The 130,273-nt window shown below is 44.9% G+C and overlaps 3 protein-coding genes across 6 annotated transcripts; all 3 read right to left on the minus strand.

Annotated features, from left to right (window-relative positions):
• Positions 1-26,043: 26,043 nt before the first annotated feature.
• Positions 26,044-40,644, minus strand: LOC126525639 (plancitoxin-1-like). The gene is made up of 7 exons (XM_050173566.3): positions 40,335-40,644; positions 38,558-38,756; positions 38,083-38,161; positions 32,218-32,382; positions 29,446-29,643; positions 27,987-28,234; positions 26,044-26,264 (listed from the first exon to the last, which is right to left on the minus strand). The coding sequence occupies exons 1-7, from the start codon at positions 40,439-40,441 to the stop codon at positions 26,154-26,156; spliced, it is 1,107 nt and encodes a 368-aa protein (XP_050029523.1). The 5' UTR covers positions 40,442-40,644; the 3' UTR covers positions 26,044-26,153.
• Positions 40,645-46,106: 5,462 nt separating this feature from the next.
• On the minus strand, positions 46,107-73,867 carry LOC129383335 (cytochrome P450 3A4-like). Its single transcript, XM_055067774.1, has 14 exons — positions 73,554-73,867; positions 73,006-73,102; positions 71,121-71,173; positions 68,953-69,049; positions 61,125-61,250; positions 60,098-60,350; positions 56,352-56,482; positions 55,249-55,360; positions 55,047-55,143; positions 52,958-53,066; positions 52,779-52,867; positions 48,289-48,429; positions 46,814-46,979; positions 46,107-46,307 (listed from the first exon to the last, which is right to left on the minus strand). The coding sequence occupies exons 1-14, from the start codon at positions 73,607-73,609 to the stop codon at positions 46,221-46,223; spliced, it is 1,614 nt and encodes a 537-aa protein (XP_054923749.1). The 5' UTR covers positions 73,610-73,867; the 3' UTR covers positions 46,107-46,220.
• Positions 73,868-83,731: 9,864 nt separating this feature from the next.
• LOC140219872 (cytochrome P450 3A8-like) lies at positions 83,732-120,176 on the minus strand. 4 transcript variants are annotated; one of them, XM_072289911.1, is made up of 14 exons: positions 119,678-120,176; positions 114,398-114,494; positions 109,783-109,835; positions 109,163-109,259; positions 108,103-108,228; positions 106,928-107,180; positions 98,225-98,355; positions 97,521-97,632; positions 97,338-97,431; positions 96,455-96,563; positions 96,287-96,375; positions 93,660-93,851; positions 85,464-85,629; positions 83,732-83,940 (listed from the first exon to the last, which is right to left on the minus strand). In XM_072289911.1, exons 1-14 carry the CDS (start codon positions 119,731-119,733, stop codon positions 83,860-83,862), a joined length of 1,656 nt encoding a protein of 551 aa, XP_072146012.1. In that variant the 5' UTR covers positions 119,734-120,176; the 3' UTR covers positions 83,732-83,859. The 4 variants fall into 4 exon arrangements, with proteins under 4 accessions (XP_072146012.1, XP_072146014.1, XP_072146011.1 ...); XM_072289913.1 differs by having other exon boundaries at positions 93,660-93,800; positions 119,678-120,174; XM_072289910.1 differs by lacking the exon at positions 119,678-120,176 and having other exon boundaries at positions 114,398-114,658.
• Positions 120,177-130,273: the final 10,097 nt, after the last annotated feature.

The raw sequence follows: 130,273 nt of genomic DNA on the forward strand, positions 1-130,273 counted from the left end.
ATTTAGAGCTTTTCTTCCACGCCAGCAGGAGCCACCTTGTTTTCGTTTCCCCTGAGGATGCCAAGATCTGCTGCCGAAGACTGCAGGATGAAGCTCATATTGATAAAATTAATTGGAAGCATTAACAACACAACGAGGAAAGGATAGCCACCCAAATAAGTAAATACCCAATAGTCGTCGGACTCTCGCACTACAGGTGTGTGGGAAGTTAGAGCATTCGCGCAAAAAACACATGCAAGGTATGAGGTTATGATAGCTTAAAGAAACCCCTCTACAACATATGTTGCAGAGTTAAATCGATAGATTGTTTGTCTGGAAATCTAACACTATTTTCTCTATTTATCACTTTCCTGCGCAAGCAATTCCCACAGAATATCCCGGTGCTCCTCCTCGGTTTGAATTGCGCGCACCGAAACGGACGAGTCGACGTAACCCTTACATAACTACACACTTTGCAGCTTTCAGTAAATAAACCAGTCCTGACACCTCAGGAGAGATGCCATAGTACAAAATAGATGGCGCCACGTCAATTTTACACTTTCAACACTTTCTATCTTACAAACACGGTTCCACTTACGAATGAAATATTATTGCGATAGCAAATATATGGACACACGAAGCGCATTTCTGCTGTCACTGTTAGGTTCCGTATCCACTCCAAGGGCGATAACATCGTCGCAGCGAGTTGTATGCTCTATGTGCGAGTGAAAGTGTGCGATGGTGAGCCGCCAATCGTGGCTCAATCTCGCGCACGCAAAGGGGGGGAAGGAGGGAGGCTCGCCCGCAAGGCTCCGGGGTTCATGTTGGCTTGTGTTTGTGTTTCCCTGTGCGCGTGTGACAACATGCTTCCTAATTTAGTTCATATGCTTATGTTTCCAAGTTTACATGGCCGATAAAACTACTGTCCTTACTTCGTGTTGCTGTTCACTAATTTACTATCGCCATCGATGCTTCGCTTTTCGGATCAAACTGACTTTTTTATCACAGAAGTTTTAACCTTGCAATCTAAGTTGACGTTATATGTTACACTTTTACCTCTTTGTGCCGTGAAAGTATTTGCGTAATCTAACTCAAAACAAAGAAGTTGCTAATGGCACCCGTAAGAGCCATATAACAAACTTAAGAATTCTAAGGCTACTGCCCACGATGTCTAAGGAAACAATATCCGCCACGGCGTCCGCATTTCGATGGAGTCGAAAGGCAAGGACACCCGTGTCCCTTGCATGGGGGGCACGATAAATATCTACTGGTGGTCAAAATTAATCCGGAATCTGTCACTATGGCGTGCCTCATAATCAAAGCGTGCTTTTGGCACGTGAAACTGCAGCATTCGTCTCACTGCTGAATGGCATTTCAAAAGTCTATGATAAATTTTTGTTAATTTTATTTTTGTTTATAGGCAATCATGTTCACTTGCTTCCTACTGTATTAAAAGAGCAGGTACTTCGAGCGCCTACATTATACAAAAGACAAATTGTGTTACATTGTCACCACTGACCTTGACTTCCTCACTTGGGCAGCACGTCCGCTATCTTCAGGAATCTTCGAATGTGGAGCCAGCACTCGTGGTTAATGTCGGCAAGCTGGCGCCCGACAACATTATCCCTATGGCACTCAACCGCATACTTGACAACGCCAACCATTGTCATGAAGTCGTCAAGGCTGCGGCTCTGGGCGCGAAGCAGGGCGCTGCTGATCATCGTCTTTGCTTCGGGCTTTGTGACGTCAGCCTCTTCCCTCACCATCTCGAAGACACGTGGGTGGTCATGCATCAGCTCGATGGCCCGTATGCCTTCAACGCCATCTTGTGTGCCTAGGACGAACTGCGCAGCGTCCAAGACGGCGGATGCATTCCTTCTGGTCGCTTCCTACAAGTAGAGAGATTAGCCATGGTTGGTAAAGTAAAAAAAAAAACAATGTATAATGTAAAATGTATAAGTAAAACGTTCCAAGTATTTTACAGCGTACGCGAAAACGGAAGTGAAGTGCATATACAAATTGATAAAGAAATTGAAGGTGGCCGTGCGTATCGTGGCAGACATAATATCATAGATTGCCGATATGAAGTCTACACAACGGGATATTAGCATTTTAACGAAAAGCGCCATCCAGTGAAGTCGCGAGATTTCACATAGAGCAATGAAACATGACAGGCTAACACCATTGTAGGTGCAGAAAGGTAATCGAGATCAACATCATCATAAGCCCCTTTTATGCCCACTGCAGGATGAATGCCTCTCCCAGCGATCTCCAAATACCGCTGTATTAAGCGAGCTGATTCCAACTTGCGCCTGCAAATTACCTACTTTATTCAGCCCTGAAAGATAATATTTTCGAAAATTGCAGTTAGGGAGCGCAATATAGAAAGTTGTTTGCTGGTTCTTTCTTTGCCATGTGCGCGGTTGGCGCCCTTTCCGACATGATTCGCGTTGCTCGCTTTCACATGGTGAGGGCCGTAGTGAGCAACATACACCTCGTTGCAAATGCAATGGGCAACGATGCTCAGTGGCTGCCGACACGACAGTTTGATCGCGTAATAAAACATTAAGCAGACTCAACCTCAGTTGACTTCTACGCAAGTTGAGGCCTTAGCGAATTTGCAGAAAATGCTTTCATGCACCATGTGTCTGCAAGGAAAGGTACTTCTCAGTCCATCTGTTTGTATTTTCCCGCTCTCTCTCTTCATATATATATATATATATATATATATATATATATATATATATATATATATATATAGGGGAAATTGTGCTTAATAAATGAAATACAGAAACGATAAATTACTGGAACTGAACCCACAACCTTTTTTTCACTGCTCTCAGAGTCAGTGTGGAGCGTAAAGCATTGCTCTTATTACGCGCATTGATGCTGCTATATTGCTCAGTATTTAGCGCGTTCGACTCAGAAATGCACAATGCTTCAGTGGCACTGGTCCAAATTCCAGCATATATGTGGCTGCGTAGATGCGTTAATATTCTTCGCGCTCAGGCAGTGGGGAAATTGGTCATTACGGGGTGGCCTAACGGCAAAAGAAAATCATCGTTGTGCCAAACTCAGTTTCGAGCAGTAATGTTCCCTCTACTTTGGTCGTGCTGGACACACACACCTCGAAAAACGTCTTAGCGTGAACATAAGGGCACAAGCACATTGAATTGATGAAATCCCTGAAAGAAGAGCTTAATATATGAGGGATATATTACATGAGGGAAACAATAGATTTTATTGTGCAGGACAGAAAACGTGGAGGTACAACAATCGATGTGTTCGCGACCAAGCGGAGTTTACTATCCGATCAATCGGTGCTAAAATAAACTCTGTAAGTCCAACACAGTATCCTACAGTAAACTCTGGCAATTTTTTTTCATTCAGCGAAGACTTTGATGATGTTTAACATGTCTGCATGTGTACTTTTTCCTACAAGCGTTTTTTTAACGCCCTTTATGACATTATTTAGTGTTCTAAATTTCAAAGCACTCCGAGATTTCTTAACAAAACAGTAGAGTTAGTTTCTGCGCATATGTGTAATCATGCAGAACGGTGGCGTTTATGACGCAGCATGTTGATGGAAATCCGAGTACCGCCTTGTGACACTCCTAAACATTCAATTTGTAAAGTCCTATGCGCGCGCTGTCTTTAGTAGGTCACCGCTTTCCTTCTAATAGCCCCAAACAAAGAGCAGTTTAGAACAGAGCCATACCTGAATGTCCAGCAGCGCGCTGTCCTTGCGGTTGGAAGCTTCCGTGAACGCTTCGGCCTTCTGCACCGAACAGCTGCGCACCTCTCCACGGGCTTCATGATGCATCGGGTTGGAGATGCTCGCAGGAATCCAGGTGAACTTGATGAGGCTGAGACTCTTGCTAGCGCCATGGGCGAGCATGTTCAAGTCGTCGTAGGAAAGCACCAGACCTTCGACGTTGACTCTGACTAGCTTGAGGTTAGAGGCAAGGGCTGACACCAGTTCTCGCTCCACATCCCGAATTTCCTGGTTTGTTCGACGGTCCCAAGCGTGATTAAGGTTTATGTCTACCTCATTAAGCGCGGAGGAGCCCCTTATGTATGCTGCCAGGGCGGAAAATTCATGGCGTTTGAAGCGATAGCAATGAACCCACAGTGAAGTTACGTGCTCGCAACCGCTGACAACATGTAAAGCTCTGATAACCGAGGACGGGGCGTTGGGCACTGTGCTGCTCACTCTGATAGTTGCATTGTAGATTTGCGGACATTGCTGCAGCTGCCTGGTGTTGTGGCGGCTGCAAAGGCTTTCGACGACAACACGATCAGCAAGTCCCCGCTCCCGAATAGTTGTGGAGACTCGGTCCAGACCGTCTATGCAGGGCAAGGAGTTGACGACCACGGACTTGATTGCGTCGTTGTCCGCGACTGCGTCGAAGAAGGCGTGGCACTCTGCTTCTTCAAAGGGCCGCAAATCGATGGAGAGCTGGCTGAGCGACGAGTTCGATTCTTGCAGGGCTCCGCACAAAGACTTCATGCACGTCGCGGCTTGAGGATCCGGAAACTGCATATCTGGATCCCAGGATGAAGCAACGCACGCGTACATCGACGAAGGTAACCTCAGGTGGCGTAGTGTGGCATTCCGTTTGATCACTTCGGCGAAGAGAGTGACCGTACTGATGCTGGAAAAACATGTACAAAAAAGTATTTGTTAGAATACTATAGCTCAAGTAAAAACGCGACAAGAACAATATTTAGAGCTTTAATATATGCTTATGTTCGAAACAGAAATCGACGTTTCTTAATGAGTAGAAGAGAATTTATGTGTCCAGAAATAAAGACCACATTCTATGTCGTAAAATCCACAAGTTATCGACAACCATCCCGTCAACGAGACGGCGTAAATGAAAATTAATCAACATATTGATAACCATGGCATGACATTGAAATGAGGGGCTGAGTTTCCGGGGCAAAAATTCAACCAGAACAAAGTTTGTTTGTCCTTTCTTTCGTTAGGGCTCGTCATCTTCGAAATTATTAGCAATCATTTAAAAACGACAGGCAATCTTAAACAGTCACTTCAATAGCGCTTTTTTGTCCTTTATGAGCAAGTCAAGCTTTAACTAATCAACATGCACTGCTCACGTCTCGAGTTACAAATAAAACAAGAGGTTGAATAGACGACACTAATAGTAAAGTTACCAATTGCCACTACAAGTTTCAAGAGAGGAACTTAACTCACCGTTACATATAACTCGTTCATAAACATGTAATTCCCAACCATAGTTTGAAATCAAGGAAAAACATAAGAACGAGTACAATATTATTTCACGCCGTGAAGAGCGATTTCTTTCAGGAAAATATTTGTTATTTTAAATAAATAATATTTATGTGGTAATAATAATTTGTTTCCGGAACTCTTCAGAATTCAAAAGCTCGCTCCAGCGCATGAAATACAGCGCTATATGTTTTGTGTTAAGTGGCATCCCCTAAATCAAGTTTGATGTATCATACTTAGTGCCAAATATGCCTATATGACATGCTCGGCATTGCAGATTAAAACAGCTTACGTCCCCTAATAAGTGCTGCGAGATGCCCTATTGGTTGCGCCGGCTAGTAATACAGTTTAAGCTACACTTACAATAATGCGTCGTCCACGACGATGTCTGCATTCATTTCTTCCAAAGTATTCATCTCGCAAATGGCATCGATGATTTCCGCCAGCAGTGTTTTCATCAGAGGTGAATCGCTGTCGGAAACGTGTGGTGATTTGAGAGTCAATTTGCGGAGCGTGGAGTCTTCTTTGGCGAGGTATCTGGCGAAGACTGCGTTGGAGGCTTCATCGCGGCAGCCGAAGACGCTTTCTCCAACGGCGAGTTCAGTGATGCTCTTGTTTTCAATGAGCTCTCGGATGAACCAACGCGCATGAATTTTGGCCATTCGAAGGCCTGCGATGTCGAGTGCTGTCATATTACCCATGCCTGAGAAAAGTGACCTTCCAGGCAGAGGCATCCCAACTCCGCTTTCCTTCTTGAACTCGTGCACTTGTAAGGCGATATTTTCAAGCAGCGGGACAGGATCGAGCACATCGAACAAGAAAGTGTCGTCCCAAGTTGATAGTATTGATCCGCAGATAGCAATGCTTTTCAAAGAGCGATTGAGCATTATTGCTGAGAGCATCGAACGACGAACCGTCGATATGAACATGAGTTCTATCGCTGTGATGCAGTGGTGCTCAGCTAGCAGATGTTCAACAAGATCCAGTGCCTCCGCTTTGCGTGAGGCTTGTTCAGAGCCAAGTACAACATACCAGCGAGCGTTTTCCTGGACACAAGCTATTAGGACATCACCGCTGCTCTTTCCTCGCCGATCTTCCCGAAGCTCAAGGTCAGCACTTACAAGGACCTTGTTCAAATCACGACGGTGCTTCATTAAGCTGCAACTCGCCCCATCCTTCTTAGTGCATAGGATGTTCAGCGCATTTCTATCGGTGCTGATCATGTTGGGTGCAGGTTTGGTAACGGCAGCTTGCGAGAATTTAGACATGGTTCACCAGGCCCTTGTTCTGCAAAACGCTTTGCTACCCGGGTATGCAGTCCTTTGGTCGTTTCCCGTGAAACCTGCGTGCAGAATGAAAAAAAAAAGTTGCACAAGAGTTTTGGCAAGTAAACAGTTCCTTCCGGATTAAAGATGACCAGCGATCAACTGTGTACTTCTGAAAGTTCTAGTCACAAATGTGACCTTATTGCAATATTATCCTCTAGTTCTAAGCTGCGGTTTAGGAGCTATGAAACATACGCGACGATCGTAGCAGCGTGGGTACCGTTCTGCTATTGAGCTCTGCTGTGATACATTGGGAAGCGTTCAAACTGTTCGCTGCAGATTACATTGCGCGACTACTTGGTTCGCTGGACGAGGTTTCCACCCATGAATAGTTTTGGTTAGTAATAACAGCATGCCTTACAGTGTGAACTATACTTGTCCAGCAAAGCGACCGTTTACGAACTGCGCGAGCATCCTAAGCAGTGGTAAGTGCTGGATTATAGATATCTTTGTTCTATATAGCGCATGGTCGGAGCATGCGGCATCAACGTTTATAGATCTATAAACGTTGTGCGGCGTGACTATGCGAGGTTGTACTGCGGCGTTAGTCCGTTCTCTTTCTTTTCCGAGAAAGGGTATGATAACCAATTTTTTTTTTCGGTTCTGTTCGTTCCGTTCTCGACGACGCACTCACACGTATTACGGAAATTTTGTCCTCAAAATAGCCATCGCATTCTTTTTATGCGATCCATCTCGGATATTATGGCTTTACAGGGCAAAAAGGCAGTGCTAAAGCACGTAGCTTATTCATATGTATCATGCTGGTCCACTAACCACAGTGATCGCTTTGTCAATTGGGCAGCGCCATCGACCTCATGCAGGAGGCTAGCGTAGACGTATAGTGATTTCAAGCCTACTAGACGTGATATGTGTGAGAACGATGCCGGTGTATCACAAATATTTGATAGCGCCTGCCGCTTAGATGTTTCGTGCTTGCCTTATAGGTTGGCCGTACACAAGCATGGTCTATTGTTCTGGTCCCTACGCCAAGTGATCATATAGTGAGCAGATTTACCATGTCATGCTGGTAAGACAGAGACGCCGGTGCTCTTCGTTGAATTAAAACCGATATACTCAAAACAGTTCACAACACATACACACAGCGCGGCTGATAATGCACATCGCATGTTTGCTCGCCTAAGAGATATTTCTGCGTACTGTAGTTACCGATGCACCGAAACGCTTCCCTGACGACCTTATATGAACGCACATTGCATAAATTGCACAAAGTACGATCTAAAACATCCCGAAATCGTTCGGCAGCACGCGACAGCAATACTTGCAAGCAGCTCCGCGCCGGATCGCACAAGCCAGAAAGGAGGAAAGGTTCTCCGCCAACGCCCTCTCGCCACGCGTCCTCTCCTCCTCGCCCGCTGAAGAGGTCTGTACGACTTTAAAACCCCTTAAACATTCTAAAGTAGTGCCACGCTTTGAAGAATGCCTCCTCCTCCTCGCGCGCCCTGGCCGAGGCCGACGCCGCGTCGCTATTGGCCTAATAGCATCCCGTGGGCCCTCGCGCCGTGCATCAGCGCCATTTTTGCTCGAGAAGCGTCTACAGAGTGGCGAGGAGCACATGTTGGCGCCATTGCTACGCTGGAGTAGTGTAGGCTATTACTTCAAACAGTTGCCTTTGCTTCAAGTTGTTGACAAATTCGACTTCGCCCTGCCATCTGCAAGCCGCCTGGTTAGCTCAGATGGTAGAGCGGCTGCCCCGGAAAGGCGGTGGTCCTGCGTTCGAGTCCCGGACCAAGGCGAATTTTTCTTCGACTGCGAGGCTTTTCTTTCGAGGAATCCGTGTGGGTTTCCTTTGTAGCATTTGCTACGAACGGGTGGATGTCTGATTTTCCTTTTATTAACTAATGTTAACTAGCCGATTGTTTGTTTTGTTCAATACTGCGATGTCTCGCTCACTTTTTTTATTTCTACTCTTGTCGTAATGCTGCTTCTGTACTTCAATAATAAGCAGCCGTTGGTAGTGCAGACTTACATCAAACAAATCCGCACGGTGCGATGTCTACATATGCCGTTGTGATTTTTCTGCCGACGAATACATGTGACATCGCCGAATAACTGCAGTCAAAGTAGCCTCAAGAAGAGTAATAATAACAGCGCGTGTTAGTGCTGTACCGCCGATCCAATGCTGCTGCATACGCCGATGAACTGCCGTTTTCGCTGCAGTTTTTGCAATTTTAAATTCCGCTAGGGAGCTGCTTGGAAACGTACAAAGCTAAAGTCTGACCAACATTTCAGTACCTTTTTTTTTTTAAATTTACTCGAGAGAGGTGCCGCATGATATATATGAAGGCAGAGCAGCGCCACTCGAAGTCGATGAGCGCTAGCGGCAAGGCCGGGTTTACTCCTCTGCGGCGTAAGCAGAAGAAATAATTCAATTGAGTAGAAAATTCACATGCAAGAAGCGAATACGTTGCACTCATGCAGTCGTGCTGCCTAGTTAGCGCAACGTGGTAAAGAAGCGGAAAACAATATAAGCGACAAATGGCATTCCGAACTTTAGCGAAATGCCTTTAAACCGCTTGCTGCACTGCAGACGAACTTCGTCGATTACGCGTCTAGCTATGATCGAGTGGAAGAAAACACCGACGCGACAAAGAAAATGATGAGAACAAGAAATTTCCCTCCGAAGCGAGGATCCCTTCTTGCTACCGTTACTTCCGCAGATGAGGCTTTGCGGGGAATGATTAGAACCGTACCGCGGGCATGTTTTCGCCGGTATTTGAACCCCCCATCCTGCAACAATTCTTCTTCGACATTCCTTGAAGCTTTGGCCACCCCAAATATGCGAAGGGTGTTGCCTATTTTGCCCCGAAAACGTGAATAAGACAGAGAATCACTATCAACGACACAACAAACTACGGCGCGCGGTTGGCTCCTCTCCCGTGTGTTCTGCGCAAGGCCTCCACCAGTGGCGCGTCCATCGATGCGCACTAGATCGCATAGTCGCATCGGGAAAGCGGAGTTAGCGTTTGTGTGCGCATTCTCGCCTCCTTCCCCATGGCGCGCTCGACGCCCTGATGCCTACGTGGGCTGTCCAGTGACGCGCCCTTTCAGCGAGCGAGACGGTCCTCACCAGGTCTGGCCATCTGGAGCTGACACGCACAGTGCATACAATGCGCGCTCACGAACACGTCTGCTAAGGATTACATCGCTACGCGGCGCGGAAGGAGCTGGAATTTCAAACTAAACGCTGTGTGCCCTTCTCCTCACGGGCGCCACGGTTCAAGAGGGGGAAGGGAGGGTTGACGTGTATCAGCAAGTGCGCCTCCGTACATATCTATGCTGTGACATCGCTCAAAGTGACGCTTCGAGAAATATTTAAGGCAACGTCTGTTATTTGTGTAATCTGTTGCTTCAACACACGAATTAAAATTTAAGGAAGTAATAAGACACAGAAACCGAATGCCTTCGTGTCGTTGTCTTACTTCGCACCGGAACAAGAGAGATGTGGTTACGTTTCGTCTGCTCGTTCTCTCGTCGTGCAGTTGCGCGTGCTGTGGGCGAAACTATGTCAATTTCTACCGTGTTCCAGCGCACGAGCATGCTTTGTGATGCGCTTGCGTCTGCCCCAGTGTTCATGTAGTACTGACTTGTATCGCTAGTCTGGCGTTCTCGTGCACAGCGCACAAAATCGTGTGATGCGCGACACGAGACAAACGCAACAGCTCCAACGCGTGAAAGTCAGGGGAAGTCCACTGCTCAGCAAGAAAGCAAGGAAAAAAAAATAAAGAAGGCGAGGCCCATGATGGATGTGCCACGCGACACTCTAGGTCCGTTATGGGAGAACGCAGGTAAGGAATTTCGTCGTGAAAGCTTGGTGAGAGTGTCTTTGTCGGCGGTGACGCTCGCCTCCTGAAATTATGGGTTCGCGGCAGTGAAATATTTCTGCCTCCGCTATTAATTAACCAATTTGAAAAATTATTGCGGTAGAACGCTCCCAAGAGGGCACGCAACAACATCCCGTGTACTTCTCATGGGTGGCAGTAATGGAAAAGAATCCTGCCATGAGTAACTACATCAGAGGAGAAAACGAAATCAGGAAAGAAGTAATTTATGATAACTCAAAGGGAAGCTCATTACTTTTTTGAAGTCAGATCGGGATGCCTTAGAACACATGCCTATAAGCGAGATATATTAAGGAAGAAGAAGCATGGGCTTGCTGCGGTAGAGTTGGGAAACTATAGAGCCTGTTTTATTAGAATGTGAAGAGGTCTGCCCAGTGGTCGATTTGGCACCACAGGCCTCCTTGAAGCCTTTCGGTTCAGCGAGAGCAGTGGAAAAGTAAGCATGTCCGCAATAGGGATTAGTAAGGCGACTGGAGGACTAGTTGAAGAAAAGTAGGGAAACGACAAAAAACTTAGACGTACAGAAGCAAAGTTCGCAATTGCGGATCAGAAAATTTGGTAGTGGGTGTTCATAGTGTCCTTTTTTCTTCTTTCACGTAGGTAGGACATTAGATATTATAACAGCAAGAGCTTGGTGGCGATCCCCACCGCCCCGTTCCAAAGAGGACGCTCGTAACACCCATCCATCCATTCATCGATTCATGTATTAGCCCCGATAACGAACAACAGGGGCGCTGCTAGCGTCGCTCGCGTGACTGTCAGGGCACGGACTCGTCTCTGTCGTCTGCTGCAGTTCGGGCGGTGACCTGGCGCCTTCAGCAGTGTTTCCTCGTTCCCTATGCCTGTATACGGGCCTCTCAAATATATATTTTACGACGTCTTCATTCGCGAAAATGTAATCAAGGAGCTTATTTCCTAGACGACAATATATTTCTCAAAGGCAACGCTATACTGCCACCCGAGGGAGCTCGATCAGACCAGCGCATTACGGGTTTTTCATGCGCGGATCTACGCGTTGCAGCGGTAGCTTAGGTTAATAATGAAACCATAGACGCATAATCACAGCACATATGAATCCAGTTAGTATTTCATACCAACCATGGTGCAACATCTGTGCCACATTAAACTCTGCCTCTTATGAAGTTTCACAATAAGACATGCCACCCTCTCGTTAATGCTATAGAATTCCTGTATGTTACCAGCTATGTTCTTATTAATCAGGAATCCGACTCCTAGTTCTCGTCTCTCTGCTAAGCCCCGGTAGCACAGGACGTGCCCGCTTTTTAGCACTGTATATGCTTCTTTTGGCCTCCTAACTTCACTGAGCCCTATTATATCCCATTTACTGCCCTCTAATTCCTCCAATAGCACTGCTAGACTCGCCTCACTAGATAACGTTCTAGCGTTATATATAGGTTATTCTTATTTCGCACACTCCTACTAGAATTTAATTTCCTGAAAACTTATCTCCACAGTACGCCTGCAACCTTCAAATTTATAGCTGCTGTCTCTCGATATGGTTCCACAACTGCAGCATATGTTGGTGAAGAACCAAATAAGCAGACATCAGTAATTGACAGATGACATGCGTTGAAACAAACCCGTATAATAAACATTTTTTTATGTACACACATACGCATTTTCAACGTGCCACCGAGTGACATTTATGAGTTCGCTCATAATGCCTTCCTTTACTCCTGTTTTTATCTGTTGAGAATACAGTGACATGGAAGCAGCATTATTCTTTGGGTTGCATTCCATCCTACACGTACTCGCTGCTCCATTTCTTTATGAATCTGGCAAGTAATTTGTTTAGGCAATGGGTGCACATGAAAGGATGATTATTGACGTGTAATTTCGTAATTGCTGGGGCGCATATGCGTGCTAAGTGTTACACAAGCAGGTGCATCATATGGGCGTCGATATGAAGACTCGCCTGAAAGAACCCAACGCCAAGTTGTGTCGTATACTGTATCTGTATACTAGATGATGCGAATAGTGTCCTTTGGAAGTTTCTCTCGCAGCTCATCCAACCCCAGTAGTGAGTTAAAAGCATAAGCGCACTTGGACAAAGGAATCGGGAATAATTCCGCACCAATGCTGCACGAGGTAATCTGGCATTAGGCAATTTCGGTTTTATCACGTGACTTCATGTGCAGGTGTGATACTAGCTGCGCTTCGTTCGTGTGTCCTACGGATGTACATACACTGCAAATATTGATGACAAGCATTGCAAAGGCTATGTCCGCATGCTTAGACACGGCGACGAGTGCCAAAAATCATTCGGCCGGCTCGTTGGACGGTCGGAGACACGACATTGTTCTAAAATGTGTTCGGTATTATGCGAGACTGTTCAAGATTATGTACAGGAAAACTATTGACTCACACTGAAGGAAAAAGAACCAGGCAGATTACCAGCAAACATCTAAGGGGTAGAGCACGCAACATGGCAACTAAGATTGTCTGGGGCAATGAAAAAGAAACCACCGGCGAATAACTACCTAAAAGGTAAAAAAAAAAGAAGTTAGGAAAGAAATATTTCATGAAAACTCAAAGGGAAGCTCTTTACTTATCGAAGGAAGATCGTGCTGCCTTAGAACACGTAATGATAAAGCGAGGTACACCAAGGCAGAAGAAGCATGTTCTTGCTGCGCTTGAAGGGAAACGGCGGAACATGCTTTACTAGAACGTGAATACATCTATCCAGCTGTCGGTTTAGGCTCCGCTGGCCTCCATGGAGTCTTTGGATTCAAGGATAGAAGGGAAAGAAAATGTGCTCAGTAGAGAGGAGTAAAAGAGGATTGAAGTTTTTGTGGCACAAAAGCAGCGGAACTGCAAACGATGCAAGCGCACGAAATCAAAGTTCGGAATAATGGTTTCGAACGCTTGATGCTTGGAATTTTCGTCTCATAAAAACAACAAAGACAGGCAATGCATTTGGCTGAATAAAAAAAAAAGCAGCTCGGTGGCGCCACCCACCACCCCGCTGCAATGGTGAAGCTCATAGCATCCGTCCAGCCACCGGGAATGCAAAGAAGCTCGCGTACCGTGCTTTGGGTTCGCACTTAACAGCTCCAGGTAGTCAAAATAATCAGCTGACCTCCACTAATGCGTTCGTCATAGTCTGCCGCTGAAATGCCGCAATTTATAATAACCGAAAACTTTTCACACTATTGCGGAATGGAAACACAGCACAGCTTAATAATGGACATTTGTCGCATGCACAAACAGGAAAATACAAAAATAGTGTGAATGAGCTGTTCATTTCGTATGGAGGGGCCATATGGCAAAAACAAACGCGATATACCGAGCGATGCAGTGCAATGAGCTTATAACGATACCGCATATAAAGATACATCGGTTGCAACGATGAGTCGACTTCAGAGTATTAACTTATTCATTAGGGCTACGAGAAAAAAAAAAGAACATATAAGACTATATGTTATTCACCGCATATCGGATATAACGATCGAAATTCTGCCTTTCCGGCGATATTTTTCATGCAGAATAATCGTGAAATTGGCGTTGCTAAGTTCATCTCAACCTGAGCGTGGGCTGGCAGCCTCGCAGGTGCGTTTCCCAATAAAGTTTTTCCGTCCGTCCGAGGCGAAAAGAATATGTACTGGTATCTGCCGCCATTACCGTGCACCGACGGAGAGCATCGCAAGTTGGCGCAGCGTGCCACAACATGACGCCAGCTGCTGCGCGTCCGTGTCGCCGGCCGACATCCAGACAAAAAAACCAACGTACACACCCACCAACATACAAATGAAAGATAGATAGAACCGCGCTTCCAACCCCCTTTCTACAATCTTTCTCTTCCGCAGCGAGCGCGTAAATCCGCCGCGGAAGCAGCGGTAGGTGCGCTTATCCTGGAGTGCAGTCCAGTATATTCTATGGGTGTGTTTATGCTGCGCCGGAAAAGCGAAGCTGTGGCGCTTGCAACGAAGCTGCAGATTTTGCGGACAACATTGTGTGGCCATGAAACGAAAGCCACGGAGGCAATGAACGCAGAAGTGAACTGAGGTGAAACAGCGCGAAAAAGACGAGGACACAAGGAAACAAATACCACAGACAAGCGCTGACTGCCAACCGGAAGTTTATTTGAAATTCACTGGACATTTATACCTTTTTCAGCATAGGTATGCGCACATCAGTGCACAGCACTCAGTGCGCACATCACTGTTTCGAGGCGTCTAAGTTGTACAGTGAAAATCCATGCACAAAGGCGGCAATGCCACCGCTGTTGCAATGTCACGAACAAATTGGTTCCGCCATCGCCTTAGCTGCGCGCAAGAAGCAGCTCGTAAATGCGCTATTTAGCAGATTCGCAATTTATCAGGAATCACAAGGGCGCAACCAAGTTGATAGAAAAACCACAAAGCGGTAGTTTTCGGAGACTCCTGCGCTGGAATGCAGGCTCTCCGGAAACTTCACGGGCCTGAAGACACTGCATTGCACCTATCATTTGTCGAGAGATCGGGTTGCGGCACCGTATGGCATGAATTGTTCTACTACAGCAAAGCTGCCTTGCAGAACCTTGCATGATATCTGCATGGGTAAAGAACTTTCACAGGCAGCTCCCATCAGACGCAAATTACCGGCCTAAACGCTGCTGAACGAATTCCCGCAGTCACATAGGATGTGCCGTCAGTGAGTTGTTACTCTCAAAAGCGTACGCACCTTGATAACGGTAGCCATCTTTTAGCAGTACTAAATTAATATCGGGCGAAAGATGAGCGTCAAAATTTCTAAATCTTTTGATGTCTCGCGGTTTTTTCAAGAAAAGTTACCCCCAACGGACGGCATCATAGCTCAGTGCCCAATCCACTGAGCTTGGTCTTCACATGTTCGAAAGCTAATACAGGAAGAGAATATGTCCGTTTCCTAGCAGATTTACTGGAACCTATAAAACACAACTACAGCCCCACTTGTCTCGATAAACAGCAAGAACGATTGTGTGAAGGCAGTGTTTGAGTTTCCATCCAGGTATATCACTTCAAGTTATGCTGACATATTTCGGTGTTATTACAGCTTTGCCTCTCTCTTGCCAAGTTCAAGAACAAAAGAGTCACGTCAAAAACACCGCTTTCAAAGGCGTACGCCGACACCAGACCCTGGCACTGGTAGTAGTGACGTTGTCAAAATAGTGTTAACGTCATGTTACATGCGCCCCATAAACACCGAATCACTCAGGACAAAAAGCGACCGCTTCGCCGTTACGGACTCTGTTTTCAGTCGCCATCGCCGAAACGGCGTGCCTACAGGCATTTCCGGTTTAAGTGTACGACATGCAGCTTACAGCATTACAATTTCGTCGTACTGGATTTAAGAACAACGAACTTCGTCCCACTTTCAAGCGTTTCGGTTCATAAACGTGGAATCTCTGTCACCGCAACTAATAATGCAAAGGCTGTGTACACGACCTATAATTGAGAATAAGGTTAACCAGTTGCATTGACCACTTGCTTCACCATCTTCAACCATTCTGGCGTGCTTATTGCGCGAGAGGCCAAAAACATTTTTATAGATAATTTGGACCTATAATTTGTGGCCGTAAGAAGATAACCAGTCAATAAAACATGAGTTCTTGACTTACCTTACGAGCGCCGGACGCTCAGAATTCTGGTCACGTATGGCTGCACGTGGCCTCGTTCCTTGTAGGCGATGCGGAGCTCAAAAATATCCACGTCTTTCACCTCAGGCAAGCAAGAACTAAATGACCCCGGTCAGCCTTCCTGTGGACTCGCGCAGCCAGCATGGCTATCTTCGACCTTGAACGTGGGGAGGGAGGGACAAATTTGCTTCCAAAAAGAGAGACTATATGTGGACGCATTTCACACGAATTCCGGGATAGACAAGTTGCCCTCTCCTGAAGAAGGCGCGTGAGGGAGAACAAAGGAGACCCGAGAAGCTCAGTTCACCTTCCCACCGCGTCGAATGTGCTCAACACTCTCTGCAAATTCCTGGGCTTCGCCACATGAGCGTCCCGACAGCTGTAACTATCCGTGACCCCTCAAAACCACTGCAGAAATTCCAGCGCTTACATTTCTACGAACGTGCAAGTGCAGAGGGAAACTAGACAGAATTGTGGAGACAATGGGAGAAAGGCAGCAGGAAATGGGAAGCCCCGACGCATTCCGCGAAACGGCAGAATAAGAACCTTGCCACTCTTGGCTCGCAGTTCCAAACAAGAGGGCGGGGGGGGGGGGGGGGGGGGGGAGGTGCTGATATAGAAAATCGACGTGAGAAAGCACGACAAAGCGGGTAAGGGGGAAACGGGATAAATTTTAGTTGAAGCCATGGTACGGTGCATTTCTGTGATTTCTAAAAAAAACAGTAAATATGTACAATGGACAACTTATATGCGCGGCGTACAGAAGCAGAGCCGCATTAAATAAAGCGCACCGCAGGGTCAATGCAACGCTATGAAAGCATCGCTCATTAAATCAACACTTATGTCCCCGCAATAGCTTTGCGGCTCGAGGTGGCAGATTGGATCCCGACCGCGGAAGCCGCATTTTTACAGGGCGAAATAAATAAGCGCTCATGCACTGAGATTCACGGACACATTATGAAAACCTAATGGTGTCCAAATTAATCCGATTGCGGTTGTGACACGTACAGCCCCATAATTCAATTGAAGTTTAATAATTCTGCCAATATGCGATGTGTCTTGTGAGGCGATTAAAATGCTCAACCCTCGCAGAGGTTATGAAATATGGCGGACAACAACGCCTGAAGCAAACGCCTCTCCCTATTGTTCTTTGTACTGCGCACACAAACAGCAGTGGTGAACGGAAGGTAATGCTTAACATAACTCACCACTCTCCTGTTAGACTTAATGTCAAAACTATTAAGCCTTAGCCTTCAACATCACCGCTGATTAGCGTCAATGAAAGCAAAGAGCTCAGAAAGCTTCGCTTACGTCGATTCCCACAGTGCGTGGGATATGCACATTTTTTTTCCCCTTGTCGTTGCCTCTTGTCTTGTAGAACCACTCATAACCTTCAAAAGAAAGGACAGGGTATGAAGTTGGGCTGAATTGCTGTCACATGGGCATCGCTTGATCCCCTCCCTTCCCACTTCCCCCAACTCGACCCTGCTTGTGGCCTGAATGAACGACATGGAATGTGCTTTTCGATTACTCATAGAATGCCCCAAAGATCAAGGCTATAACAAACTCAAGCGAAAAAAGATTGCGTTGTGAGGGAGAATAAACACGGTTAAAAGAAAATTATTGTAGTTAAGCTATAATCAACTTCCTTTATTCTCTCCCATTTGTGCAATGATTACAGAATGTCTCTCGCTGCGTCCAAATCGATGTGGCGAGAGATGGAGTAGCAAACTGTGGTAGAATAATTACAAACAGGGATAATGAGCCCCAGAAAGGCTGGCCAGCGTTTCGATAGGAGGGCCGAACTTCGTCGAAGGCGGCCGTGTCATCCTAGGAAGGTTAGACTTAACAGCTCATTAAGGTGAGGACACGTACGACCGCTGTGGGCAGCGGCTGGCTGTACACGAAGAGACATCAAAGAAAACGAGCGCTGTCGCTTGACGGACGAGGGGACAAGAGCGAGTAGGTAGAAACGCGGCGGGAGATTTAAAAAAAAATGGACATAGAAGAGTGTTGGGGGGAGCAATAGTTTAGGAAGCCTTCAGAAAGCTGATCAGAAGCCTGGGCAGCGTGCGTTTGTGGTTTCAGACAAGCCGGTCAGCACGCGACTAACGAAAGTACACGAGTGTAAAGAATGACTTGCGTTGCGTAGCAGCGTACCTGATATTAGCGGTGTGGTCTTTCAAGGGACGTTAGCCCCAGAATTTTGCCGTAGGCGTCGTCATGTGGCGCCACCCTGTGTGGTGGAGGTGCCGAAATAGCTACATGGGACGTACGTAATGGGACATCGGAATGTGTCCCTGGTAGTGTGAAAGCAAAATATTAAAACGAAGAGAAAACGGAGAGTAAGCGCTGAAGAAGCGGAACGCAAAAGGCCGCGTATGGTTGATTAGACAGCAGCGTGGAAGAAACTAACAAAATGAGTGCTAGTGGAGGGGCAGGGAAGAGCTGGAAACAGAGGAATAGGCGAGCTTAAGAATGGAGGGTAGCCGGTGGCATGACGTGGTTTTGAGCCTTTGTTAATAATATGAGACTTTGAGGTTTAAGCTTTTTTAGGTTAAGTTTTTAAGCTTTTAGCGGCTCTTAAGTAGTCACGTGCCAAATTTATTCACGTCACGAGGTACGATTCTGCATATTTCCTCTCGAGAGATGCACCGAAATTTGTTTTTTTTTTTGTATATTAACACGTGTAGTTATTTATTTGTTTCTCGGAGATAGCACTTCACCCGCTAACAATCTAAAGTTATCGTTCAGAGCACGACAAGCCTGCATGGGTTGAAACTTACTCCAAGGTTATCGTTGATTCTATCTATTGTGCCTATTGTCACCCAACCTTGTGTAATCTGATTGCATGCGCGACGCAAACTGTGCAGCATTTTCTGGAAATCACGCGGACACATGCGATTACGCTGGAACATTCGATGATCGAGTCTTGTAAAAAAGCTGATGTGCTTGACCCACGGGTCAGACTTTCGACAACTGCCGACTTTGTTCGCAGCTGTGGGCTACCTTGAATGGTCAGGCGGCGCAGCGATCGGCTCAGCCATCAGCGTCACCATGTCGGTTCTGAGAAACACTGATGCGGCCACTGCTACGGCGGCATGCTTTTGCGCCGTTCGTTCAAAACGTGTCGGTCGTTCTAAATTGCGATTTTAAGGCAATCGAAGACATCGAGGCCCATTTGGACCACCGGCGCTTCAGAAAGAACGTCAAATTTACCACTACAACCATGTATATCGTGTCAAAGAAGTAAACAGCACAAACATCGCAGCACCCGCTGTGATTGCTTTGTGGCTATGGTGTTGGGCTGCTAAGCACGAGGGCGCGGGATCGAATCCCGGCCACGGCGGCTGTATTTCGATGGAGGCAAAATGCGAAAAGACCCATTGTTAGATATGGGGCCGTTTCCTGAGGCTACTTCGAGTTCCCCAGACCACATCGAATCGCACCACTGCTAAGTAAGGAATGCAGAAGCACGGATGCCACATTTCTGAGGCACGACACGTGCAAACATTTTGGCGGATCCCACTTCGTGTGCAGCCGGTGGAGCTATTCACTGCTTGGCTCTTCCCGGAATTAAAAGGAGAGCCTGGCACTGTGGCGGGTAAAGTGGGTCCCGAACCAAGACGGCAGTAATGCGCCGTGACAACCGGACGGCTGTAATGTACCGTGGCAACATGGCAGCGTAGCCCCCATCTGCCCATTGTGCCGACGAGTTCTAAGTCAGCAAGAAGCTGCCGGCCCGTAATGACTCTAAGACTGTTCATTGACCCTCACTGTAAATAATGTAAATAAACCTCCCAAGTGTTTCATCTCTAAGTCCTCCTCATCTCCTACACCATGTGCTTACATTTAGGTGCAGGTTAAGGATCCTCAGGTGGTCCAAATTTCCGGAGTCCCCCACTACGTCACGCCTCATAATCTGAAAGTGGTTTCGGCACGTAAAACCCCATAATTAAAAATGATTAGACATCGCATCAACGTGCTTGTACTAATAATTTGTACTGCTTGGTGTTCTTTAACGTCGACCTGTATCTAGGTACAAGGGTGTTTTCGCATTTCGCCCCATCGAAATGCGGCCGCTGTGGCTGCGATGATCCACTTCAGCCGTTGGGTTGCTTCCCACGGTTTTGAAGGGAAGTACAGTTTGATGCCAACATCCCCTTTGCGGTTGCGATGATCTTTACCGCAGCACTATCTGCCGCTTGTCCTTTTTGTTCACACTTCTCACGGAAGAGCTGTCGAGAGGACGCGGTAAACCCATTGGAAAATTGAAAGAGCAGGCTTTCAGGCGGGCCTAAGCACGCCGTGAACAATGGTGAAATGGCGCCGAGGGCCTACACCTGGGTGCTCATCGCCGCTGCTAGGTGGCGCGACATGTGCAGGCAAACTTCATTGCAGGGTGCCGATTGATTTGGCTCAGTGTCACTTGTTTTTCTGGGCACAAGGTCACCCATTAAAGAGTTATTTACGTGATTAACCGTTGTCCGTATACTGTGTTCTTCAGTCATTAAAACGTGACAACACACAGCCTTGCTTTATCGTAAATATGACCGTTTTAATTGGACTAGCTGTCTACTGCGTAAATTAAGTTGTGTTTTGTATCTGCGCAATGGCCGTTGAGTCTTGCATGAATTTCTTGTTGAATGTCACCTATGTACTGTTTATTACAAGTGGCACAGTCTAGACTGTAGATTACACTGCTTGACGTGCAGGTGAAACTTGAAGTTACCACGTGAAGGTAATCTGATGCTCTAGGAATAGATTGTATATGTTGGAATGTAGAGCCCCTAAGGCGGCCATAGGGCTCGAGTGTTGGCTTCGTATTTGGCCTTAGTTTGGCATGGACAAGAATGTCCTTGAAATTAGTGCAGAATAGTTCCGTACATTTGAAGAGAACTTTCCTCGTATATAGATAAAACCGAAGGCGCTGTTCATCAAGCTACTACAAAACTGCAGTTTGCGCAAGTAGATCTGTCTAGACGAAGTCGTTTAGGCAACAGCTGAGTACATGAGAACATAAATACTGGTTCATTTATTGGCGCTTCACTGACTTTGCTTTGCGAAGACGAAAAAAACATGTGGAGCCCCACACACTGTGGGAATTAATGCAAGCGAAGCTTTCTGTCCTGTGTGCTTTGACTGACGGTGATGTTGACAGCGAATGTCACCGTTTAGTGCAACACGAGAGTGCTGAGTTGCTGGTACACATTACCTTGTGTGCGCCACTGTGTGCACAGAACAGACGATGAGACGTGTTTGCTTGGGTTGTTGTTGTGCGCCACATCTTCATAAGCTCTGAGAGAGTTGAGCATTGTCATTGCCTCACATGGAACATCACCTCGTGGCAGAAGTATTAAACGTGAATTGAACTACGGGGCTAGTACGTGCCAAAACCACACTCAGATTATGAGGCAAGCCGCAGTGGCGGACTCAGGATTAACCTTCACACCATGGTCTTCTCTTACCGTGTTGCTAAATCTAAGTGCATGAACGTTTTTCATTTCGCCCCCGTCGAAATGCGGCTGCCGCGGTTGGGATCAAATTCACGGCATCTAGCAATGCCATAGCTGCAAAGCTAACGCGGCGGGCACAGAAGTTTTGATTTGGCAGTCGACCGCTTCCGTAGTGTAGCCTGGACCCTGCAGTGCGCTTTAATTAATGCGGTTTTGCTTCTGCACGCCCTGCGTTAGTTGCGCACGTGGCATATTTGCATAGCGTTTATTTTTGAGAAATAGCAGCAACGTAGTGTACTGTACTTTGGAACTTAAGCTTATACTGTTTTCCCGCCACCGCTGTCGTATAGTAGTGGGGTTTGACGTAATAGTTCTGCGGAATCCCGCAAGGTGGAGAGAAGTAATTAATAAAGGGAAATAAAGAGCTTTTCTTTAGAGGAACCCGTATGGGTTTCCTCTGTAGCAACTGCTACGAACGGGTGGATGTCTGATTTTTCAATCATTAATTACTTCTCTCCACCTTGCGGGATTCCGCAGAACTATTACGTCAAACACTTGCGTTTGCCTGGTGTTGTCGACAAATTCGACTTCGCCCTGCCATCTGCTAGCCGCCTGGTTAGCTCAGATGGTAGAGCGGCTGCGCCGTAAAGGGGGGGGGGGGGGGGGTCTCGGCTTCTAGTGCCGGACCAGGACGATATTTTCTTCAACTCTGAGGCTTTTCTTTCGAGGAACCCGCATGGGTTTCCTTTGTAGCAACTGCTATGAACGAGTGGATGTCTGATTTTTCATTTATTAAGTAGTGGAGTTTCCTTGCTTTCTCATGTTGCCTCCCCCCCACTTTTGTACAGGCACTGCCTCTTCTTCTCCTCTGTACAACTATATGTGCGTCCCCTCTGGCTTCGCGCGTTAGTAGAAAGGGAAGCGCTGCAGTTTCTGCAGTGCTTCTCAGGGAAGTCACGGATAATTACAGCTGTCAAGCGGCTAATGTGGCGACGGCCAGGGAGCTCGACAGGGCATTGTGCACATTCGATGTGGTGGGGTGAAAACGATTTTCTCCTGTAGCCTTTCCTCTCAATCGCGCCTGTCATATCTATACACGCTTCGAACCACCCGCGACCCGGTGTGCACGACAGCAGCAGCAGCGGGATAGTCTAAGAAAGAGGCAAAGAAAGCTTCGCTTTAATATGTATGACTCATTTGTTCATAAAGTATCTAGACGTGCGCTTGTAATGGTAATGCGTTACCGGACCATTTTATCCAGTGGAACATAAAGCGCCATCTTGAGGAACGTCATTTGATCGCCAGCGAGCTTGAATTCCGCATCCAATCCAATCCTTTCTGACGCCAACGCGCTGCACAGCGGGTACCGCATCGTCCCATGCCACGGAGTTCTCAAATGGGTCAGCACTTACAACTTCTTTTAGCAAACATAAATCGCTTTTCTGGCTTGCACTGCGCAGATGATCATAAAGCCGTGCTTGAAGTACATTCGAGAACATGTCACTGGAGGCAGCCATCTTGGAAAGAACGATGCAAGCGAGGTGCCTCGATGCACGCTCGAGAGAGGGCGCACGCATCGACCACTCTCTAAAAGCCCTCAATTTTCGAGAGTATAGCGCCAACCATGCCACTTCCCTCCTCTTCCGCTCCCTTCCTGTGCTCGACGCGGCCTGGACAGTGGCACCGCCTATGTTGTCCCTGCCGTAGCAGACGACGGCTAATGCGCTACCTGAGGAAATGCACAGAAAAACTTGTTCGGGCCCCTACAAATCACTTTTTGATGCGAGATTTCGCTTCGACAGTCGGTAGCTTGCCTTAATAATGTCGTGTTGGAACTGCGTAAAATAAAAGAAGAAAAACGCCACTATTTAAGGCGTAAAGCGCCCGCTCGTTGAGAGTTAGTGTTGCTAAAACACGTGCGTGATTACCTCAGTTTCAGGTTTTGACCGAATGAAAGTATGTGTATGTGGATTCGTAGGTTCTTTTACGTACCTGCAGGATACTTTTGATCGGCCGGCGCATGAGAGATTCCAACTGTCTGGAGCCAGCTATGCCTAGAAACAGGACCGCTTCTGCTCCGCGCCTTTTATAGATGTGTGTAGCTCATGCAGTGGTTGTGGCGGCCATGAGCAACGCTTTCTTCCGTAGAAAGTAGTGGCAATTTGAACAACGTACCAGCACATGAAATTGTTATTTATTTAGTACAAGTGGTTGGAATTTGATAGCAAGAACTAACTTGATGAGAAAGCCGGACAAAGGTTCTGAAAACAATTATCGCCCTCCGCCTCGTTAGCACCGGTAGCACTTTTTGAAGTTCTTATTTTATATCTGTATAGTACGTGCGTCTGTGTTCTTTTGCGTTGTAAGTTTTCGCATGGAAGCAGTGTTGCTTTAACTGGAACACTCGCGACACACAAGACAGCGAAAACATTTATTCTTGGGTTCTACGTGCCAAAACCGCGATCTGATTATGGGCACATCGTAATGGGGGACACCGAATTAAATTTTGACCAGCTCGGGTTCGTTAAGGTGCCCCCAATGGAGGGGACAGGGGCGTCTTTACATATCGCCCCCATCGAAATGCGGCCGTGATTTATCCCGCAACCTCCCGCGGTCAATTCGTCTGCACGTAATTTCGTTGCACTGGGCCAGCAATGGCGATCGGAGCACTTCGAAAAGAAAATATACACAAAAGCGTGACGCGTCCTTCCATGTGACACATATTGGCCAATGTGGGAGCGGAGGAGGCTGGGGCAACAGGAGGCGTGGAGGAGAAAACGCCGGGCAGAGCGTGGTGGCGGAAAGATCTGAGAATGGCGCTACTCTTGGCAAATTGAGGGGTTTTACCACCCTCGCTAGTGAAAGACGGCAGCGACGCTCACCTCAGGCAGCGTGTAGCGGACCGTGTTCCTCGCTCCGCTAGCCTGCTTGCGGCTGAGCGGGGGGCGCATGCGCATTCGCGCTGCTGAGCGGAGCCTATAGAAACGCCAAACTAAACTAAAACTAAAACACCCTAATGTATAGTTGATTGATAATGGTGATGAAATAGAGCATTGCGCATAGCGAATTCTAGTGATATTTTTACGACTAGTCATCGTCGTCATGGTCAGCGGCTATGCTTTCTTTTAAGAATTCACGCAGTAGGCATTCTCTACTTTTGTACATTAGCGAAACTTCCTCTAAATTTGACTCTAAATCAAGCTTTCTTGTGCTACCCTGAATATTACGACGTGTCGGAGTAACTTCGTTATGACCCGCCACTCAGCATGGTGGCTTAAAGGTAGCATTGCTATCATATATGAGTCTATAAGAAATAAACTGGCAAAAAAAAGTTACAATCGTGAAGCCTATCGTGATGCCCCTCTCGTTGAGGCCGGCGCGATCATTCCCGGTAAGGCCGAAGTAATATTATATTAAGTTACAGATACGCAGTTTATAATGTAAAAATAATCAACAGCAGGTGATTGTGCGTATCCCGTGTGTACATTGTTCAGTAGGTATACTTCCGAGAAAATTCAATGGCCGTTTCAATTTCGGCACGCACAAGGGGTGCTTGCAATTAGGTGGCGACACGGAGTCGCGCAAGGCTGAGGATCGTACTTCTCGTCTCAGTCGCATCTCGCGACTTGTGCTTACTGTTGACTCGTACAGCAAATTGTACTCTAGCCGACATTATGTAGAAAAATCGATTCGTTATCTAAAAAAAAAAATATATTCATTCGAAAAGACGCAAGTACCGTCGTAGGCGTGGGCGGGGATCTTCACTAGCGGGGGTGGACAAACTACATTGCAGTGCCCCTCCTCTCCCCATCTCCTAGCTTTTTTCTTTTCTGTTCTCATTTTTACGTGTTATCCACCCAGGATGTATCGCGTATATTAAGCAATCGGCTGTCACACTATTCATATTGTTTGTTGGATTATTACATTGTGTGTGCTCATAGCATTCTACAACGACATTAAAAATTTTCCTTTTCCTAGAAACGCAAAACAAAATCTAAAGAAATAACAGATTGCATGCGCACTAAAATGCAGTAGGAATGAACTATGCAGGACACTATGAAACCTATGAATAACACGTGCAAGGTTTTAGCGTTTACACACCCTGTCCTCGCCTATTTAAAGAGAAGCCTAAATAAATAATATAATTATAGGATCTCATGTGCCATAATCATGATCTCATTGTGAGGCACGGGTTAGTATGGGACTCCGAATTATTTTGGCCATCTGTGGTTTTTTAACGTGCAGCTAATGCATGGTAAACGAACTCTGCCGCATTCCATCTCCATAGGAATGCAGCCTCCATGGCCGGTTTCGACCCCGCGACCGCTAGTTCAGCACTGCAACGTCATAGCCACTGCGCTGTCACGGTAGGCGAAACAAGAGTCTCCGTTCTTTAAAATCAGTGCTGAATGATCGATGCATAGTTCATAGATAGAGCACAGCTCGAATAAAAAAAAGCTGTAACCATAGATATGGTGGCCACAAGCCTTAGTGCAAGCCACAGATTTCATACGCATGATTAGAGGTAATTTGTTTAGGAAAAATGTGGAGGTGGTTGGAGCAGATAACGCTCTTTATTTGTCGTGAACCTGGGTGCAGTAATCGATGGTTAATTTAGTTGCTTGCGCAAACAGCCAAGGTCATGAGTGACTGCTATCTTAACGATCATTTTGATATGCTGCAGTTATCGAACTCGGTGACACTTCTCAGGAGCAGCTTGTGAAGTAGGGCGTTCTTGAAACACAGCGTCTGTCCTCCTCTTCGGTACTGTGAGTGCTGCAAGTGAGTACATCGTCTCTATCACTGTTGCCATCTAGATGCGCTCAAACCCACTGGCACTGTACGGAACGTCAATCAAGGCTACCACAATGTCTACCGTGACGTCTGGAGACCCCATATATCATCGGCTTCGACTAAACGTTGCATAGATCGACAGCCTTCGTTTTCGCAATGGCCAGAGGCGCGAGTCCATGCTGTGACAACTGCGGTGCAGCTTGATGCAGTCTCTAGAGCCTGCCTTGCTTGATCGAATGCAGAACTCAGAGACACGAGCGGTAACAATATCGAGTAAATATGGAAAAGTTTCACCAAGGGCCCTTGACTTTGTAGAGGACGCTGATTACGTGGCCTTGCCTGGAACTTCTTTATCTATACAAGGAATCTATAGGTTTGCTCTCCAAACTGTCACCCACCTATTCCATCTCATGAAGAGCATTCTTTTTTTAGTTCCTGTCAAAAACTTAGAAAAATTACCTGCCTTTCTCGCGTAGCACATTTACTCTTCTATAGATAACATCACTTGGCCTGAACCTTTGTACATGTTTTTTTAACTTTCTAGACGCCTTCTTCTGGGGCTTTTCTCACCCTTTGTCTCATGCCTTCCAGAATAGCACCCAGATGAATATAAGCCGGCTAAGCATTCTGCTTTTTAACACAGAGCTTTCCCTCGCTTTGTCTATTTTACTGACACGCAAGACGAAAGCCTCGTCCAGAGGTCCCCCGTTAAACTTGTCCTGCGTCAATGAAGCTCACCGTATATTTGCAAATTACTAGAAATTGTCAGTGCACTTATAGTCTTTCGCTGCCCTCGACCCCCCGTTTACCTGCCGTCACCATCTGTATCAATATGTCACTGTAATAGATTTAGATAATCTAGGTGTATGACTATACCTAACAACATCGCTGCTCTTTCCGGGTCCGGGAAGCGAATTGTGTCCGTTGCACGAAATGCTGTCTTAATATCGATGTAGCATTCCCTACCACTGTAATAATTGCGATAAATATTCGTTACAGTGTATGTCGGATGGGTGGTACTGTACACTTGACGTAACCCCTGTGTAAAAACCCAAACAAAAACACAATGGCTTCAAAAGGAACGAGAATGCGTTGACGGAAATAAACGAAATTCCGTCCCTGTTCTTGTGCGATAACTTTCTTCAACGGCCTCAGTAGAAGTGAAACACAGACGAAAGAGAACTGGCCTAAAAGAAGTTTTTGAGAAAGTAGATAAAATTAGAAGCTATCGATTAACAGGAAATATGATTATCTAGTTGAGAATATCTCTGGTTGGGCAATGCCCCTGGCTTCCTCGTTTTCGCCTGACATCTCCATAGGGTTTCACAGCAAAGAAGTTGCGAAGGAGACATCCTGGTTCACTTCCTTCGAGAAAACAAGTTTCATGCATGGATTCAAATCCCAAGCAGCCCTCGGATATTGAAGGGAAAGAAAGTAGAAGGAGATACCTTCAAATACACAAACTATAACGAGCACTAATTCAGATTTTCATGACCTCCATTACCATACAGTCACTGGGGTAGCATAGGTTTTCCAGTGAAATTATTTCTGTGGTACGCACGCAGAATTTGAAAAGGCGACATGAGAGTTGGCTCCAAGCTAAAGCTTGCCCTTATGTTTTTTGTTTCCCCCACAGGCTAATGCGCATTCCTGACAATCGACCCATGTCGCACATGCCACAAATTATAGTGCGTCTCTCCGTACCATGCGGTTGAGGGTTCCGATGCACACGTATCGCCTGGAGGTCTCCTCCGAGATGGCCCATTTGCTGTGGTCCTCGCCGTTTCTGATGTCTAGCTGCTGCTTGCTCATCTTGAAACGCAAGGCATCGACGTTGGTGACGGTGTACGTGTCGTTGCAGTCGGCGGGTACCTTGCCACCGGCTCCGTTGCGCCACGTGGAGGCAAATAGGTTGGTCTCGAGGTTGCTGGCCACAGCAGCTGAGTAGACGTCTGAAGGACGCGCGACAAAGGTGAATAAGCTGTGTGAACAACAATGATAACTGTGACGTCGCGGCTGTGAATGAGCAAGACCTTCAGTGTTACTCGGCAATGCGAATGGAGAGAGTCATGTTTTACCTCTAGGCATGTAAGGTACGGGAGCATCCACATTGCTAAAATACCTCACTCGCATACCACAATGAAGGTTTAACTCGGATTCGGACTAGGACGAAAATTGGACTGCGTAACACAGGGAAAACGGGACTGCATTTGCTTACATACGCGAACGGGGGACTTTCTCACAAGTGAAACCGAATGTCAAGGGTTACTACTAGCTTTCCCGCTTGCAGGGATGTTAAATTAGAATTTCTATGTTAATGTGAGAAAAAAGAAAGAACAAGCAGCAGACCGAAAATGATTAAAGTTGACTGACGGATTAGTTAATTCGAATCCGTTGTTAAAACAGGCCAATACTTTCTACACCAGAAAGAAAATAAGTTCGTTTTCTTGTATTCAGTTTTTACAGAGCCGTTGATACTGAATACTGGGACCTTTTTATAAAAACATGAACCCTGAAACATCGAAGCCAAACTACAAAAAAAAAAAAAGAACTAGTGGTTGTCAGTTTTTATTGCAGCCCGAGCTTTTGTACTTCAGTGATCATTATTACGTCTATTTGGTTTTTCTTGCTTTTTTGCGGGAGTTGATAGTCTGCTCATACCTAATCCCAGCGCAACCTCCAAATGAACCTCAAACATCAAACACACGACTGATAAATCAGACATTTTGGATTTAGATATTCGGACCATTATTTCACAAATAAGTACAAAGAAGTGCAGAAAAGAAACTGTTGCAAATGACTACTCGCCACGGTGGCTTAGCGCACGAGGCTGCAATTCTGTTGAGTGCGAGGTCACGTGCTGAGTGCCTGGCCGTGGAGGCCAAATTTCCATTGCGTGGAGCGCAAACCCCTCGTGCGCTGAACTTTTCGCCGAAAAATCCGTATTACAGTCAGTACCAAATCGTAGCTCTCCACTATACTTCGTCTCATAATCGCGTATTTCCTTTGTGGCAACGAAATAACAAACCTGACTATTGAAGAAAAAAATGTCGTGAGGGGCTGGACAACATTACAATTCGACAGGTAGAAAGTAGCGATCTCGAAACTTATACCGGTAACCCTGCTATGAAACCATGGTGCGCAAAGTCGCGGTTCTACGCACCTCTGTTGTAGCGGCCGTGCTTGGCAAAGCTGACGTAAGGGTTGTTCGAGACGTCCTTGAGCGTAGCAGTCAGAACCCACGGTGCCTCACGGATGAACTTACGAGCCAGAAGAAGGTTCAGAGCAGGACGACCCTTGCGGAGCGATTCCGGCGCGAAGCTGTCGTAGATGTTTGGGTACTGCAGCCTCAGGTGCATGGCTGGGAGTAGTTTAATGGTAAACCCCTGTCAAGCGGACAAGTTAAGCGCACCTACGGAGAGTGTCACTGGGTTTTAGGCGCACTTTGCCAAATCTAAACGTCGCAAGTACAGTTTACTCGCAGAAGAGTGCACTCTAATCGGAGTGCGTTCACGGAGCACACTTTGCTGGCCGATTGCATAGCCTCGCCGCGAGCGGTTCAAATGGTGCAAAACTTAATGCATAAAAAAGGTACACAGAAGTTCATATTTGTTGTTGTACAGCTTTTAACGAAATAATCAGAACAGAACTCGCTCATATTATGTCTTAGCAGGAATAAAGGCCGTCTCGTCGCACGTCACCATGTTGTTCTCGATTGGCTAGGTATTCGTCTTGGTCGGCATTGACTTTCAACACTGTTATAAGAAAAATCTTTTCGTTTTTGCTTTGTCGAGAAAATATAGATTATGGTTGTTTTTATTCATAATACAACGTAAAACAAATCACTTTTTAGGAAGCTTTTTCTTTTCGACCTACATATTCAAAAAACGAGCTCTTAGTCTTCCTCCATTATTTTTTTCTTTAACTGCGAGTCCACTTTGTTTTCCCGTCTAGCACCGCGTAGCCTGAAGCGTCACTCAAGGTCCCGAAGTGCACTCACCATAAGTGCACCTAACTTGCCCGATTGACAGACGTATAAATTGACCACGTGTCGTAAGCAAGGGGCGAGCAATAAACGGTGCTTCCTTGGGATGTATAAGTAAGGACGTTTTCTTGACGACACAGTTATTAAAATAAGGAACAAGAGCGTAAGAGAACAGTACCTTCAAAAACTTTTTATTTCTCTCTTTATAAGCATTGCCGTGTTCGCTCTGTGGCTGTCGCGCTCAACCTGAACATTTTGAGAATGCGTATAGACTGCAGTAATAACGGGCATATGAAATCGCCAGCCAAAGGAGACCAGTTTGGACTCGTGAACCTATATTTACCACTGCTGTCATTTTTTCTTTGATTATATGGACAATCTCCGTCATAAAATATCAGCCTTCCATTAATTCTGGCGCCATAAACTTTCGTTTGAGCCTGTTGCATACGAGCTATATTCAGTCAAATCTTCTGTTTTGGTTTCCTCGTGACATCGTGTGTGACTAATCTTGAGAACACTGAAGTAATAATAATAAAAAAGAACAGGCGGATTCACCGGCAGTTGACATCTAGATAAAGCAAATCATTCTCGGCGTGAGTGCTTCATGAACCGTGTATGTGGGTGTGTGTGCGGAGTGGGGTTTTCGAGGCATAAATATTAGTAATAAGGCGCAGCATGCAATATGAAGAAATGATGTCCTTTGCAGTGAATTATAGACAGGCTGGATATTGTATACACATATATAGATGCAGTGTCACTGCAGATGGATGGATGGACGGATGGATGGATAAGTAGGTGGGTGGGTGGGTGGGTGGGTGGGTGGATGGATGGATGGATGGATGGATGGATGGATGGATGGATGGATGGATGGATGGATGGGTCGGTGGGTGGGTGGGTGGTTGGATGGATGGATGGATGGATGGATGGATGGATGGATGGATGGAAATTTTCAGTGCTGATCCACAGTGCATAGTTGCAGTCGTGGTGTATTTGATGCGTTGGTTTCTTGTATAGTGCAGCTGCGGATCGAAAAGCGCCAAGCCTGTCAACGCGCTGGCTTGGCCGCGAGAAAGGGTGTCCCATGCCGCCTGCCGATGCATGCGTGGCTGGCGTAATTGTTTTGCTGCAGAAATAAGCGTCACTTCACACATAAAACCACTACTACTGCTGATGGTTTCAATATCAGGCTCGTGTGCTAGTGCTCCTGCGTTCGAATGGTGCCGTCGAACGATTTTATGAATGTTTATTTAAGCATTTATCAGGCCCCTGATTTGTTGAAAATGATGAGTTCGCAAAGTCACAAAGCCCATTTGAAGCCAGAAGGACGAAGTTTAGGCAACTCCATGTACTAATCATCATTCTCATGCTAGCTTAATCGCCCTCCTTGCCATTGCCATAGACTCTGACGCTGCAGTTCCCTGTAGTATTTATTGCATGAAACTCTAGGCTTTAAACACCAAAATACTCCTTTGCTGTACCGTTAGTCGACAATCGCGACCATCCCGTTAGATGCGTTTCGCGTTAGAAGCCAGATACATCTGAAAATGTGCTTGGAACTCGGTAAGAAAGCTTCGCTTTAAGAGGGGTCCGCATGCCTAATCCCAAGGTATTGCTCCATTAGCAATGTGAAAGTAGCACCACTTTTCGAAGAATAATTCTTGCTATGTTTCTCTGAGCGAGTGCGTAGGGCTGCACCCGTTTTCTTATTGTCATCCTTACGCTCCTTTGCCTAAGGTTTCTGATTAAGCACAGCTGGACTTCTCGGCATAACAAGGAACACTGCCGGAAAGCGCAACTGAATCCACGCTACGAAGGAGGAACATGGAATAAAACTTGCAGCTTAGCACGGCTGCAGGCCCACACCTGCTGTGTGGTATGCAGGTGATCATTCTTCGGCTAACACGCTGTATTTCAATAGAAATGCGGTATATTTCGCGCTTTTTCACTCACCGATTGTCTCCAGCTGGCTAGTGGGGAAAGTGACGCACAGAATTGTCTGGCCGTACTCGCGTCCACTGGGTGGGAAAGAGTACTGGCCCTTGTGGAGCATCTCGGGAAACTTTGGAACGCTGTGAATAATCCACACACCCGACTCACCGTCGAAGATGAACAGTCCTGGAGGACAAGATGAAGCGTGAATTGTAAAGCTTTCGGGATTTTTTCGATGCCCAATGAGATTGCATATCGGAAATAAATGCCCCAGATGCACAGAATTTTAGAAACAGTACTGTTAAGCATTTTTACAGTTGCAGAGACTCTACTGCATCCTTCTCTCAAGTAAAGTGGCAACACTTTGCAAGTGCGAAGGCTAAAGAGCAGTTATCAGGTGTTTTATTTCGGTACTAATGTTGGTCTTGAAATGATGGATGTGGTTTTATTCACATTATTAGTTCATCGATCAAACTTCATTCAGACACGGCAAAATTGATTGACGCTGTGCAAGGATAAAGCTAGGCTTTCTGATGACACTAATAAAATCTAGGCAAAGATGTTGCGCGTGTTTTTAAGAAACAGAGCGGGCGAATGTCTCGTGACGTCATGAGGATTGTAACTCTCGAATACCGAAACGAAATCTAGTTCGTATAGACAAGAATTATTGATAATTATCTAGGGCTCAGTGACAATTTTTTCCCGCTATTGCAAAGGTTCTAGTTTCATTTAACGAAAGAAATATTAGGATTAATAGGGGATGACGGCACTGCTTTAAAGGGCAACTCCTGCGTTCTTTCTTAAAATCGTATTAGGATGTTGTCATTTTCAAGTGGTATTGAGAGTGCTGTCACCGGTAGGGTGGCTCAGTTTTCTTAGAAACTCATCAACGATATTAAATAACCAATAATCGAGGTATACCGAAACCAAAACGGGCAGCTGCTTCGTTTGACGTCACAACGAGTCGATGATGCCAGATCCTACATTACCCTAACGTAAACACGAAAAACGCGTGCTAACCACGCAATACCCGTGGCGCTAATGCCAGGAAAGCGAAGCTAATGATGTCACCTGACGACACTGGGAGCTTTTTTACAGATTTTCCGAAAGTAGACAGCGGCGATTTCAGCGACAGCATGATCACACACGGATCGCCGTTTGCTTGCGACTAGCCGCTGCCGTGCGAGGCAGCTGAAATTCCCAAGCTGAAAGCATTGCGCTGCGCTCAGACGAAGAGAAGCACAGATGTTCACGTCCATCAAAGCGATGACTGTCGGCCGTCGTCTCGTAGAAAGAGGAGCCAGCTTCGTCGTTTTCGGGCGAAGAGGCAGTCACAAACGCAGGGTGGCCAGTAAAATGTCGTACATATGTGCGCATACATTCGTGAGCCGGAAACACGCAACCAATCTTTGATGTATATATATATATATATATATATATATATATATATATATATATATATATATATATATATATATATATATATATATATTTCAAGTAAGTGAAGCGCGCCTATGGAAATAATGCACTCTTTCAATAATGGTTTGACGCGCATTAGAGAAACCAGCGCGAAGACATATTATATGCTGAGATTTTATTCACATGAGGCACAACCATTTGTTTGGTAAGAATGAATAGTGATATATATATGTATATATATATATATATATATATATATATATATATATATATATATATATATATCAAAGCAAGCAAGTGAAGCATACAATCACAGGATCCGGCACAGAAATAGTTCACGAAAGAAAAGCACGTAGGAAAAAGAACACGGTTTTACTCACGTTTTGGCCGGGATCCGGCCTTCATCAAGAGTGCGACTGGAAGCTCAGATAACCCAGCCTATACATTTTCTCAGTAAGAAGAGTACGAAGTGACCGAGAGGAAAGAAAACGTGTATACAATCTTTAGACGATTTTGGCGCGTAAAGAAAGAAAAGAAGAAAAATATCGTGGTGACTAGAATACAAGTACGTGCACTGGCTCATGTCAAAGTCAACTAAAACAACCGTGGATGAAAACTTGTGTGAAAAGAAAGAAAAAGATAAACCTTGAAGCCAAGCAAAACGAGTAAGCAGTTTCTGAACGATTCACACGTCAACATATGTACATTCAGTGGAGTGCAGAAGGAAAGATGGCAGATGTAGTCCGTGTAATGGAGGGAGTGGTGCCAGGTTTGAGAAGGGTTGCCGCTGGTGCGACCTTGAAGATGGCCAATACTGCCACTTGGTTATAATACATCTGTAGTGTGACCTCCACTGACCCCTGAGTTGAGCGAAGCTGCGTTCCATTGCCCTCTTTGCACACGTGTGTGGTTTGTGTCAGTGGGCAAGCTGTTTTTAATACAAAATTTAAGCGTATGTGAAGAATAAAATAAAATATAGGTGAAAAATGATTTTACAAGGTGAACTGATAAGTATGAGCATAGCAAAGGACTAGAAGAATTTCAAAGAAATGTGGAAATGCAGATGAAATTTCTTAAACGTGCCCTATGAAATGTATTATCTATAACCGTCAGAAATGGCACAAGGCAGGAAAATTATTCAGTGGCGCACAAAACTGAAGTTTCGGACGTGCAAAAGAAGAAAAAAAAAACGTAGAAAGAAAGTAACAAAACTAGGGACGCATAACACCTAAAAATGCGCGTGAACACATTCTGACATCGCGTCGACCAATAGGGATAGGAATAAATGCATATCTAAAATAATAATAAGGGGCCCTGAGACATGTGAGGAGTTAGAGAACAAAACGGGGTAAAAAGGAAAGTATGCCAGCGCCTGCACTGATACCACACGTCACTGCTTTGAATTTATGAATCAGATAAGATTCTCGAAGCTCTCTTTCATGGTGAGAACAAAACGCAGATTCAAGGATTGTTGCGGTGATTTTATCAAATGAGTGGCCCAGAATATGCGCGTCTTTTGATAGCCGAGGATTAGGGAGAGTAGCGGCATGACATTGTTGGATGTTGAAGCGGTATCTGTATGCTGTTTCAGTTTGTCGAATGTAGTGTAATTTACGAACAAAACGTTCGAGAAAATAGATGCAGTTGTTAGTGTCGCACGTGAAATCAATTTTAATTTTCACGTGGAAGTCGGAGGCAGTGCTTTTGACAATACATGATGCCGTCATGTGTGCACCAACCTTCCGCTGTGTTTTCTTGCAAGGTAGGCAACCTGCAGTCTCGCGAATCCTCGTTTTAGACGACGTGAACATGTCATGCAGATTACTATGTCGTCTGAACACTACCCGACGTGATTCTGGAAAGATAACGTTAAGGTGATCCCTCTGCGCTAGTATGTTAAAAAAGTTTTTTAAGGGTTGACGAACATTTGGAACCGATGCTGAGTAGGTTAGAACAAGGTTACTTTGTGTCTGAGTGGACGATTGTATTTTCCCGCGAAACAAATCCTTCCGATTCAGCGCATCAGCTTTTTTAACGGCATCATGAACAATGTGACATGGATATTCCTGCTGGAGAAAAGCTTCGCGAAGTTCACAGTTTTCATAAAAGTCTGACAACCATACCATACCCCAAAGCCTCCTAAAGCGGAGCGCCTGACAATATGATATACTTGTTTTCCAGCGCTTTACGAGTGAACTTTTAAAGTGAAGATAACGATGCCTGTCCGCTGGTTTTCTATATAGTTTAGTGGTTAGTTTGTTCTTGGATAGGGAAACTGGGACGTCAAGAAGGTTAATCGTATAACGAGAGTACTCGTGTGGAAAAGAAATCGATGTGTCGGTGGTGCTGTAATCAACTATAAAGGATAATAGTTCATTTTCCCCATGAGGCCAGATCAGAAAAATAGAATCTCTAAACCGCTTTTTATAAGGTGGTTGTAGTTTGCGCTTGCTAAGAAAGTCATTCTCCAGGACAGACATAAAAATGCTAGCATAATTAGGTCCAATGCGAGTGCCCATTGATGTGCCACTTATTTGAAAGCAACACGAACTGCCAAATTAAAAATGATTGAGTTGCAAAATTAATTTCAATAATGCAGATAGTGCGTCACTACCAATTGTTTTTTTATCAGACGATGTCATACGCACTGCCTCAATGCCATCACTGTGGGTGATGTTTGTGTTGAGTGAAACCACATCTAATGTCACGAGCAGGGAATTATCTCGTATCAGGAGGTTGTCGATGTCCAACAAAAAATGGTTCGTATATTTAACATAGGATGGGAAAGTACATGGAAGGCTGCTGATTATTACACCAACGTAACATGAAAATGGCTCTGTGACAGTGCCAATGCCCGAAACAATGGGCTGTCCGGGAAAGTTTTCTTTGTGTATCTTAGGCAAGAAATAGAACCTGTCGGGGATGAGGCTGAGTGGTACGGGTGAATCCGCTGCGTCATCGCTTAGTTCAGCATTTACAAGACCTTTTATGGTATCTTCGACAATTGCTTTAAATTGCGTGGTAGCATCAGAGTCTGGTAGGCGCTTACACAGAGTGTTATCATTTGGCTGCCTGTGGGCTTAACTTATACAATCCATTTGACTCATGATGACCAGGGCCCCACCTTTGTCCGCTGGTTTCTCATCACAATATCACTGCGTTTAGCCAATGACGTGGAAGCTTTCCTCTCTTTTAGTGGCATATTTGGTTTAAATGAATTTTGTTTTTCATAAGGTTTTAGGACGTCACGTTGGACGATGGCAATATACATGTCCAAGTATTTATCGCGCTGGGCCGGAGGGTTCCAACGGTTGCTAGAAGGGATACCTGGTGGCGTGGCCGAAGTGTATGGACAGTCGTAAAAATATTCCCCGTAGGCGCATGTTGCTTGAAAAGTTCTGCAAATCATTAGCCAATTGAAAATCGTCATATCCGCCAGTTCCAGGACAAAAAAAGTTAAACCTAGTGTTAGGATGAGAAATTCGTCCCTAGTTAGGCTTACAGGAAGGAGGTTAACTACGCTAGAAGGAAGTGGCGTGCTCTGCTCTAACCCAGGAAAGGATTTTTTTCGGGACCCCATTTATTACCTGCCTTGGCAACAACGACTGGTCCACGCCATCACGGAGGAACTTTCTACGCTTTGTGTCATAAATCTCTTTTAGCTTTCTTTTAATTTCTAAGTTGCTAACTCAGCGATTTCGTGTGTACTGAAGTCACCACTGGCGCGCAATCGTCGTTTCGTATTTAGCAAGTCCTCGAAAGCATGCTGATAAAGTTTGTGAACAATAAGGTTAAGATCCAAGGAGGTCGTCTTAAGGGTTTCATACCACTGAGTAATATTCTTATCGGACATTTGACAGGGTGGCTGCTTTTACTGAAAGACTGAGTCCCCAATAGGAGCACGCGATCATCAAACTAAGCATGAATTAAGAGTGGAAACATGCGGTTCGTTTCGGATGCGCTTTTCCACCACTTTTCCGCGACTTTGACATGAGACAGTGCACGTGCTGGTATCCTTGACACCACTATATCTTTCTTATTTATTTTTTTTACACCTGCAAGATCGTAAAGTTTGTATTCACGTTTTTTGTTTCCTCTCGCACTCTTCTTTCTCTTCTTACTGAGAAAATGTATAAATTGAGCTCTCTCTGCCTGCAGACGCACTCTTGATGAGGGCCGGACTCTGGCCGAAACGTCCGTAATGGCTTGTTATTTTTCCTACGTGCTTCTATTCCTTTATATATATATATATACATATATAGTTTTCTGTTCGCTACTCATGTCCTTTTGCCTGTGAAGGCAAATTGTTACAATATTTGCTATCAGAACAATTTACGTTCTGCATTGACAAAATAGTGTAATAATGTCGATGCCAGTAAGAAAGCAGTCGTCAAAGAAATGACAAAGCACGGGCATCTCACTACGCTAGGCAGTACTTTAGGTTATACTGCATTGAGGTATAAGTACCTTTGGTGTGTCCATTGCTTGACTTTTTTTCTTCGAGGTGGTACGGGGGCTGGTCATTGTAAACGGCGTACGCTAGGTTCTGCACGAGAACACGAGGACACATTTGCGGCGCCATTTGACGAGCTTGCAATTCCTAGCTCCATCGAAGCTTCCTCAGTAATCTCTAGAGGAAGTTACAAAATACTCTGATAGATTGTGCTGTTGTGGCCGCGTACTCAAGTGAGATGGATTTCTGTGCTAATTGTCGTAAATAAATAGTTGCCTACTTGCTGCCGTAATTATTCATTTCTCAAATAATTATATAGAGCGCCTAAAACGTAGCGTAAGGAGTTCTTTACACATTATTTTTTACATTAGATACTCTGGTATCAAATCCTGGTTTAGAAGCGTAACTACACACATTCGGGTAGCCGCCAATGTTCAAGTTTCACTTGTACAGAAGTGTGCCGTAGGCCCGGATATCTACTTCCTTTACCTGTGGCTTCTCCGTTGCTGTGAGAGGAGCAATTGTGTTGGCAAGTGAGTTGCTTTCATTGAAGATGTTATGCGTGGACAGCATCCAGTAGGGCGTGGATGTCGGCGTCCTAGAATCGATGTACAGGTATTCCTCGCCACTCGGAACGCTCACTTTGTCCTTTCCTTGTGCTCCTCTCGGGAGCTTGTACATGAAGAACCTACAAAACAGTAGCGAAGTTATGCCAAGGAACTACTAACTTTCTTTTTTTTTCTTGATTTTCAGTGTTCTTAGGTCCCTTAAGTCCCTTGCGGGATTTATTCTGTTAGCTGTAGCGCACGAAAAAAAAGAAAGGAAGCGCGGGGGCGACATAGACGCAAAAGAAATATATATAATAATAATAATAAAATGAAGTGACGACATGGGTGCTTTTTTGTTTTTTTTGTGTTCCTGTCCTGTTCGCGTTTGTTTTGTTTTATTTTCATAATGAAACCTTTCCAAATCTCCCATTTGATGATTCTTCACCGTGTAAGTAGGGAAATAGGGCGCGGGCCCGGAGCTCTGTGCAGCCTGGACCAGCGCGTCGCACCATCACAGCACAGCACAGAACCACCATCGCCAAAGGCCATGGGTGTTCTGTGCTGCGTTTGTCTGGCTTACACTTTAAAACAGTATACACCTTTCGGGGCGCGCATTCTCCCACAACAATGAAGGTCATCTGTCTTGCTTGCGTTTTGTTTCTTGAAATCCCTGCGCTCGTTAGGGTTTTCCTGTCAAGAATGCTTTGTGACGCTGATGACCTCGAAGTGTTGGGCTCGCCGCGAAAAGAAACGCAGAACAAAACACGTTGATAAATGTGGGACACAGGTATACCCCACAGGGTGTAGAGTGTTTTAAGCCTGACCGGCCACTAATAGTGCAACACGCTGTTACAGAAGTCGATGAAATCGTGCAAATTAACGTGTTACACGTCTGTCAAGTAGCACTAACCCCTGAATCCGTGATTACGTGGACAATTTCCGTCTGACACTTATGATCGGCACTAGGAAGTGCTTATAAATGCGCAATGACTGTTTTTGAGAAAGAGTCAGGAATGAAGGTTTCTCCACGTGAGGCGACCCTCGCACGAAAGATAAAATTTTATTGTAGTGACCGCCTTCTTGACAACTGCTGTGAACTTCTACGCTTGGGAAGGCCGCAGCTAATTAAAAGCGGTAAGTTCCAGGAATAAACCAAATATTCTTTATTTGTATAAATATTTACTACTCCTATCTGTAACGCTTCAACGGCCCTGATAGTAACCAAATAAATAAAAAATATTTCCGAGGCCTGTAAAAGAAGGGCAGTTTTGCGAGGTCGAGCTAGAACAACTTTTTTTTAAGCCACGCGCTCTAAGAACGCAAATAATTCCAACAAAAGCTACCTTTTTTTTAATAGTATAGAAAATTTTTAGCACAAGGAGGTATCCCAATGATGAGATATCATGGTTGACAGGTACAAACACAGCATCTGTCTCTAATTAAGAAACCCCGTATTCCTCATAACTTCTGTATCCAATAACATCATATGGCATAGGGGAAAATGGTTTTTGCATGGATCCTATATATTTCATATCGGATTATTTAATGCGGGTGATGGGGCATGTAGATTTTCTATAGCAAATGAGTACATTGACGAATAGGTGCATTGAAGGGTGGAATGGCTCACGACGAATGCAAAATGAAGGAATTCAGTTGCAGTACATCAGCCAAGAAGTTCCTCCGGTAGTTGAATTCTAAGACAGAATATCCGCACTTACCAGTCAACATCAGCATTTTTCTCATTCTTGCAGGACGTAGCCGCGTCAGACAGAGTTACCAGAGATGCCAACGTAAGCGACAAGCAGGTTAGACTTAAGGCAGTCATTCTTACGAGCTCTTTTCTAAATATATTCAGCTAGAGCCACTATTCAATATTCACCTGCTGTCATAAAGGTTTTCTGACTGCTCTGAGGCGTCTGGTACTGCGTTAGCAGCAACAAATTACAGCTCGTCTCACCATGCACACAAATACAACTCAGAGGTATACAGCAGCGAGAGAAATGACAAGGATTGGCATATTAGCGTAGCACACCCCCTGGGTGCATTGTGCTCATTATATAAGCGGTTGTTATCGCAAGATATGCATTACTCCTCGATAGCTGTTATCACCTCCTGGCTCCATCAGCCCTGTTCTTACGGAGATTGGCCTTATCTTCTCTTCTGCTGAACTGACTACACAGCTAGATAAAACTTGTCGTTCCAGGTACTACTGCCAGGCTCCATACCGTTTGCTCGGTTTTTGGTATTTTATTGGATATCAGCGCTTCCGTGCCGGAATGAAACCTGATAACAACTCGAAGGGTTTCACAATCTCGATAAATGCAGTCATAAGCTCCATCTTTCATGCGACAGGTATGACGGCTGTGACGGCTGATATTATTCGCTGACATGAATTATAGGAATTTCAGTGTCTTATAGTAAAACCGGAAATCTAATTAGGGAACACGTACTTTATCATACCAATAGGCATGTCAGGTAAGATCTCGGAGTAATAACAAAAGCAGAGAACGTCGACCATGTAATCTTAAGTATCGAATAAGCCAACGTACAAGGAGTTTCCGTTAAAGGGTGTTGAGGATAACAGTTCATTATTTTTTGCTGTGTTGAATTTCCCAAGACAGGTGCGAAATATTTGCATGCATTTCATATAGCACAAGTCACGTCAATCTCACCACCGAATGTGACAATGCGCAACGTGCGGCATCTCTTATGGCACAAACATGCAGTGTGTAATAGAGTACACTGTATCTCATAGCCAGTGCGATGCTTTTTTTCACGTTATTGTATAGTGCATGTGATGCATTTTTAACTTCTTGCTTCTCACTACCCACAGCTTTCTCCACTTGTATGCTAGCCAACTGGACAGTCGAGTAAAGCTCCTCACCTTTCTTACCGCCAGCATCTCTCGGTAAACTCTATCAATGAAATAGTTATTCTCTGTTTAATGAAAAAGATCGGCACTCAAACGACGAATGACTCATTCAGAGAGGCGTACAGACTGCAACATTTACTCAGTTTCTTCGGCATGAAGAAAGAAGCCTAGCCCATACCATACAGCCCCCCATCCCATTCTCTTCATTCTAGTGGGACAATTAATTGACTAATGCAGTGTCTCTTATTCATGGCAGCGAATTCCGGAGTCCCGTTATCGGCACAGATACGTCATTTTATAGCAGATATGAAAGAAATAATTAGGTTCGTACCTCTGTGCTTCCTTGGGTGCCATGCCTATGACGTTAATGCTGGCTATCGATGGCAGAGGTGAAACGTATGCATGAGGATATCGTGACCAACGTTGATGTCAGCAGCACGTGAAGAGTGAGTGGCTGAAATATGCCAACACTGTGTTTATAACATGTGTGTACTCGTAAAAACCGCATAATTTCAACGGCTCCTTAGCTATCGTTGAACTTCCGCCAGCCGGTCACGGAATTCGGTGATTGGCAATTTTAGGTACAATATTGCACACTAATATAACGGCAAAATTAGAAGTGTTGACCTTGGATTTATTACACCATAGAGTTGCTCAGAAGATGATTCTCATGGCTTTATACCTTAGCGCTGTAGTCAAGTAGCATACATTTTTTTTCTTATTGAGATGCATCGTACCAGTACATGACCTATTTTGTGGACTTCCAGATTAAGTTTGGTAAAGTCCCGCACAAACGTAGTTTTCCTGAAAACTATCGAATCTCACTTGACTTTCACGTGTCCTGATCTTTATTCAAAATTTATTAACCATCTGGAAGCAATTTTCAATGCAAATAGGAACTTTCCGTTTTAAGTCCCGTCAAATCAGTTGCTCTTCAGGGTATACTGCTCGAGACCTCGTTTATCTTCTAATTTTTATTAGCACTCCGCTTACTAATATCTCCTAAAACACTAGATACCTTTCAGACGACTGAAAATCACTTACCGCTATCAACGGTATTATAACACTCCACTCCTACTGTGATCAGGTTGGAGAGCAATGCAGTTTTGTATAATGTCAGTGAACGCTAATTAGATGCCTCTTCTTTATTTTCTCCGGACTTTTCCGCACCGAGATGCCGTTCAGTGTAACGCCTAAGTGTTTTCTGCAAGCTCGTACGCATACCTAGAAATTCTATTCACCTCTGATATTTCTTGGCCGCACTACATAAGCTATTACCAACGACACTAGGCGCTTTCTCAGCCTCCTTCAATACCACTTCTGCTACTATTACTAGTACCAAAATAATATTATTAAGGTAGCAAGCCGTGGCTGATTATCTGACAAGACAGAAAACGACAATAAGATACACGCGAAGCAGATGTAGATGACCGCAATACCTGCTGACTTATAACAATGAATTCTGAAAGCAATAAAACCTTGAACCTCGTTTTGAAACATTATATTTGGCGCAGGCGATAACTGTCAACGAAATGTGGGTGGCGGACAGTTTACTTCGCCAGTCGGAATGACTGCCTCCTACTCACGGGTCACGCATTGGTCGATGAGAATTTCACTGCAATGCTATAGGACCTTACTTCACTTGACCTCTTTGACGCCATCACCAACAAAGCCAAAGCAAAAGTCAGCGACGTCATCGAAATAGATAAAATAAAAGCAGCATTAAAGTGGCAGAATGTCCTTCCTGGAGGAGACGAGGTGTGAACTACACGCGACACCAAAGGCGATACGCACATGAGCATGCGGTGGTCTCCGCAAGGTTTCGCCAATCCCGTGTACAGTTAACAAGCTAAAATATATGCAGCACATGAAACAAAAAGCAATATTGAAAACACTTGCAGCTGGTACAATACACATAGAGAGAGTGAAGCAGGATAAGTACGGTGCGATGGCAGCGCGCCTAATGACGCTCTCAGCTGTTTTGCGTCTCTGGGTAGCGTTTAGGTCAGGAACCTTCCAGGCATAGGGATGAGTACGTCCGGGAGTAGGAGCGAAAGAAAGAAAGTTTATTTACATATTAAAACAAGCAGTCAGATCCTAGTCACAGCTCTCTCAGTCACACTCGAGACGTCCTTTTTAAGCAGTTCTTTTTTTTCTAGTTCCCTACACAAGGTAATTGGTGACCTTGTGGCGGCGAAAGGGAGGGGTCGTACTGCTCACAGGACTCCGCCTTTGATACCCAGCCTTCGAAGCAAGGACGAGGCAATCTGGAAACAGGGGTTCACGCTCCTTCCACAAACGCCGTCTACACTGGTTCCTTGGTATCCGTGAAGCTCAGCTTGTCAGGGTCAAGAGAATGGCCTTCGCGGTCATTAGCGCTTTTACGGAGGGCGCCGGTTGTTGTAGCTTCGAAGTGAGCTTCTTTGTCGGCACGTCACAGTCGGTGTCGGGCTCCGTTGCTGTCTAGGCGGGCGCTGATAAAGGGGCTTCCTCGGGGGAAGCATCGAAATATCCCCCCTGCCGATTCGGGGCTCTTGTTATCCCGTCACATTCGGTATCAGGCTTCATCACTGTCTAGGTGGTCGCTGATGAAGGGGCTTCCTCGGGGGAAGCACCCAAAGAATGCGCACTGCCGATTTGGGTCTGAACACTACCCTTCTTTTATTTTTCATGCGAAAGCGTTAAATAAACCATTCAGCGAAAAAGCCAGCAGCTTTCTTTCTTTCTTTATTTGTTTCCATTGTTAAAATACAATGACTGTCGTCTGGAGCGGCCAAACAGCACCCAAGTTCCCATTGGCCGCGACGCCACGTCACGAGAGCGCCTCGACGGAGTAGAGTGGGCGAAAGGGAACACCTGCTCGCAATAGCGCGCCAGGTGTTGCGTGAGGGGTGAGGGCATTGCCGCGACGCCACGTCAGCCTCGCTCTCAAAAGCCTTCGTTATCCGCGCGTTCTTTGTTTGCGCAAGCAATCATATGCGCTCTAACTGCTCCTCGGTGACGCCACATCCAAACGCGCCAAGCGTCTGAACGCACTCGTTTGCCCGCGAGGAGCTGACAATTCCAATGGCTGCTCAGCGGCGTTTGACAATAATGATTTCGCATCCACAACTCATTACATGAGCTTAGGTGTCCTCGGATGTTAAGCGTTCGTTATATCACTCAGATACTAAGTGACAGTTTTCCTCAAGCTTTATAATAAATGTAATTTATTTATTGGTGAAAGCAATTTTTTTCACATGCGAACAGGTAGGGAATTGCTGAGGCAGTATCTTTAAAATGAGGCAGCTGCACTGCAGCACGATATACTGACGCTTTTTGATTCCTATGTCGTTTCGAAATTCATAATTTTATGCATTCAAGAGTGCATAACGGTGTTACGTAGTGGGTAGGCTACAAGAAAAAGAACTTAGACTTAGAATACACGAGTTGCAAAACGTTAGATTAGCTTGCGATTTCCGGGCCAAATGGTGATAAAGGTAATTCCAGCCTTTTACTGTTAGAGAGGACAAAGCCGAAAAAGTTGTAGTGCGGGCACGTGTACTAGCAGTCTGAATTTTATGACTAGTGTGCCGAGGCAGTGATTCAAGTGCGATGATGGGACATGATCGTTGCAGGTCCGAGGTACCAGAGGTGCATTCAAGTTTTCACTTAACAAGTAATTTGTACGTGAGCACAAAAGGCCACACACCACAGAGCATATTGTCACGTTGCAGGGGCACTGAAGAACATGGTTATTAAACTGTGGCTCACGAAACTAACTCTTTATTCGCCAAACCTGCGCCCACAAATAAAAATAGGGTACACTCAAAATAAAACGATAGTGGCTTAGAAAGCCGTCGATCGTCGACAATCTCGTCTGCGGATCAAGAGCGTTGGCTTTAATACCTCACTCGTTGAAGATTCGAGCATATCGGCTGGTGTCGCGTGCCTTCTAGGAAGTACTACAGTTCGCGTCGCACGAACAGTCAGATTACACAACGTTCTGTGACAACAGACAACGAATACAACTGTTGATAACGTTCGCGAAATCTTTGGTACATGCAGGTGCGCCCTGCGCCGAGCGATAACGTTTAAGATTTGTTAGCTGACGAAAAGTGGTCACCGGAGAAAGGTAAACAAGTACATGTGTCAATATGAGAGTGAAATATATAAATGACTATTGAAAAACAAGCAGCCATATTATCAATTATAAGAAAGAATGGCAGATAGCAAAAAAAAAAAATTATTAGGCAGAGAGCGGGAGGCCTCCGTGTTTCCCTCGCTGACATGCTCACGGCCATAGTGCTTGACACCATGCTCAGAAGAGAAACGTACATTTGTTGATATCGCGAGTGACCTACGGCATCTCCTGAGAAAGCAGTTCAACGGTGCGCATGATGTTTCTTTGCTTTTGAGTACTCGCAAAACACGCACAAATTCAACATGTTCTGAGGCACAGTCAAACTAAAGAAAACCACAGAATTTTGCGTCGGTAATTTTACTATGAGTATTCTTATTATTTGTTCTCTTCCCTAGTTCTTTTTGGCGTCAGCTGGTGTCAGACGGGGACCGTCGCACGAATTCGAAGGTGGCTTGCCATGGATATCTATAACGGAAGAATGAAGGATACCATCAGTTGTTAATAAAGTGAAAGAACCAGGTTATTTTCAGATATGTTTCATAGAGTGCACAACTTGGATAAATAGCTTCAGTGCTGAATAATTTCTTGGGTCCGTGAAAAATGCAGACCTCATTGCGAAATTTTTTCGACTTTGAGCCATACTCCGTTTATGGGGTACGCCAAGATGAATGACGATCCAATCTCCAAATGTTTCTCCTGCAAAAACAAAGAAAAAGGTGAAGCAGCTCCAATTTTCTCTCTACTTGGAAATTCAGCAACGAACTACTTAGATAACGCTGTTTCAACTGAGAGCTTAGGATTATAACGAGTTATGTTTTGGCGCCCTTCAATATCATAGTAGCATGTGGTGGGTTGCGAACAATGCTGCGAACTGGAGCGCACGTAAGTTTCGAGTCCCGTAGAGGACGCGTTGCTTTGCAGCTGGCTAGATTTGCACGCACTAAATACAAACCACCCACAATGAAACACACTGAGGACATGGTTTGTCCTGCGCATGCTTACAGGGATGAGCTTCTCTTGCATGACCCCGTCGACGAAGAATGCATCAACTAAGCTAAACTGGTCCCATAGTCGCAGTTATAATATTGCCACGTTAAAGCGAAACACACTTATCAATCCTTGCTCGTGTATCGATCAACTTCTGATGCGAGCTGCACCCTGCATATGAAACTATATAGTGAATGGTTACTGGGAGCACGCACCTTAATGTGACGGTCGTCCAGAATAAGCTTGTATTGTGCCAGTAGCTTCGCCATGGCTAGTTTCATCTCCAGCTGAGCGAAGCGCATTCCTACGCAGTTCCGAGGGCCTTGACCAAAAGGCTGGTACACGGTGGGATCTACCTGGCATTTGTTTTCCGGGCTGAATCTGCAAGGAGTTCCAGGCAAGGAGGGCCAGTTAAGCTGCATTGCACATTGGCATTGCATTTTTGTTAAGCGTGTCACCCAGACACGCAAGCGACGCTAAATCTGCCTAACTGCATAATGAGAAAGCAGCCAAGTGCGCGTACCGAGAAGGTCTGTTGAATCTGCTAAGCAACGGAGCGCGGTGCCCGAGCTCCGCGCTGGCGGTATTTCCGCTGCTGGTATGAGCGTTGTACGTACACAGTCACCTTAGCGTTTTCGTTGTGCGAGTGCGTGGTAATTCTGGGATGTATATATCTGAGTGGAGCACAAAGTGAAATATTAGCTTAAATTTGACGTTAGGTTTACCTTATCTGTATCAAAAACTTGCTCTCACGAATCTCGTCTGAGAGTGGTTGTAAGGTTAGCGAGCGAGAAGCCGGTCATTGTAAATGCCACCTCTTCATTGTCAAGACCTCTGACTCTAAAAATAAATCACTATATTCGAGCAATCTGCTACAATATTTTATAGTGAGATTTCATAAGCTTCGTGAAGCGACGTCCATGATACATCTTAGCCCTTTGGCGAGCGAATAGTTGCTTTCATTAAGTAGTACAGTTATGGATTCAGATCTGAGCAGAGAGTGCAGGGACGAATGGAACTTCGCAGTAGGAATGCCGGTCTAACACATGGATTCGGACGTGTACTCTAGTTTTTGCAGACTGCGGCTCTTGCATGCCGTTTGCTTTGAATGCTTATAAGTGAGCTCATCGTTGATCACTTATACAGACAATGCAATTGCTAGCGGAAGCAGTCCACGATCTTGCAGTATAGCGCTGACGCTGATTATGTCACTCTCTCCTCTCCCTCTCCTCACATCGAACATAATATATACGCACGCCATAATTGTTTCCCAAGACTGCGCCCTGTAATAAAACAAGCAGGGGGATGCATAACCACAATGTCCAAAATTTGGTGAGTTCGCTTTATTCATGATAAATACATATATGGGATTTCACAGCAACACATAAGCTTTGAGGGATGGCAAAGTGTAAGACTCCGGAAAATTTCAGCCAGCTGCGGTTTACAGATACAATAACTAAACCCATACCGGATGCACCCCATGTGCCACGCTTAGAACCTCTTTTGAGAAGATTCTACCGGCAGGTGTTTGTCACGATGAAGGACTAAAAAATATGCGCCACATTTGCGAAGCTGTGTTAATGCGCGTCGGTTCTCTCAATCGCTCTGACTATCTTCGAGGACATTTTCGCGAACGCAAGAGACCTCTACGAAGACACCAAAACATTAGCAGTGTATGAAAAAATAACACCTTTCTGGATCGAAGTTTTCGGGTTCCTTCCAGTAAGCTGGGTCGTTGCTCATGTAATGGTTGGCAATAACGATGCTGGTTCCAGCAGGTATGGTGATACCGTTGTGGACGTAGTCACGAGCGCACCTTCTTGTCGTGAAGCTGCCGAACAAAAAAAGCAAACTTTTGTCAGTGAGTTTCCTTCGTGAAAGTAAAAGTAAAAACAGCGTTAATTATAGCATTGCCGTTTGTTGGGCGGTTCGGTAAACTGGCTTGGAAGGCCTAGTTACCGCCAGCGGACGCGGACAGGAAGAAAGACGACAGCACAACAGCAATAACCTGTCGTGAACCTTGCAGAACCACAGGGTGGTTAAACTAGCTAGGTAGACTGACGACTATCTAGTACTTTTCGAACCAAACGCACATTCCAGAGAACATACGCTTTTCAATGTTTTTTTTTAGGGGCCATAGCACACTTACTTTCACGGATGAAGAGCGAACTGATAAGTGCTGTGCTTCTTAGATACTCAGCTAGAAGTCACGGAATGGAACACGTGTTGGGGGGGGGGGGGGGGAGTAAAAACCAAGGACCAACGAGCCCCTGCTGCATGCGTATCGGTGCGCTCACTCGAAGCATGTATGAGGAGCATACAAACTTGTGCTTGAAGAAATCTTGCTCTACACGAGTCTTAGGAAGGTTATAAGCACAAAGCAGAAAGATAAATATGTGTGAGGGATGATTGAGGCTCAGGATATCTGTCGACGTAGTAAAACGTGTGTTATTGCACCTTCCGTCGACTTGTTAGATAAGGAGTTGGTCTTTTTGGAAGTCTGAATTTGGATTACGTGGCGCCACTGTGCATGAGTCATTAGGTGGTTGTTTTCTGGTAATAAAATTGTTAAAGTTAGTTCATTGTGTTGTCACCTACCTTCCTGTCCTTGTCTGCTGGCGCTGAATATGCTAAGTGTTAATTAGCCGCCTTTATACCACAGTGCGCTGTCAGATGATTGTCTGATAAATTATGTGTAATTATGCTGGACACGGACAAGTATAGTTGATACTTGAGATGACAAAGGAAAAGGAAAACTTGGAGTGCACTTTAAACGTATGGAAATCATGAACTCATTACCTAGATCAGCTGGCCTCAACGTGGCAAGGGCATTCTGGTACTTCCCTACAACCATAATATCACTGGTAGCGTACTCTCACGCTTTGTGCCCTCCTTCCGAACGGAGGGTGGCGCTGGCCCGCGTAAACTGCTGATGCAAAACCGCTCCGCGGGGCAACGCCTTGCTTGCTGGTGCACCTGCCGTAGACGTAGACCTAGCGCTCTACGTGCACCTCACGTAGAGCGCTTCTTCAAGTCTTCTTCTAGTCTTCTTCTAGTCTTCTTCTAGTCTTCTTCTAGTCTTCTAGTCTTCTTATATTCTGCGTCTGTGTCACTTCGCGCTTCAAACGAATATGTACCGTACCAACTCGCCCAACTGCCCATCCTTTTGGATGGGCTAAGCTTGATGTTTTTCGGCCCGTATAACTCCTTTCTTCGCAATGGACAGCCAAAGGCCGTGACTCTAGGTTTAGTATGAATGATATGATTGGGATGGCGCAGATATCGCGCAGATTGTCACGTGTCCTGCCTATGACTTGGCTCGTCGTCTGAGTGTGGATATATTGCAACAGTAACTGTGCCAGCAATGATTTCCCCGTATGAACAACGGACGTAGAAGCCCCGTTTATGGAGTGATCCGTCTTAATGTGTTGGAAATGGCTATGGCAACATTTTATTGATGGTGTATTAGGCGCTTTTTTTCAAGTTTCCTGATTCTTGAACGCAGCGTGCACGACCTCCTTTGCACGATACCTTATATCCTTCTTTTTTTTTACACCTGGGTAGCGCGTCTATTTAGTGGGTCGTTCACGAGTACCATTTGGCCACGTAATTAGTTGGAAGAAACAGGCGTCCCACAAAGCTTTTAGTGAGGAGATTATCTGGTTAACGCGACGCTCATGCCGCGTCCACAGAGAATGACAGCGCACAACTTGCACAGTTTGATGGGCAGGCGCTGACGCACAACATTCTTGCTCTTTCGGCAGCTGACGTTGGCAGCAGTTGCATGTCAGTTAGTTCTACACAAAGGTCCCCTGTGCTTTGCGTCTTGTAAGGCTCGAACACAGACGGCGAACGCGGTGTAACATCGATGAGGTAGAACATTGAAGTATATTCCCCTGTCGTGGTCCTGCGATGGACCACTGTGATAAGGCTATTGGTAGTGCAGTTCATTAGAATGTCGAGGAAGCCGTGTGGTCGCTCGCCTCGTGTTCCACTTTTAAATGGATGCTCGGTGTTCACGTGGGACAGGAATCGGGGTACTTCACAATGGCAGATTATGCAGCATAGGTAGTCATTTTACACTTTGGCGAGCGTTCATTAGTCGTTTGCTTTAGTGAAGCGTTCTTGTTTTATTTTACTATGTTTCTCCCTTACCAAAAAGGGTTTTGCCCAACTCTTTATCGTCTTCAGAAGAGCTTGAGTTCGGCTTGGCGTTTACTGCATGTCATGCTAACCGCTAATAAAAAACAAAGACAGAGAAAGAAAAACGCGAAATGACGAGGTGGTTGGATCATGTATTGGGACCTGTGACTAAAGATAAAATAGTTTGCTTTATATGCGTCTTGTACATGGCTACATTACTGACCATTTGAGCATTCACTTTGCAGAACAAATACTCTATAACACAGCTGTCATTTATACACCGTAAGCCTAAATTAATATTGGTGCACTCTCGATGTTCATCACACTATAAGCACTTAAGGAAGACCATGATCGGTGAGACTGAGTGCGCTGGCAGGTATTGCTCCGGCCGTACCATTCGGTGCGCTTTTAAGCAAAAGATGCAATCTAGCGAGTACACCCAGCTGCCTAGAGGTGGCGCTGTTAGCCGAGGGCTCTGGATGCTTGGGAAGCCTTTGGGTTCAGCGAGAGCAGTGGAAAAGTAAACATGTCCGCAGTAGGGATTAGTAAGACGCGATTGGAGGATTGGTGGAAGAAAAGTAGCGAAACGACAAACAACGGCGACGTAGAAATGCACAGTTCACAATAGGGGATCAGAAAATTTGTTAGGGGAGTTCCTAGTGTTTTTATTTCTTTTTTTATTGTTTAACCTAGGTAGGAAATTAGGCAGTATAATAACAAGAGCTTGGTGGCGCAGCCCACCGTCCCGTTCCAAATGGGAAGCTCATAACATCCATCCATTCATCTGGCGCCCACGGAAGCTGCCGCAAAGATGAGACGGTGCGAGATTTCAAAACATTATTCAGATACCACGCATTGTGCGAATCGATGTAAGCGAAGCATTCCGTGCTGGATGCTTTGACTGGCGATATTTAGCGGTGATGTTGACGACTAAAGCTCAGTTTCTTCTACGTTTAGTTTAACACGAGAGTGCTGAGTTGATGTTAACTTTACCTTGCGGGCACCACTGCTGTTTGCCTGCGTAGTACCCAGAACACACAGGGAGAGTTTTTTGCTTGAGGCATTGTTGTGCGCCATATTTCGTAACCTCTGAGGGGGTTGAGCATAGTCATTGCCTCACATGGCACATCCTACCGTGGCCGAAGTATTAAACTAGAATTGGATTATGGGGCTGTATGTGTATAACAACACTCAAATTATGAGGCAAGTCGTAGTGGTGGACTCCGGATTAATTTTGACACAATAATGTTCTTTAAAGCGTCCCAAAATCAAGGTGCATGTGCGTTTTCTATTTCGCCCTCGTCGAAATGCGGCTTCCGCGATTGGAATCAAATCCGCGATCTCTAGCAATACCATAGCCGTAAAGATAACGCGGCGGGCACAGAAGTGTTGATTTGACGGTCGACCACTGCCGTTGTGTCTCCTGGACCCTGCGGTGCGTTTTAATTAATGCAGCTCTGCTCCTGGACGCCTTGCGTAGTTTGTCCGCTTGAAATATTTGCATGGTGTATATTTTTCAGAAATAGCAGCAACGTACCGTACCGTATCTTGAACTTAAGCTCATCCTGTTTCCGCGCAACCGCCATCGTATAGTAGCAGGGTTTGCTTGCTTGCTCACGTCACCTCCCCCTCCCTCCCTCTCTTGTACGGGAACTGCATCTTCTCCTCCCTACAGTCCTCTCTACGTCCCCTCTGTAATCGAACGTTGGTGGAAAGGGAAGCGCTGCAGTTTCTGTAATGCTTTTGAGGGGGGGTCACTGAAAATTATAGCTCTCAAGAGGCTAAGTGGCAACGGCCTGGACAAGAGAGCTCCAGAGGGCATTGTGCACATTCGGCGCACTCTGGTGAAAACGAATTCCTAGCATCGCCTTTCCTCTCTGATTTGCTCCGGTCATGTATGCACACGCTGTGACACCCCCCCCCCCTCGACGATGTGTGCCTGACAGCAGCAGTGGAAAAGTCCAAGGAAAAGGCAAAGAAAGCTCCGCTTTAAAATCAGGCGGTGAAGGCGACTTAGTGCGCAAAAACAGGACTCACCCTGTAACTGGTGAATGACAGCGAAGTGTTTCAGATATTACTTGGTCCATGTATTTCATGCTAAAGACGTTGTCGTACATAAACCCTCCCTGAAAAAAAAAATATATAAATTTTTGTGAAGTTGAAAACACGTGACTGGCCAATAAAAATTGCAAGCGCAAATCCAGCCAAAGTTATACATCTCTATTCAGGACAGCAAGGATTTCTTCTCGAAGTCGATCTTGAACATCCTGGTGTTTTGCGAGAAGGTAGGCCATGCAAGCCAAAGTTGTGCCCGTCGTCTCGAACCTGCAATTTACGCGGGGATAAAACGCAGCAAGGGTTCTAGGTAGGAAACAAAAAATGTAGCCCCACAATATACGTGATTTAAGAACGAATGCACTGTTTTTTTATTTCCGTTGACAGCTCGAAGACAAACTTTCTTGACAAGAACGATAAAGTATCGAAAGTCAGTGCTGCAGAATATATACAACACATAGATATAATTCCTCATGCCTTCAGTGTAGGTCACATGTAGCACTCGATTCTAAGCTTACTGCGAGAAATTAACAAGTTGGAATAGGCTATTGGGAAACCCAATACTACGTACTACTACTACGTACTACTACTAACACGTAGTAGTAGTACAATACTACTACTACAATACTACGTACTACTACTAATACAGACAACAGTACTACTGAAAAATACTTCTTCACAAAGAAAACTATTTCTAACAAGCGAAAATATTGTAGTGTTTGTGGCATCGCTGCAGACAAGTGCACGTGCTGGGGATCTCACGTTAGTTTGCGGTTCAAGCTTATGAAAAATGCATGTTTGAACATGCGAAATAGGAGCTGATTGTAGTAGCAATGCTTCGAGACATGCCAGAGCTTGCAATCAGCTCTGTGTTTTGGTCTCGAAACGCTGGCAACTAGTATATTAGTTGAACATAACGGCTCCACTCCACAAAAATTTCTTAATTTCATGCGATGGCAACAAACTACCGAAAATTTTTCAATGAGCGTGCAGCTTCAAAGTTTTACAAACTAAACTCAACATGCAAGCAAGATTATAGATAATATTCAGGCTATTGATAACATTGCGCTGCATTTGTTCGTAAGGTTTGCATGAAAAAGACAATGGACAACGGCGTTTACTTTTTAAGAAAAATTCTAGCTAACCCACCGGGTGATGAATGTCGACGTTAATGCGATTAGCTAACAAATGGAAAATCAGACATCCACCCATTCGTAGCAATTGCTACAAAGGAAACCCATACGGGTTCCTCGAACTTCTCTTGGTTTGGTTTCGAGGAAACCATACGGGTTCCATACGGGTTCCTTGAACTTCTCTCCACGCTGCGGATTTCCGTAGAACTATTACGTCAAAATTAATACGATTAGCGTTCAAGCAGTGCAGCCGACATACCACATTTACAGCGGCGAAACGCGTCAAGCATGAGCCGTGCACTGTAGCTGGGTTGCTCTATCCCACTTCCTTCGGACCACTATATTCAGGACACTACCCCCATCTAGAAGGCAGGAGCTTACCATCCTGCGTGACCGACCCCTCCTTTTGTTCGTGGCCTCCGAGACTTCCCCGGTGGTGCATCGCTGCGAGCTTTACCACTGAGAATTAATCCCTCGCTTCCGGCGGTCGTACGTGGCACCGCGCTAAAGCATCATGCTGCTGTGTTCGGGAAACTTCTCTGACGCGAGTTCGAATCCACCCATTGCCGGCAAAGTTGTATAGTATTTCTTTTCACTTCGCGAAGTGGGGTGAAGAGGCTAAAAAAAAAATTATGGGGTTTTACGTGCCAAAACCACTTTCTGATTATGAGGCACGCCGTAGTGGAGGACTCCGGGAATTTCGACCACCTGGGGTTCTTTAACGTGCACCTTAATCTAAGCACACGGGTGTTTTCGCATTCCGCCCCCATCGTAATGCGGCCGCCGTGGCCGGGATTCGATCCCGCGACCTCGTGCTCAGCAGCCCAACGCCATAGCCACTGAGCAACCACGGCGGGTGAAGAGGCTAAACAAATACTTACAAAGTTGATGACGTTGGCTGAGTCTGCTGATAGCATTAAAGTAATTATTAGCACTCCTCCAATATTTACCACGGCGGGCGTGCATACTTTCTTGTTTCAGAGGATTTTTTTTTTTTTTTTTTTTGACGCGAAGGGGGTAGTGCTGGACACTGTTGTGGGATACTTCCGCAATATTCGGCTGCATAATTTTAATCAAACATTGACAACATGGTCGTTGCCCATTGGCTCATTCTCACCCAGCCATGAAGAGAGCGAATCCGTTCGCCAGAATTTCAACATTTGTCAAACGTCGCTTCTTCGCGCTAACGTTTACCGTTTCAACCGGCTGTTTCTCTGAAAAAACAAAACCACAGAATAAATGTGTCACGCTACTTAGCTATTAAATCATTCTATCATTAATTGCAGCTATCAGGAAACGCCTGGTACATTCATTCTCACCTTCGGATGCGCTATCAACATCGTAGGATGCAGCGAGTGAGTGCAGGCTGACTGGCATTTCATCCTCTGCTTCGGCATTGAGCATCAACTGGAGGAGATCGGTCCTATTTTTCTAAAATTAATAAAGAAGTTAATTTATAAATGGAGGTGTACTTCAAGTGACAGCGATAGATCAGTTGCATGCAATCTGTCGGCATTTCGCTCGAGATACTTTTTGATTTTTCAGACCTATTATCATCCCAATCGGGTTCCGGCTGGTCGAGCATATTCGAATGATTGTGCATCGCAGAGCCACCACATAGCGAGATACATTCTCTTCAAGCAGCGGCAGCTTCTATTTAGAGTAACGTTGGCGGCTACGATGAAGTGCACTTCGCTCCAAGTTTTGTTCATCGTCATCGACCAATCTACTGCAGGACGAACGCCTCTCCCAGCGATCCCCAAAAACCACTGCATTGCTCAAGCTGTTCCGTCTTACGCTCCCAAATTTCTTAATTTTATCACACAGCCTCGTTCCTTGTCATTTCTCGACTGTGCTTTCATTCTGTCTGCATCTAATCTGTAACTCCATTAGACCACCAGTTAACTTCCCTACGCATCGTATGGCCGGCCCAACTTAATTTATTTTTCTCTCTCTAAAGTGGAATAAAGGCTACCCCAATTTACTCTAACCCACGTCGTTGTGCTCCTCTCTCTTAACGTTACGCCTATCAGTGTTTGATTCATCGCTCGTTCTGCAGTCCTTAGCTTCTTCTCTAGCTTCTTTGTTCGTCTCTAAGTTTACGCCCCTTATGTACGTACTGATAATATACATGACTGTACATGTTTTTTTTTTGGAAACCTTAATAGTGTGTTTCATTATATTCCGCGCGGCGCCATGGTAACCAGGGTGCTGCACGAGTTTATCATTAAGTACAATGCTGCTGTCCTCAGCACGCCTTTAGGGACTGGATAGTACTTACAGTTACCAAGGCAGTGTCGGCTTGCTACCTATCGACGTGCACTTCCCTCCATTTTCATAAACAATGGAAGAACATAAATATTCTTTTTCTGAGCAGAAGGCAGCTGCTGAAATATCAAATTTGATAGCTATTCAAACCTACCTCATTGTTTTCACGGCGGAACTGTATAATAGGAGTGATTTCATCAAAAGATTTGTCTGTGGCAGTCTTGTTATGCCGAGAACGGTATGATATGATCGCTCTCCACAAAACTGAAAACTCTGGAAAGCACGCTGGAAGAGAACGGTTATCATCATCGGGGTGAAATAGGAATGTTGCAAAGAATAAGTTTATCTCCTTTGAGACTATGATAGTGCGAGTGTGGAAGGTGATGTGGACTTGTTAGGTTGTTAAATTGATTTTAATGGCGTGATAAAATTATTAGAAAAACAAGCAATATTTGCGTTGCTGTAATGCTTATTAGAAAATAAACAGGTTCCGTCGTGAAAGTTCAGGATTCATCTCCCGCACAGGTCGTTTCTGACACAAAAAATAACAAAAAACAGCTGACGTGCTTCAAATGTCAGGAATCACTACAGCAAATGAATATTTTGATTACAAGTTTGCAATCACAACACAAACACGAAAATACTTTGGCGAATAGTACAGATTACATAAGCCTCTACCTTCCACGTTACATTTAGGAGGTTATTAACTTGTTCCGTGACACTGATGTGTAATCTACCTAAAAAGGTGTAACCGAGAACCAGCGTCTCTAAAGAATAAAACTCTAATGCTTTAAGCACTCAACATCAAAGTCCGCGAATACACGCAAAATCGCCCGCAGCTTTTTGCACTCTGCCTAATTACATAATTAGTCATAACTAATTAAAACTCGAATAATATAATTGGATGAAAAGTGTCAGTGAGAAAATTGTAGAGCAACCTGAAAAAACTCCCCATACAGCGTTCGGTTGCTCATTACGGCAATATTGCGTGTATTCGCGGGCTTCTTTCACGCTCGGAAAAACATTCTTATTTGGGACGTGTTGAGCAACCGAAAGCTGCATCAGGAGTTCTTCATGTCGCTCTGCAATTTTCTCATTGACACTTTTCATCGAAATGTAATATTGGAGAAGTTCGTTAGTTAATTAGGACTTATTATATAATTAGGCGGTATGCAAACTATAACCTCGGTATCTCCAACATACGTGGCACATGCATATTTTGAAAATTTGGTGCATGATTCTTGGGACGCTTTGAATATTTTTCTGTTGGCTTGACGAAGATGTACTACAACAATGGCTCAGTCTACTTAGGCTTGTCAAGACGCCACTTTATGTAATTCCATGTATATGTTTCTTCTGATATTGCTGTTTTCCCACGGCATTTATATACTTTGACTTGTTCTCTTTGGGCTCTTTACCAAGCTTTGAACCATATAATGTTTCTGAATTGTCAGTGATTAACAATAGGCGGAGGTGCCATTAGGAAACTGTAGATTGAACGAGTTATCCAAACAATTTTTCGATATGTCGCAATAATTGCTCATTTATGTCTTCATGAGTTTTCTAGTAATATACTATTGTGGTCTCGCATGGAGTGTGTTCTCGCCTAGGTGAAAAGTCCTTCCCTACCGGACTCAGACACACTGTCCGTAAACTCTGGTAGTGCCTAAACTAAGAACACTGCTTGAATTGCTGACGATTTTACCTTGGGATACTAAATGTATCTTATATGCTACGCCGAGTTCGGTGCCTGAAAGTGTCGAATGAAGTGCGGGAAACCTAATGCAAAACGCACACTTTCGTTACTGATATGCTGGTGTTTCAGTGGTAGATAGGTTAGCTAACCAATTACTAACCACTTTTGTACTACAGTAATTAGGTTATAATTGAAAAAAATAATGCATACTTCTTTGCATTCTTTTTTCACAAATGTACCACCCGTTGCCCGAAATATATGTCATTAGTTCAATCCAATTTTCATTGGTGACGGACGGTGTTTGGCCATTACACTTAAGAAATCTCACAGGTCCCACACATTGTTGCAATTGAAGTTTTTCGAAGCATTTCACGGGTATCTGGCTACGCAGCATCGTATCGCGTTGCACAAAATGTTGCCAACTGGACCAATGTCTTTATGTAAGGCTGAAAATTATGAGGTCTCACTTGCAAAAACCACTTTCTGATTATGAGGCACGCCGTAGTGGAGGACTCCGGAAATTTCGGCCACCAGGGTTTCTTTAACGTGCACCTAAATCTAAGTACATGGGTGTTTTCGCATTTCGCCCCCATCGAAATGCGGCCGCCGTGGCCGGGATCCGATTCCGCGACCTCGTGCTCAGCAGCCCAACACCATAGCCACTGAGTAACCATAGCGGGTGTATGTAAGGTTAGCGTTTGTGTGTCTGACGAGAGCGCGTGTTTGGCAATAGCAGCGAAGCGACGGTGACGACGAGGGCAGGATTTCTACTCCGGCTGTTCGCGTATTATCGAATGTGGGGTTCTGCATAGATAGTGGGCGAGCACAAACAACAGAACCACGGATTCTGACGTCATCTGCGAATAAGGGTTATGCAATTCTGCATACCTATATCTATGATGTTTAGCCTATGTTGAAGCGACTATGGTACTTTCTCTACACTGACGAAATGTTAAAACCTGTCTGACTTGGGACGACAGCGTGAAAGTGGTACATTGTCGCGCAGCTTCTCCGTATATCTAACTGCTACGACGAAAGAGCTGGGCAATATGGGCCGATCCAGAAGCTTTGCAGTCGAACGTAGCTTCGTAAAGCTTGAAATGACACGAGGGAAGAATGTCAGAAACTGACACGTGACTCAGGCCTCCAAATGTGTAAGCGAGTTAGCCATCGTCGCACGAGAGGATTATATGCGCAGTCGTGGCCTATGGTTATGGCTCTGGGTTGACGTGCTGGATATCAGACGTTAGATCCTGCCGTTCGACGGCCGAGCATTTATGTTTATTGAAGAGGTCCGAAATGAGGCGAGAAAAAAGCCTACGTACCAACGGCAAAGTGCTTGGAATGAAGTAAGAATGTTTTGCAACAAAATAAATTAAACACTTATTGCGAACTTAGTCCTTTAAAAGCAATTGAATTCGGGGCTACAGAGTTTTCTATATTCGCTGCACAACTATACGGAACTTTCTGGCTAATGAAGTGGTTTCTCGTTTGTACTCTGATTGTTTGAAACCACATCATCATCATCATCATCATCATCATCATCATCATCCTGGCTACGCCCACTGCAGGGCAAAGGCCTCTCCCGTACTTCTCTAACTACCCCGGTCATGTGCTAATTGGGACTATGTTGTCCCTGCAAACTTTTTAATCTCATCCGCCCACCTAATTTTATGGCGCCCCTTGCTACCCTTCCCTTCTCTTGAAATCCAGTCCGTAATCCTTAATGACCATCGGTTATCTTCCCTCCTCATTACATGCTCTGCCCATGCCCAACCGCATAGTCTGCCTTTATTAGATGAATCAATAGGCAGGCATTTTAACCCAAGTGTGCAAGTCAATTTGCCGTGGGAACACACACAATAATTCTGATGCGAAGGCGGCTTTAATATGTTTATAGCCCTACCTAACTATCGGAGGTTAGCACTCAACGGTGCGCCATGTCAAAATATGAAGCGAGGATCAATTAAATTAAGTAAACGTACGTGCATGCCTTGTGGTGGTTCCTCGAACAAGCGTCCACCATCGTCCACCATCACATTGCCAGCGCGAAACCAAACGGACACCCAGAGCAGACAGACACACCACAAATGCTGAAGTTGCCTATATATATGTTTTGTGTCGCGTATTGTCTTTGACGTGCATCGCGAGCACAACAATCAACAAGCCCATCTAAAATCATTAGTTACCATCTGTTAACTTACCGCTAAGAAAGTTTATCCATTCGCGACGAAATTGTTGAAAAGTCTCCAAACCCTCCTGAAAGAGTGACCCTGCGGTGCTGTTTGTTCGACCTTTCTTCTGCAGGTTCGATTGGAGGCCAAACGCTGATCGAATCATGACTTCGGCCGTAAGCCTCTGGAAGAGCTCCCGAAACTCGATGGCTTTATGCTTCGACCGCATGTCCTCGATGACATTGAGAAAAGTATTGGTGCTGTCATCCATTAAATTCACCATCTGTGCGTAGAATGTTGTGCATGTGTGATGAAGTTGAAAATGATCACACCGACTGTGCCACCGGCCTTTCCTCAAAAATAGATTAATCGGTGATCGAGGCATGATAACAGAAGGCGATATGAACAATTCTTCAGGGAATAAAGCACGTTTTCTAGACGTCCCGAAACAGTCACTAATAAAATTACAGCAAGAATGGAGCACATTTCATTCAACCCTCACAACTAATGGTATCTAAAACCCTTGCCTCCTTGTTTCGAGTGAAACCTTACGAGATGCTGCGAAAGCGCAGATATGTAGCAAATGTTTCTCTCTCTGGATTCGCGTCTTCCTTGACAATCTCAAACAGTATGTATGAGTCGATAGCTATCGCACACATACTATGCCATTTCACTCGGGAGTGCAGCAAGGGTTTTTGTACTCGGCCTGCTAATATTTCCAATGTATGCAGTGAATATACAATTAACATATCACCGCAACTATGCCTGTTTGCTGCGGACTGCTTCTTTCATTGCAGAATAAGTAACCCTGGTAACATCACGCGTCCTCAAACTGATCTCGGTAATGTTGTTCACATCTGGTAAAAAATAACGACAACAACAAACAATAATATGTAAGAACAAATAGCTGCGAGTGGGCTCTTCATTTGGCGTTGTGCTCCCTTCGAGTCCAAAGAGTACAAATGGTTGACGGAAAAACAAAGACCTGAAGTGATCAAGAGAGCTTGAACAAAGAAATGCTCAATCTAGAGCCTTATTCTGAGACATGGCTGCCTACCTTCTTCATGTTTCTCGTCGTAAAGGCTGGCGAAATCAGGCTGCGCATTTCTTTCCAGCGGTCGCCCTCCGTATTCATCATGCTATGCTTGTTGATAGGGTGGTTCCGTGCGAAGCTTGACGACAGCTGTAAATATATTTACACCACAGCTTTCCTTGCAGAACTGCGAATCGCTCAATTTATTTTGCATGCAGAGCTAATTAGATAACAAGTAATGCAAGTATCTGATGTAAACTCATGTAATGAAATGAAAAATCGCAAATAAAGTGATGGAGAAAGATGTGGCATAACACTACAAACTTGTATTACCGCAATTTTTCTCTAGACACAGTAAGAACAAAGAAGTACCGTACAGATTCTGCATAAATTGACGACAGACAAGGTTTAATGCAAATGATTGCGCTCTTTCAATTTCAAGCACCAATGCTGCTGCAATAATGCTTGTTCAAACAAGGGAACAGGTGCAGAAAGCATTGAAGTTCATCTGTAGTGCCTTCAGCGACTATCACGGAAATCTTCGGCCTACCTTATTGCTATTTAAAGAAATACAGAGAAACTGTTTTACGAATGGCTTTATTTTTTTGGTATAATCTCTGTTGCAAAAACGACGACACGAGTGTTTGTATACGAGGCGTTTAAGGGGCCTTCAAGAGGGCCGGGAACACATGTAACGATTGTAGGACTTTCGGAACTTTGTTTGCAAATGTCGGGCGTCTAGCCTGCGCTGTCACCTGAATCAGCCGGCAGTGAGTGGCGAATTTAGGAAAGGAATAGATTTGAGTGCAATGACTGATTGCAATATGCCAGCCTAACATTTTAGAGCGCTGTAAATGGAGAAACACGGAGTGTGTGTCCCTCGTTATAAATCGTACGCACAGGAGGCTTGGCATTTTTACAGCGCTCTGCAAACGGAAACACGCAACATGAAGCCATAGGACTGGTGCTGAGATGGCGCTGGAACAATGCTCAACCTTGTCTACTTAATGTGGAATGTTCTTTTTTTTTTCACCGCTAAAAATGTATCATGCTACCTCAACCAAGCAGGCTAGCTCTCTTCCTTAACTGGTGCAATACAATTGAACCAGTGTACGCCTGGAGCACCGCTTTACATTAGAAAGGAAGTCCGTGTGCCCTCATTTCCCAGAGCTGCTAGCCTACTCGCAAGCTGAGATGATTTCGTACCCCTTGCATACCACGTCACTGTACAGTCTGCAGTACCCAAAGTCAGCACCGACGCGAAGAAGACAGCGACTTGTGTGAAGCGCGGAGCGAGCAAAACCACCAATTTCAATACGTCAAACAACATAAAAAACAAGAGGACCCGGACATGAAAAAAAGGAAGGGGAGGGGCGCTATTGGCGTAACTGGGACATCAACCATCAGCACCGGCGGGAGAGGAGAATATTTCTCTAGACAAATGGGGAGAGCAACTGCTGTGGGAAAGCCAGCCAACTTCATCGTACCATCGGCCGACAGCCTTTCACTTGGGTCTACCCCCGGTAATGTCTAAGACCCTTTACCCAAGAACCATTTCTAATACGCGGAAGAACACCTTATATTGACAGCACCTTTGCTGCAGACATATGGGAGAGTTCCCTCTTAATGTTTGTACTAAGAGACTCAGTAAAACTCATTAGCACTACTTTTTTTTACTGACACCGACAAAATGCACAAAGATATTCTATCTGCTGAATGCAAGGTAAACAGAAAAAAAAAGGAAGAAATACGTTTTATTTTGTTACATACATCATTACACAGTTTAAAGGTAAGCGATTGCTCTTGCTTTGGCAGTGCAAAACTACCGTTTATTTCACGCATTTATCAGTGCGTCTTTCATAAGCCTGCGGCGTTTATTCAGCTTCGCTTTTAGAGTTAAATCAGCTCGGCAGCTGAACAAGGAACGCGTTTTGCCCAGCTGGTTCTGCCTTACAGTATCGGAATGAACGTTCCGTGAGCGCGTACAATAGCATTTTACGCGGTGCAGCTGAGTTAAAGGTATTATAGGACACCTTGAGTTGAACTGTCAGTAAACGTGTTGCTAAGAATGCATACGGTGCTTCGGAACCCTGAAAAACGTAGAAACAAGCGAATCATATGCGGCCCTTTGTAAAGCCGCATGTAAATTAAGCCACAGACGAAGCAACCAAAGGCCAATATGACGTAGAATGACGATCACGATTCTGAGAGCTGCTGATATGGTTTGAGAGTATTGTTGAGTATGCACACACACACACACACACACACACACACACACACACACACACACACACACACACACACACACAGACACACACACACACACACACACATACACACACACACACATACACACACACACACACACACACACACACACACACACACACACACACATATATATATATATATATATATATATGTATGTATATTTAGCAGGTGGCAGGGTCCTGAAATTTTTTGTCTTTACCCCTGTCCACACAAGAAGTTAAACAGAGCGCAGGCATTGATCCTCAGATTATTGCACAGGCTCATATCCCAACCCGGCTTTATTCCACAAAATTTATCCCGACACCTATGCCACTAGTTCTTGCAGGCACTGCAATGACATCGCTAGCCTAGACCATATGCTCTGGCGTTGCCCCTTGTGGCAGCGGTGGGGGTGGCACCCCCTTGTGGGGGTGGCAGCGGTGGCGTAGAGGTAGAACACCCGCCTCGCGTGCAAGAGGTCCGTGGTTCGAATCCCGGTGCCGCGCAATTTTCCACCGGATTAAAAAAAAAAAAAAAAATCCGCGTGTTGATAAAATTGCATAAACAGGCCTGGAATGTGGCCTGATGCCGGTGACCAGAACCGGTAACACACTCCCTCACCAGAGCAGGATTGGCCACCCTGGTGCAGTACTTGGCCACAACCTCCTATATGAACACAACAATCAAACCCCGGCCCTCAGTCCCCAGCAGCTGCGAAGCAACTGACCACGGCGGCGGTCAGACCTGCGACGCTGCAGAGGGTGCTAAGAATCCCTGGCTCCGGACAGGCCGCCATTGGAATATGAACCTGGCAACGTTTAACGCAAGAACATTATCTAGTGAGGCGAGTCTAGCAGTGCTATTGGAAGAATTAGAGGGCAGTAAATGGGATATAATAGGGCTCAGTGAAGTTAGGAGGCCAAAAGAAGCATATACAGTGTTAAGGAGCGGGCACGTCCTGTGCTACCGGGGCTTAGCGGAGAGACGAGAACTAGGAGTCGGATTCCTGATTAATAAGAATATAGCTGGTAACATACAGGAATTCTATAGCATTAACGAGAGGGTGGCATGTCTTGTTGTGAAACTTAATAAGAGGTACAAAATGAAGGTTGTACAGGTCTACGCCCCTACATCCAGTCATGATGACCAGGAAGTCGAAAGCTTCTACGAAGACGTGGAATCGGCGATGGGTAGAGTGAAAACAAAATACACTATACTGATGGGCGATTTCAATGCCAAGGTAGGCAAGAAGCATGCTGGAGACAAGGCAGTGGGGGAATATGGCATAGGCACTAGGAATAGCAGGGGGGAGGTATTAGTAGAGTTTGCAGAACAGAATAATATGAGGATAATGAATACCTTCTTCCGCAAGCGGAATAACCGAAAGTGGACATGGAGGAGCCCGAACGGCGAGACTAGAAATGAAATAGATTTCATACTCTGCGCTAACCCTGGCATCATACAAGATGTGGACGTGCTCGGTAAGGTGCGCTGCAGTGACCACAGGATGGTAAGAACTCGAATTAGCCTAGACCTGAGGAGGGAACGGAGGAAACTGGTACATAAGAAGCCGATCAATGAGTTAGCGCTAAGAGGGAAAATAGAGGAATTCCAGATCAAGCTACAGAACAGGTATTCGGCTTTAAGCCACGAAGAGGATCTTAGTGTTGAAGCAATGAACGACAATCTTGTGGGCATCATTAAGGAGTGTGCAATAGAAGTCGGTGGTAACTCCGTTAGACAGGATACCAGTAAGCTATCGCAGGAGACGAAAGATCTGATCAAGAAACGCCAATGTATGAAAGCCTCTAACCCTACAGCTAGAATAGAACTGGCAGAACTTTCGAAGTTAATCAACAAGCGTAAGACAGCTGACATAAGGAAGCATAACATGGATAGAATTGAACAAGCTCTCAGGAACGGAGGAAGCCTAAAAGCAGTGAAGAAGAAACTAGGAATTGGCAAGAATCAGATGTATGCGCTAAGAGACAAAGCCGGCAATATCATTACTAATATGGATGAGATAGTTCAAGTGGCTGAGGAGTTCTATAGAGATTTATACAGTACGAGTGGCACCCACGATGATAATGGAAGAGAGAATAATCTAGAGGAATTCGATATCCCAGAAGTAACGCCGGAAGAAGTAAAGAAAGCCTTGGGAGCTATGCAAAGGGGGAAGGCAGCTGGGGAGGATCAGGTAACAGCAGATTTGCTGAAGGATGGTGGGCAGATTGTTCTAGAAAAACTGGCCAGCCTCTATACGCAATGCCTCAAGACCTCGAGCGTACCGGAATCTTGGAAGAACGCTAACATAATCCTAATCCATAAGAAAGGCGACGCCAAAGACTTGAAAAATTATAGACCGATCAGCTTACTGTCCGTTGCCTACAAAGTATTTACTAAGGTAATTGCAAATAGAATCCGGAACACCTTAGACTTCCGTCAACCAAAGGACCAGGCAGGATTCCGTAAAGGCTACTCAACAATAGATCATATTCACACTATCAATCAGGTGATAGAGAAATGTGCGGAATATAACCAACCATTATATATAGCTTTCATTGATTACGAGAAAGCGTTTGATTCAGTCGAAACCTCAGCAGTCATGGAGGCATTGCGGAATCAGGGTGTAGACGAGCCGTATGTAAAAATACTGAAAGATATCTATAGCGGCTCCACAGCCACTGTACTCCTCCATAAAGAAAGCAACAAAATCCCAATAAAGAAAGGCGTCAGGCAGGGAGACACGATCTCTCCAATGCTATTCACAGCGTGTTTACAGGAGGTATTCAGAGACCTGGATTGGGAAGAATTGGGGATAAGAGTAAATGGAGAATACCTTAGTAACTTGCGCTTCGCTGATGATATTGCCTTGCTTAGTAACTCAGGGGACCAACTGCAATGCATGCTCACTGATCTGGAGAGGCAGAGCAGAAGGGTGGGACTAAAAATGAATCTGCAGAAAACTAAAGTAATGTTTAACAGTCTCGGAAGGGAACAGCAGTTTACGATAGGTAGCGAGGCACTGGAAGTGGTAAGAGAATACATCTACTTAGGACAGGTAGTGACTGCTGATCCAGATCATGAGAGTGAAATAATCAGAAGAATAAGAATGGGCTGGGGTGCGTTTGGCAGGCATTCGCAGATCATGAACAGCAGGTTGCCATTATCCCTCAAGAGAAAAGTGTATAACAGCTGTGTCTTACCAGTACTCACGTACGGGGCAGAAACCTGGAGGCTTACGAAAAGGGTTCTACTTAAATTGAGGACGACGCAACGAGCTATGGAAAGAAAAATGATAGGTGTAACGTTAAGGGATAAGAAAAGAGCAGATTGGGTGAGGGAACAAACGCGCGTTAATGACATCTTAGTTGAAATCAAGAAAAAGAAATGGGCATGGGCAGGACATGTAATGAGGAGGGAAGATAACCGATGGTCATTAAGGGTTACGGACTGGATTCCGAGGGAAGGGAAGCGTAGCAGGGGGCGACAGAAAGTTAGGTGGGCAGATGAGATTAGGAAGTTTGGAGGGTCAACATGGCCACAATTAGTACATGACCGGGGTAGTTGGAGAAGTATGGGAGAGGCCTTTGCCCTGCAGTGGGCGTAATCAGGCTGATGATGATGATGATGATGATGCCCCTTGTTATGAGGCACAGAACAAATCAATGAAGACAAGTGGCTCTCCGCTATCAAGAGCCCCGATGCCGGGGCGCAACTATGGGCTGTTCAGAGGGCCCACGATGCGGCGGTCGGGCAAGGCCTGACTGTCCCAACGTGGGAGCGGCCCGCAGCGCGCTGAGTCGCGTACCTCAGGACCTTATTAAAGTTTTGCATCCATCCATCCATCCATACCCCTGTCATCCAAGACCAAGATGTGTCTAAAACAATACAGGCAATAAGGAAGGAAAGTCGTCCTGCCCAGGATTATGGCTTGGTGAGGCATCACCGTCGACAGCAAGGACTAGTGCTCGGCTTCCCATCTGGCCGCTTCCACGACAGACAGGCGCTAAGATGTCCACGTGTCACGTCAGCGAATGTAGAAGGCAGAATATTGGGGAATCACCACCGATGGCACGGATTTGGTCCGCTTGCTAACAACATACGGGACTTAATCAGGTTCAGAGAAAGAATTATATGCTCATGCATACAGTATTTTATCATCATCATCATCATCAACATCATCATCATCATCATCATCATCGTCGTCGTCGTCGTCATCGTCATCATCAGCCTGGCTACGCCCACTGCAGGGCAAATGCATCTCCCATACTTCTCCAACAACCCGGTCATGTGCTAATTGTGGCCATGTTGTCCCTGCAAGCTTCTTTATCTCATTCACCACCTAACTTTCTGCCGCCCCCTGCTACGATTTCTTTCTCTTGGGATCCAGTTCGCAACCCTTAATGACCATCAGTTATCTTCCCTCCTCATTACATGTATTACCCATGACCATTTCTTTTTCTTGATTTCAACTAAGATGTCCTTAACTGGCGTTTGTTCCCTCACCCAACCTGCTCTTTTTATCCGTTAACGTTACACCTATCATTCTTCTTTCCATAGCTCGTTGCGTCTTCCTCAATTTAATTAGAACCCTTTTCGTAATCCTCCAGGTTTCGGCCCCGTAAGTGAATACTGGTAAGACACAGCTGTTATACACTTTTCTCTTGAGGGATAATGGCAACCTGCTGTTCATGATCTTAGAATGCCTGCCAAGCGCACTCCAGCCCATTTTTATTCTTCTGATTATTTCAGTCTCATGATCCACATCCGCGGTCACTACCTGCCCTAAGTAGAGGTATTCCCCACAGTATTTGGAGCTGTTAGAAGGGTGAGTGTTCTGCGGTAGGCCAATAACGTAAAATAATTGTAAATGATCTGCTGTGTTTAATGACCTCCTCCTCCATCACGTTATTTGTATGCTGTGAGCTTGTGTTTGTGAAGCAATGGAGTTTGTTTCGTTGAGAGCACCTTCCATCCGAACATTAATTCTGTCAAGTGGGGCGACAGGTCAGGCGTGCGTGACTTGTTAATTCACACGTAATGTAGTAACACCCAATAATTTTCTCTCCTTTCCTTACGTTGTTAGGTAAGCTGGTTTGTATATTATACAGTGCTTTCTTTACTACGTTTTATGGTTATTTACTGAGTCAAAGATTGTTTATCTAATGCATTTTTTATGTGATATCTCACATGACTCATGAGCGCTAACATTTTCGAACATCGACCCCGCTCCTTTCGTTATACGCTACAAACGGCTTTTAAGGGTGTAATTACTGATAGCGATAATGATGATGAAGGAGATCTGCGCATGAAGCTACACATTTAGGCCCGTAATGGAGTTCGGATATCTCCCTCTGCGCAAGGAGCTCTTAGAAAAATGCAGATATATTTTTGCGATGTGTCACCACACGCCAAAACCTTTTCAGTAGATGTACTCTGTAATCCTTTTATCTTTTTTCTAATTCTTGCGCTGAACAACTGTCGAAAGGCCACTTGCTTTATTAAACAAGGAAATCCAAACTTACCTGTGCGGCCGTGTCAGAAGCAATTGCAAAAATGTCTCTAAATAGCGTAAGGGAGGGCAAATAGTTATACTCACTCCTCGGCTGTGGAAATTGTGGAAGTCCTTTATTTGGATCTTCTTGGCAAGCTCTTTGTCTTTGACGATAAGGAATGGGTGAGCCCCATTGTAGAAACTGTGAAGCAAAACGATATTAAGGAAGTTTATTTTGAGAAGGCATAGTGTAAAACGAAGCGAAATGGGGGCATCATTCCTTAGACTGACTGTTCAGCTTGATAAATTGAGAGACACAATGTAATTGATAGGTTTACTTTAACACCACTTTAGAAATGTGCCACCACCTATAGATGAAACCTGATTGTATTTAAAGTGACATATTATGCATTGTGCATATGCATTGTAGATTCGGTTTTTAATCCAGAATTTTATATTATTTGTCATTACTTTGTGTGTTTACAGCTTTTCCATAAGCTGCCGACAGTGTTAAAAAAAGCGCGAACACTTACATTCTTTGATATGTTCAGCGTTCTGTTTGTTCCAACAGTGTTCTTGTGGCTTCTTTTTATTTATGAGTGTTATTTATGCGGATAGCTTTAATGTCTGTTCAAAATAATATATAGAGCCTTGTTTTGCTGAATGTTATTAGAAAATCGTGTGGCAGCCACCGCACGAAACTACTGAGTTCATCAGCTTTTGTGTGGCTGCAGCTTGCTTTTCTATATTAATGAGAAATATAGAGGCGAAACTGAAAAGGCCGAGCTTCATTCCTCTTTCATAACGCTTCATAGCTGCCAGATATGGTGTCAAAGTTTGTTTTCAGATCCTAATAAATGGTAAGGTGGGAGCAGCTGACCAAAGAAAAAGAGAAGGAATAGGAAAGAACATAGGCTGTAAAATAAACCGTGGAAAAAAGGCTGTGCCCTGTTAGATTGCTGGTGTTTACCGAATCCCTTTGTCCTGCAGCCTTTCGTACATAGGGCAGACAGACCGATGTATTATTGTGAGGCTATCGGAGCATCCCAATTCTTTAGACAAGAAATCTACAAACCTGGCAACCTGTGCCGACTGATGGCATTACAAGGGAAGTGGCGGAAGCACTTCACATAGCGAGAAAAGGTAGTGGGTGCGTTAGTCAGCCTTGCGTAGCCTTATCTTTGAAGGAAATAGGGTGAACAACGGTGTTAATCTCACCCGCGAGCACGAGGCAATGTTTTGGGAACGACTAATGCTTTTGTTGACATCGAGCGTGCGCGCCCGCTTGATGTAAAGCTTTAAGCCATTGTGTTTTTTCCGATAAACGCAGTTGTAAGTTCTGCACCGTGTGTGTCCCATCCTCTCTTCTTTTGTCCGGTGTACGTCCTTGGCGCTGTGCTTAAACATTATAAAAGCATTTACTTATTTATTTATTTATTTACTTATTTATTTATTTATTTATTTATTCATTTATTTAGGTTACCTTCAGCTAGGGTTTGAGCATTACAGTGGGGAGGGGCATATTACAGACTAAGATTGAAAAAAAAAAAGAGTTGATACACTTAGAAGAAAGCATGAACAATCGACAAATTAATACAGATATGTAGAGCTGCCACTAAAAAAAAGCAGAGTAATTTTAAGATCTAAAAGTGAAAACAAACAAACAAGGAGTCTAAAACAGAAGAACAAATTGAGTACAAATAATGCGGCTACGTTCAGCATGTTATCCGAAAAATTCTTAAAGCGCCATGTCTCCGTAATAACGGTAGCTGCGTGTGGCAGCTGATTCCATTCGGAGGTGGTTCGAGGTAAAAATGCATGTGAATAGGTCACAGCTCTACAATGGCGATGAACTTTTTGGAGGTGGTGGATTCTAGATCACACGAAAGGAGGACATTTAATGGACCATTCACGAAGATGACTGCTGTGGCAGTAAATTTTATGCAACAGAGTGAGCCGGGCTATTTTACGCTGAAGGGGAAGTCCTGGAAGCTTGAGCAGTGACTTCATCACGGTAACACTGATTGTGGGGTCATAATTGGATAACATGAAGCGAATTGAACCATTATGCACTCTTTCAAGTTCATTTGTCAATGTGGTACCATCAGAATCGCAGGTATAGGATGCTTATTGAAGAGACGGACGAATGTAAGTGGTGTAAAGAAGCTTTTTAGGTGATGTGGGTGTTGCTAAAGTGATGGGGTTATTGCCGTTGCTATAGTTTCCATTGTTTTTATACGTAGAGTAAAAAAAATAGAGCAACAAACACGCACCCGACGATGTCTCCGTATTTGTCTAACCAGTGCTTGAATGCCATTAGCGCTCCCTGAAATAGAGCAACGATAGGAAACTGTTATACATAGCAACTTATATTTGTTCGTGCCATAGCAACAAAAAAAAAAAAATACTGTCTTTGTTTATTTTTCGCATGAAGCAGAGAATATATAGTAACTAACGCAAGTTTGTTTAGACTACTGCTGCTAAAGAGACATTGAAGTTCTAATACATCTGCAATCACAGTTTGCTGGCAACGGAAAGTATATTAATCCAACTATGACTCAAGACGCTGTTTTGTCTTGGCGTTCAATTATAACGAAAGTGACTTTAAAAAAAATTATGGGGTTTTACGTGCCAAAACCACTTTCTGATTATGAGGCACGCCGTAGTGGAGGACTCCGGAAATTTCGACCACCTGGGGTTCTTTAATGTGCACCTAAATCTAAGTACACGGGTGTTTTCGCGTTTCGCCCCCATCGAAATGCCGCCGCCGTGGCCGGGATTCGATCCCGCGACCTTGTGCTCAGCAGCCTAACACCATAGCCACTGAGCAACCGCGGCGGGTCGAAAGTGACTTCAGTGAAACAAAGAGTTCTTTTAATGCCTTATAGATCGTTAACTTGAAGTGCCGTACTTAATTTGCCGGTATTTGTCTTCAGTCGCTGGTGTTGCAATTGTGAAAAAAAATCTTATCTACGCGCAGTTTCTAACACTTTAGTAAGATAAATTTCAGGGTGTAATGGTCTAGGCATGAAAATAAAGGGTTGGCACTCATCTAAGCTAGCTTCAATGTTAGCCAGCAGAGACGTCCAGTGCACTTGCTGAGAATCCTATCGCCGCCTTGCCTCGATTGCCTTCGCACAACAGCCGTGGTTGCTGTACTATCAGCAGCACAACGCAAAGAAGGAGAAGAAATGAAAGAACACCATGTCTCACTCTCAGATGTGCTCTGTTATGCACGACGTACCTGTGAAGACGCATTGCGCCTTCGCAGAACAGTTGTCACTGCTTAACAGTTTCCACACGCAAATTGCTAAATGCCTCAAGGTTGCGTCGCCAAAGCGTTGAAGTTGCTGTAAAAGATTCCTCACGAGAATATTGTAAAGTTATAGCCACTGGCTTTAAAGAAATGCGTGCACTAATTTACTAATTACAAGTGGCACTCAAGCTTGAGCGAAATGAAGTCAGAACTGTCATTTCCGTCTCTCCTGTCACGTCGAGATATTTCACTCATCTGCCTCCTCCCATAACATAATTTTGCGGCCATCACACATCGACGCTGCGGCTTGCTCACGCGCATCGCGCTTATCGTCGTATCCGTAGTCATCGAAGCTGGCAACGCCTGCTCAGCCGAACAAAAGCATTTAGCTCACCGGCTTTATCACGTGCTTTGTCCTGTTGAAGCGGTATTCCAGATAGAGTGGTTGATATGCTAAACCCTGATGCATTCAAGGAGAAACTACACGTCCTGTTTTCATAGCTTATCTCTTGTAGTCTATATAGCCATTGTATAACGATGTTTGGTTGCTACTAAAGGTCTCGCTTTTGCTGGTCTTACTTTAGCGCTCGCATTGAGGAAAACTTTTGTATCTGCAGTGACTGCCCTGATCAATATTAACTCAAGATGACCGGTGCATTCAATTGTTGTGTTGTCTGTGTTGATAATGTACTGATTACCTGTATTGGAAAACTCGAAAACATTTGCTCATGTTATTCATCTGACAGTTTTTTTGTATAACTCCCATTACATAATGTTTCAATAGGAACCTGTGATGCATCTGAATAAATAAATAAATAAATAAATAAATAAATAAATAAATAAATAAATAAATAAATAAATAAATAAATTTCCACGTTATGCTTTTGTCAGTAAAGCTTTACCTTTTCTACAATTTCAGACAGGTTTCCGGTAAGAAAGCTTGGAGGAGGTCCCGTGATGCCGAGATCTTTGAAGAACGACAGGCGTCTCTTTCGTTGTCTGGAACGCACGCAATTGCGTACGCTATAAACAATGCCATATCGAACGTTTTCACTCGATTAGACTAGTACGAAATGACGACAAGAACTTTGCAGGAAATACAACACTCGTAGTTCAGTGGACATACCCGCTAAAGTGCAGTCGCGCAAACTGAATGATTTTGTTTAATGCCCCAGAAAGTGGCAGAACTCGATGCATACAAGATATTTATTATAGTGAAAGTACAGCATTATTGGCAGTTTCATTACTCACAAAGGCGCCTGGACCATAGAGGGTGTAGTTATTGCATTTTTGAACGGGATATTTCGAGTCTACTACACCACAGCTGCAGCGTAATTTTAGCGGTTTAATGTATGGTATTCATATTACCGAATATAACGCACGCTCTGCTCGGCGGGGTCATAACCTCGTCGAATATGCCTGTTCAAGAGGTTAGTAAAATTCCACTTACATAATGAACCATGTTGTAAGCGTGACGACGAAGGTCAGTATCAAGGTTTCCAGCATGGTTTTCAATGCTGACGTCCAGGTTGACTTCGCACACCTATAGATACTTCAGCTGAAAGTTGCCACCAGCGTCTTTGACATCCGGAAAGCTGTGTGCTGTACTGTTTTCGCAAAGATCCCGACGCCCAGGCGTTTGAAGCGCTGTTTCTTGATGCCTTGTTGCAGTCCGCTCTGTATGCCAGCTTTATAAGACGACACCTCACTGGATTGTTATTCGAAAAGCCAGCCACTGAATGTTAGACAGTATGAAAGAATGCTGTTGTAGGTAATATCGAGGATGGAGTATAATTAGATACAGTGACAATAAAAAACACCGAATAATATATAAAGATTGGCGGAAGTAAGAATAGCATAGCGCTATTCACGTGCTGCATGAGATCACAGCACGTGAGCTGATGGAAGCCTACTGTATAAAAAAGAAAGGTACAAATTGCATTAGTGGTACATCTATTGTGCTCTATAAATCGGAAACTAGATTGTTTGACCGCTGGGTTACGTAGATCTGTGAACAGCCAGCGCATGAGTGTATGTATATATATATTCTTGGGTCACTGCCCAAAATAAATCAGTTGGGAGTGCCGCCCGTGTTGTCTTTATATGTCTTCCTTTTGTGAGTGTTCAATTGCGACAAGAAACATGGCTATGTCCTCATTCGCCATTCAACGTGCACACGACACGCAGCTTGGAAAGCAAATTCTGAAACCTCCTACGTGTAAAAAAGCGCAAAGGCGAAAGTGCTGAAACATGGATGCCACACTTCGCGGTAAGAGAAAATATGCACAGAATTTCAGGCAAGGGAGCAACCTGAGCTCCTCTCTCAACATTACAGCACCCGAGGCAATGCGGTCCTCGCATTCTGTGTGCTGCAGTTTGCGGCGGCTATGAAAAATAAATTGTAGCGTCGCGAACCATATAGAGGACTGTCTGCTATCCCCAGTTCTAGTACGCTTCACTAGAACATCTGCAACACATTCCGTTCTCGTTGCTTGAAAAGTTGGGCTTTAAAAACAAGGAAGGAATGGCAATAAAATACGTAGGTACACGTTCGCCGTTTATAACATGAAAGCTCGCAAGGGGGTGGAAAAGAAAGAAAGCTAAAAACATTGTCTGCGCATGCTTTGGATACGATGGCGCCAACTCATCAAGCATGGAGCTTGAACACTTTCGACAGATATTGGTTCAGCCATGACGGTTACACTTCACAACATGTAATCGAAGACTGGCTAAAGCACGTGCTACTGCAGCTATATTTACAAGGCATGAATGGGCCACTTAAGAATTGGCGCTGATTTACTCTGGAGACAGCGGTCAGCGACCACTTGTGCTCATTTTGTCTCCAATTGAGGCAACCACCTGTATGTCCCAGATAAGAGCGCCTACAGCTAAAATAAAGTTCATAAAATACATCGGCATGACATTATACAAAGTTTATAGTACCTTGCTTTATACCTTGTCAGCTCTCCTTTTTTTCCCCTTCAGCCGCCCTTGCTTTGTCATAATAGTGGCTCATATCTTTTCTAAGTTAGAGTCTGCAACAAAACAACTATCGCCTTTTTCACTGCTTCCTACGCCAATAAAATATCTGGTGAACTTTATCATACTTCAATGACAGAAATAAAAAAAAAAAACTTTGTGGCCATTTTTACTTAGCGTAAAATAGAAAAATATTTGCCCCCCATATGTCTGCTTACGACACGTGTTGTCTATATTGTAACTGATGGAGTTTCAGGCCTAGATTGAATACAATACTTATTTATTCGGAACAATGCTCCTTGTCACGCTTATATTGACTGGACTAATATCCTTGCCAGACATGTGCACTGCTAAACGATTCAAACGCGATGATCCGTCTACATGGCGACTGGCGCATTTTTCGTCACTTGGTGACCGCTTGGGGGACGGGGGGATGCAGCCACAATGCGCCACAGAGGCTCTCACTTTCATGGTATACCGCAGTGCACCAGCTATGCGTCTCCAGCGACCACCGGTGGCCCACGAAGGGCCGGCAGCCATGTGCTTCGAATATCGCGTTTCAGTCACTGAACCCTGTACCATGCCTCTACTTCTTGAACAGGTTGTTACAGCCATTTCGGGAAAAATGTGTGCTATAAGCAGTGTTAAATAGCTTCAGCAAAGAGTTTCTTTGTCCAGACTTCCAAGTCAACACCATAAACCATACTGGGTTACCGAGAGGCGTTATGAAACATGCACGTTTTCATTTCTGCGAATAAATCTTTTGCAAGCATGGTGGTGGAGGAAGTTCCACAATGAGTCGTGAACGCCAAAGATAGGCGACCAAACTGACCAGACGATCCTGAAGATACCTTCTATATGAAGAATATTTCACGAGCACAGAGTACAGCGCCCACAGCCGCAAAGACTGTGCTGATATATATATATATATATATATATATATATATATATATATATATATATATATATATATATAAACTCAAATAAAATTTTGCTGGTTGACACTTTCTTTTGGCTGCCGAATGCGAGAAGGTGCTACAAATTCTCCATATACCTGCTTTTTTTTCAAATTCCTATTGTTTTAGTGCAATTACCTTTTCTTCCTAACAAAACTCAGTAACCAATTACATGCTAACTTCCTGAATTCCTAAAATACTTCCCGTTAAGCATTTGTGCCATGCGAATTGGGGCGTCCACTCATCATACCAACCTATCTTTTCTCACAGAGGTATTATGAAAATGATTTGAACAAGTGTGAGCACGAATAAGGCAGGTGAGCAAGGGTGTAGTCTTCTAGCTCGGTCTTTATGCGCTGAGCCACGCTTCCTAAAGGGGTGCCGAAAATAGCACTCCTTCCACTTCACGATCACTCTTCCTCTCTAGCCTGGTCGTCGGTTCGTAGTGTGCGGCTGGATGGATGGATGGATGGATGTGGATGGATGTCATGAGCGTCCCCTTTGGAACGCGGCGGTGGGTTCCGCCACCAAGCTCTCGCTATTATACTTCCTAATGTCCTGCCTAGGCTAAAAAAGAAAAAAAGAAAGAAATAAAAACAGTATGAACTCCCACAACCAAATTTTCTTATGCCCTATTGCGAACTTTGCTTTTGTACGTCTCCGTTTTTTTTGTCGTTTCTCTACTTTTCTTCCACCAATCTTTCAATCGCCTCTTATTAATCTCTATCGCGTACACGTTCACTTTTCCACTGCTCTCGTTGAACCCAATGACTTAAAGGAGGCCAGTGGTGCCTAAATGGACTGCTGGGCAGACATCTTCACGTTCTAATAAACATGCTCCATCATTTCCCTAGCTTTACCGCAGCAAGCGCATGCTTCTTCCTTCTTATATCTCGCTTCATAGGTGCGTGTTGTAAGGCACACCGTATATGAGCTCAATATATGATCCCGTGGGCTGAGCGGGCGTGCCCACGCCCTCTCTTGGAGCCCCCCCCCCCCTGCGGTGGCTATACTCACGCACAACTTTCTGTAGCTGGGAAGGGAAAGCCACGGGCGCGTGGCTGCTGCACAGGTGTTACCGCGCCAAGTAGTCCGGCAGCATTTGACAGTGCTTTTGGTTGCTCGGAATGGGCGCTGATTCCACGCAGCTCCACGTGTGACGGTTTCGCGTTTGTCCCAGACGCGGATCGGAAAAGTCGCAAAATTCAGCGGTGTGTTCTGTCTTGCTTAACTGTTGCTAATAAGAGGTTTATACTTTGCCTTTCCCAGCCTAAACTAACGTGGGCAAAAACGCGGGACTCTTTTCAGAAGCGCTTTCAATTGTGCGCGCTTTGTCTTCGAGATATCCGAGATAGAGATGGCTGGTGGCTTCCTGTGCGCTGTGTTCTAGCGCGCCTGTATCGTTGGAGGTCGCTAACCTCAAGTTTCGGAGATGCATTGAAGCCAGAGGCCGCACGAAGCGTTGGCTCGCCGCGGCTCGCGTTCTTCATCACGCCAGCGTTTTGACGGCGAGTATCCGCAGTCATCGAGTGCGATGTGCTCAAGCTTGCCTGTGCGATCGTAAGACTATGCCCGCTATGTTAGTAAGGAAGCAAATTTTTACTGTAATTTGTGTGGTAATAATTATCATCCCCCATTGTGACCCTTTTTCTTCCCCTCTTCCCCTTCCCTTAGGTAGAGTAGCAGGCCAGATGCTCCATTATCCGGCCGACCTCTCTACATTTTCCAATCATTAAAATACTTCTTCTTCTTGTGCGGTCGATAAAAATTTGACCATTACTTTAAGAAATCGAATAATTTAATTTCATTTCATTTATTTATTTCCACATGGTTGTGGCGGAAAAACAAGGGCAAAAAAGCTGCGGAAAAGCAGCTTGACTGACCCCAGGTTCCCTTTACAATGGCAGCAGCAGGGCAGGTGGGAAACGTTAAGGGGAAAAAAAGAGGAGAAAAAAAGAAAGAAGAGCAAGAACACTAAGGGCAAAAATCACTAAGTACAACGGTACACAGTCTAGATTGCAGGAACATATCAGGCAGATTTTTTCCGGAACAAATGAGCACATCGATATTGCATCTGGTGAGATCACTGAGTAAACTGGGCAGCCAGTGGCATAACATTTGCTGGCCATAATTAGTTCGAAGTTGAGGAACACACCAAGTCTCAGGAGCTCGAGTTGTGTAAGGGGTTTCTCGTTTTGTGAGATTAGCGAGAGAGCTGAGGGTGCCAATATTTTCCTCATATCTTCTGTAAGTTGACAACAAGCGCAGGTTTATTAGGGCAGGCAATTTAAGAGTTCTAAGCGCGCTGAAAAGAGTAGCGGAATGAAAATCACGAGGCTTATTACAAATGACACGAAGAAATTCTTCTGGATTACAAACAGCTTGTGAATATTAGTGGCTGAAGTTGCCCCCCATACGAGGCAGCAGTAATTTAGGTGACTGAAAAAAGTGAGTTATAAATCAGCAATTTCACGGATTGAGGCAGGTATCTAAAGGAATAGACAACACGCAATACTTCTGATAGTTTGCCGGTGAGGAAATCTACATGAGAGCGCCATGTCATATCATGATCAAAGTGCACACCCAGACATTTGATTGATTGGACAACTTCAATAGCACTGGAGTTAAGCCCAATATCTCCAGGTAGCACGACATTCATACTTCTTGGATGAAAGAGCAAGGCTTTGGTTTTTGCGGAGTTGATTGTGAGACCATTTTCAAGGGACCACTGGTGTACTTTGGAGAGCACACTGTTAGCACGTAAGACCAGGTCATCTAGAGATTTGGATGAAAAAAGAAGTGTGGTGTCATCGGCCTACATTGTGCCAGAATCAATGTTAATGAAGTCATTGACGAAAATATTGAACAAGAGAGGGCCCAAGATTCTTCCTTGTGGGACACCTACATGAACAGGAAGGACACTGGGTGATAGTCCATTTACATGCACAAATTGGTTTCTGTGATTCAAGTAAGTTTTAGTAAGCTGAGAGCAATGCCACGGATGCCATAATAAGTTCGTTTATGAACCAGAAGTTTATGATCAATAGAATCGAAGGCTTTAGATAGATTTATCTATCTAAATAGAATAGAATCGAAGGCTTTAGATTTGCTATTGCAATCAATGTTCCGCCTTTCAGGCGCAACCGGCTCTTTTTTTTCAGTCGTAAGAGTAAATAACGTCATTTTGGACACGTTGACAACACTGTTGTTTCAATGCCCTAGCTGTTAAAAAAAAAAGCAGTGTTATTTTGAAAGACCGAATTTTTGACGGCTGTATAGTTTATTAACCTTCTCAGCAGACAACATACTGCCCAATAAGTGAATCTTACAAGAAATCGACGAATGAATCAATCAGTCCGTGTCTACTACAGTGCTAAGGAATAGCCAAATCCTCATCTTTGCCTACGGTTTCGTTGGTTATGAATTTATATGATGTCAGATGGCCTCAAAACGTTGTACACGACATCGCTAATATTCTAATGGCAATAATCAGCGATATTACCGTAAGAGTTAGCTAAGAAATCAGCATAAAGGCGGCAGAATTTTTGTCTTGGAAGGGACAATGCGTTACATAAGAGTGACACCAAATTCATGATACTCACACGAGCGTACCGTCGTCTTCGCAAAGCACAGCAGATACCTGGTACAGTTAGCGTGCTACAGCGCAAACGTAGCTGATGCACCCAAATACTGTAAAACAATGCTTCACGTCGAGAGACGGTGAAGCCGGGTACGTGTAATGGCAGTACAGCTGGTGCCACTCTCTCGAGAGTCAATTTTTTGCGCACTTGTGGGAGCACATATGCAGGCTGGTTAAAGGATTCATACCCAGCGTCACGTCTGTATCCGCATTAAAAAGAAAATGTAGTGGGAGAAAACAACTTTAAAACGAATAGCCTTTTTTGTACTTCTTTTTACCCATTATTGTGGTGGTCGGACTTGCTGCGCCGACAAAGAGCACAACTGAATTCCGAGCACGTTTGTCGCTGAACACCAAACAATGTAGAGAGGGCGAGCACATGTCTTTGAAAAAAATATAATCAAGGAATGCAGTACGGTGCCTTCCTCTCGACTCCAGCATCTGGAAGTAGGGGAGATGGGACAGTGAGAAGTGGTGTGAAGGGTAGGCTGGGTTTTATATGTATTTCTCCAGCCCAGGCTTCGGACATGAAGCAAAATCAAAGTTTCCCCCTTTTTCTGTCCAGCCCCTCGACGAAGAGGAAGTCTACCAAGGGTGCAAACTATTATAGCTCAAAGACATGTTTTTTTCCGCAATTGTGCACAAACAAAAGGAAGACCCATAAAAACAACACGTCTTTATGTGTCTTCCTTTTGTGTGTGTTCAATTGCGGCGAAAAACATGTCTTTTAGCAAGCATGAACTAGGCCAACAAGCAGTTCTGTTGCAGCATATTATAGCTCTTTCAGATGGCCATGTTTTCGCGCAATAGGTGTGTTAGATGATGGTTCTATTAAACTGAGTGTCGTGCAGCGGTCGGGAAACGCGGTCCTCCTCATCTCCCACCACACCCTCCCCATGCGGCGGATGTGGGGGAGGGCTGCCGAGGTGGCAGAGAAGGATGGCAGGCATACCTTTCAGCCGACACTTGCGGCACTGCGACACACATCAAACGAACTAGCTCATCTATGGCATTACGCAAAGAATTACGGAATTACGCAAAAGAAACACCAAAAGCTACCCAAACATATACTGTGCAACAAGTACACACCTCCAACGAAGAGCTTTCTAGTAGATTTCGGCTATACCATTTCATTCACAATCATCGTCTATAGTTCCTGAACAATTTGTTACAAGCAAGTGAGGGCTAGGCTATTACTTAGAGAAAAGGCGTCTACTGTAGTTGACGGGTACCATGCTTTATGACTCCAATGTCGCGTCACTATTTTTTACTTCGCTGCATTTTATTACCTTATAAAGACGCCATTAGCATTATTGTGGAATGAGGGTGATGAAGGAGAAATGAAATACATTAGCAATACATATGTTCAAGGTAAAGTGTGAATGGAAACCACTTTCGGAAATCTGGACGAGTTGTGATTGACGTTGCGCGTTGCCGAATGTAGATCGAGACTTTTTCTGTTCGCGACAAACAGAATACGGAGCACAGAAAGTAGAGTGCGCGAAGGTTGCCGAGCATCCTGTTTTGAAATGCCGGAACACGGCACTGTGGTATGTGTCATGGAGAGACAATCAATGCTGTTATCTAGAAGAAGAAAGACACCAAAGGTTGAGACTGTGTTCACACGATTTGTGAAAAAGGAGTGCCAAACGAAGAATGGGCTTTTACTATTAAAATGCTGACGTGATGAGCGTATAAGAATAAAATCTAGCTCTTATAGCATGGTTCCGACGTTACTCAATTGTGTTAATGAAATATGTTTAAAGCAGGTCCCAAATAGCACAAGCTCATTTCAGTTTTGGAGTCACGAATGATTTATACGTGAGCAATGCTATGCGCAGCAGGCCATGAGATATATGAATGACCACCACGCCGGGTGTTGCAAAATAAACAGCAGCTTTAATATTTCTTTTATAATGGCAGACAGCAAAAAAATAATTTGGCCGTAGATAAACGGCTTCCTTTTCCTAGGTTGGCACGCTGATGACGTTAGTATGAAGTCGAGCCTAGAAGGCAATGTACGTTTTATCACGGTCCGCCCGGGTTCGTGAACGAGGGGGGACGAACGATGACTCACCGCCGAGCAGCTGTGCTCGTCAGTATTTGTTGGGTGCGGTGCCCAATGTTGCCTACCGAGCATGGCAGGCCACCGAGCCTGGCAGGCCAAAGAAGATTATGCCCGAGGGGGCGTCACATGCTTGTTACACGTTTGTTGATCAACTTGAAGGGGCAGCACAATATGACGAAGACTAAAGGAAGGAATACAGAGGACTCTGTCCTGTGTGTTCCTGCCTTCTGTATTCGTCATATTGCGCTGCCCCTTCAAGATGTTCAACCAGTACCAATACGCCCAAATGTCGATCCTTCTACGTTCGCGATATCAGTAAAATCGACGGAACCAACCCCACGGTGGCTATCGACTGTAATGCGTTTAGCATTGTACCAATGCAGCGACACCAAAAGAAATGATGGGGCTTTATGTGCCAAAGCACGATCTGATTATCAGCCACGCCGCAGTGAGTAGATACGGAAGAACTTCGGCCACCTGTGGTTTTTTAATGTACACCAAAATCTAAGTACAAGGGTGCTTTTCGCATTTCGCCGCCACCGAAATGCGGCCACCGTAGCCGGGGTTTGACCCGCGACCTCGTGCTTAGGAGCTCAACACCATAACCACTAAGCAACCACTGCGGGTATGCAGCGACACAACGTATTGCAATCGTCGTAACGCCTTATGTGTGAGGCGTTTACTGAAGCGGGATTCGTGCGACCGCTTAGACATGCCCATATTGGGGCCTCTATCTCTTGCGCCTCTTTCTGAGCACGCTGCGCCATCTGGTGGCGCTGCCTAGAAGTAAGTTCGTCGCCTCCGAGACCCGAAGCGTGGCGCAGCGGTGCCTGCGAACGGTGAGAACTGTTCCCTCACTTGCCGCACACCTTGTGGCATGTACTCAGTGATCCAAGTTAGCGAGATGTTGTTTGAAGAGCTGCAAAAATCCAGTGCATTCATAGCGCAGCTCGTTAAATAGTTGGCGTGAAATACATTCGTTGAAAAGCGGAAAATAGCCAGCACTATTGCGGAGAAGCCTGCTTAAGCGTCCTCGGTTTGCTGTCCTTGAGAAACCCTTGTGGCGTGGGCTTGACTCCACCGCGCATCGAAAAATTTTAAGGAATGTTTTGTGTCATTATACAGCAACCCATTCCCAGTGGCAATTATCTAGTTACCCAGTTCCCATGAAAGACGTTCGCTGAAGAGCCGCACCCACTTCCTGACACATACCCAGTGACCGAAGTTGGCATCTAAGAGGTTCATTTAGGACCAGCACAGACCTAGTCGCACATAACCAGTGCTGCAAGTCGGCGTCAAAGAGCAGTGGTATCTACACTAATTGAACTTACACTACACTACACTAATTGAACGTACCTACAGTACCTACAGTACTGTAGGTAGGTACTGTAGGTACTGTAGGTACAGTACAGTACAGTACCTACACTAATTGAACAGTGGTACCTACACAGTCCCGCATCTACAGTTAACCATATCCGCCTGAACGAGGTTCGCTGAAGAGCGTCACACATTTACACACTGCCACATATTCAGTCACCCAAGTTGGTCCGATGGTTGTTTTCGAACCCTGTTACCTCAACACAGCAGCCCGATGCACCAACCATTTCACAAAGAAAGACCCAGTGACCCAAATGCTAGGAAAAACGATTACATATAAACATATATAGACACAGATACAAACAGATACATAGATGGATAATCCCCTAAAAGTCCCGTTAAGTACCCCGAGACTGCTGAAACAATAAAATTCAATTGTTCGTAGTTACTACGGCACTGGATTCATGGATGCAGCACCAGGACAATTTTCAACGATAAAATTATGTGACTGCAGCAACAGAATTCTGTCCTTTTCAATTTCATAGTTATACTGTTATGGACCAACTCCCCTAGTTTCTCTGATGTTTTGTATCCGGCCGGTGACCACCGCCCGAACTCCGAAGTAATTTGCGAGAAGTTTATGAATAAATACATATTATCGCTATGAATTCAAGAAAAAAATTAAACGGCCAGTTTATTTTTGATAAATTGAGTAATGTTTTATAGAGCGCCTGACTCTTCTAAAATAATTTCTGTCGAACACTGTTGATCCCTTCAAAAATGCAAGTTCTAAGCTTCACACTTTTTCGACCTTGAGCCAAATGCCATCCGGGGGGTACGCAAAGATGAAAGTAGATTCAAGCTTCAACTCTTTCTCCTGCAATAAAAAACAATGGTTGTATTACTGCACAAATTTTAGTTGCAGCTGCAATATGCATAATGTAACTAAAGATAGGCAATGCTGCTTCTACAGAAATGTCAACACTTTTGCAAGTTTTGGCATATTGAATTTATTACAAAAATTTCGAAAAAGCTGGAGATGAAGACATCAACAGGTGGTCGGCCAAAAAAGCTTAATAAATTCAATATTTCGGTAATGTGGTGCCAAAAGCAGGGCATGAATTACACGCCAACGAGAAAGTGAGGGACTCCCGAATATTTTCGACCAGCTGGGATTCTGTTACTAACACTTAAATCTAAGTATGCGAGCGTTCTTGTACTTCGTACCCATCGAAATGCGGCTGCCACGGCGGGAAGCGAACCCACAACCTCCAGCTCAACGGCACAGTATTATATCCGCTGGACTACCCGGCGGATAGGGGTCGATGAAGCAATGCCTTTGTAGACAACGCTTCTTTGGGAGCGTCCTGACGAAGAGAAGTTCTTTTGCCGAAACGTTGGCTCCTGCCACATACCTTCCTCTAACACCTGATACACTTAAGTATGATAATAGGGCAATGTAGACCGTAAACTTTACGACAATGTTGTCAGATGCAGTGCCTATAAATTTTGATTCATGAACTGGCGTTCTTACAATGCAGATTGGGGAAGTTCTCGCTAACAAGAAGCACATCCCCAGAATTAAACGCATATGACGGCGTAAGGCCTTCCCATGCTTTGTGTGTTGGGTTTTATAGCAGGAGTTCACGTTATACAGATGTGTTAACTAGACAAAACATATTCTAGACATGGGGGCAAAAAATTAAATTATGGGGTTTTACGCGACAACACCACGATCTGATTACGAGGCACGCCGTAGTGCCGGACTCGGGAAATTTGGACAACATGGGGGTTTTTAACCTGCACCTAAATCTAAGTGCACAGGTGTTTTCGCATTTCGCCCCAATCGAAATGCGGCCGCCGTGGCTGGGATTCCACCCCGCGACCTGGTGCTTAGCAGCCCCACACCATAGACACTAAGCCACCATGGCGGGTTAGACATGTGTGCAAAATTTATACGTATGAAGTGTCACTTATGAGTGGATATATTTCAATCCTTGTTGTAGGAATCAAAAAAGTAGTTGCGGTTTCTATGGGAAATTGCATATAATAGAGAAATTGCATCGCATTGTATCTATGGAAAATTGCATTTGATTTAGGAACTCGCTGCCTCATTATGGGAATTTGTAAAATTTTTAGTAACGAGAACAACTTTTTCAGAGCTAAGCGTATAGGAAGGGGTTCGTCCGGCTCACGCTTCCTATGTTGGGCGTCATACTCCCGAGTTGAAGTTAACAAAGATGAATACAGATGAATAATATATTCATTCAATGAAGACAGTATTCATACCTCACGCTTATCAGTTCTGAGTGAATAAATCTAAATTCTTTCCTTTGGAAGCGAAGCAAGCAGTACCTTCTATGGCAAACTGCACCGCATAATTGCTGAGGAAGCGCCCACCTTAATGTGACGGTCGTCCAGAACAAGCTTGTACTTTGCCATTAGTTTGGCCATGGTTAGTTTCATCTCGAGCTGAGCGAAGCGCATTCCGACGCAGTTCCGAGGACCTTGGCCAAAGGGCTGGTACACGGTGGGATCTATCTGACCTTTGTTTTCAGGACTGAACCTGGAAAGAATTGGAGGCAAGGTGCACAAATGAAACGTGAAAACTGCACTATCATGGTGCCGTTCACACAGACGTCATGTTAGTTATTTACTTAACCATCATATATTTATTCTCACAACACCCTTCCAAGTAGCAGTGACTAATTGAACGGTATGAAGCAGACAAGGTACAATTATGTGTCACTCAATTGGCAAGTCATTCAGTTTGATTCCCAAAACCATAAGTGCATCCCATGTTCTTGAATTTCTTGCTGTTGCATTTCGTGAGTTGCGTGAGGCGGCGTCGACAACCTAATCCAAAGCATTAGCGGTCAAATCGTGTCTAATCATTAGGTAGTTGAGGGTATCGGTGAATTCAGTTTTCAATGGTTATTATTCGAATTGAAAAGGTCGGAGTGTAATGCTCGTGGTACAGATGGAGTTTAGTATTAGTTGTGTGCACTTGATTCCGGTCGAGAAGCACGTGAAGTAATGAAAGTTCTTAGCATTTAATAACCATGAGTATACTGCAGTGATGTTATGTAACCCGCCCCGAGTTAGTGAAACGCTTTTCAAGAGCACACAAACTTAGATAGATCAGGACCGGTATTCACAAAGATGTTCTTGCACTGAAAGTGTTTGTAAGAGAAGATACCAGCCGATTCTGGCACCGGGCATATTATTAGCGAGTTCGACCTATTAGTGGGAAACAGTTCTTACGAGGAACTTAAGCTCAGGGGAGCTGAGCTTTCAAACCGACATGAAAATTTTAACAAAATTGGTAGGAGACTTTGTCTTGTTGCCATTTAAGCGGTTTTGGATTACCCTACCACAAATAGAAAAAAAAAGTAAGGTATGCGTGTCCCAGTAAACAAATTAGAGCGTCAAATTAGGAAAACTAGCATTTTAACTATTATAAGTTTGGATAACTATTTTAATAACACACACACAAATTAAGCGAATTTCCATTCCGCACTGATATTTTCAAATACTCTTTTTTTCCAAGGGCGACACGCGAATGGAATAATCTTAGCCCAAGTATCACTGACAGCTCATCCTTAGATACGTTTGGTACCCTGATTGCGGATCAACTATACGCATTGCAGCAATAATTCTTCACATTATTTACGTAGTTCCTTGTTGCCTTGTTATTTTAACGGTGTTTGTGCTTGACTATAGTTACGGCAATGATGCATTACATTTCTTTTCTTGTTGGCATTATTGTAACCTTGATAGTTGCGTGACTGTTATTACCTCAATACTGACCTTGTAACTGGTTTCTGTAACTGCAATTATCTTTGTCATAACCTCTCCGTTCTATTTATTCTCTTGTATAATCACGTAATCAAATTGTTATATGCCCAAGTTTTTTATTGTATAAGATTTAGTAAGTAACACCTTATACCATGTTCCTATGTATAACATACAGCCCTTCCTGTTACAATCCCTGATGGGATTCACAGTATCAATAAATGAAATGAAATGAAATATAATATGGACTCCCTATATTTGAGGGTAGGTGCAGCTGCTTGCGAAGTTATGCCTTCTTCTACAGAAACCGCATCACATGAAAGCTGAGTTTCTGTTTCTTTTTGGCTGTTAAGGTTATTCAGAAACCTACAGTCATATCTCGATAGATGCAATTTAAAATTAAAGGTGTCCACACTCTTGTTTATCATAAATTTTCAGCCTAGAAACTACGTTCTAAAGAGTTTTTGCCTTTGTAGTTTCGAAACCATAGTTTCTAATAATCAAGTCAAAGATATCAAAACATGCCAAATGCATGCAACTGCCAGGTAACGAAGCTGATTTCCTTATCCTCTACACGTAGGTAATAGCCAATCTTGGCGAGAAGCTTCTTTATATGCTTAAAAATCCCAAACAAATAAACTTAGAAATGCGCATTTCTGTCGAAAGGCGTGGTTTGAGCCCCGCATCCCCCCTGTAGAAGGAAAATATTTTTGTGAATCCAGCTCAATTGACCCCATCCAGGAGACGCATTCTGAACGTATTTCTGTTTTAAGTTTAAATTTGCTGGCCGATTTCGGAAATGCAATCAGTCGCAGTGTCAGACGAAAGTGATCGATTGCGACAGCGGATTATTAAACTATACGAAGTAAACCCAGCAATTTCATCAGCCGCTAAATTTTGGTGTGCGCAATCGCTTACTAACTAAATTAACAAGCATGGCGTCACACACGCACCGGCAAACAAGAACAGGGGAGGCATTCTGTAAGAGTTCCACCTGGTGAGTGAGTGAGGAAACTTTGTTGTGAACGCCTGCAGAACGGTTAGCCTTCCCCTGTTAGGGAGGCGTTACCGTGACGCGGCCATGACGTCTTCACGGCGTGTGGCGCCTCTACTTCGGCCGCGGCCGCACTATTCCCTTTGGTCGACCGCGCCTGCCCCTCTGTTGGGGTGGCAGCCTCCCTCCGGTTTCGCTCGGTCGTTGCCTTTCGAGGGCCGCCGAGATCTGCTGGACGGCCTGGGTTTGGACATCTTGGTCATAGCATCTCGTTGCGGCCTCGAGCCGCGGCGGGATCGTTGTTATTGTTGCAGCTTCATGCGGATTCTTGGCACAGTCCCAAAGGATGTGAGCTGCAGTGGCTCTTTCCTTTCGGCACACACAACACAGATCACTTTCATAAACACTTGGATACACGTGCCTCATCAGCACCGGGGTGAATAATGACCCCGTTTGAAGTTGTCGATATAAAACCGCCTCCTTACGGGTCAAGCCCGGATGAGGTGGCGGCATAGTCCTTCGCTCTAGTCGGTACCATTTCACAATTTCGTTATAGGAAGTCATTTTGTCCTTGGTTTCCCACCACCACGACGGGTCGGCTGTAGTAGCAGCGGCACGGTTGGTTAGTCCTCGCGCCGCCGCGTTCACCGTCTCGTTGTGGTTAGCGTTGCCGCGATCCGACACATCACTGCCCATGTGGGCCGGAAACCACTTTATCACCACACACCGACTTTCACTCGCGAGATCGACCACACGCAACACACGCGCGGCTTCACCACACACCCTGGCTCTGGCGTAATTTTTCACTGCCGTCCTAGAATCACAGAGCACAGTCGTGCACTCGGGGTCGGCGATGGCCAAAGCAATGGCCACCTCCTCGGCTTGATGCGCGCCTCGAGTCCGCACACTCGCAGCTGTTCTCGTTGCACCGGTCGATGCTCCGACGACTGCAGCGGCGAATGCCTTTCTGTCATGTGGATACTCTGCCGCGTCCACAAACACGGCACCCCTGTCTTTGGCATGGAGATCGATGAGCGCCTTGGCCCTCGCCGCCCGCCGCTCTTTGTGGAACTCAGGGTTCATATTCCTTGGCACCGGACATACCCGTAGCCTTCTACTAATTGCGTCCGGTACAGGCACCTCTGTATTTTCGGGTCCCATTTCCTTTGGTCCCAGGCCTAGGTCACGCAGCACTTGTCTGCCCGTTCTTGTTTCTGATAGCCGCGCGAGCTGAGCGGTCCTCTGCGCCTCGGCGATTTCCTCCAGGGTGTTATGTACTCCCAAGGCCAGGAACTTGTCGGTGCTTGTGCAGTCGAGAAGTCCGAGTGCAGCTTTGTACGCTTTGCGTATGAGCGCATTGATCTTATTTCGTTCGCACTGCCTCCAGTTGTGGAAAGCAGCAACGTATGTAATGTGGCTTATAGCGAAGGATTCCACTAGCCGGGTGAGGCTTTCTTCCTTCATGCCTGCTGTTCTGTGCGACACCCTCTTAATGAGGCGGATGGCCGTGGTGACTTTGGCCGCCAGACGGTTGACCGTCTCGCCGTTGACTCGTTTGCGCTCAATCAGCATCCCCAGCACTCGGATCTTCTCGACAACCGGGATCATGTGACCACCACTCGTCCTGATCTTTATTGTGTCTTGCTCTCTCGCAGGTTCGTTGCCTTTCGTCTTCCTAGCTGTCCTTTTCGGAGGAATCACCGACAGCTCAGACTTGCTTGGGGAGCAGACGAGCCCAGACCCGTCCAGCTGCTCCTCGATAGCGTCAACCGCCTCTTGCAATGTATCCTCGATGTGTCCGTCGCTTCCTCCTGGGACCCAGAGCGTTATGTCGTCGGCATAGATGGTGTGTCGGACCCGCGCCACTCGTGAGAGGCGCTCGGCCACCCCTATCATTACAAGGTTGAAAAGCAATGGCGAGATGACTGAGCCCTGGGGGGTCCCGACACTGCCGAGCTTCTTCTTTTGGAGCCGCAGGTCACCGGCGATGATTTCGGTAGTCCGCTCCGTCAAAAAATCCTTGATGTACGCATAAGTTCTCTTGCCCATGTTTAGCCGTGACACCTGGGCGAGAATCGCTGAGTGTCTCACTTTGTCAAAAGCACTCAGCAGGTCCAAACCCAAGATGGCTCGCTTGTCTTTCGTGTTGGTAATGTCATCGAGGATTTCATTTTTCAGTTGTATCATGGCGTCCTGAGTTCCGAGCTTGTTTCGGAACCCGATGACGGTGTTTGGGTAGAGCCCCGAATCTTCCAGGTACCTCTGCCACCTGTTCATGAGTACATGCTCCAACGCTTTGCCCACACAGGACGTAAGCGAGATCGGCCGGAGGTTCTCAATGTTGGGTGGCTTGCCCGGCTTGGGAATCAAGATGGTCTTGGCTGCTTTCCACTGCCGGGGTAATGATCCGGCTCGCCAGCAAGTGTTGAAGTATGCCGTGAGGTTCTCGATGGCCCCTTCGTTAAGATTTTTTAGCGCTCTGTTCGTAACGCGGTCGGGACCAGCGGCGGAGTTGCTGTTGAGATCGTGCAGGGCAACCCTTACTTCCCATACTTCAATGTCTCGATCTAGCCACTCGTTTGCTTCGCCTAGGTAGTCCGGGTGCGTCTCTGTGGGAGTGACCGGGAGGTACTTGTCGTCGAGGCGTTTCTTCACTTCGTCTTCCCCGTGCTTGGTCAGCGCCCTGTGGATGATCTTGGCCAAGTTGTGGTGCTGGTGAGACTTGGTCGTGGTCGCATCCAAAAGATGCCTCAGCATGCTCCACGTCTTGCCGCAGTGCATCTGGCCGTCCGCTGCGTTACAAACCTCATTCCATTGCTGTGTGCATAGCACTCGGCTGTGGGACTCGATCTCGCGGTTGAGTTCGGCGACCTTCTTGCGTAGCTTTCTGTTTGTCTTCTGCGTCTTCCACCTTGACAGGATGGACTGCTTGGCTGCGATGAGGTGGGCGAGGCGGCTGTCGACCCTGTGGACACGCTCGTCCGTCTCGACTTCCTTGGTGGCCTTTTCTACCTTGTTTACAATCTCGGTGGGCCACTGCTCAATGTCCGTAATTTCGGTTTGCTCCTCGGGTAACAATCTTCGAAACGCGTCCCAGTCAGTAAATCTATGTTTCCGAAGGCTTCTGCCAACTGCGTCGTTACCACCGAGCGGGACAACGACCTCCACAATGTAATGGTCACTTCCCAATTCGTGGCCCGTGTTGCGCCATTCGAAGTCCTCCATACCACCGCCATTACTCCTGACGAAAGTGAGATCGGGCGTTGTGTCTCGGGTGATCGAGTTGCCGATTCTTGTAGGGTATGCTGGGTCGGTCATTAGATTTAGTCCCAAGTCGGTAGCATCTTGCATTAGGTCCCTGCCCTTTGCCAATGTTTTGGGGTAACCCCAGGCTTGATTCGGCGCGTTGAAGTCCCCGCAGATTACCAGCCTGTTGTCGGGCCCCGCGACTTTGCACGCTTTGTGTAACAGTGCTTTGAATTTCTGCTTTCCGTGTGACGGGCTACTGTACACGTTTACCAGAAAAGTGCTTTCCTTCTGCTTTTTCCCGGTAACCACCTCTACCATGGTGTGCTCGATTGGGCTTTTGCTCAATAACTCGTGCTCGACGTACGTGAGGCCTTTTCTCACCAAGGTGCAAACTCCCCTGCCGTTACTGCCGGCCGCGGTCCGGAAGCTTGGTGGGCTGGCGTGGGGCCGGTAACCTGAGAGCTTTACTTCCTCAATGAGGGTCTCTTGCAACATGATAATATCTGGCTTTCTTGATGCTTGTTCTAAGTGTTGCTGAAGTACAGCCTTTTTTCCAGCAAAACCGTTGCAATTCCAATGCCAGACCAGGAGGCCTTTCACTGCTGTTGTGGTTGCGGTGGTTGATGTCCTATCCATGTTTGCTGAAAGTTAGCCATTTGCGTTGCCAAATTCTGTGCTGTCGTAGTAAATTGCTGGCACGTCTGTTCAATTGCTATGAAACGGTCGGTGATTGTCTTGGTGAATGTCGTGCGAATATACTCTTCAAAGTGGGTGAGCCTGTCTTCAAGGTTGTCTACCCTATCGCAGAGTCTCCGCTCTTTGAGATATTCAATTGCTCTTCTCTTGGGTGCCGGACCCGCCGAGGCCGCGTTCTCTGTCCTCGGGTTCACCGCTACTTCTGGTTCATCCTCGGTCATTGCCATCTGCTGTGGTTGTGGCGATAAAGGCTGTGCCTGCTGCTCCTGTAGCTGGACCGTCATCATTCTCTTGATCTCTGCCATTTCCTTGCTGAGCTTATTGACTGTCGCCTCGTTTGCTTCTCTTAGCGCCTTCATTGCCTCACTTTCGTCTTTAAATTTCCCTCCATCACCTCGAAATGGCGGTGACTGCTGCTGCTGTCGCTGCTGCTGCTGCTGTTGCTGCTGCTCTTTCTTGGCTACCCCCGACTTTACTACGTCTGCCCAGGCTACTCTGTCTTTGGATTGGGATCGGCGGTGGCGGCTCATGCTTCTGTTTCGACTTTCGCTGTTGTTCCCGCGTGAGCGTGACTCATGGCGACCAGCTGTGCCGCTCGCTCCTGCTGACGTCATCAACGGTGGAAACTCTCCGGATGCTAGTTGTTGCTGTACGCGCTGTTCCGCCATCTTGCGCTCCCACTGCCTTTTCGTTACTACGTAGGGAGTTTTGTATTTGTTCTTGCATTCTCTATCGGCCGTTGGGTGTTGTCCCCCACATAGTTTGCATTTAGGCTTACACTCGTGGCCATCGACAGGGTTATTGGCCCCACAGTCGAAGCACACTTTCATATTGGGGTTAGGACAAACGTCTCTTCTGTGGCCTATTTTGCCGCACTGTTTGCAGACATCGAAATGCTTGCGGTACAGGCTGCACCTCGTTAACACAGGGCCATAACATACATAATTTGGAACCTTTTGGCCTTCAAAAACTACAATTACGGTAGTCGTATTGCCAATTCTTTGCGCCCCTCTTGCTAATGGATTTCTTGAGCTAACAACGTTCCGGTCAATCTCCGCCGGAGTATCTTCAATGGGTATCTTCCACCTGGTGGAAATTTTCATCTCGGCTGCTGTTGAAGTTCTGGTTGGCTGGGCAGGGCTGCGTATCCATGGCAGCGAGGAGGTGCAGCAGTCAGCCGACGAAATGCAGCAGACGAAATGGACATGTCCACTATAGGTGGACTCTTACAGACTACCTTCCCAGAGATCACTCGATGACCGTAGACGCTGGCTGTCAGAACACTGGCGTGGTGAAAAGCAGCAGCAGCAGCGAGCGAACGCTTCCTGCTGCCTCTAGCTTCAACGCGTCTTGGAAACGCACACGAAGCTACACACCATTCCGGATCGCGCACGTTTTGTACACGCCGCCGACTACCACAAAACTAAAAAATGATAATGTATAGATAAATAAATAAATGGCACACGCAGCTGCGCTTAGTCGCGCAATTAACGCTCAGCGACGTCCGGGCTAGAATTTAGAACGCGCTCTTACCTACCTTTCGCGTACAAAACTGGGCAATCCAAATGCCGGCGCACCTCAACACGACAGTTCACGGCTCACCCTCTCACGCTTGTTTTCGCACCTTAAGCATGGGGCACCACGGGGAGCGGTAGGATCTTGTCGCACTTGGATATCATACAGGAGAGCACTGTGACCGCCATGGCGGATGTTCGCCTGCAGTGTCCCCATAAATTCTATCGTAGTATTATGCCAAACATCATGGTTGCCTGCCATCTGCTCTTACGAAGAGCTCTAGTGCAAGAAGGCTTTGCGAATATGGGCTCAGGTGATTAGTATGGTACGAAAAAAAAAATAATAACCTTTCGGGATCGAAATTTTCAGGCGTCTTCCAGAAGGCTGGGTCATGACTCAAGTGATGGTTGGGAATAATGACGCTGGTACCAGCAGGTATAGTGATGCCATTGTGGACGTAGTCCCTAGCGCACCTTCTTGTCGTGAAGCTGCCGAGCAGAGAGAGAGAAAACTTGCGTGATGCGTTCAGCTTCACGAAACTGAAAGTGTCAACAACTTTAATCACGCGCATGTACTATCACAAACGATCACATTACATATGATCAACCATTTGATATAGCAAGAGCCTTCAAAGATGTTTTTTTTCCGGACAAACCAGTTATCAGTAGCGGTCCTTTGTCACTAAATCGTGTGCCGCATTCATTTTTTATTTACCCTAACTCCCCGTGAGGTTCTTGATGTCATTCGCACGCTGAAAGTAACCAGTGCCGGTCTTGATAATATTCATCCTAGTAACATTACGCTAGTTTCTCATCTCACAAAGTATGTTTAATGTTTTATTATCAATTTAATATTCAGGACCGGCATTTTTCCATCTGAGCTGAAGCGAGCAACGGCAATTCCAGTTTTTAAGAGAGGTGATCGTTCTTTAGTGACATATTTCACCCCAATATGTAGACTGCCATTTTTTAGTAAAGCAATTAAAAAGTTGGTTGTTACACGATTAACCAATTATGTGACTAGATTTATTATTCTGTCCAATTCTCAGTATGGTTTTCGCCCTGGCCATTGAACGACCTTGTTCTCATCTCCCTAACGGATCGCCTAAAGGAAGCTATTGATAATGGACAATTCGCCGGTTCAGTTTTTATTGCTCTTACGAAAGCCTTTGACACTATTAACCATCACATCTTGTTTTTAAGATTGGAAGCCATAGTTATAACAGGGCCAGCACTAATGTTGCTATGAAGCCATCTGCAGAATAGACATAATATAGGTAAAATTTGGTAACATAGTTAACATTAGCTAACATAGGTAATGTTTTTTCCGAAGCTAAGGTTACTAACCTAGGATTACCGCAGGGTTCTATTCTGGGACCCTTATTATTTTTAATTTACATTAACGATTTGCCTAACTGCCTAACATCCTCACACTGCGTACTGTACGCCGACGACAGAATCATTAATAACTACGATAAAAACATTTTGTTCTTGGTTACTAAACGCAATACTGACTTAGCTAAGGCTACGAACGGGTGTATTAATAATAATAATGTTATTTATCACTCCAAAACCAAATTTAGTGTGTTTAATTCCCCCAGAAACCTTCTTATTCAGTTCGATTGCTGAATCTTTGTTCCCATTCAATCCCTTCTAGCACTCATTGCTCATCCTTTGGAGTAGAACCGGACTGCAACCTCGAGTTTCATTATCATGTCTCCAATATTAAAAAGAAAATTGCCCACGGACTTCGGTTACTGATCAGAGCTCACCAATTCTTTAACTGTGCTACACTTGTCGCGCTCTATTACGCTTTTATACACTCACACATATAACTATATGTGTCATATAACTATATGTGTGTGTGATGTATATAACTATATATAACTATATAGATACTCACCTCAGCTCACTTCAAACTTTACAAAACCAAGCAATTAGAAAAGTCACCTTTGGCCCCTATAATACTAGCGCTCTTCCAGTGTTACACTCTAATAACATTCTCTCTGTCAACGAAACTGTGATGCATAATTTGGATATATTTACTTGAAGTTTTTGAATAACCAAGCGTCTGCATGTATATTTCTTAAAGCATGCCTGATAAACGCTAATATCACTAGATTTGCTCTTCACCATAATCTCATTTTACCTCAGGTACGCGCCAACTATGGCAAACAATCGGTTCATTTTCAACTTTCTCTTTTTGAAATTTTATACCACTTAAGACAACACGTTCAACATCCATATTTAAAAAAAAGAACATCTGAAGGATTTTCGTCCAGTATTTAATATTACCTTTTTTTTTCACCCTTAATACTTCAAATATTCCTTGGTTCCGGAACCTTTGTATTTTTTTTGATGGTCATGTATTTTTTAAAGTTCTTTTGTTGTTTGTATTGTTGAACGTTTGGGTGAAATTTTCTGTATTGTTTATTTATTTTTCTGTTCATTACTATCAATTTCGTTTAGTTCACTTTATTTACTGCATTTTTTTCTTGCGATTGCGTAATTATCTGCATTAGATTTATACTAACTTCCAAATGCACAAGTATATAATGTTTTGTATGCTCCATTACCTACTTTCTGCCATGTTTCCCTGTATATGACTTTAATGTGTTGCTCCTCGTTGCTTTAGAAAAAGTACATTTATAAATAACAGGAGGTCTCGATACAGTCATCGACTATGGGACCTCCTTCTGTATATTATTGTTCTATATAACCTGTAATCTAATAAGAACAAATCAATGTCAATTTCAATTCGTACCACAATGCGCTGTGAGATGACTTTCTGGAGGATGGTTTGCTACTTCGTGGAATATGAACCAACAAGTTCTCAAGTGCAGGATACTCTCGTTTTCGGAAAATCTTCGCAGTTTTACGAAGATATAAAACAATTAGGAACGTCAAAACATTTATCTTAAATATACGCGAAATTTATTTATAGAACGGGATTACCTTCCAAAAGCGTGACTCACCCTACGACAGGCGAAAAAAGGCGAAGTGATTCCGATATGACTTGGTCCATGTATTTGATGCTGAAAACGTTGTCGTACGTAAACGCTCCCTGAAACACCAGGTACATTTGTGGTGTTGCATACACATTATGAACAAAAAGGGCTGCCTAGAATTTTCAAAAATCATACATCTCTCTTCAGGACGGAAAGGACTTCTTCTCTAAGGCGGTCTTGAATATCTTGGTGTTTTGCAAGGAGATAGGCTGCAAAAGCCAGGGCTGTGCCAGTCGTCTCGAACCTGTGAGATAGTTAGTGCATAAATGCTGCAAAGGTTCTAGTTACCAATAGAGACACATCGAGAGCGAACTTTAAACCTAACGTATCTTATTATCGCCGCTCATGGTCCAGGCAATCTTTATGAAAAAACACGATGAATGAGACACCCTGTTAAAAACTTTAAAAGGCGTCGGTATCTTATAATCCTTCAGTGTGGACCAGTTGAAGTGCTTGACGTAAACCGTACTCTACGTAATGACTCAAAATAACTCTGTGCTGTTGAGAAACTATATGTTATAATATAGTTTCTCAACTACTACAACATATATAATATGGCGTAATAGTTCTGAAGAAAACAATGGGGACACTGAAACGTTTATTTTTGACACATGGGAAAACAATTATAACATTCAAAAATTAATTGCACTTTTTGCCTAGCTCTCATATAGTGCATGTACTCGAGTTCGAGCATTCTCCACAGTCCATTAATTGCTAATATTTATCATATATATTTTACACAATAAGCAGCGGCCGATTGCGGTGCTCACAATGAGCGCTGTGTGTAAAGTGCCAGAGGGTAAAAGATGGTGCTCTTCGAGCATGACGTAAAACACGCTGGCACAACTGCTGAGCGTGTTACAATATCCAAACAGTGTTACAGAAATGTTGCACTTAACTAAGCACACAACAGTCGAGCTAAATTGGAAAGTATATTCGGGCTCAGTTTCAAGGTTCGAAAAGGAATATGTTAAGCCAGAACTTTAACAAGGAGGCGTGAGCTCTAGCTTATTCTCACCCCGCTAGGAAGAAAGTGAAGCCATTCGCCATAATTTCCGTATCCGTCAAAGCGTGTTTCTTCCCGATGTCGTTTACTTTGACAGGCTGGTCCTCTGAAAGGCAGAGGAGAGACGAGGTGCGTTGTCTTCTCTCAGACAAAAAAGGTCATATGTTAGCCGAAGCAGCTGGCCACCAGGTTTACCTTGGTATGAGCTATCAGCATCGCCGGATGCCGTGAGCGAATGTACGTTGACCGGGGCTCCAACCTCAACTTCCGCATTGAGCATCAGCTGCAGAAGATCGCTTCTATCTTTCTGAAATGATTAAGGTAGGATTATTCATGTAGACACCTTTAAGAGAATCGACAGCTGCAGATGAGGTGGAATCCGCATAGTGCGCGAAACACCGTTTATCTTTTCTAACCTCCACCGTGATTTGGTGATGGCCCACATATTGCTTGCGTCATCGCTGGTTGCCGCTAAATCACACAAGAAGGACTGAACCACGCAGCTTGCGCTTACGAGCCGAATTCGGCTTTATTAGTTACTGGATATATGAGCTGCCACGTTGGCTGTGATGTCGAAGCAAACCCGGTTGGAGAATGCCGCACCATACTTCTCTGTATACGTCTATCATTAGCGTCGTCGCCAGCGCTAGCCCTCTAAGCCTGCGCGCCGCTGACGCCTGGCGGCGACACCACGGCTTCGCAGAAAAAGCAAGTGTAATGCGATTGTCTTCAGCGTCTTTTTGCTGTCAGGACAATAGTTCAATTCCTTAGCTAAACGTTGCGTATAGTTAGTAGACATGATAACTCATAGCGTGTTGCTTATTGAGGTGCGAGAGTAGACAGTCACACATTAGTATTTCCAGAAAAGAATCAGCCACTAAATATAAGTCATGGCTTACCTCACGGTTTCCACGACGGAACTTTATGATAGGAGCAATTTCGTGAAAAGACTTGTCCGTGGGAGTCTTGGTATGGCTGGAACTGTACGATATGATTGCTCTCCAGAACCAGATAAGCTCCGGAAAGCACGCTGGAAGCAGGGTTGACGTTAAAATAGGAATGCAATAACTTTGCCATCTTTATACGATCACTTAGAAACCGGCAATTGGTCTTGCTTCAAAGGCTACTAAGCAAGATATGTCACGAGATCGTGTCCACTGATAACAAGTAGATCAACTTCCTACGCACTCAAAGATCTCAAAATATATAGATTCGTTTGAATGTGCTTGAAAATGCACTGAACTAAGTTTGTAACTGCGTGTGCCTGGATTAGGACGGCGCGAAGGAATTTTGATACGAGAGCGGAGGTATTGTATTTAACCCTTTTAGGGTTATATTCTTCGTGAAAACCTGCCTCTGGGTTATATTTTATTGCAGAATCCAATAGTAGGAGAATATCAAAAACTCATGTGTTCAGCAAGAACTTATTCCAAGCAATATTTTGTTTTAAGAATGCTTGACACACACGAACAGTATACACACAAATGCGCTATGTAGGAAGAGACCGAGAGAAAAAAGTCAGTTTCGCCCGAAAGGCAAAGCATCGATTGCGACAGCCTATTAGTAGACAGCTATACAAAGTAAGCATAATAGCTTTATCGGCCGTATAAACCCGTAAACATTTGCTTACTAACAAATATATAAGCATGGTGTCACGCACGCACAGGCAAACATAAACACACCTCACTCCATGAGCGCGGACACTCGCTGTCAGAACACTGGCGGGAGGAAGAGCGTCAGCAGCAGCCAGCAAATAGAACTTCGTGCTTCCTTGCGCTCCAACGCGAACTAAAGTGAAAAAAAAAGCTAAAAAGAAGATTTGCACTTAAATGAACTTATATGTTGCGACTTAATGTGCATACCTAGCGGCAGCCTATGACACGCCAGAGGTGCCAGATTCATGGACCAGACGCGCGACCGAAGCTAGCGAGGCCGGTTACACTTATGAACGTTCGCCTGTTCGGAGACCCGTCTGTTGGTCATTTCTTTTACGTAGCCTGGTTTCTTGGGTGTTGTGCCTATTATTGAATTCCTTCTACACTTTGACACGGCAACACAGTGCTATTTGACTATGGAAAGGTGACAAATTTCGTTTGAGAGTCTGGGCCAGATTTCAAGCAGTTTAGGCTTACAGTATGGCACTGAGCATTGTGGTGCAGTTAGTGAAGAACAGCTCGGCTGTTCTGGCACAGTCAATTTGGCGTCTACTGAATCGTTCTATGGGCTCATTACTGTAACCTATTCCGGCAATTTTCGAGCAAGCTCGCCGCACCTGGCGTTGTGAGACAGCGTAAGACAGCTCGGTCATTGCGGCGCGGTTTGTTTCGCGTGCACTCAGTCTTATTGGGACAAATATGTTGCGCTTTCGCTGACCGCCCCCCCCCCCCCCCCCGTCCCACTTTAGTTTAACTTATTTCTGTACCTTTTGAGGTGCATTTAGATCATGTTCACCGTGCCCTGCGTTGTAACGCAGTTAACGAGAAGCAGCTCGGTCGTTGTTACAGATTTAGTTACACGTTGACTGAGTCTCACGGGGACAAGCATGTGGCGCTTTTTGTGCCTCCCTCACCTCGTCCAAACAACCTGTACTTTCTTTCTGAATTCACGCTTGTCGAAAACGCGAGAGCAGTTCCGAATAGTTATTACAGGGGGCGTATTGCTTGCGCGGCCAGAACGTGCAGAAGATAACACCTAGGAGCTGAAAAACCAGGACCTAAAGTAACTGGAAAATTCCACATTCTGAACGATTGAAGAGAGGCTTTGTACCCCCGCATTTGCCTTGAGTGCGAGTAGAAGGCATTCTGCGAGTGTCCAGCATGGTCTGGATGGGAGCCTGTGTTGTCGCCACAGCTGTACGTGGAGTGTTGTGTTCTGCCTCTCGTCCTTCGTCCGGGTAGCGCTGCCCGCCCATAGGAACAAGTACCACCGTGTCTGCTGGGGCCAAGTTGTGTCGAAAACGTGCAGCTGCACGAGCATTTGTGCTATTTAAGTGCAGGAAATAAGGCCCAGGGACTTGGGAATTATTGGGAATTAAATGTTTTCTTCATATATTGTGTATGGTATTGTTTGAGATGACTCAGGTATATTCTACTCCATGTTTGCAAAAGCGAATTGATTTTGTTTATAATGTCGCTCATACCCCACTTTCGCACATTTTGCCTCTACGCGCAGTTTTCCTAAGGTCTAAATACCAAGATGACACATTGTTGTAATGTACTTTTCTCAGCTGATGCCATGCGGGGGGTGCATTGTACGGGAAGCACTACTGCTTACTAGGTGCCACAACATTGGACGAACGCATCAAAAGCTCGGAACGAGCATTCAGGTAGAGCAAAATAAAGACTTGCGTATTTCACAAGACTGCTCGCAGTCATACATTGTACTAAATAAAAAAATATTCCTCACCCCCCAAACAGCGTGTAGTTGAGTACTAGAAGCAAAAGCAAATACCGCGACGATCAGCACAGTAGGTGTAACGCGTACCAGCTAGCATGCAAAACGGGCGCTCCCAAACCCGAAACCGGAAGTGATTTTCATGTCTTAATACCAGCCGCTTGGCGCGCTACAGTCAGTTTGGTCCCTGGGCTCTATGGGACTGTTCGCTTTTGCTCAATGTCTTTATCTATGATCAGACAACAAAGCTCAGGATGGATGGATGGATGGATGGATGGTTGGATGCCATGAGCGTCCCCTTTGGAATGGGGCGGTGGGTTGCCCCACCAAGCTCTTGTTATTACATTGCCTGATGCCATACCTATGTTAAAAAGAAAAAAAAGAAAAGAAAAAAATCCCATGATGAATTCTCATAACCAAGCTTTCTGAACCCCTATTGTGAACTTTGTTTTTTCACAACTCCATTGTTTGTCGTTTCCCTATTTTTCGTCCACCAATCTTCCAGACGCCGCTTACTGATCTCCATTGTGGACATGTTTACTCTCCTCTTGCTCTTGCTGTACCCAAGGGCTTTAAGGAGGCCAGGGATGCCTAAATCGGTCACTGGGTATATATCTTCACATTCTAATAGAACATGCTCCATCGGTTCCTTGCTTTACCGCAGCAAGCACATGATCGTTCTTCCTTCTAAGTAAGTAAGTGTTTTAAGGCATCCTGATCTCGCTTGAAAACTAATGAGCTTCCCTTTGAGTTATCATAAATTGTTTCTTTCCTGATTTCGTTTTTCCTCTGAAGTAGTTCCTCGAAGCAGATTCCATTGTTGCCATTCACGAGATTGTCTCAGCCACTTTGACTTTCTGCTTGACGTTTTTGTTGCCACGTTGCTTACCATACAGGTCGCATATTTGCAGGTAAGCTTCCTAGTTCTTTTCCTCCACTGTGAATGAATGTTTTTCCTGTACAGATACCTAACACTCTCCCAGCCCGCTTACATTCTTCCATATTCCTTAGTCGTTCTTCATACTCAATTTTACTGCGAGCTTCCCTCATTTCAAAACAAGCTCAGCCCATATCACCCTGCACATCTTCATTCGTAGTTTTCCCGTGAGTGCCCAGTGCGAGGCGACCCACTGACCTTTGGTTCACATCGAGTCCTGATTGTACCCCTGATTTCAAGCAAACAACCGCATTTTCAAAATGTAAGTCCAGGAACAATTACACCTTCCCCCATACCCCGGCGCATTTTGTACGTATTGTGTCCCCATAGCGCTCTGTGTTTCAGTATGGCCGCATTTCTATTCCCAATTGCTGTTTTTGGTTTTTCCTGTATTTCCATATATCTATTGCCTTCGTATATCCATATACCAATGCATTTATATTCTTTCACCCGAAGTATTTCCTGGCCCTGAATTGACACTGTCTGTTCACTGTTTTCATTGAATAACATAACAACTGATTTTTAACGCTAATTTTCAAATCGAAATTCTCGCCTTCCTGTCCACCGAAATTATCCAGACGTTGCACAACACTTTGCTTGTTAGCTAGCAAAACAATGTCGCCCGCATAAAACAAAACTGGAAGCTGCTGCTCTACTACCGTGTCCGCCTGTTTGCATGAGATATTAAACCGATAATACTTTCCTCTAGTGATCTTTCCATCCTCCCAATTTAGATCACAAACAGCAGTGGCGATAAAGGTCCCCCCTTCCTCAGTCCCTTGTTGATATGAACTTTCTCCTCGCTCCTCATGTCTCCCCATTCAACGCAAACGGTATTTTCTAAGTAAATTTCTCTCAAAAGCTGTGTACAGTCGTCGCGCGAGCCTTCCCCTTCTAAAATATTCCACCAAATGTTGCAGTCTACGTTATCATACGCGCCTGCAACGTCTAAAAAAGGCCATATATAACAGTCTTCTTTCTACTCTGGATATTTCAATACATAAGGACAAATAAGTTATAATCCAGACGCCTTCCTATTCTGAAGCCATACTGAAGTTCTCCCAAAACGTCCATATTCTCTGCCCATGCTTTCAGCTTGAATTTAATTGTCTGCATTGCTAACGTATATATTACCGATGTAATGGTCAACGGTCTGTATGAGTAAATTCTATCTTTATACCCCTTACCACTATAAATTATTTCTACTTTTTCGCCGACTGTCTGGTATTCATCTATCTTTCGAACTTTTTTCTACTGCTTTCAAAACAGCTTCCTTACTTTTTTGACCTAGTTCATTAATCAGCCTACTGAGAACCTTGTCTAGCCTTGTAGCTGTGCGCTTCGAAATTTTCTCTTCGGCTTTCTTCAAGTTGAAATTTGGCAGCACCTGCTCCTTCTCCATCTGGTTATCTCTCATGCTCTTTTTTTCTTCAAAACAACCTCGTCATTGCCTTGAAAAGATTCGACTGTTATTTTTCAGATGTAATTTAATGCCGCTTCCCTTTCCGGTTTGTTTACATCTTCGTCTAGGATATGTTGTATTGTTCCAGAGTTCCTGCCTAATAAGTTTAGGTGGTTTCAAGATATTCTAGATGCGGCCATCTTTTTCTCACGCGTTTATGAAAACCAACGTTCGCTATCACATTTTATCTTTGCTTGCGCCATTTGAACAATAGATTTTTCCGTCCGGTATATTTCCCATTTACTAGCTACTTCATCCTGAGGCAACTGCGATTTTCTTGCCTGCCTGTGCTCTCGGGATGCTTTCTGTCGTTCGGTGATCACTTCTCGTATCTCCCTGTTCCACCAGCTTTTCATTTTTTTTCCTTTCCGACGAGCATGTTAGCTTGTCTTCCCGTATTTCTGTCGTTATTACACTTGGAAGCTCACTGTATTCCCACTCTTTCTTTGGCCACTTTCCAAGTTCTTCCTCGCCTCTTGGGAATATATTTTTCATTTGATCGGCATTCAGATTTGGACTGGCCATTTGGCACTGCTTGCTCTCTTTCCCGATCGTATATCCCATTTTTAAAATGATGCGTTTATGGTCGCTCCGTAAACTGCTATATGGTTCCTTGTCAATGACCATTTCTCTGAACTTATCATGAATGCCTTCTGTCATCAGACAGTAACCTATGATCGAGTGCCGGTTTCCCACTTCCCACGTGATCTGCCCTGCACACTTAGGCCTTGTATTCACGATAAGAGGTAACGTTTCCAACTTTCCATTGTTGTCGGTATAACCATCTAGATCTTGTATGTGGGCATTCATGCCAACTAATAGGATCATTTCGGCAACAGTCCCAAAAACTCTTAATGCCGGCACTTAGACATGCCTCAAACTCTGGAGTCTTCTCTCTGCAATTATTTCCGGTCCACAAATACGTTACGCCCAGCCAAGTTTTCTTTCCACTCATCGTATATGATAACCAAAGATGCTCTTCACATTTTTAATTTCCTCTTTTTTATTTGCCTCCCTGATGACCGAACGTTCCGAATCCCCCTCTCTTTCTTTCTAATTTAGTTTCGTAGCACGCTTCCCAAATATAATTCTCAATCCCTGGCGGCTCTTCGGAGTAGCTAAGGTGCGTTTCTGTAAGCACATACACCCCTATTTGTTCTCCACTTAAGTGCTCCTCAATTTCTGCTCACTTTTCCTTTCTTCTGCCGCCCTGCATGTTTATGTCGCCAATTGCATGACGAGCTCTCTTTCTTGTTTTCCTACTTTTTCTCTTATTGACAGCGATGCTATTCCGAGATTTCTCTAGGCGTCCTTCTTCATTATTCCTTACACTGGCCTCCTGATCGCCCGTGGGCCCCCGAAGAAAGAAACCACGCGACCCGCAAGTTGCTAGCCCACTTCTCCAAGCCTGTGATTGAAGTAGACCGCGTCTCGTTGGAAACCACCACACCTTCTCACTTCGCTGTTTGCTTCTACGACCTCAAAACCTTTCTCTTGGCTCATGTTCCATATCGGCTCATTAGCAGCCACTACGGCTCTCTGTACGTTACTGTCCCGTACAGGCACCTCTGGCACCGCGCACCCCACGACCTGCACCTGAGGGGACAGTTCGCGCAAGTCATCTGCCCCCTTCGCCAAGCGCTGAGCTAGTCCGGTCCTTTTTCTGTTTAGGACGTCATTTAGGTCACCTGCTACTTCGACAAGGTGGCGTCCGTCGGCATTTTCCGCGAGCTTTGCTTTTGCTTGCTCCATAAGAGCGCCCAATGTTCGTCCTAGAAACGGCCCTACCACCACTCTTCGGTAACCTTTCACCCTCTCCACAATTGTCTCTGAACACCAAGCCAGGTTTGAGTCGCTGGCGATAATCACCCTTTCACTCTCTCCTACTGCCGAGGCCTCTCCCTGCTTCCTTATCATCCTTTTCTGTGTGATTGAGACTTGACAAGGGGCACTGACCCCTGCGTTCCTGCTTTTCCTTTGCGGACGCATCGAGGTAGGTGTAGCTCTTTCCCGCTAGCTCCTACCCATGTTTCCTGCATTCCATGTGCTTTGTTGACACACTCTCTTAGCGCGTTGGGAGACTGCGTTCCATTTTCAAGTCCTTGCTCGTTCACGATGGGGCCCTATTCAGCTTTTCCTCGGCTGCATGAAGTCCTTTTTCTATTGCCTTCCGTACATCACACTCCATATCTAGCTCATATTTGAGCTCTTCGACCTGTCTGACAAGCTCAATCTGGAAAGTATCCATTTTCTTCAGCCTAGCATCGACATCACAGCGTTTGTCGATTGACTCGATTTCCTTCTCAATCTCATCCGTCCCATCGTCAACCTTGAGGGGCTCCCCGCACACTGCACGCTTTGCCGTCTTTCTTGCCATGTGTTGCACTTGGGTTTTTCTAATACAAGCACCGAAGCATTCAGAGCCCGTGTATTCTAGCAAAGGCTGATACGCACATAATCTAAATCCTTAAAATTCTGCAAAGTAGTCATCACCAATGTTTTAGACACAATAAATGCCACACAGATTTAAGAAATGACACGTGTTCACACGTGTTCAAACACGCTGCCCCGCTCTCACTGGTGTAGCAAAACATTATTCCCGATACCAATACATACATACTACAACCACTAATAGCCAGCAGCCTTGTGACATCCAAACTAATATTTAAAGCTTCGTAAAGACTGAACGCCCCACACGGTTGCACGTGCTGAAACACGCGACGCGAAAGGAGCTATGACTATTCTGCAAAATCAAATATACACGAAACGCATCCGCGCCGACGGCGAAGAAAAAGAAAAGTAGCCAATTACTATTTAAAGGACAAAATATCAGCAAATCAAAAACGGAAGCAAGCTCTAAGCATGCATAAAAAAACATGTTTTCGTCGCCGCCACGGTGCCCTGGACGATCAGAGAATAAGACAATGGCAAGAAGGCACCATCTCGCGGTGTTAAAAAACTAGCGTGCGTTGTTCACGACGTCATTTCTGCGACGTACGTACACACGAGAAACAGTTGGTGGAGCCTGCCTAGAACAATTCTGGGCTTGTAGCGACATCTGGCGCGGATGCTGGAAAACTAGCGTGCTGTTTTAGTGACGTCGTTTTCGTGACATACGTACACAAGAGACTTCTTGGTGGAGCCCAGCATAGAGCACTTTCTTGTTGAAATGTGTAGCGAAATTTATGGCTGCTTCGACAAAATGATCTTTCATCAGAAGAACCGAGCCATAAATAGGAACGATTCAGCAGCAGTCGCCGCGAGAAGATGCACCGCTAGGGGCCATAGTGAGAACACGACTGTGCGCACGCCAGAGTATGGATATACGCAAATCGTAACCGAAGTTCAAGAAAAGCGAGAGCTAATTAGAATCTGTGAACACTGGCCGCGGCGCGCTAGCGCGAATGCTATAGCGGCGGCTGTAAGAAGCGAGAGCGTCTCCTACGCGCGAACCTCGGAGGTAGCGGACGACGCGCACGCAACCACGTGATCGAACGCTCGGAGGTAACCAAATCAAGTTGCGTGCATCGGTGAGCGGAAACGCAATTTGAAATTTGTTTGGGCGGCTCCATCGAGCTGGCAGCACCTCTCGACAACCTGTGGTATTGAATGCACGCGAAATTTAAAACGCAAAATGGGCGCCGCGCAAGTACGTCTAAAACCATGTGGGATGAATCAGTGTGCCGCACACGTACGTCAAGAGTCCGAAATGCTTAGAATGGTAAATTTTTATGCGTATTAGTCGACAAAGCCCCATGACAAGACCAGAGGCGGCGATCACAAAGGTACGTATAGACAATGTGAACTTACCAGTCAAGAAGTTTATCCATGCACGACGAAACTGCTGAATGGTATTCAAGCTCTCCTGAAACAGTGACTCAGTACTGCTGTTGGTTCGACCCTTCTGCTGCAGATTGGATTTTAGGCCAAACGCTGATCGAATGATGACGTCGGCCGTTAGCCTCTGGAAGAGTTCACGAAACTCGATGGCTTTGTGCTTCGACCGCAGTGTCTCGATGGCATCGAGGAGCTCGTTGCTGCCGTCGTCCATTAGGCTCATCATCTGAGAGCAGAACGGTGCTTTTACTTGTCGCTTTTCTCATGCAGTAGCATAAAAAAGAGCCTTCGTAGATGTATGAAAATTTGAGCAGCTGACAAATGAAAGGGGGGGGGGGGGAGGTTTATAAGCAAGTTCTCACATCATCTGCCGCAAGTACTAGGGGTTTGTTCGCTAGCTGTTCTCTGTGGGGATTCATCACCAGCGTCCTGGTCATCGAGCCTCCTGCGTTCCAGGCTGCGGTGCTCGCGACCACAGCATCAGCTTTAACCACCACTGTCATGCGTACTTCTAGCTTATTTCCGACGTGTAGCGGGCGAAACGCGGCCGGAGAAACAAAAATTGCGAATTAGTGCTGATAACCTTCGTCCATTACGCAACGCGGGAAATCATTTCTAAAGGAAAATAAAAAATTCAAGAATGAGCAACTTTGTGTTAGCCTTTCCTTTATTGTGTTTAGCGTTTAATTGGAAACAAGGTACAAGCTTATGGAGAAGATGAAGACGAAGTGATCACTAATGGTAAAAAAGAGTAAGTGGCAGTTTGGCGGTAAATAGGAGAGAAATACGTTAGCATTACGTGGCACTACTTTAAATGTCCTAGATCTATGGTTGAAACCGCGTTCGCCACGCCGGCAAAGTGTTTTTTATGAGCTAACTGGACACTTCCTGTCTCTCCGTGGAGCGAACTGACGATGCTCCGGAGCACAAACCATTGCAATATATATCTATATATATATATATATATATATAGTGTTACGTTCGATAAGAAGGCTGCAGAAATGAATGCAGTTCTTCTTAATAGAACCTAGCACTCACTCACACTGAACCTGCCATAGTTTTGCCACTAGTCTCCTTGTTTAACTTCAGTTTCGCATGCCCACTTTCCCGATTGCAGCTACAGACATGCTGGCCACGTCGCTGCCTACCTTTTTCATGTTCCTCGTCGTAAAGGCTGGCGTGAGAAGGCTGCGCATTTTCTTCCAGCGCTCGCCATCCGCGTTGACCAAGCTTTGCTTGTTGATCGGGTGGCTCCGCGCAAAGCCTGACGACATCTGCAAATCTTCTTGCGTCACCATTCGTCTCGCGGCGCTGTGAACTGCTGAGATAGCTTTGCATATTATGGCCGTGAGTCCGCTGATGTAATGGAGTAACGGGCCATGGAAACAGCTCGTGTACACCAACGTGGCACATCGCAAACTTTAATTGTATAGAACGAGAAATGGTTTCTTTGCAGGTTACTATTTTCGTAAGCCTGCAACGTATTACGCAGATAAAGTTGATAGTATGACGGAAGCCCGTCTGGTAGGGATGCATACTTAGAAGGAAGGGGTCCGGAGAGCGACCAAAATGGTTTAAAATGTATATATACGTTTTGGCTCCCCCACGGGAGCCTTGTCCACAATCTTGTGAAGAAGACTTGTGAACATTAACGCTTATAAAATGTTTTAAGGAGTCTACTAATTACCTTATTTTCTGAATGTATACTGCTCGGTCGCAAATTTTTGCGTATGGTAGCACTTGGTGTAGCGAAGAAAAAAGAATCGACCACGCAGCGCGGAATATTTATTGCTTGTGATTGCTTCTCACATTTGCAACTCTTTTTCTAATGCTGTAGCAAGCATTCTTATACAATTGAAACATTCGTTCGCGCTTAGGAAAACGCGAAAGTGTCTAAAAGTCATTGATGAATAATTCTCGCAGGTGCCATATGCCGGCAGGGACAGCTAGCGCTTTGAGTCAATTAAATCGCCTACTTGAGCAAGTAAAACATTAAACAAGAAGTTGGCCTTAAAGGTGGGACAAAATAAAGCTTTTTCTAAGTGATTCCCGTAGTACACATAATCTGCATAGCTGGTTTTAATGTTTGCAGTGCAACGCTTTCTGGGCTGCGTTTGAAAACTTTCAGTGTGCGATTGTGAGCCGAATTCTAAACGGGGCCTATTTGATCAGCCCTCTAAGAGAAGCCGGAAGTATTGTTATACTCACTCCTCGACTTGTAAAATTGTGGAAATCCTTTATTTGGATCTTCTTGATTAGCTCAGGATCTTTCACAATGAGAAACGGATGAGCACCGTTGTAGAAGCTGCAAAAAAAAAAAAAATGGAAAAATCATGCCACAATTCAAAATTACGTGGAGAAAGCTTTTGCTCTATAATGTATCCGGTTTAAGTTATGCTTTCATGAATAGGTACTAGTGCTATGGAAACTGGCCAGTGAGTAGTTTAATACTTTCCGTTCCGGCGAACACTATTGCATGGCAGAACCTGTGGAAGGGGACTCACAAAAAGTTTAGGCAACTTGACCACGATAGTGCACATGTGTTAACAGACCAATTCGTGTGCCAGCAGAAACTGAACTTGGTTTGAGTGACCAATGCATTGATTAAGTATACAGCGGGCTATATCTGTATCGTTTTTTTCGGACGTCGCGCTTTATGGCAAATGGTAAAAGGCTAAAAAGAAAAATAAGTCTACCATCACTGAACCGCTTGAAAGCACCGTCCAGGCACACCGCTTTTCTTTAGCCTTACTACGCAGCTCACATTGCTTTAGTTTACAATTCTTCAAGCGCATTTCAGAAAAGAAGGGATAAAAAAAACGACGTACCCTACGATGTCTCCATATTTCTCCAACCATTCTTTGTATTTGACCAGTGTTCCCTAAAAAAGAAAAAAAAAAGAAAAGCAACGAAAAACAAACTGGCGCATTACACGTTTGCAAGGCCCCGTTATTTCATGGCATGACAAAAATGAACCACTCTGCAAACGGCGTTGCATGATGATTACTTGCGGAAAGTGAGCTTAGGATATGTTGTAGCACATTTTTTAAAGATTTCCTATAAAGGAAAGAAAGAAACCACTGGCTTACACTCTAATTGTAGCGAATATTTGCCGGTTATTAGACAGAACACTGAGCTTGCGGCTCTACATAGGCGTTCGTTTGCTGCGAAAAATGCGTTTGGTGTAGAGAAAACATTTTTTTTTTCAACTCTGATAGTCGTAGTCCTGCTATCGCCTTGAAATGGATGGGACTTCGCTGTTTGTGTTTCCTTATTTTTCATAAACATTGCACCGATACAGTAAGTAGAGAAAGCTGGCTTGGCTCATTCAAGGCCTCATCTGCTGCCCTTCCCACGTTGTTTGTCTTTGCTATTTCCATAGACAAGTGAGCATAATGAAACAAGCGAAGTACGTGTATTCCTAGAAATCAGGTACTTTGGTTGCTGCACAGTTAAAAGCCGGGAAAATTGATTTGATACGCATCAATACAAGCTGAAATATCATTAGCAGCATGTTCAATGAGGCTGCTTGGTTCATCTTTAGATTAAGAACAGGAACAGCGTAACACACGACGTGCGAGTAAAGAGCACAGGATAGAGTGCTGACTAGCAACCATGTGCTCTATTTGCGGAAGCAGCATGTAAAGACATCATTGAATGTGACATAAAGGACAGAAAAAGAGGGATAAGAACGATAAGCGCCAGCCAAGGAGATAATCCAGTTAAATTTTGTTGAGAGCGTGAGGGACGCAAAACTGACGCACGCGTCGCCACTTGTGAATATGCAAAATGCCTCAAAGGTTTCCCGCGCGCTCCTTTTCACGATATCTGCCAATTATTTCGCACTTCTTAAGGATCAGGGTGCACCAACACGTGTTACGGTGGGCAGCCAGATGACTGTAAGGGTTTCTTTTTAGTGAAGCGGCATGCTCGCGCAGGCGATCATTAATGCACCTCCCCGTTTGCCCGATATAGCAACGTTTACAATCGATCGGGATTTTATAGACGACCTGCGTTGCACAATCAATAAAACCGCGAACATGACTCTTATAGCAGCTTTTGTGCGCGACAGTATCCTCCCTGTTGACTATTTTGTACAACCCGCTCAGTTTATTAGGGGCATTGCACACCACCCTCACTTCTGCCTTGGCCGCAATATTCATAATGTTGTGGGAAACACGGTGTACATAAGGAATGAAGGAAAAGCCTAGATCTCGAAGGCGATGACTGCACAATTTGTTTTCCGGCGTTCTTTAACCGTTTTATAAGGCCACCAGCAACACTGCACAACACGCTGGTCGAGGAGTCTGGTGATGTTAGTCTGTTGACTTGCGCTGAAAACCTCTGTTCAACAGAGTGCTCGCACGAGCGCTTCAGAGCAGCTCGCAAACATGCCTTAGCGATGCCTCGTTTTACAAGTTGGGAGTGTGCAGACGAAAACGGGAGAAGCCCTTTCTTTGAGCGAAACGAGTCGCTCCAGCACGTGTGCTGGAGCTAGAGCGTACGTGCTGGAGCTTTTCGCCTCGCTTTCCAGCTTTTCAGCTCAAGTCAACAGACTAACATCATACCCGACCAGCGTGTTGTGCAGTGTTGCTGGTGGCCTTATAAAAGAGTTGATGAACGCCGGAAAACAAACTGTGCAGTCACCGCCTTCGAGATCTAGGCTTTTCCGTCATTCCTTATGTACACCGTGTTTCCCACAACATGATGAATATTGCCGCGAAGGCAGGAATAATGAGGGTGGTGTGCAATGCCCCTAATAAACTGAGCGGGTTGTGCAAAATAGTCAACAGGGAGGATACTGTCGCGCGCAATAGCTGCTATAAGAATCATGTTCACGGCTTTATTGACTGTACAACGAAAGTCGTCTACAAAATCCCACTCGATTGTAAACTTTGCTACATCAGGCAAACGGGGAGGTGCATTAATGATCGCTTGCGCGAGCATGCCGCTTCACTAAAAAGAAACCCATGACGTCATCTGGCTGTCTACTGTAGCACGTGTGGTTGCACCCCGATCTTTAAGAAGTTCGAAATAATTGGCAGATATAATGAAAAGGACGTGCGTCGAAAATTTTTGAGGCATTTTGCATATTCACAAGTGGCGACGCGTGCGTCAGTTCTGCGTCCCTGACGCTTTCAACAGAAGAACTGGATTATCTCCATTGTTGACGCTTATCCTTCTTATCCTTCCTTTTCGGTCCTTTATGTCACATTCAATGATGTCTATATGTGCTGCTTCTGCAAATAAAGCATTTGGTTGCTAGTCAGCGCTCTATCCTGTGCAATTTACTCGCTCGTCCTGTGTTGCGCTGTTCCTGTCTTATTCTGAAATATCATGCTATTCCAGCAAATTTAACGGGTGCCACTCGCTCATTCTGGTCAGGGTAATAATATGGTTTAAATGTAATGAATTTCAGGGACGTAGCAACAGCAATTCATCGCAACAAGGACCAGCATGTTCTTTAAAGTGGGCGGTTGTGGCTTGGTGTGTTTATTGGACAATACGTCAAGGCAGCAAATTTTCAACTGTATATTATCGTTAGAAAGCTGATGAAGTCTAATTCAGTGTAAAAATGTCCCATCGCCAAAACATAAAAGAATTCGTAGATATCTACGCAATTTTACTTGCTAATATTAGTACTAGACTTGTACAGATTACAGAAAAAAAGTAGCCGATTACAATTACTATTAATTCATTCAAAAATGCAATTTCGTAAGGTCACCAGTTAATGTTCCGCGAAAGTAATGGATCAATTACTAAAATGTAGCCGATCACTTTAAAGAGCATAGAAGCGCGTGGTATGCTCCGACGTTCGACTTGTCCGTACAACCACCCGAAAAATTTTCTAAAAGATTCTGACAAAATGAGGCCTCGGATCCGATACCGCACGAACGACCAATTTCTCGGATATCGTTGTACGATGGCCGGAGTGATCGGACGGCCGCGACCAACAGCGCAGATTGCAATGCGAAGGCCTATACACAGCTGGCGTCGCCGTACAGGCCAGTACCTCGCCGGTCCCCTCGACCAGCCAAGGCGATTGCTTTTATGGCCGCTCACGGTGACATATAAATCATCTACAGGTTTGCTTTGCGCATGAAATAGAAGTACTCAGAAGAGAATGATGTCGAATGTGCACCTCTTACGTAATGCACCTCTTCCGGTGCATTACGGACCGCGAGCAATGATCCGGCGGCATTTCGTCTCGCAGACGGAAAACAAGCACCCACCGTCCCAGCGAGGCGGGTTGGCTGGCTTGCAAGTGAGACATTTTGCTTGCTATTTGCAGACACGACATTGAGGAAAACAGTTTATTTAAGCTCACGCTAATCGTGTTGTCAAAAGTAAGCGCGCTACGACGAGCTGCGCCCAGATCGCAAGCGCCGTCGGCCGCAATTGTACGGCGGTCGGCGAGCTATAGACCTACCGTCTCATTGGGCCACTTTCGGTGGAGGCGAAATGCAAAGACTTGCACTGGGCGCACATTAAAGAACCCCAGGTAGTCAAAATTATTCCCGAGGCCTTCAATGTCGCATGCCTCACAGTGAAATCGTCGTCTTGGCACCCCCTCCATCACAAGAAAAAGCAAAAGAAAAGAGAAAAAAAAAAGAAAAGAGAGAGATAGAGAGAGAGATAGGGGGGGGGGGCAATGAAAAGGAAAAGAAAGAAAAGAGATCGAAACGAAAAAGCAGAAAAAGAAAAGAAAAAGCATCACTTACAGCGCATAGATGCGCTGTAAGTGATGATTGATACCATGGAATACCAACTAGCCCGTACACAAATCTTACTTCAGTATATTCCTAGAAATATATCGACGGCGCCTACCGCTGTTTGTAAACATAGGGTAGGTCTGTATATTCATGCAAGTAATCTAACAACTTCATGGTTCTTTTCGTCAGCCACAGCTCGCTTGTTTGATTCCCTGCAGTTACCACCCTGATGGTATTAGTGTCTATTGCTATTTTCCCCGTGTTCTCATATTTTAAATTAGGTCAAAGAAAATCCGAGTAGACCAGCTCTAAGCCGCTGTGGTAGTCTGAGCTGTTCGTAACCGTTCTCGATAATTGAATGGAGTCACAGACTATTCACTGGTCAGCCAGCCAGTCAGCTTAAACTTTTGAAATGATGCCTTGATTGTCATTTTGTTTGATGTTATATATCGTATGATACTAATAATACTTAAATAAATTCTTAGGTGACATAACTGTACTGAAACTGTTATCAAGCCGGTTACCTTCCATTAATAATTCTAGTGAGGAACCGTTCTTGAGCGACTTTCACACAGAAAACCCGTCGATGCTTCAAGGTTATGTTGCTTCAGTATCTGTCCTGTTGAAGAACAATTCCACACGACGGTTTAAACATTGTTTGTTTCAGGCATTCTAAAAAAAAAAATGAGCCGGAATGCTTTTTCATAGTTTCTCTGTGAGTCAGGCTTACCTTCTGTATAATTTCAGAGAGGTTTCCTGAAAGAAAGCTTGGAGGAGGTCCCGGGATGCCGAGGTCTTTAAAAAACGACAGCCGTCTCCTGCGTTCTCTGTAAAGCACATAACAAAGTATGCGGCGGACAAAGGTAGCATTTGGGACAACCCAAATGCTACCTTCTTGCATTTCAGAGAACTTTTCGAATCATATGGTTGTACAAATGTAATTAACGAGCCTACCCGTGTCACCTCAAGTACTGAAACGATATTAGGCCTATGAATTACAAGCTTTTGCCCTGATGAAGTGAAGGCAGGTGTAATCACTTGTGACCTTACCGATCATTTACCAATTTATTGTCTAATACTATCGAAACAAAAGCGTACATTAGTAAAAGAAACACTGGTTAGAGACTACTCGGAACAAAACATGTTAAGGTTTAATGAACTCATGGAACAACAGAAATGGGATAGTGTCATAAAAGAAAACGATCCAAATGTTGCTTATAATGTCTTTCTGAAGTGTTTTACTTCTGCCTACAATGCCTCCTTTCCGCTAAAAGCTCCTAAAAAACACACAAAAAAACAAGAAAACCTTGGATATCACATGAATTATACACCAGAATTAAACAAAGGCAGAGACTTTTCGAGAAGTTTTTAGACACGAGATGTGAAGGTGATCTTCAAATATTTAAGAAAATGAAGAACAAATTAAGTGCTGATATCAAAAAAGCAAAACGAGAATTCTACATGAGAAAATTTTGTGAAATTTTGGGAAATTCTCGTCTTGTATGGAAAGCGATCCGGGATATTATAGGAAAGACAAGTTCGCCAAAACGTGTTTCGTATGAAAGTGAGTCCATGAGTGACATCGAGGTCGCAAACTTGTTTAACGAACACTTTATTAATGTGGGTGCTTCGGCAGATGACCGCGCCAAAATGTCTTGTGAACATTTTGTGAAAACACACTGTCAAAATACTATATTTATGTCACCCACCGATCAATATGAGATAACTGATGTCATATTGGCTTTGAAAAACGATTGCGCCGCTGGAGCTGACGATATTAAAGCTAGACCACTGAAAGCTGTCGCGCCGATGGTAAGCATCCCACTTATGCACATTCTCAACCTAATTCTTTCAACCGCAGTGTTCCCAGACGCAATGAAGCTAGCCCGTGTAGTCGTAATACATAAAGGTGGTTCGGTTAAAGACAAGAACAATTACAGACCAATATCAGTGCTTCCTATCTTTGCAAAGATAGCGGAGAACATAATACATAAAAGACTTTCTTGCTTTCTGACGGCAAACAATATAATAGTAAGTGAACAATTCGGGTTTATAAAAAACAAGTCGTCTGAAAGTGCACTTCTTGAAATAAAGGAGCACATACTAGACAATATCGAAAGGAAAATAGTTACCCTGGGAATATTTCTAGATTTTAGAAAGGCTTTTGACTGTGTCCAACACGATGTGCTCCTAAAGAAATTGCCATCGTATGGCATACGCGGCAAAGCTCGGTCTTTGATAAAAAGCTACTTAACTTCGAGAGCTCAATTCACATGCATAAATGGCGTAAATTCGGACTTAAAATTTGTAAAATTTGGCGTACCACAGGGATCATTACTAGGACCAACGTTATTTTTATTATACATTAACCATATTGTAAACATTAACAAAAATACAAAGTTAATTTTATACGCAGACGGTACGAATGTATTCTTCTCAGGTGCTCATGTAAGTGAGGTATTTCATCGAGCTAACGAATGGCTATCAGGTCTGGATTTGTGGCTTCAATCTAACAGACTTCAATTAAACATCAGCAAAACGAAATACTTACTCTTCCGGCCGCGAGGACACCACCCGACTGTAAACTTGGATTTAAAATTTCAAAACGTTACCTTTGAACAATCTGTATCAGTTAGATTTTTGGGGGTGACATTTCAAGAAAACCTCTCATGCACGCCTCACATTGACAAGCTCCGAAGTGAGCTAGGGCGAGTTGTTGGAATCTTAAATAAAGTTAGATATTATATCCCGTCTGCGGTGAAAAGGCAGATATACTACGCGCTATTTCATTCCCGGTTATGTTGCTGTTTCTTAGTATGGTCAGAGTCCTTCCATTTTTTTTTCTGGTCACGAAACTGCCGCCTCAGTTTCATATAGAGCCAGCGCCCGCCGCTAGAGGCGCAACCGTGCATGAGAGGGCATGCCAACGCCGCTACCGCTGTGGTTGTGTGTGGGGCAGCCTCGGTATTCTAGCTTTCTCAACTTCCTCAACCATCGCTATAGCTTCAAGTAATTATCTTTAACATTGAATATGCTTAAATTACTGCCTGAGCGCGTCTTCTGCCATGATATGAGCGCCCGGGACGAAAGAAAAGCCGCTCATAACATGGAGCTTGCGGCGGTCTCAGACCAATAAAAATTTTAAAAATCTGGGATTTTAAGAGCCAGAACTGCGATACGATTATGAGGCACGCCGTAGTGGGGGACTCAGGATTAATTTTGACCACCTGGGATCCTTTAAAATGCACCTAAATTTAAATAAACGTAAATAAATGTCTGAATGAGGTTCAGGTAGGATTAATGCAAGACAAACTTCGCTACTAAATGTCTTTAAATGCACCTAAAGGTCTGCAAAGCGATGCCATTTCTGAATGAGATTTAGGTAGGATTAATGCAAGACAAACTTCGCAACTAAATGTCTTTAAAATGTACCTAAATTTAAATAAACGGGTCTTTTGCATTTCGCCCCCGTCGAAATGCGTCCGCTGTACACGGCCGGGCGGTCTCGGTCCAGATTTCTTCATCATCGCTGTTCGCCTCAACACTTCGGTGGGCTCCGCTTTTTAATATTTGCCTGGAATTAAACGCCGCGCATTCGCAACAAAGCACCAGTGGTCCCACTTATCACCAGATGCAAACATATGGGCTGTTGCACCCCCGCTTACCGTTAAGTAAGCGCCAACTCTCCGTTGCGCATAGCGCCAGATTGTTCGCCGAGCATGCGCACAGCTGTTCACTAAATTTATGTTAAACTGTGGCAGAGAAGGACTCTGACTGTGGGCAGTATCTTATAAGGAGATCAAAAGAATGAAATTGTCATTGCAAAGGGCTGCTACCGTAGAATACTTAATGACAAAGAAAAGAAAATTGAGCTGCTCCGTGCGCTCAAGATTTCTCTGCAAAGCTATGCCATTTCTGAATGAGATTTAGGTAGGATTAATGCAAGACAAACTTCGCTACTAAATGTCTTCGCTGCAGCTTTTAGCAACGGATTAAGGCGAACGTGAAGTGTTAGGAGCTGCACAGTTGAAACTAGCTGTATTTTAATTAGGCAATTGCCTTAGCAAGCAGTCGTTTAGAAGCGTCAGTACGTAAGCCAAGCACTCATTCACGCTGCTCGTGGTTTCGACGCAGAAACGATGAGACTAGGTATTTTGGTTCTTAATGCGCAACTATTTACAATATGTTAAAAACTTTATAATTCGATCAAGAAAAGAAATAGAACGTGTTGGTGCAAAAACAACAAACCAGCACGATCATTTATTTATCATGTAAAATAAGCGGAGCGAAATACAGACAGCACAGAGGCGTCCGGTCGCGAATGGTCCACCATTCACAATGCAAGAAATTTGTTAAAAGCATGACACTGATATAATAAGCATAAAGAAATAACATCAAACGTGAGAGATAAGCATCGGGGGGGGGGGCAGGAAACAAACACCAGCAAACGAATGGCATTAAATACAGAATGCATAATCGATTGTTTCTATAAACAAGAAAGTGTAAAGCATAAGCATTTCATAACACATGGCAAAACACAAGTAGCCAAATCACAAATACAGCAATTTTTTTTAAATGGCTTGTTAGAGATACTTCTTCAGCTGTTACTTGCAACACGTGTTCGGCATCGTTGTCCTACCCCGCCACTTCAACTAAACAGCCGAGTACTCGAAAAATAGCGCAGCACATGCACAGAACAGACCCGATCACTCAGCTCGCCTCGCACTGCGCACGCGTTTCGATACGCGAACGATGCCCTCTGTGGCACAGTGGCGCCGCGTCGCGGCACTTTTGGGCAGCATATAAACCTCTCCCATAGCGTGACGGCGGAGTTTCGTGACCAGAAAAACATGGAAGGACTCTGGTATGGTCAACAACGACTAAGACCAACCTAGACGGTCTTTTTTGCTTGCAAAAGCGAGCGGTGCGTGCAATCGAAAATTTAGAACTTTCTGAAGACACTGCGCCCTTTTTTAAATCAAATAAAATACTGCCTATTCATAAATTGTATAAATATAAATTGGCCCTGGAAATATTGCATCAGCACCAAACAACACCTATCCAAACCAAATATCAAGTGAAACCTGGTCCATACTGCCTACGAAAGAATTTAATACCCAGGCCACGTTCTCGTACAAAATTTGGCGATCAAAAACTAAGCTTTATGATACCAGACCTTCTCAACGAATATCCGGAAATTGCTGAAGCACTCGTTACAGCTACCTCAGTGCATATTTTGAGAAAAATGCTCAAAAATTTTTTCCTTAACACAGACTAAAATCGTGCCGGACTGATCCCAGTTGGTTTCCGCTTACTCTGTGTCTTGGCTTTTCATTGTGAAAGTCCGATATATTTTCTGTGCCCGGACGATTGTTTCGACATACCTGTTTAATGTATCTGATTGTATGTGTATTTATGTTCCTGATGTAAAACAAAAGAACACTTATTGATGTTTCAGTTCTACCGTGCTCCAAATTGAGCCTATTGTAGTCAACACTTTTGGTAATTAATCTATGTTCTTGAGTGACTGCTGCTGCCAAGGGTGGCGAGGCCCAGTCAGGCACGTTCAGTGCCTTTTGTCGCGTCCCCCAAGGCATTTCTGTAAGGAATGTCTTGAATAAATGAATAAAAATGAATACAGAAAGAAAGCTGATTAGTTAGATTTACCTGGAAATTATTCCTTTAAGTGCAAAAAAAAGATACCATTGAACAAAGACAAAGAAGCTAAGGCCGTATTTCTATAGGGATAGAGGCCACAAGTAAACTTAAATGGTAAACTAAAAAAAAAAAAAGATAACTGATGCGAACCGCAAAGCGGAGTGATATTTGTCACATAAGGGCAAAATGGTCTCGTCACTGTTCTCTTCTTCGTTCAAAAACCGCATTACAGTTGCTTCAGTTTCACATGGGGATGCATGTAGTCTTCAACGTAAAGTATGTTCACCTTAGTAAAACCAGGCTTTCCTGCAAGTTTAGTTTCTCATTCGCACTTTGGGATATTCGTACTTACATGACCAACCATGCAGCAAGCGTAACGATGGCACTCAGGAGAAAGGCTTCCAGCATGGCTTGCGATGCTGACGTCGAGGTCGATTCTACAATGCAAGCGCCAACACTTGTGAAGAAACGGGTTACGATTGTCTTTTGTGGCACGTCAAACGCATTTTGCGCTGATGCTCCCGGTATCGCGACGATAAAAACGCCGCTTCCTTATCTCCCGACCTAGCAAGCTCTACGGGTAGGCTCATTTTGATGTCATCGTTTGCGACGTAGTAGGTTCACGGCCTGCAGTAAGGAATGGACACAAGACGGTGAGTAGGATGACGTAGTATAAAACGCCTTCTCTCTCATGTCGGTATCTTTAGCGATAAGTGTTCGTCGCGGCAGATTTGTATATAGCGCGCAGTATATGCATAAACACGGCGAGATTTCCCTGCTCTCAACGTACGTGCCTCTCTAGGGCGACGTGATGAACACAGGCCTTATGCAAACGCCACACATGAAGTAGCCCCGAATTGCTTTTATTTATTTTGTTTGTTTCTAAACCAGTCAACGTACAAGTTGATAGATTACAGAGGGGATGGGCGAAGAATAGAATGGAAAAGTTAAGAATACAGTTTCCAAACCATAACGGCAATTAAGTAAACCAAGAGAAAGGACCGAAACAAAAGTTATACTTTAAGAACAAATGGAAAAATGAATTCACGATACCGACCAACCTTAAAAGCAAGCAAAATACACAATAACGAAAACACTATCATCTGGTCTAAAGCATTTCGATGTATTTCGCTTGAGATTACCTTATGGTATAAAAGGCAATGTGCACTTAAAAACTACGTGCCCGGATTACTGATGCTCAGTAAAGACGCAAGTAGGCGTTTCCACTGAATTGATTTTTATCGAAGGAAATAATTGTTAACAATTGATACTGTTCTGACCGGGCGCGTTAATCTTATGTGTTAATGCCGGTTTGCTTGTAACCAGTGTGGCAAGCTAAAAGCAGCAGGAGCCATTAGCGTTGATCAAAACGAAGCGCAAACGCGATATTGGTTCTAGAGAAAATAGAAATGCGACTAACTCTGGGCCCACACGTGAACATACTAGAACCATGCAGCTGTAATCACGGACATCTCGACTCCCGTTATTCGAGGGAGCGCAGTGCAATGACTGGCATGCACTAGCCAGACGAGAAACCCAAGCCCTCGTATTACTGGCCTTTATGGTGTGCGTCAGGTAATGCCCCCCCCCCCCCCCCCCCCCATCCGATCCTTAGTTTCTTTTCCCAGCACTCACCTCGCCTAACCATGAGTTTGCTTGAAGCGTGGGCTGGGCGAAAAGCGAATTCTTACGTGAAATTTTTTTCTCATAAGACGACCGTCTTTAACTTCTCAGTAATGTGAAACCAACCATTGAAATCTACTAGGAGGAGGAAAGAACTTTATTGTGTCCCCTGCGAGTTGGTGGGGCGGGCCAAAGGCCCCGCCTAGGTGACGGCCAGGAGTTCGTGGGTCCTGGCGGCATCCTCGGCCCGCTGGACGGCCCATAGTTGATCTTCGAGGGCGGGGCTGAGCAGCGCGGATTCCCAGCGCGTGCGAAGGCTGCTGCTAGAGGCAGCGTTTTCTTTATTGTTATTTATCCCTCGGCATCCCCATAATATATGCTCCAGAGTGGCTCTGGATTCACATGTTTTGCATTTGTCCGTAGGATATACATCCGGATATATGATGTGCGAGAGGGCAGGATTCGGATACGTCCTAGTTTGCAACTGCCGCCATGCGACAGACTGCTTTTTTGTCAATTTTGCGTGAGGTCGCGGGAATATGCGCGTCTGTAACCTATAATGTTTCGTAATGTCATTATATGTTGTCATTCTGTCCTCCCACTCCCACTCATTTACCGCACCGTCACGTCCGGAGGGTGTCGGGGCGTCACTTGCGACTGCGGCTCGGTCCGTAAGCCCTCGAGCCACGTCGTGTGCCGCCTCGTTGTTGCCGTCCTCCGCGAGGGTGTGAGCGGGTGTCCAGGTGATGTATATCTTTCTTTTGTAATTTTGGCCTCCCGCAAGAAGAATGTGTAGTGCCTCCGGGGAGATTCGGCCGTTGGCAAAGTTTCTTATTGCCGTCTGAGAGTCGCTGACTATCACGGCTGCGTTAGTCTGAGCTACTGCGAGCGCTATGGCTACTTCTTCAGCTATCTCGTTACTTGTGGTGCGTATCGTCGCGCACGTCTTGCACCGTTTCTCCCTATCGATTACGGCTGCCGTAAACCCCCGTCTGCGACTGTATCTAGCCGCGTCTACGAACACTGCGCCCTTGTCGCTGCCGAATTTCTTCTGTATTTGCTTCGCTCTGTTCTCTCTTCTGTCCTTATTGTGTTCTGGGTGCATGTTTTTTGGTATGGGAGGTATTACCAATCTTTCCTTCGTCTTTCTCGGTATGTCCACCTTGACACCGTGCTGTGTGTGGTAACCTATGTCTAATTTCTCTAGGATGTGTCTGCCTGCTCTAGTCTTAGAGAGGCGTTCATATTGTGCCGTACATTGCGCTTCAATGAGCTCGTCTATTGTGTTGCGTAGGCCTAATTGCAGCAACTTGTCCGTGCTGGTGCTGATCGGTAGTCCTATGGCTAGTTTGTATATTTTCCGAATGAGGCATTCTAGTTTGATCTTTTCCGCGACCTGCCATTTTAAGTACGGCGCTACGTATGCTATTCTACTTATTACAAAGGCCTGTATTAACCTGATCGTGTTTTCCTCTTTCATCCCGCTATGTTTATTTGTTATCTTTCTGATTAGCCTCATGATTTGCGCTACAGTTCCCTCCAGTCTTCTGAGGGTTTCTCCGTTGTTGCCGTTGGCTTCAATAAGGAGCCCCAATACCCTGATCCTATCGACCTTGGGTATGGGTTTCCCATCGACCGTCTTTAACTGTATCTCCTCTCTATGGGTGAGCTCTTCCCTGTAGTTGCCTGGTTTGCGACCTCTGCGAGTCGGTCTGTACAGCAACAGCTCCGATTTCTCTGCCGAGCATGTTAACCCTGTCCCCTCCAGATATTTTTCGATTGTTTCGACCGCTGTTTGAAGCGCTTGTTCTATCTGCCCGTCACTTCCATTTCTCACCCATAGGGTGATATCGTCAGCGTATAAGGTATGATTTAGACCCTCGATTTCTTGTAGCTTGGCTGGCAGCCCGATTAGCGCCAGATTGAATAGCATCGGTGATAAGACCGAGCCCTGTGGCGTACCTGCGCTGCATATCTCGATCTCCTCCGAAATTAGGTCTGCTATCGTGATCTTTGCCTTTCTGCCCGTTAGAAAATTGCTTACATAATCGTACGTGCGTTTTCCCAGTCCTAGTTCACCTACTCTATCTAGTATCGTTGCATGTATAACGTTATCGAAGGTCTTTTTTAGGTCCAACCTGAGAATTGTCTTTGCCGACCTGCCCGAATCGTCTATGATCTGATGTTTTAGTTGTAATAGAGCGTCCTGCGCTGAGAGGTTTCTCCTGAATCCTATCATCGTGGGTGGGAGCGCGTCGCAGTCTTCGAGGTAGGTGGTTATCCTCGCTAGGACCACGTGCTCCATGAGTTTCCCCACGCAAGAACTGAGAGATATGGGTCTCAAGTTCTCAATTTGCAGTAGCTTGCCCGGTTTAGGTATTAACACGATACAAAAAATAACAAGATCTTGATATATTTCGGAAGTCATTGTGAATTATGCAATAATGTGATTACCAGCGCACACTAAATACCAAAGCCGCACAAGTTAGTTTATTGCAGGAGCTATAGTAATTTTACTAGATTCTTGCTTTTGATTTTTATTGAATGACTTCTCATATTCTTTTTTTTTACAGCTTTTCCAACGAAAGGAACACAAAGTATAACAGGCGATCAATCAGAAAAAATTAATCTGTGTTAGGTATAAATAAAACGAAAAACAAACCCAGAGGTAGGCAAAAAAAAAAAAAGATACACAGCAGACAACGGTACAGCATACTTTCTGTGTTTTTCGTTGTGTTTTCGTATTTACTGCACGTTTGTTCCTATTTGCTAACATGTGCCAACTAGCCGAGCTTACCACCGTGCCCGTCGGTTACAATTAGTGTCAAAATGGTTTAGCTGAATTTACACTCACTCCGAACATTCCACGTAAATTGTAGCGTACCGCAGTTGTGGTGCAGCGCGTTCCGTTTTTCTGTGGAAATGGTCTACGGTGGCCAAACAGGCGGGCTCTTCCCCGACTGTATATATGAGAGAACCGTGCACAGATGCAGGCCCTCGTAAGAGGAACACATTTGGCCGATAACTGCGAGAGGCCAAATGCCCCGGAGTATTTTCTGACAGAGACATTCTTTGGGCCTTCAAAGCGCAGAAACGAGGAGAATTGTCCTGGGCCTATTGAGCCATAAAGAAGTGATAACTGCCCGACGTGATTACGGTCTCCTCAAAAAAGGACAGCCTTATCTGGCAAGGCTACTGCCTTGTTTTCGTAGCGAAAAGAAGTGCTCGTGTATGACGATAGCGTTTCGCTGAGATAGTGGTGAGCGTTCTTCGTTCAAAGGTAACGTTCTTTTCGCATTTTACGGACGCACCATGAGCATCGCTGCGCGAAAATAACCCCAGAGTGTATCTTGCTTGATCCAGAGCGTTTCGTAAATGCTGGAAGCTTGTGCTTAATATTTCTGTGATCACTCAGTGTAGCGAGAGGTTCCGGAATAGTTTTGAGCAGCTCAGGTTGATTACCGGCTCTGAAATCACACCACGCTAGCGTTTCTGCGTTCCGCCGGCACAAGGACTTAGACGCCGGGCCCTGCAATCAAATTCTTTACCATTTTCTTGTCCTATTTTCATTGTACGTTACCGATTTCTTGGCCGTTTTCTCATCCAATTTTGCTTTATTCTTTAATTTTCACCTGCGTTGACCCGAGTTCTGGTAGAATAAATTCATTATGCCCTTCTTTTCTTAATGTTATCGCGCCTTCTGTTTTAAAATTATGGTTGCTGGCATTGCAGGAAATGTACGATGTGTATGTATTACATTTTGACATGACCGGCGCGTCGTTTGACTCCTAGCACACGAAAGACATCCAAGAACGGTCACAGTGTTGACTTTGATTCCAGTCTAGCACTTCATCAGCATGAGTAATGTGAGTCAGAGTAGGAAATTGGCTGCTCATTGATGGCGGATAAGTTTAATTGAAACAGATGTTCTCTGCGAACACCCAAAATAATTATGTGTTCTTTTGATTTCCCATGATGCGTTTTGTACTTAAATGCGTTAGCATTAGGAGTGTCAAAGTAAAAAAAAAGTGCATGTGTATGAAGTGTGGAAAACGGGCCACATAGTCGAAGTATATACATAGTGCTACTGAGGGCGGTCTGCTCCGGACCGCCGTGAGTTGCACTTCACTCCTCTAAAAGGCAGGACATGAGCTCCTGAGCAAAACTTCGCACTATGGTGAACGCGGTTTAAATCATGGATTCGGGACTTCAAAGAGGTGCGGCGTAATGCTAAAGCATTTCCCTCACATTGACGCTAAATCGATAATGAATATTTCCTAGTGTGTTATACCCTGTCTCTCTTTCTTTGTATTCCATTTCGTCGCTCACTTTTAAGAGTAGCAGACCAAATAATCTCAGCCGGTTGCACACCCGACCCATCGTTATTGCTCATGTCTGTCTATTCGAGCCAATATTTGCAGTCTGCGCAAGAACTCTTTGTCCAGTAGATTGTTGGACTCTGAAACGACCATGTGCTCTTCATAGAAGGAACACGCTCTGATTATCTGATTAACGTTTGATGCCGTGAATATATCTCAGATGGGTTCACGTACGTTTTGGGTTCCCTTTGTCAACAAAGAGCATGTGGCTGGTGAGCCTTCAAATGACCACCATATTTCAGAGGACGCAATGGTTTCTTCCTTGTTTTGCAAGTGGCATGATGGTGCAATGACACGGCTACTCACGTACGAAGACAATCTTTTTCACCGCTAATTCACTCAAGGTAATGAGCCATGTTTCAAAGCAACAAGGTTTAACCGTGCGGCATGTTTTGACTGTGCGGCATGTTTTAATTGTGCGGTTTCCCAGTGGGTCGGGTGTTTTCAGGTGGCATCACAATGTTGTCTTTCACCAGGGGTTTTATATGGAAACGTAAGTTATTTTGAACATCACGACCAGTAGCGACAAGCTAGATGTCTTGAGCATAGCTCTGAATGTGAACGTAGCCTTCTGCTAAAACTAATCTATTAAGAGGAGGCTTCAGATCGACGCCAACTCCGGTGCCTCCATTCAAACACATGTAAAACGCAGAACTGCTTTTCAGAGAGAACTCCTTGGCCGATTACAATGCAATTAGTCGCTGATGAGAGAGAAAGGTAAATTGTAGTGATTGTTTGCGAGCGGAATAATTTATTCCTGATGTGAAAGTATTCAAGAAAAATTGCTGAAAATCTGTAAGTTCGGCCACCTTAACCCCGCCCCCCCTACCCCACCCCGCCCAAACAAATAAAAGATGTGGCTACGCCTTTGGTGCGCCCTGACTTTAAGTTTGGCGTGGTTAGAGGCTAGTGAAGTCTTCAAAACAACTCGAGATAAGCGAGACTTGAGGACTACGATATGCAGGGTGACCAAAGGTTAATTTCTACGCCGGCGGCCGCGGCCGTGCTTGAGCAGACGATCGCCGGCTTCTTCCGGAAGTACGCGATCCTTATCAAAATTTGAAAGCAGCTCTTCGATCAATTCAGCTTGTTTATTAAACTACATCAATGAATATGCGCAGTAACAGTAGGAAGGAGCGCACCGATCCAAGACACCCTTCTAGATTGATCTCTACTGTTGGCCAATAGCAGCCGCGTATGGCAATCTGATATATGACAAAGTGTAGCACCCCGAAAAGATTGAAAAGATTCTGTGGAAAAATGAGCGTTTGAGGAAATGGTAACCTTTGCGCTCCGCTTGCGAGCTGCGCGTAGCGCGCATGACTGCAAAATGTGTCGGAGATGTTCACAGTAGAGTATGTCATCCGCGGACGGCGTTCTTTTTTTTTTTTTTTGCTTGAAGCCCGAGGTGTGGTTCAGGATCACATTAAGAGTGCACACTCCTCGTGTCACCTTGGCACATCAATTTCAACAATTGTACAGCAATGAACAGATAGAAACATCCCATAAGCAGTGGGGGAATTGTCTGTTAGCGAACAGAACCAGTGGCACGTACAACGGGACCCAAGTGTTCTATATTTTGCAAGACATAATCCAACAGCAAGTTGTCTATTCGGTCACATACCCAGTTGCCTACGTTGTCTGCTCGACAAGACAGCAGTCAACCACACCTAGTGGTTCAAGCTAGTGGACAACTCGGATCACTGGGAGAAAAGGGCTACTTGCACACTGAGCAACCAGAAATTCGGTAAAATTTCAAATGGACGCTAATCACACTAGAATATCTAGGCAGAGGGTGAAAGGTCTCCGCATTTCACATGGCGGCACGTCCACCACGTCCATTCTTGAAGTTGAGCGCGAAAGTGAAATGTGCGCTTTTTATCATCACGAGTCAACGGCAAACGATGAGCAAGTAGTGGCACTGAGCACAACCTAAGTTCTTGGTGCTTCCTTACTCACAAAGAGCGCGGAAATTGAACACCTTATTAGGTACTTTCGAAGTAAAGCCAAGCGCAGAGTTCTGTGCTTTGTCATATTATAGTGATAGCTGTTATGGGCCTACTCGCTTAGTTGTTTTGGTGTCTGCGTGTGTCCATCGCGTTCACCCCACGACTACCAATGTAACTGACTAAGTATTCATTTATAGAAAGTAACGCCATTAAGGGAGAACGAAATAGAGGGGTGAGTTAATTTTTTACAAATGTAGACTTGACCTTCAAATTTTTCAACGTTGATCCATATGCCATTCTTCGGGTAGGCCAAGTTGAATGTAGATTCGAGCTTCAACTCTTTCACCTGCGATGATAAACAAAGGGTGGATTAGTGCACACATTTCATGTGCCGCGAATATTCTCAACGACCCAAATGAAGCAATGCTGATTCTGCTGTAGCGTCAAAATGCTGCTAGTTCTGGCATAATGAACTTGAAACCAGGTAGAATCTTCCAGGAAATTTGAAATGACGGTATCAAGAGTGATCAAGAAAAATATCTTTAATAAGCCAAATTGTTGGGTTTTACGTGCTTATTATGAGGCACACGTCTTACTTAGAAACTTCGAAATAAATTTTACCACCTGGGGTTCTTTTGCACTACCTATGTTCAAGCACATGAGTGCATTATGCCACCATGGAAGTGTAGCAGCCGTGGCAGAGATGGAACCCTTCACCTCCAGCTCAACAGTGCATCGCGACACCCACTGCACTACTCCGGTAATTGTTGGCCGAACTAGGAATGTCGCTGGACCCAAAGTTTTGGCAAGGGTACTTGACAAACTTTTTTTTTTTTGCCGAAAGTTGTCTCCAGAGACCTAACCTGTTCGGTCACCAGACGCAGTTCATTATATAGTAGTACAAACAGCGCAAGCTGCAAACTTTTTCGCCTAACGTTTCGCCTAACGAAAACCTAAGTTTTGACGAACGAAAACCACTCCCACTGAATTAAGCTCAAATGATGGGATTTGGCCTGACACCTTTTTTGTAAGGTTTTATACGCAGGAGCTCAAGCTATAAGAGATGCATCAGCTAAGAGAAACCGATATCAATTCACAGGCTCAGTATTTCTCCCTAAAAAGCTTAGGTTCTGAATAACTATATGTACATTTACTTTTCATTTGGAAACAAAAGCGACATCAGCTTTCCATGAAAATAATGCACCTAAATTTTACTGAGCAGCAGGCACCTGAGTGTGACGCTCGTCCAGATGAAGCTTGTACTTTGCCAGAAGCTTGGTCATGGTTAGTTTCATCTGGAGCTGAGCGAAGCGCATCCCAATGCAGTTCCGAGGGCCTTGACCAAAAGGCTGGTACACGGTGGGATCTATCTGACCTTTGTTCTCAGGGCTGAATCTGCCAAATATAAGCAAGGAATAAAAATGAAATTAGAAAACTGCGGGATGGCTTTACGTACAAAATATCTGAACTTACCAGCAAGGAAGTTTATCCACGCGCGACGAAATTGTGGAAAGCTCTTCATGCCCTCTTGCAAGAGTGATTCTGTAGGACTGTTGCTTCGATCTTTTTGTTGCAGATTGGATTTGAGGCCAAACGCTGATCATATTATGACGTCAGCCGTTAACCTCTGGAACACCTCGCGAAACTCGATGGCATGATGCTTCGACCGCAGGGACTCCACGGCTTCGAGTAACTCGTTGGTGCTGTCGTCCATTAGGTTCATCATCTGAGAGAAGAACACTTCCATTTGATCGCTCCTAATACGAAGAAGCATAAAACAACATCCTCCACCGATGTATGACAATTTGAGCAACTGATACAGCAACATCAGCATAGCTGTATCATCGAGATCTCCCACCCTGTGTCAGAAACACTAGGCGTCTATTTGCTGGTTGTCTTTATCAATGATGCCCTGACTATGTGGCTGCTTTGCGGCTGCCACGCGGCGTATGCGTTGCTAGACCACACCGTCTGCTTTCACGCAGACAACCCTAATTGTGAGCTTTAATGGTTTTCGAAGGAGGCTATTTACAGGTTTCGGGCACTTAATTGGCAACAATTTAGACACGAATGCAAAAAAAAAGACAATTTTAGCAAGAAGAAAAAAATATGGCTGAAAAGAACATTTATGTGCACTGTACTGCATAATACATAGTCAGCTACATAGCTTCTGTCACGGCTTAGCCTGCAATCTTAAGCAGGTGGTGGCGAATACACAAGAGTGGCAGTACTCGCACGCCTTGCTTGGCATTCGTAGCTGTAGCATATCTTTTAACTTATTCTATAATGAAACAGAGCAACTGCCGCAAGAAACAACCACACAAAGGTGATACCTTGGGGCATCGCCTTTCTTGTAATTTACTTCTGTGGCAGTCGCCATGTACCGGCTATATCATATGTCAGCGCATGCGTAGAAGCAAAGCTGCATCGCACTGGTGATGCTTATGATCTGTAGAAGGAGCTGAGGCATGCCGGATGGAGCGCACTGCTCGTACAATTTGTAGACAAGAGAGTTTGGGGCAGAACATTCTTTTGTGATCAGTGGTTTGCATTTGACGCCATCATGGCGGCCATTTTGGTCACTAGAATGCCGACAAGCTGCGTAAACAAAAAATGAAACAGCGCGACAAAGGCATCTTGCTCCCAGTGATATCTATAGATAACAATGATAATCCGGTGAAGAAGGGTCATCGTCATACAGCAAAGCTGCATAAGCGCGATAATTTCGTGCACTGACGACATCATGACCGCTAGGTTCAGGTACTAAAATGGTTAGAAGCTGAGCCCTGACATCATGCAAGAAGTATCTAAATAAGGAAAGGAAAAATGCAAGAATAAGCCCCTCTGCAGTAGGCACCTTGTTTCGCATTTGTATCCTCAAAAGTAGAACAAGGACTAGGGAGATGGAGTCCTTGAAGCTATCACGAGAAGTGCTTGGACTTCCAGAAGCGCTTGGATTTAAAGCGGACGGATGTATTAAGCGGTCTGCAGTCGAGA

Source organism: Dermacentor andersoni, chromosome 8 (assembly GCF_023375885.2).
Source record: "Dermacentor andersoni chromosome 8, qqDerAnde1_hic_scaffold, whole genome shotgun sequence".
Taxonomy (NCBI): domain Eukaryota; kingdom Metazoa; phylum Arthropoda; class Arachnida; order Ixodida; family Ixodidae; genus Dermacentor; species Dermacentor andersoni.

Coding starts and splice junctions, on each gene's coding strand:
- LOC126525639 (XM_050173566.3), bottom strand. CDS start 40,441: ATGACTGCCTTAAGTCTAACCTGCTTGTCGCTTACGTTGGCATCTCTG. Junction 29,644..32,217: donor TAGCCAGCTGGAGACAATCG/GTGAGTGAAAAA, acceptor AACTACTCCCAG/CCATGCACCTGAGGCTGCAG. Junction 28,235..29,445: donor GCACGGCCGCTACAACAGAG/GTGCGTAGAACC, acceptor CGCGTCCTTCAG/ACGTCTACTCAGCTGCTGTG.
- LOC140219872 (XM_072289910.1), bottom strand. CDS start 114,568: ATGCAAGAAGGTAGCATTTGGGTTGTCCCAAATGCTACCTTTGTCCGC. Junction 108,229..109,162: donor ACAATTTTACAAGTCGAGGA/GTGAGTATAACA, acceptor GAAGATTTGCAG/ATGTCGTCAGGCTTTGCGCG. Junction 85,630..93,659: donor GAAAATTTCGATCCCGAAAG/GTTATTATTTTT, acceptor AATTCTTTCCAG/GTTCAGTCCTGAAAACAAAG.
- LOC129383335 (XM_055067774.1), bottom strand. CDS start 73,609: ATGCTGGAAACCTTGATACTGACCTTCGTCGTCACGCTTACAACATGG. Junction 53,067..55,046: donor TTCGCTCTCTTCATGGCTGG/GTGAGAATGAGC, acceptor CGTAAATTGCAG/GTTCGAGACGACGGGCACAA. Junction 46,308..46,813: donor TGGACGACCGTCACATTAAG/GTGCGTGCTCCC, acceptor TTGTTTTTGCAG/GAGAAACATTTGGAGATTGG.